The sequence below is a fragment of the Schistocerca piceifrons genome, chromosome 1 (genome assembly GCF_021461385.2).
Source record: "Schistocerca piceifrons isolate TAMUIC-IGC-003096 chromosome 1, iqSchPice1.1, whole genome shotgun sequence".
Taxonomy (NCBI): Eukaryota; Metazoa; Arthropoda; class Insecta; order Orthoptera; family Acrididae; genus Schistocerca; species Schistocerca piceifrons.
Window position 1 is genome coordinate 1211767090 of NC_060138.1, and position 144179 is coordinate 1211911268.

Below are 144179 nucleotides of genomic sequence, written 5' to 3' on the forward strand. Positions count from 1 at the left end.
AATCCGATAATTATTTGCAATTTTTTCTGTCTGCCTGCCTCTTTGTCTGTTAAGACCCCATTTTTTTCTCAGGAACATGTAAACATATCAATTTTAAATTTATGTCAGGAACTAAGACCTACTTTCCCTTGGTCGTGTAAATAATTTAAGCTTGTAAGTCAGTGCAATTAAAAGATAACGCCATTTATGTCTCATATTTTGATAGTTTCAGACCGTCTTACCAGAACCTGTAGATGAACTGCTTATGTACCTGTCGTTCGTGCTCTTCTGGCGGTAAAGCGCGTGCGTGTAGACCTAGAGGTCGTAATATCGAATCTCGGGCCGCGTATTTTTCAATCTTCCTTATAACCTAGACTTCACCTTTCAATGGTGTGAGGTGTCCACATTAATACAATAATACTCGCTGGATTTATTTTCATTTATATCGGCGTTTCTTCTACCTGTAAAACATATTTTCTTGTCAGCTGCAATTAGCAGAGTTCATTGCAAGTGATGATGTTTTTGTAGAGGTTACGATTTAGCATGATGTCAATGAAGAAATCGTTATAATAACTCAAAATGTATAAAGAATTATAGAAGACTTCATTCTGAAGAACCCACACTGAACACAGACGCTGTTAGTGAATTTATTTTCTCTCTATTATATTACGAACAATATTTATTACTTCAGGGAACCGTGGACGGTAAGAACTGTTGTGGAAGACAGAGATTGGAAAACGTTCAACAGACAATTGGGGACGTTGGGTGGAACTGCGACACTGAGACCCACTCAGAACAATGACGATCCAAAACAAATTTAGTGACTATCTGATCACCCAGTGTGGACCATCTGCCCTATTTTCTTACAATTTATCCCTTTGCCTTCCCACTCCTAATTACAGACGTGAAATAGCATCTGGATTATTATCAGTCAGCCCTGTCGTCTACAGATTGGACACCAATATCGACGATTCCGATTACTTCATGTCACCGCTGTACTATACCCACAGCTGCTAAAGTTATTTTACTCTTTTCGGCATCTTTGCTCCAGTTTTAAGTCATATATGTTCCAAGAGTACTAAGTGATCCAGCCGTCGCAGAGTTAGAGTAGGTGGAGATGTAGTACGCATTTTTTATTTTAGTAAACATTTTTAAAAACTAGCAGCAGTATCAATTATGCTTGCAACAACTAGTTCGACATGTCGGTGACATTGTCTACAACTTTTGTTGTCATCCATTTATTATTAACCTTTTTTTTTGTGTATCCCCAGAGTTGCTCACTACCTATGCCGGCTCTAAGGCGTTTTCTTACGGCAGTCCATTTCCAATGAGGCGTAGAGTTTGACAGTAGATCGGCCTTGTTAATGACTGTCGAGATCTTCTTTGTCGGTTTCTGGAAAAAAATTGCTACTATGGACTATTTGATTGTATTCACAGTGTGTCTGAGAGTTAAGTGTGCTTGAAAAAGCCACTACCAGATGGAAGAAAAACTACAGAAAAGAAGATAAGTTCTGCAATGTGAATAATGAGGCATCAAAAACCAACAAAAAGCCCTTGAATACGCTAGAAGGGGCTATACAGGTCGCGCTATAGGCTATGGTATAAAAGTTCGCAAAAAGTTTCTTGATATGGTAATTGCACATCCTGCGAACTTCTGCCCCATTAGAGCAGCGTACTTTAACTCCATTCGAGTATTTTCCATTTCGGTATTCTACTGATAAAGCACACAACTGAAGTTATGGAGATGAAGGAGGATATTGGAAGCTTATAGCCGCCGGTTCCGGTAAGGAGTTTATCTAAGTTTTAAATATATTTACATTCACCTAACACTCAGTCAAAACGACACAAATCTTACATGGAAAACGTACGAAAGTGACTTTCTGCATTTTATCCAGCTATAAGCGTCCGACTACCGCGAGAATTCATAACAGAACTGAGGCGTATGCGCTGCCTGGTGGGGGGACGCTTTAAGGACCTGGACAGCTGATGTGCTATCTTGGTCCACGGGTACTTGTACCCCCACCTACCCTACGCTTATTTTTACGTTTTACTCTCATCTCACCACACCCTATCCCTATCGTTGTTACTGGTGTCTTATACGAAAATTCGTTTTTACCTGAGTAAATCGTATGATTTAAATTGCTTCAAGTTTTGTCGTAGGCTCCTCCCGTTATATTGTTTCGCTGTACCAAATTTTATCCTCCTCGTAATACGCTCTACTTGCATACGGAGTGATCCCACAAACTTTGATTAATAATTGGTTACTGTTCTGCGAGGTTACATAATAAGGTGTGTGACGTCGCAGGTTACCAAAGAAACAGTCCAATACGGAAAAACGTAGCATTTATTGTAACGGTCCCGTCTTCACACAAAACAACCATTGTGACGGTTATTATGTGCTCTAAATATCATGCCGCTAATGTAATGACAGCCATACTCAGAACACAAATCGTACTGGGCGCGCCAGCATGTGCGGCGACCAGCTGCTACACATCAAACCAGGCCATTGTTGTAGCCAGAAACGAACATCATTGTACTATTACAATTACACGACGACAGAAAGTTTATCGAAATAACAAACCTATAGATGTTGGCTATAATGTAAGTCCAACGGACTGAAATGAAACCTTTTAACTGACCAACAGTGCCCATTTGGCATCTTTTTCAATATTATATAGAATTGTTGGATATGCTTTTATTTTCATTCTGATTGTTATAAATTCAGAGGTCTGACGTAAAAAGTTTGTTCTCTTAAGATGGAGAGTATATAAGGAAACTGGATCCGTGGCAGTTGGGGAGAAAATGAATCGTTTAATGAGAGGATGAGTGAAGAAGAAATCAAAGAAGCTGCATAACAAACGGAATTTAGTCCATCAAGTAAGCAGTTCGAGGCCATTAATAAAATGCTACTATATTTCCCATCTGCACCATGTCGTCACTGTTCCATTCGCCAAGGATGCATCCAAAGAAGTTTGTGAGCCTCCGTTTGTTGTGATCTTCAGTGCAGAGTCTACTTCGACGCTAGCCTATCCTGAGCAAGTCTCTTGAAATCTACATAACTACGGCAACCTGCTTACCCCTATCAGGACTTTAACCCAATACTCAACTTGTACCCAGGCCCTCTCCCACTTTCCGCGTTTGCCAAATTTACGTTTACAGATACGTTTTCCTGAATACAACCTCCCTGGGTTTTATATTACTTGTACTTCAGCCATCGTCAGTTACTTTTCCTGCAAAACACCAAAACTGAAACACGAATAATGTCTCAATTGCTAATTTAATTCCCTCGGCATTTAATATGACTACATTCCATCATACTTCTTTTCATTTTCTTGATATTCATCTCATATCCTTTACAAGAATCCATCCACTCATGTAACTACCCGCGCGGTCTGTCGCTCTATGTCACGGTCCGTGCTGCACCCCCCCTCCCCCCCCCCCTTCGGAGGTTCGAGTCCTCCCTCGGGCCTGGGTGTGTGTGTTGTCCATAGCGTAAATTATTTTCAGTTAGATTAAGTAGCGTCCAGGCTTAGGGACCGATGACCTCATCAGTTTGGTCCCATAAGACCTTACCACAAATTTACGATTTTTTAAAATTATCATTGCTAGCCACTGACAAATCATGTCTGTAGCAAACCTCTACGTTTTTATTTCTTCTCCCTGTAATTTAATTACCCTTCCAAATTTGCTCTTGCGTTTCTATGCTCTTTACTCAACTTACAGATTAAATATCATCGGCGATATGCTACAACCATGTCTCACTCCCTTCATGTCCTATGACTCTTATAACTGCAGTGCGGTTTCTAAAACTTCAAACCTGTATTATTTCACATCCTTTTTTTAAATTCATCCGTCTTTTGACTGGTCTGATGTGATCCGCCACCCGATTCTTCCCCTGTGCCAACATCTTCATCCCAGAGTAGCACTTGCAACCTGACTCCTCAGTTATCTGCTGGATGTGTTCCAGTCTATGGCTTCCTCTACAGTTTTTGCCCCATACAGCTTTCTCTAGTACCATGGAGGTCATTCCCCGATGTCATATGAGATGTACTATCACCCTGGCCCTGCTCCTTGTCAGTGTTTTCCACATATTCCTTTCCTTTCCGATCCTGCACAGAACCTCCTCATTCCTTACCTAATCAGTCCACCTAATTTTCAGCATTCGTCTGTAGCACCACATCTCAAATGCTTCAGTTGTCTTCTGTTCCGGTTTTACCGCAGTCCAGTTTTCACAACCATACAATGCTGTGCTCCAAACGTTCATTCTCAGAAAATTCTTCCTCAAATTAAGGCATATCTTTGATACCAGTAGACTTCTCTTGGCCAGGAATGCCCTTTTTGCCCTTTTAGATACCTCATCTATCTTCAAAATTTCAAAAAATGTATCCCAGTCTACATTTTGAATGTACAAGCTTAGGTTAGGCTTTCTGCAGTCTACCTTGTAACATATGCTGCAGGATCAATGTAGCATCACGTGTTGCCATAAAAGAGAATCAAATGGAAACGAGACACATGGAAAAAGAGTCAGCAAACTGTTTATTTTTTCAAACTTGACCTCCACAATTATTAATACACTTATCCAATTATGAGACAAGACGGTCAATACCTTCATGAAAAAGTGTTTACGAAATGGTTCAAATGGCTCTGAGCACTATGGGATTTAACTTCTTCGTCATTAGTTCCCTAGAACTTAGAACTACTTAAACCTAACTAACCTAAGGACATGACACACACCCATGCCCGAGGCAGGATTCGAACCTGCGACCGTAGTGGTCGCGTGGTTCCGGTCTGTAGCCCCTAGAACCGCTCGGTCAAAGTGTTTACATTTGCCTGCAAAACTGATATTGCACACAGACGTGCACAACTTCGTCCGAAGCAATATACGACCACTAGTGTCTTTCCTTGAGACTCCAAAACATGGAAATCACTTGGGAAAAGATCGGGATGTGTGAAGTATGTGTAACGCTACAAATGAAAAATCTGCAGCGTGTAAACAACCATGACAACATCTGGGCCCGCCCACAAATTTAGACACGTTGCAGAAGTTCCGCTGTAAAGCGTTACACATTCTCTCCACAGTCCCTACCTCTCCCCATGCGATATTCATATTTTTGGAGTCTGGAGAAAGACATTCGCAACTGTCGATTTGCTTCGGAGGAAGACGGGCGCGCCTGGGTACAGTCATGGTTCCGTAAGCAACCGAAAACGTTTTCCCATGAAGGGATTGACCGTCTTGTCTCACAGTGCAGAGGCGCTCTGCATCGTGGTGTAGCTTGCTGTCCAGGTTTCGAGAGGGTGCGTTTCTGGATGAGGTACCGATTATATTGCTTCCCCCTACTTATACCTCCGGAGCAGATCACGAATGTAAAATTGGAGAGATTCGAGCGCGCACGGAGGCTTTCCGGCAGTCGTTCTTCCCGCGAACCATACGCGACTGGAACAGGAATGACAGTGACACGGAAAGTGCCCTCCGCTACACACCGTTGGGTGGCTTGTGGAAAATAAATGTAGATGTACAGATAGATGTAGTGGGATAAATGTGTCAACAGGTATGGCGATTACATTTGAAATAATAAACAGTTTAATTACATTTTTTTCCAAGTGTCTCGTTTTTATTTTCTGTCCCTTATACTTTTCTACAGAACGTAACCTGTTGTCCCCGAGATCGACTTCTGTTTGTCTATCCATTCTTCAGTAAAGTATTTTGTAATCAATGTCGGGACCTTTCTTTTGTTTCGTTCTGTTGTTCTTCCTCCGATTTTCTCATTGTTTTCGTTTCACGAGACGGATTTGGGAGGACGATATGTAATTTCGGGACAGATTGTGTCGCAGATAAGAGCATGGTATTGCAAAATGGGTTGAATGCTTAGAAAGGAATTTCGTGATAGCTACTTTGCGTGTCAGTGTCGTCGCGTTGTTTGAAGCTGCTGAGACTCTTGGCAGTTGTAGCTGATTGGTGGGTGTCGGTGGGGAGGAGCCGCCTGTGTCCTGACTGATTGGCCCGCATGTCCTCAGGAGGAGGGGGACTCGCAGAACGCAGATGGTCCCATTTCCGGGAACAGCGCCGCCATCCGGCGGACAAATCGTCGTCCCCCCTGGGACCGCTGGCGTCTGGCGTCACGCCATCCACACTCCGACCTGACGCTGTCTGAGGAAGCTGCTGGTACCGGCGTCCGCCACCACCCTGGGGCCATTGCTTTCACAGTATTACCGGTTCTTGTAGAAGCGATAAAATAGATGAAATAACATTCTTTCTCGCAGAAAAGTTACAGGAGCGTCAGCTGCTCAGAATTGACGAAAGATAACTATTTTCTTTCCTCCCTTTACCCTCATCTTTTGTTAATCATGGCCATAACCTTCAGGTGGATTTCTAGGACGCGTGGACCAGTCGAGATCTGCAGATTCGTGCCGTTCCACGTGAACCCATGGTATGTGTCCCCATCCAACATGTGCCAATGAGAGACCTTAACTTTTACCGATGAATTGAATGTTCAAATAACTCACAGGTTTGCTGCCGCGTAACATCGTCGAACACCCTGCCACTCTCAAGGCACAAATGCGAGGAGGAAGAAATGTGGAAGGAAATTTAATACCTCGGTTCACAGAGGAAAACCAAGGATGATACCACACACGGAACAAGTGTTTTTTGATGAGAGACAGAGCCGGATTCCAAGCAGACTATCAAATCCGCTATTACAGAACATTGCCTTGACACCGGTCATCCTATGGAATACAACAACACGGAGATTCTGGCTTGCACGTCCAGCTATTGGGATAGTGTTATTAAGGAAGCTGTTGAAATCAAGCTATCAAGAAACCTTACTTACAGAGATGGTGGATTTTGTTCAAATTCTGTTTGGAATCCGGCTCTGTCTCTCATCAAAAAACTTGTTCGCTGATCATTCCACCTACTGTCCAGCTTTCCTACAGCGACAGTTGCCGTGCGACTCTGTAGCCCATCTCTCCTTACCACTCTATTCAAAGTCGCACACAAATAACTCTTTACTCCCCAGATTTATTCAGCGTCTCTACATTGGTTACCCCATCTACCCATGAATCTTCGGCGTACTTCTGTAATACCACGTTTAAAAATCCTCTATTGTCTTCTTGTGTGTACTGTTCGTAGCCCACATTTTGTTTCCATATGGAACGACATCCGAAACAAATACTTTCAAAAACAGTTACCTGTTACTTAAGTTTATATTTTATTTTGATATATTTTTCCAAGCATGATTTCCTTTCTAGTTCCAGTCTATTCTTTATATCTGGTTTACTTCTCGCTACGTCGCTTATTTCGTTGCCCGAGTAGTAGACCTTGTTCGCTACTTCTAGTTTCTCAGTTTCAAACCTAATTCCGTCAGCATTAATTAAAGTCAACCACCCTCAGCCAACGTAAATTTATTGATGTTCATCTTACGACCTGTTTTCAAGACACTCTCTATTCAGTTCAACTCATACCCTTTGTCATCTTTCACAGGATTATAAAATGGTCGATAAAAATTAAATTTACTGAAGTTTTTTAGAAATGACTGGCATCAGTCTCAGTCCAGAACTTTAATTTATTTTCAGATTCTCTCCGTGGTCATCTTTACTACTGCTCTGCGCTCAGACTGCATAATACGTGCAGTAAGCTACTACCCTGTCTCACTTGCGTCTCATCCAGTGCTACCACTCTGTTCCCTTACTCTCATAAAACTGTAGCGATTTACTAGCAAGCTGTAAATAATCTTTCACTGCCTGTATTTTATACCTGAAAATTCAACATAAACACCCTTCGTTGGTTTCGCAATACAACACTAAGACTAGTATCGCCGAATCAAGCGAATGTGCTCGATGTATTCCTTCGAAGACCAAGTTTATATGCTTCTCATTTACGGTCAAATAAAACACCTACAGCCATTCTTATGAGTTTACTTTATTTCGTTGCAACCAGTTTCAACGCTTCATTGTGTCATCTTCAGGCCTGTATGCATAAAACAGTAACGGTAGCATTACCAACTTATCGATCAAGTTTCATAGAAACAGGTTAAAACAGAATGAGAAAAAATGGAAAGACTCTACACGTGAATTTACACCGAACATTTGATAGGACGAAGAGTTACATCCATTGTCACAACAAACTTTCAATAGGAAATTGAAAATGAATGTAAGAAAGTCATCGAAAAGGAAGAAAGTTTTGTTGTTAGGCGGTTCTCATGCCAGAGGTGTAGGCCAATTTCTGCAGGAGGAATTAGGACCAGAATACCAGGTCACAATTTTTTTCAAACCAAGTTCTAGTCTGTATCAGGTCACAGAGGATTTAGGTTCACTCTGTAAAGGATTTACCAGGGAAGACACCGTGGTTATTGTGGGAGGGCCAGGGAACAGTATGAACAGAGATCCTGGGTACAGTATAGAGTGTGACCTGGTAAAGATTGCGTCGGCATCGAGACACACCAATGTTGAATTTGTATCTATCCTGAGACGCCATGACCGGCCTCATTTGAACTCTTCTGTTGGGAGAGTAAATTTGGAGTTGGAACGGCTGCTTGGGTCGGGTGCGGGGGCTCATATTGATGTGGTTCCTGTTGATTCTCTCAATAGGTGGGACTATACCAGGCACGGCCTACATCTCAACAGGAAAGGGAAGGGTAAACTGGCTGGGGCTATAGCAGGAAATTTAAGGGGGCGAGGCACTGCCATGAATGGTAAAATACCAGTGGTTACAGGTGTTGGATCAGCACCTTTTTTAGAATAGGTAAGACAGAAAGATGTCAAGTTCGACGAGAGGTCAGGATTGAAACAAATCTTCAGTTTAGGAAAGAAATTAAACAGCACAATTCTAGAACATTGGATCACCAATCACAGCTGTCAATTATAAATTATCACCAATCACCAGAAGTTTTATCTCCACCAAGTTGTATCTCAGTCCTAGGCAATTGCACTGATGAATTAAAGTCACCCAACCCAGTTGACATAATCTGTCTCTCTGAACACCATGTGACCACTGGTACAGGAACTAGGCCTAAGCACAATGAGAAACTCAGACAGGAGAGTACTGCAAATGTTAGAATAGGAAAGGTTCTCATAATAGTATAATTAAAAATAATGTAAGTATGTTTCATCAAAATATTGGGAGTTTAAAGAATAAAATATATGAGCTTCTGGTTTGTTTAGAAGATTTAGAAGCTGAGGATGAAATAGATATACTATGCCTGTCTGAGCATCGCATTGTTACTGATATGGATAAGGTAAATGTAAGTGGATATAAGCTCTCTGCACATGTAATTAGAGAGAATTTGGAGAAAGGAGGAGTTGCCATATATGTCAAAAGTTATCATTGTGCAAAAATTATAGAAACAACAAAGTTTTGTGTAGAGAAACATATAGAAGCATATGCCTGTGAGATTAAATTAAATAAAGGCACATTTATAATTGTAACTTTATATAGGTCCTCATTGGGAAATTTTCATCTATTTCTGAAAAATTTGGACTCCTTGTTGTGCTATCTGTCAGAGAGGGGAAAGCAAATTTTTATTTGTGGGGACTTAAATGTAGATTCTCTGAATGAGGGTTATAGGAAAAATAACTTCTTTGTAAAGGATTTACAGAGTGATCTCCCAAAGGCTTTTGATTGTGTAAATCACGAAATTCTGCTACACAAGCTCAAGTATTGTGGCATGAGTGGGATAGTGCACAAATAGTTTAATTCATACCTAACTGGAAGAGTGCAGAAAGTTGAAACAAGCAGTTCTCATAATATGCAAAGATCAGCACATTCCTCAAACTGGGGAACTATCAAGAATGGGGTTCCACAAGGGTCGGTCTTGGGTCCTTTGTTGTTCTTAATATATATTAATGACTTCTATATAGACCAAGATAAGTTTAACCAGATAAATGCTCAGCCTGTTGAGAATGGTCTTTCTGATCATGGTGCACAGCTAGTTACAATATATGACATAGCCCCATTCAGCAGTACTAAACAGTCCTCCAGAGTAGTACGTTTAGTCAACGATTTAACAATTGCAAATTTCAGGGAAAGCCTACAGCAGTTAGACTGGGATGAGGTGTACCGTGAACCTGATGCTAATTTAAAATATAATTTATTTCATGACACTTTTGTAAATGCATTTGAAAACTGCTTCCCCAAGAAAATAGTTAAATATACTCATAAGAAACCATGTAACAAACCATGGCTTACTAAGGGTATAAAAATATCTTGTAACCAGAAAAGGGAAATGTATCTGACAGCAAGAAAGAGTAGTGACCCAGAAACTATCAAACATTATAAAAACTACTGCTCTATATTAAGAAAAGTTATTAAGAAATCCAGAAGTATATGTATCATGTCTGAAATCAGCAACTCTGATAATAAAATTAAAACAATTTGGAAAATTATTAAAAGAGAAACAGGTCAACCAAGAGTACAGGAAGACAGTATTACCATCAAATTGAATGAAAACTTTACGAACAAAAAGTCAGAAGTTGAAAATATTTTTAATAATCTTTTTCTAAATGTTGTGGATATAGTAGGATCCAAGTCTTCATTAGAAGATGGTAGGCTATTAATGGAAGAGGCCATACCTATGCAATTTGATACAATTGAAATCTCATGCACTTCTCCCTATGAAATTAGGAAAATAATAAACTTGCTTATAAGCAAAAACTCACATGGAATTGATGGCATTTCCAGCAAAATACTAAAAGCTTGTTCTCAACAGATAAGTAAGATTATCAGCGACCTGTGTAATAGCTCTCTGGAACAGGGCATTTTCCCTGATAGACTGAAATATGCTATTGTTATACCTTTGCATAAAAAGGGGAGAAATCTGATGTCAACAATTACCGTCCAATCTCCCTTCTAACAGCTTTATCCAAAATTTTTGAGAAAGTAATGTATTCAAGAGTAGCTTCACATATCTGTAAAAATGAAGTACTAACAAAATGTCAGTTTGGCTTCCAGAAAGGTTTTTCAAAAGAAAATGCCATATATGCTTTCACCAATCAAATTTTGAATGATCTGAATAGCCGAACACTACCAATTTGGATTTTTTTTATCTCTCAAAGGCTTTTGATTGTGTAAATCATGAAATTCTGCTACACAAGCTCAAGTATTGTGGCATGAGTGGGACAGTGCACAAATGGTTTAATTTGTACCTAACTGGAAGAGTGCAGAAAGTTGAAACAAGCAGTTCTCATAATATGCAAAGATCAGCACATTTCTCAAACTGGGGAACTATCAAGAATGGGGTTCCACAAGGGTCGGTCTTGGGTGCTTTGTTGTTCTTAATATATATTAATGACTTGCCATTCTATATTCATGAAGAGGCAAAGTTAGTTCTCTTTGCTGATGATACCAGTATAGTAATCACACCTGACAAACAAGAATTAACTGATGAAATTGTCAATAATGTCTTTCAGAAAATTACTAAGTGGTTCCTTGTAAACTGACTCTCACTGAATTTTGATAAGACACAGTACATACAGTTCTGTACAGTAAATGGTATGACACCATTAATAAATATATATCTTAATCAGAAGCATGTAGCTAAGGTAGAATATTCGAAATTTTTAGGTGTGTCCATTGATGAGAGATTAAATTGGAAGAAACATATTGATGGTCTGCTGAAACGTTTGAGTTCAGCTACTTATGCAATAAGGGTCATTGCAAATTTTGGTGATAAAGATCTTAGTAAATTACCTTACTACGCCTATTTTCTCTCATTGCTTGCATATGGCATCATATTTTGGGGTAATTCATCACTGAGGAATAAAGTATTTATTGCACAAAAGCGTGTAATCAGAATAATAGCTGGAGTCCACCCAAGATCATCCTGTAGACATTTATTTAAGGATCTAGGGATATTCACAGTAGCTTCTCAGTATATATACTCTCTTATGAAATTTGTTATTAGCAACCAAACCCAATTCAAAAGTAATAGCAGTGTGCATAACTACAATACTAGGAGCAAGGATGATCTTCACTATTCAAGATTAAATCTAACTTTGGCACAGAAAGGGGTGAATTATACTGCCACTAAAGTCTTTGGTCACTTACAAAATAGTATCAAAAGTCTGACAGATAACCAACAAGTATTTAAGAAGAAATTAAAAGAGTTTCTGAATGACAACTCCTTCTACTCCATAGAGGAATTTTTAGATATAAGTTAAGAAAAAAAATAAAAAAACAAAAAATAAAGTTGTTATATTAACTTAATTATGTTGTTAAATTAACTTAATTATGTCATGTATTGGCAAATTTGACTCGTTCCACATCATTACGAAATATCGTATTCATGATCCATGGAACTAGTATTAATCTAATCTAAAATACACCATCACGAATTTCCACTCAATTCTTTGTACCATTATACCACTTATTAAAAGTATTGGTTAAAAACAGTCATGGCTGCGATTTAGTTTTTTATTTTTCATCGAAGCGTTTCGCCTTATGTAGGCATCTTCAGGTTATCTTTTCTAGATGGACGCGAGAGGCTCCAAGATTTGCATAACGCGTTCCCATTCACGGGAGCGAGTAACAGAGTAAGATGGGGGCTCAAGTAGTAAGCATATTATGAATGGGAACACGTTATACAGATCTTTGAGCCTCTCGTGTCCATCCAGAAAAGATAACGTGAAGATGCATAAATAAGGCGAAACGCGTCGTTGAAAAATAAAAAAACTAAATTGCAACCAAGTCTGTTTTTGACCAATACTGTTAAGCACTGGTTTGCTGTATGCCACATATTGAATGGAATAATTTCTACCTATTAATAACTTCTTTAAAACACTATTCATGATCTTTATTGAACAGTCGAACATAGAGTATCAGCACAACCCTGAAATAACCTACTGTCAGACAAGGTAACTGTAGAAGGAGATAAATGGAAGGGAACAATACCTCACAAGTAAGTAAAAAGAAGGAACATGACCTATGTGTCGTGTCAAAGTATAAAATGCTGATCAGGAAGGTGAAGCAAACGTTGCTGCCACTAGCCTCTAGTTACGTGTTTGCTGGTAGAACTGTGTGTGTTAAATGTCGCTTTCGGTAACATGCAATTACTTATGACACATTTAGAGATTATGTATCTGTCTTCTATTTCGCATAGATTTGCATCACATTACCTAAGTTACAATACACACGAATCGTGGCATTGCCAGTGTTTTTGTTGTAATAGTGTATGCATTGCCAACTAACAGACTGCTGTCACTCGTTAACAGTTTACATATGACAAAAATTTCAATTACTTACGTTTTAATTATGAGCATGGTATGTGGCCTCCACACTGGTCAATTATTAATGCGGCTTGACGTTGACACGATTTGAATGACTGGAAATTTTCGACTAAAGAAAAAACTAAGTGTATACTGCTTACATTGCATTTATTCATATTGTTGAGTCATCCTTTATGATACACTGCATCCTTGTGGGCTACTTAGTATACCTGTATGTGATTATTTCACGGCAGTGCTCGATATATGAAGCATTCGCTATGAATGTTTGCATCATGAAGAGTTTCCTTGTGGGCGTCTTTCAGTCGTTCTACATATGTTATGAACTGAGGTGGGTTATACATTCTGTTTATCACACATCTTAGACGTTCACTTTATAGATATGACACACTGTATTCCCCTCATCTGGGTACAACTAAGCATTTTATACTCTGACACGACACATACGTCACATTCCTTCTTCTTACTTGTTTGTGAGGTATTGTTTCCTTCCATTTATCACCTTCTACGGTTATTTCGTCTTACAGTAGGCTAATTCAGGTTTGTGCAGATAATGTGTGTTCGACTGTCCAATAAAGATCAGGAATAGCGTTTTAAAGAGGTTTTTAATAGATAACATAATTGTACAAAGTATTGAATAGAAATTTGTGATGGTATATTTTAGATATGTGACAGTAGATGTACCTGTTCGTCCTATCAAATGTTCGGTGTAAATTCACTTTTAGAGTCTTGCCATTGTTTCTCCCTGTTTCTATGTAACTTGATTGATAAGCTGGTAATGCTATCGTTACTATTTGATGTGTAGAGGCCTGAAGATGACGCAATGAAGCGTTGAAACTGGTTGCAACAAAATAAAATAAAATCATGAAAACGTCTGTAGGTGTTTCATTTTGTCACAATAGTAAACGGCCGGCGTCCCAGAGACCTCCTGCCAAAAGGATGGACATACAAAAACTGAAAACTTGAGATTTTCCAAGTGTGTTCTAGAGTACGTTGTCCATATATGTTTCTAACACTACATACTAAAACGTGGGTTTACTGTTCTTCAGCCTACTCTGTAAGGTAAGTCATAGGGAAGTATTGACAAATGTGTCCCTCAATTTCTCTACTGCCGAAAATGACCTTCCCACATATTGAATACTATTAGCCATTTCATTCTTCTGTAGATCATTCGTGTTAAGTTCCTAATATAACTGTAGATAAGATTTTTATATGCTGAGACAATTTTTCTGCCACATTATGTATTACCTAGCCATGGAATGAATTATAACTCTTGCCAGACAATCTCACTAATCAAAGTAAGTTATGAAAGGGAAATAGAGTTAGTGACTTTACAACTGGACGTTAGGAAAAACGTATAAAAAATAAAGATTGTTGACATCTATAATGCATGAGAGGATATTGTTTAAATTTAACACAATTCAAGATTTTTTCCTCTGGTAAGAGCTGTTTCTCAATTAAAATTTAAATGTATCAACAACGAATAGGTGATACCATGAAACACTAAAGGGATTAAAGTATAGCACTAGTGAAATTTAAAAAACGACCCTACTTTTCCATAGTTTTTATTGAAAAAAGGCTATGTGCACATTTAATAATAACAAATTAAATTCAGGCCACACGTGGAAATAGGAATGCATAAGCTCGCAATACGAAATAATAAAAAGAATGCTATGACTAATTCAATTTTCAGAATTTCAATTAACGTTATTTACAAAGTCATTTTTTATTTCAAGTACTTATTTTCAGTAAATGGAGGAAATTGAAAAAAATTCGTTTAATAACTAAGCCAACGTACAAAAATTGTCTAAATGCCAATTTTTTTATTTATGCCTTAGTGCTTATTAATTTAGAGCTCGTCCTACCGGAAACCATTTCTTTCTTTCTTTTCATATTGAATATTGTAATTCATGACGCGTGTTTTGCAGCTGCATCAGGCACACAACTGACTTTTGTTCGAGTTTTGAAAATTAATCTTTAATACCGACAATGCTCCTGGCGCTGTTTCGACTGACGTGCTTTTATTGTTGATGTGTATTATTTCACGCGGATTACGGGACCAAGTTAACCGGCATCCCATTCTGCATTTATATCTCGCGCGAATAATGGGATTAATGTTATATGTGGCGCGAAAAAAGCGATGGGACCACGGGTGGTGGGACAGCGGCAGAACAAAGGGAGCCACGGGGCATTGTGGGCCACAATAGCCGGATCAATTGTCTGCGAGTCTCCACTGTGTAGCTGCCGACTCCAACACGCAGAAACTCTCGCTGACAGCGGTCTGTAGGGAGAACCTTGCTGCCGGTCTTCATCTACATGCATACTCTGTAAAACAACTGTGAAGTGAACGGCACAGGGGGTACTCCCCACCGGACGACTATTGCGGTTTCTTCCCGTACCATACAGATATGGAACGCGGAAACATTAATTGCTTCATTGTCCCCATCGGGATTTCTACGGGAGCGATACACAGGAGAAAGCAGCATTTTCCTAACTTTTTCATTAGATACCAAAGCTTGAAACTTTTGTAAATAGACTTTCGTTGAACAACTGTAGCAGACCCTATATTCAGAATTCGGTTTTGAGTTTAATTAAATGTCTCTCAAGATGTCTGTGATGCAGAAGACTAAAATCAATGTACACTACCGGCCACTAAAATTGCTACACCACGAAGATGACGTGCTACAGACGCGAAGTTTAACCGACAGGAAGAAGATGCTGTGATATGCAAATGATTAACTTTTCAGAGAATTCACACAAGGTTGGCGCCGGTGGCGACACCTACAACGTGCTGACATGAGAAAAATTTCCAACCGATTTCCATACACAAACAGCAGTTGACCGGCGTTGCCTGGTGAAACGTCGTTGTGATGCCCCGTGTAAGGAGGAGAAATACGTACCATCACGTTTCCGACTTTGATAAAGGTCGGATTGTAGCCTATCGCGATTGCAGTTTATCGTATCGTGACATTGCTGCTCGCGTTGGTCGAGATCCAATGACTGTTAGCAGAATATGGAATCGGTGGGCTCAGGAGGGTAATACGGAACGCCGTGCTGGATCACAACGGCCTCGTATCACTAGCAGTCGAGGTGACAGGCATCTTATCCGCATGGCTGTAACGGATCGTGCACCCACGTCTCGACACCTGAGTCAACAGATGGGGACGTTTGGAAGACAACAACCATCTGCACGAATAGTTGGATGACGTTTGCAGCAGCATGGACTATCAGCTCGGAGACATATGGCTGCGGTTACCATTGACGCTGCATCAGAGACAGGAGCACCTGCCCTGGTTTACGATCCTGGGTGCACGAATGGCAAAACGTCATTTTTTCGGATGAATTCAGGTTCTTTTTACAGCATCATGATGGTCGCATGCGTGTTTGGCGACATCGCGGTGAATGCACATTCTAAGCGTGTATTCGTCGTCGCCATACTGGCGTATCACCTGGCGTGATGGTATGGGGTGCCATTGGTTACACTGTAAGTAGGCTGTTTAGGTTCTTATATTGGTAACGCCACCGCCACGTAGCGCTCTGTATCAAAATCACTGCATGAGTTGTGTGCAGTCTGTGGCTGGGTGGCATTGTTGGAGTTTGCTATTGTAGTGTTGAACAGTTGGCTGTTAACAGAGCGTAGCGCTGCGCAGTTGGAGGTGAGCCGCCAGCAGTGATGGATGTGGGAAGAGAGATGGCGGAGTTTTGAAAGCGGATGATCTGGACGTGTGTCCATCAGAGACAGTAAATTTGTAAGACTGGATGTCATGAACTGATGTATATTATGACTTTTGAACACTATTAAGATCTGGACGTGTGTCCATCAGAGACAGTAAATTTGTAAGACTGGATGTCATGAACTGATGTATATTATGACTTTTGAACACTATTAAGGTAAATACATTGTTTGCTCTTTATCGAAATCTTTCATTTGGTAACTATGCCTATCAGTAGTTAGTGCCTTCAGTAGTTAGAATCTTTTATTTAGCTGGCAGTATTGGCGCTCGCTGTATTGCAGTAGTTTGAGTAACGAAGAGTTTTGTGAGGTAAGTGATTCATGAAAGGTATAGGTTATTGTTAGTCAGGGTCATTCTTTTGTAGGGATTATTAAAAGTCAGAATGCGTTGCGCTAAAAATATTGTGTCGTAACAGTTTAGTGTTGATCAGAATAAGTAAAGAGAGAAACGTGTGAGTACGATCAGCTTTGCGCAGCTGTTTGAAAATCAAATAACGTAAGGGATTTACCAGCACAGCAATTCAATAATTTTTCTAAGGGGACGTTACAACACGTCTCGGTCACCTCTTGTTCGCATTGACGCCACTTTGAACAGTGGACGTTACATTTCAGATGTGTTACGACCCGTGGCTCTACCCTTCATTCGATCCCTGCGAAACGCTACATCTCACCAGGATAATGCACGACCGCATGTTGCAGATCCTGTACGGGCCTTTCTGGATACAGAAAATGTTCGTCTGATGCCCTGGCCAGCACATTCTCCAGATCTCTCACCAGTTGAAAACGTCTGGTCAGTGGTGGCCGAGCAACTGGCTCGTCACAATACGCCAGTCACTACTCTTGATGAACTGTGGTATCGTGTTGAAGCTGCATGGGCAGCTGTTCTTGTAAATGCCATCCAAGCTCTATTTGACTCAATGCCCAGGCGCATTAAGGCCGTTATTACGGCCAGAGGTGGTTGTTCTGGGTCCTGATTTCTCAGATTGTATGCACCCAAATTAATCAGATGTCAGTTCTAGTATAATATATTAGTCCAATGAATACCCGTTTATAATTTGCGTTTCTTATTGGTGTAGCAATTTTAATCTGATGAATCACCACAGTGAGGGACCTGTACAAATATTCCCCTGCTATAATTAATTTACAAGTATAAAAAACATAAGTGCCGGCCTAGAATTCGCATTGAATAATGTTCCGCCGATAGGGGCATCTGTAACTAAAGCAAAGAATACAAATGGCAAAAAAGAAAAAACTAAAAAGGTGTTCTTATCTCCATATAAAGATTTAAAAAAGAAACTGCACACTTTGCGAAATTACTGAGGGTAAAATTAGAATGCCCTGGGTTGTTAGGCCGCGTCATATTTCCCCTAAAATAATCGACGTTTCGATCCCTGTGCTGGGATCCTCTTCAGGATCTGTCGGTGTCCACTGCCACTAGAAAACTTCAGCAGTTAACACCAGCAGATCCTGAAGAAAATCTCAGCAGAGGAGTCGAAACGTCGATTATTTCAGAGGATATATGACGCGGCCTAAGAGCCCAGAAGATTTTAACTTCAGTGACAATGGTCACGAAAGCCTGAAAACCTACAAAAATGTTGAGATGTGTATGAATTCCTAAAGGGATCAAACTGCTGAGGTCATAAATTTAACTTATGCTAAGAACAACACACAGACTCAAGCCCGACGGAGGACTCGAACCTCCGGCGGGAGGGACCGCGTAATCCGTGACATGGCGCCTCAAACCGCGCGGCCGCACCGCGCGGCTGCAGACTTACATAACATTAGAATACTTTCATATCGCTTCACTGTTTAAAATGACTCATTGATCACTGGACAAAAATCACATTAGATTCTTCAAATACAATTATTGGCATTGCGCCTCACAGACATAAATTCGTGGCAATCTTTGAAAAATATGACTGATAACTGCAATAGTTCTGGGGTAGTTATAAATCGCTCAGTCGAATATAAATACAATATAATTAATGACTATTATAATCACATATTTGTCTTGCTTTTTTTCAAATAACCACCGGTCGTGGATTCCGTGGTTCGTAGATCATTGTTCCACGCCCCTACCTCATTTACGTCACTCCCCCCCCCTCCGCCCCCCTGAGTAGTGGTCGCGTCAGTTAACATGGTCCCTGCGGAAAAGCGCATTGTCCTCTTGGCCGCTCGCTATGGACTCCTTTTCTTAGTTTGAAGGGATGGCCGCGTTAGGCATGGGAAAAACGACCCAGTGAAAACCGATACCTGTATTCTAGTCCTGAATAAATGATATTTTTCGGTATTTTATAGGTGTTTTTCTATTTTTTATTAATAACCGAGAAAAAACCGAAATATCAGTTAGACGCAGGAGCAGTGCTGAAATTTTTCGTTTTTAAATAGATCTTTTAAAAAAATGGGTTTGAAAGATTTCGTTATTATAGAAAATGGGATCCGCATATGCGGATGACTTAGTTGTGATGGCAGATTCGATTGAAAGTTTGCAAAGTAATATTTCAGAGCTAGATCAGAAATGTAAGGACTATGGTATGAAGATTAGCATCTCCAAAACGAAAGTAATGTCAGTGGGAAAGAAATATAAACGGATTGAGTGCCAAATAGGAGGAACAAAGTTAGAACTGGTGGACGGTTTCAAGTACTTAGGATGCATATTCTCACAGGATGGCAACATAGTGAAGGAACTGGAAGCGAGGTGTAGCAAAGCTAATGCAGTGAGCGCTCAGCTACGATCTACTCTCTTCTGCAAGAAGGAAGTCAGTACCAAGACTAAGTTATCTGTGCACCGTTCAATCTTTCGACCAACTTTGTTGTATGGGAGCGAAAGCTGGGTGGATTCAGGTTACCTTATCAACAAGGTTGAGGTTACGGATATGAAAGTAGCTAGGATGATTGCAGGTACTAGTAGATGGGAACAATGGCAGGAGGGTGTCCACAATGAGGAAATCAAAGAAAAACTGGGAATGAACTCTATAGATGTAGCAGTCAGGGCGAACAGGCTTAGATGGTGGGGTCATGTTACACGCATGGGAGAAGCAAGGTTACCCAAGAGACTCATGGATTCAGCAGTAGAGGGTAAGAGGAGTCGGGGCAGACCGAGGAGAAGGTACCTGGATTCGGTTAAGAATGATTTTGAAGTAATAGTTTTAACATCAGAAGAGGCACCAATGTTAGCACTGAATAGGGGATCATGGAGGAACTGTATAAGGGGGGCTGTGCTCCAGACTGAACGCTGAAAGGCATAATCAGTCTTAAATGATGATGATGATGATGATGATGATGAGAAAATGGGAAAAGGGATCAGTGCTATTCTAATAATAGTACCTACAGATACGAGCAAAAAACGCATACCATAAGAATTGGTACAGAACTGCTAAGACAATCATGTCCCTGTTGCCGTGTGTCGGAGCTTACGCTACGCGGGTACGAGACGTATACAATACTTGCCTCCCAGCTGGCCTATACGGTTGTTTCTCGCTATCGACGCTGGAAATGCGTTGTATTGAAGAATAGTACCAACCCTAGTCTGGAAATATTAATTCAAAGTGAAGTAGCAATTTCTGTGAAGTAACGGAGGAGGTAGGAAATTATAGTAACAGTACTAAATTAAAAACTTAACAAAAATTCATTTGTAATAAAAAATAAAAATAGAAAGTAGTTGATCTGTTGCCTGTGTTTACATAACACACCTTTATGAGCTTCATGCCACTGGAAACGGACAAATTAAGACAAGGAAAGAAGTTTTTTAACCTCAGGTTTTCACTCTTCAGCTGTGACTATTCGTAGTGGCCAAATAGTGGTGTGATATTCGAATACAACAAGATTTTTGAGCAGTTTCAAAAAATTGTCATCGATATGGCAATACCGGTGACTTTTTTCAGCATTCAACCATTTTCAAGAAAAGCAGTGAATGGTGAACATACTAAATTTTCTTTTGTTTACCTGTTTATTCTTATGTTTTGATATTATTTATGTTAAAATTGAGAGAGTCAAAATTTTTCAGTCTTTCTGCATCTACGTTCATTACAGGAAGTAATAGGAACAAAAACCGAAAACTGGTTATTTCATAAACCTGTTATTTTGAGGGGCTTTAATAAACTAAACTGGGCGAAAAATGCGAAACAAACGAAAACCGGTTGTTTCAGCGATAACCACCATCTCTGGGCCAAGTCAGTCGCGTGTCACCTGCTGAAGACGCTGCTTCATCTGTCAGTTATGAACTGTGTATCGCGCGTTCTAGCTCTCTTTTTTATACAGCATGACGTCATAGTCTCCACGAACCGTAGGTGGAGGGCAGTACTTCATAGTCAGGCACGGGAGATTGTTTGCAACGTCATTAAATTTCTGGGGGAACGGGCAGATGAAGGAGTACAAGTACGATTAAGAAGTGCGCTAGGGGGTGTGGCAGCAGTCATTGATTTTTGTCATCGTACAATGATGAAAATAAAGAAAGAGGGGAAAAACGTGGCTACAGGTATTTCCCAAGACTACTCCATTCCAGTGAAGACACGGAAGAAATCTCTACATTTAAGTAATTATGATGAACAGGTTGTCAGGGGACGGACCGAAGACCCCCTCAAGGCGTATAAACAGCGCCCGCCGTTACAATTACTACATCTACCTCCTACTTCCTTAATCAGGGCAAGATACTGAATTTTTTAGAAGGCATTTCATCATTACGATCCATAACGTGACGACCACCTACCTAATAGCAGGCATGTCCACATTTGGCAAGGATAACAGAGGTGACGCCCCTGTGGCATGGGAGCAATGAGGCCTTGGTAGGCCGCTAGAGGGAGTTGGCACCACATCTGCACACAAAAGTCAATTCCGCATAAATTTCAGGGAGGGTGGCGATGAGCTCTGACGGCACGTTCAATCACATTCCTGACGTTTTCAATGAGGTTCAGGTCTGGCACATCATTGGAACTCGCCACTGTGTTCCTCGAACCACTCCATCACACTCCTGGCCTTGTGACACGGTGCATTGTCTCGTTGAAAAATGCAGCTTCCGTCGCTAAACATGATCGTCATGTCTGCAACCAGTATCTGCAACCAGTGTACAATACCTCTTGGCCGTCATCGTACCTTGCACGATCTGCATTGGTTCCACTGATGCGCACGTGAATGTTCCCACAGACCATAATGGAGCCGCCGCCAGCTCGTCTCCGTGCCGCAGAACAGGTGTCAAGGAACTGTTGCACTGGAAGACGACAGATTCGCTCCAAAAAATGGTTCAGATGGCTCTGGGCACTATGGGACTTAACATCTAAGGTCGTCAGTCCCCTAGAACTTAGAACTACTTAAACCCAACTAACCTAAGGACATCACACACATCCGTGCCCGAGGCAGGATTCGAACCTGCGACCGTAGCGGTCGCGCTGTTCCAGACTGAACCGCCTAGAACCGCTCGGCCACAGCGACCGGCGGATTCTCTGCCTCGTATCGGCATGATGAGGAAGGTATCGGGATCCATCAGACCTCGCAACGCTCTGCCGTTGCGCCATCGCCCAGTGTTGATAGTCACGTCACCATTTCAGTCTTGGCTGCCGATGTCGTGGTGCGAACATTGGCACATGGATAAGTCGTCGGCTGCGGAGCCCTCTCTTTAGGAGTGTCGGTGCACCGTGTGTTCAGAGACACACATACTCCACCTAACATTAAAGTCTGACGTTAATTCCTCCACAGTTCGGTGCCTGTCCTCTTTTACCAGTCTACCCAGCCTACAACGTCTGACATCTGTACTGAGGGGTGGCCGCCCAATCTGACGATGTGTGGACGTGGTTTTCACCTTGGTTTCTTCACGCGTTGAAGACACTCTTCACAGCACTCCTCGATCGCCCAAAACATCGTGCAGTTTCGGAAATGCTTTCGCCGAGCCTGCAGGCCATCTTCCTCCAGTCAAACTCGTATAGATGGAGCGCCTTCCCCGCTCTACACACGAACAGCACGCTCGCTGAGAGTACCTGCACCGTGCCTATATCTGACTATCCGTCATTCCTAGCCAGGTGAAGCTGTTATCGCCTGGACGGGTTTGTATCGATAGTAGATCGGTGGTCACAATGGCGTGTATACAGTGATCAGCCAAGAGATTATGACCACTGCCCGTTGCGACGGTGGGTACTGCCTGGTGGGGTTGTGAGCACGTGACAGGGTAACAAAAGTATGTTAAGTGGAGCAGACAAGGACGGGGATCGCCCTAGAGAACATATGGGCAGCAAATGGGGAATTCAGTTGGGATAAAAAAAAGCTCTGACAAAGTGCACATTATTATTACAAGCCTGAGAACGAGTATCTGGGAAACGGCGAATGTAGTAGAATGTTCACCTGCTGCAGCCATGGGAGTGTGTAACAGTGTTGTTGAAGAAACTGATCTAGCACACTCTTGAAGACAGACGTAAATTATCCCGAGAAAGACTATTAACGAAGTTTCAAGAACTGACCTTAAATAATATACACTGCTGGCCATTGAAATTGCTACACCACGAAGATAACGTGCTAAAGACGAGAAATTTAACCGACAGGAAGATGCTATGATATGCAAATGATTAGATTTTCAGAGCACTCACACAAGGTTGGCGACGGTGGCGACACCTACAACGCGCTGACATGAGGAAAGTTTCCAACCGATTTCCCATACACAAACAGAAGTTGATCGGCGTTGCCTGGTGAAACGTTGTTGTGATGCCTCTTGTAAGGAGGAGTAATGTGTACCATCACGTTTCCGACTTTGATGAAGGTCGGATTGTAGCCTATCGCGATTTCGGCTTATCGTTTCGCGAAATCGCTGCTCGCGTTGGTCGAGATTCAATGACTGTTGGCGAAATATGGAATCGGTGGGTTCAGGAGGGTAATACTGAACGCCTTGCTGGATCCCAACGGCCTCGTATCACTAGCAGTCAAGATGACAGGCATCTTATCCACATGGCTGTAACGGATCGTGCAGCCACGTTTGGATCCCGGAGTCAACAGATGGGGACGTTTGGAAGACAACAACCATATGCACGAACAGTTCGACGACGTTTGCAGCAGCATGGACTATCAGCTCGGAGACCGTGGCTGCGGTTACCCTTGACGCTGCATCACAGACAGGAACGCCTGCGATGGTGTACTCAACGACGAACCTGGGTGCACGAAACCCAAAACGTCCTTTTTTTCGGATGAATACAGGTCTGTTTACAGCATCATGATGGTCGCATCCGTGTCTGACGACATCGCGGTGAACGCACATTGGAAGCGTGTATTTGTCATCGCCATACTGGCGTATCACCCGGCGTGATTTTATGGAATGCCACTGGTTACACGTCTCGGTCACCTCTTGTTCGCATTGACGGAACTTTGAACAGTGGACGTTACATTTCAGATGTATTACGACCCGTGGCTGTACCCTTCATTCGATCCTTGCGAAGCCCTACATTTCAGCAGGGTAATGTACGACGGAATGTTGCAGGTGCCGTACAGGCCTTTCTGGTTACAGAAAATGTTCGACTGCTGCCCTGGCCAGTACATACTCCAGATCCCTCACCAACTGAAAACGTCTGGTCAATGGTGGCCAAGGGAATGGCCCGTTACAATACGCCAGTCACTACTCTTGATGAACTGTGGTATCGTGTTGAAGCTGCATGGGCAGCTGTACCTGTACACGCCATCCAAGCTCTGTTTGACTCAATGCCCAGGCGTATCAAGGCCGTTATTACGGCCAGAGGTGGTTGTTCTGGGTACTGATTTCTCAGGATGTATGTACCCAAATTGCGTGAAAATGTAATCACATGTCAGTTCTAGTATAATATATTTGTAAATGAATACCCGTTTATCATCTGCATTTCTTCTTGGTGTAACAATTGTAATGGCCTGTAGTGTACTTCAACCACCTAAGTATCACTCAGACGGGGATGGTGAGGACAACATTAGAATAACTACTCCTCGCAGGGAGACATTCAGACAGTCACTCTTGCCCACTCCCTATACGTGAATGGTATGTGAAGATACCCTGATAACTGGTACAATTGGATGTACCCTCTGCCATGGAACTCACGGTGGTTTGAAGGGTATAGATGTAGATGTAGAAAGAGGTAAATGGACGGGGAAACTCCCAGTAGGCGCTAAATGGTTGGAGGTCCACAACTCTTCACAGAACATGGGGTTCGGTGGCTTCTCCCCTCTGTAAAGTAGGATAGATGGTGATATGTGGCATCCCAGCCGATAGAACACAATGCTGGTGCACGCACAAATGTCTCGGAGCACACCGTTCATTGTACATTGTTGAACATGGGGCTCTGCACGAGACCACCACTAAGTGTTCACGTTTTGACCCAACGACATCCTCAATTACGATTGCAGTGGGCACGGGACCATCGGCATTTGACCGTCTGTCAATTGAGAAATGTCGGCTCTTAGGGTGAATCACATTTTTGCTACGCTAGGTCGATGATCGTCTCCACAAATGCCGTCATCGAGGTGAATGGGGGCACGAATGTGCAGCTCGCCTTTAACGCAGGCTGATGAGAGCAATATTATCCTATGGGAGATCCTCTCCTGCATTTACATGGGAGCTGTGGTAGTAATAGAAGATACGCCGACGGCTGCGAACCACCTTGTTTCCTTTATGCTTGATGTCTTCCCCGACGATGATGTCATCTTCCAACAGTGTAAATGTCCATGTCTCATAACCAGATTCGTGATACAGTGGTTTGAGGAGCATATAGTGAACTCTCGTTAATGTCTTGGCGTCAAAATTTGAGTGATGTAAAACATAGGGATGCCATGTGGGTCGCTATATGCGGCGTCACCGCGGACGCAAATCAGCAGCCCGTTATTTCCGTGAATGATATGACCTGTGTGTAGACATTTACTGTCACGTACCTCCTAAAACCTACTACCAAACTGTCAGATCCCCGTTATGCAGCAACAGTGGTGTACAGGGTGGGTTACTAACTATTGACCCCAAGAATAAAAAAATGATTCAAATGGCTCTGGGCACTATGGGACTTACCATCTGAGGTCATCAGTCCCCTAGAACTTAGAACTACTTAAACCTAGCTAACCTAAGGACATCACACACATCCATGCCCGAGGCAGGATTCGAACCTGTGACCGTAGCAGTCTCGCGGTTCCGGACTGAAGCGCCTAGAACCACCAAGAATAACGCCGAAAGTATGATAAAAAAATGGTTCAAATGGCTCTGAGTACTATGGGACTTAACATCTATGGTCATCAGTCCCCTCGAACTTAGAACTACTTAAACCTAACTAACCTAAGGACAGCACACGACACCCAGCCATCACGAGGCAGAGAAAATCCCTGACCCCGCGGGAATCGAACCCGGGAACCCGGGCCTGGGAAGCGAGAACGCTACCGCACGACCACGAGATGCGGGCCAAAGTATGATAGTAGCTGAAAAGTTTGCGGGACAAAAGTTGCATAGGACAACGGGGGCCATAATATGACGTTGGTTTTTTGTTGCTAAGTGGGGTCGCGTCTGAGATATGAAGGTCAAGTTTGTTTTTTTAAATAAGATGATATACAGAGTGATTCAAAAAGAATACCACAACTTTAAAAATGTGTATTTAATGAAAGAAACATAATATAACCTTCTGTTATACATCATTACAAAGAGTATTTAAAAAGGTTTTTTTTCACTCAAAAACAAGTTCAGAGATGTTCAATATGGCCCCCTCCAGACACTCGAGCAATATCAACCCGATACTCCAACTCGTTCCACACTCTCTGTAGCATATCAGGCGTAACAGTTTGGATAGCTGCTGTTATTTCTCGTTTCAAATCATCAGTGGTCGCTGGGAGAGGTGGCTGAAACACCATATCCTTAACATACCCCCATAAGAAAAAATCGCAGGGGGTAAGATCAGGGCTTCTTGGAGGCCAGTGATGAAGTGCTCTGTCACGGGCTGCCTGGCGGCCGATCCATCGCCTCGGGTAGTTGACTTATCCGCTGCAGACAGTGCTTGTACCAATTTCAGACGATAAGGTTTCATAACTAACCTTTTTTGTAGGACTCTCCATACAGTTGATTGTGGAATTTGCAGCTCTCTGCTAGCTCTGCGAGTCGATTTTCCTGGGCTGCGAACAAATGCTTGCTGGATGCGTGCTACATTTTCATCACTCGTTCTCGGCCGTCCAGAACTTTTCCCTTTGCACAAACACCCATTCTCTATAAACTGTTTATACCAACGTTTAATACACCACCTATCAGGAGATTTAACACCATACTTCGTTCGAAATGCACGCTCAACAACTGTCGTCGATTCACTTCTGCCGTAGTCAATAACACAAAAAGCTTTCTGTGGGGCGGTCGCCATCTTAGCATCAACTGACGCTGACGCCTAGTCAACAGCGCCTCAAGCGAACAAATGTACAACTAAATGAAACTTTATAGCTCCCTTAAATCGCCGACAGATAGTGCTTAGCTCTGCCTTTTGTCGTTGCAGGGTTTTAAATTCCTAAAGTTGTGGTATTCTTTTTGAATCACCCTGTAGTTTGGTACTTATTTTCTGATAGCGGCTATCCAGACGAATCCAGTGATGTGTAGCAGTAAGTTCTTTAAAGGTCAGCGAAGGTCACAAAAGTGGCATGAACGTCCATTTACAGAAGGTGTTCGAAGTGTTGACCATTGGTATCAACGCAGTGCTGCAATCTTCTTATCATGGATTGAGTGGTATTCTATCACATCGGAACACATCGAAGAACATGTTCTGACAATTCTCTCTCGTGTGTCGTGAAAATAGTAAATATTCACCGAATACGGCCTATTCATCAAACGTGCCATTAACTTGTAAACACCATTCGTCGGTTTCGCAATACAAAACTAATAGGAACAGTACGACTAGTATCGTCGAATCAAGCGAATGTGATCGATGTATTCCTTCGAAGAACAAGTGGATATGCTTCTCATTTACGGAGAATGCCAACGAAATTCAGCGAGAGCAGGAGACTTATACGCTGAAAGATATCCTCAGCGTACTCACCTACACGTCCTACTTTTAAATATATACATGATAAATGGAGAACAACTGGATCTTTAACGCATCGGAAACATATCCGGCAAAGGAAAGTTACTAACGAGCAATCGGAAATTGGTACTCTTGCCACAGCGGTTCGAGATCCTTGCGTTAGTTCGCGTCAAATCGCAAGAGAATCTGGCGTGGGTCACAGTAGTGTTGTTCGTTTTCTGCATCGCCATGAATATTGTCCTTACCATATCAGTCTCCACCAAGAATTAACTGGTATGGACTCTATGCGTCGGATTGAATTCTGCCGATGGGCTCAACTTCAGATTCTGGAGGACAGAATTATAGGCCCCTATTTCATCGAAGGAAATCTTAATGGTAGGAAGTGCAGCACAGTCCTGCAAGAAACATTATGTCTGTTATTGGAAGAAATACCTTTAGGAACAAGGAACAGAATGTGGTATCAACACGATGGGTGTTCGGCACATTTTTCACTGATGGCTAGGAATGTGTTGGAGAGACAGTTCCAAAATCGTTGGATTGGACACGGAGGAGATGTGACGTGGCCGGTTCGATCGCCAGACTTGACGCTTCTGGATTTTTTCTTGTGGGGATTAGTAAAAGAGATTGTTTATAAAGACGTTCCTACTACGCCTGAAAATATGGGAGACAGAATTGTCAGAGCATGTGCTTCGATAAGTGCCGATGCGATAAGGAATACCACTCAATCCATGATAAGAATATTGCAGCACTGTATTGATACTAATGGTCATTACTTCGCACACCTTCTCTAAATGGACGTCCAAGCCACCTTCGTGACCTTCGTTGACCTTCAAACACCTTACTGTTACAAATCATTAGATTCGTCTCGATAGCCGCTCGTCTCGATATCCCCCCATGAACCATGGACCTTGCCGTTGGTGGGGAGGCTTGCGTGCCTCAGCGATACAGATGGCCGTACCGTAGGTGCAACCACAACGGAGGGGTATCTGTTGAGAGGCCAGACAAACATGTGGTTCCTGTAGAGGGGCAGCAGACTTTTCAGTAGTTGCAGGGGCAACAGTCTGGATGATTGACTGATCTGGCCTTGTAACATTAACCAAAACGGCCTTGCTGTGCTGGTACTGCGAACGGCTGAAAGCAAGGGGAAACTACAGCCGTAATTTTTCCCGAGGACATGCAGCTTTACTGTATGATTAAATGATGATGGCGTCCTCTTGGGCAAAATATTCCGGAGGTAAAATAGTCCCCCATTCGGATCTCCGGGCGGGGACTACTCAAGAGGATGTCGTTATCAGGAGAAAGAAAACTGGCATTCTACGGATCGGAGCGTGGAATGTCAGATCCCTTAATCGGGCAGGTAGGTTAGAAAATTTAAAAAGGGAAATGGATAGGTTAAAGTTAGATATAGTGAGAATTAGTGAAGTTCGGTGGCAGGGGGAACAAGACTTTTAGTCAGGTGATTACATGGTTATAAATACAAAATCAAATAGGGGTAATGCAGGAGTAGGTTTAATAATGAATGTAAAAATTGGAGTGCGGGTTAGCTACTACAAACAGCATAGTGAACGCATTATTGTGGCCAAGATAGACACAAAGCCCATGCCTACTACAGTAGTACAAGTTCATATGCCAACTAGCTCTGCAGATGATGAAGAAATTGATGAAATGTATGACGAGAAAAAAGAAATTATCAGGTAGTGAAGGGAGACGAAAATTTAATAGTCATGGGTGACTGGAATTCGTCAGTAGGAAAAGGGAGAGAAGGAAACGTAGTAGGTGAATATGGATTGCGGGGGGAGGAATGAAAGAGGAAGCCGCCTGCTAGAATTTTGCACAGAGCATAACTTAATCATAGCTAACACTTGGTTCAAGAATCATAAAAGAAAGTTGTATACCCGGAAGAATCCTGGAGATACTAAAAGGTATCAGATAGATTATATAATGGTAAGACAGAGATTTAGGAACCAGGTTTTAAATTGTAAGACATTTCCAGGGGCAGATGTGGATTCTGACCACAATCTATTGGTTATGAACTGAAGATTGAAACTGAAGAAACTGCAAAAAGGTGGGAATTTAAGGAGATGGGACCTGGATAAACTGAAAGAACCAGAGGTTGTACAGAGTTTCAGGGAGAGCATAAGGGAACAATTGACAGGAATGGGGGAAAGAAATACAGTAGAAGAAGAATGGGTAGCTCTGAGGAATGAAGTAGTGATGGCAGCAGAGGATCAAGTAGGAAAAAAGACGAGGGCTAGTAGAAATCCTTGGGTAAAAGAAGAAACATTGAATTTAATTGATGAAAGGAGAAAATATAAAAATGCAGTAAATGAAGCAGGCAAAAAGGAATACAAACGTCTCAAAAATGAGATCGACAGGAAGTGCAAAATGGCTAAGCAGGGATGGCTAGAGGACAAATGTAAGGATGTAGAGGCTTGTCTCACTAGGGGTAAGATAGATATTGCCTACAGGAAAATTAAAGAGACCTTTGGAGAGAAGAGAACCACTTGTATGAATATCAAGAGCTCAGATGGCAACCCAGTTCTAAGCGAAGACGGGAAGGCAGAAAGGTGGAAGGACTATATAGAGGGTTTATACAAGGGCGATGTACTTGAGGACAATATTATGGAAATGGAAGAGGATGTAGATGAAGATGAAATGGGAGATAAGATACTGCGTGAAGAGTTTGACAGAGCACTGAAAGACCTGAGCCGAAACAAGGCCCCGGGAGTAGACAACATTCCATTAGAACTACTGATGGCCTCGGGAGAGCCAGTCATGACAAAACTCTACCATCTGGTGAGCAATATGTATGAGACAGGCGAAATGCCCACAGACTTCAAGAAGAATATAATAATTCCAATCCCAAAGAAAACAGGCGTTGACAGATGTGAAAATTACCGAACTATCAGTTTAATAAGTCACAGCTGCAAAATACTAACGCGAATTCTTTACGGACCAATGGAAAAACTGGTAGAAGCGGACCTCGGGGAAGATCAGTTTGGATTCCGTAGAAATGTTGGAACACGTGAGGCAATACTAACCTTACGACATATCTTAGAAGAAAGATTAAGAAAACGCAAACCTACGTTTGTAGCATTTGTAGACTTAGAGAAAGCTTTAGACAACGTTAACTGGAATACTCTCTTTCAAATTCTGAAGGTTGCAGGGGTAAAATACAGGGAGCGAAAGGCTATTTACAATTTGTACAGAATCCAGATGGCAGTTATAAGAGTCGAGGGGCATGAAAGGGAAGCAGTGGTTGGGAAAGGAGTGAGACAGGGTTGTAGCCTCTCCCCGATGTTATTCGATCTGTATATTGAGCAAGCAGTAAAGGAAACAAAAGAAAAATTCGGAGTAGGTATTAAAATTCATGGAGAAGAAGTAAAAACTTTGAGGTTCGCCGATGACATTGTAATTCTGTCAGAGACAGCAAAGGACTTGGAAGAGCAGTTGAACGCAATGGACAGTGTCTTGAAAGGAGGATATAAGATGAACATCAACAAAAGCAAAACAAGGATAATGGAATGTAGTCAAATTAAATCGGGTGATGCTGAGGGGACTAGATTAAGAAATGAGACACTTAAAGTAGTAAAGGAGTTTTGCTATTTAGGGAGTAAAATAACTGATGATGGTCGAAGTAGAGAGGATATAAAATGTAGACTGGCAATGGCAAGGAAATCGTTTCTGAAGAAGAGAAATTTGTTAACATCGAGTATAGATTTAAGTGTCAGGAAGTCGTTTCTGAAAGTATTTGTATGGAGTGTAGCCATGTATGGAAGTGAAACATGGACGATAACCAGTTTGGACAAGAAGAGAATAGAAGCTTTCGAAATGTGGTGCTACAGAAGAATGCTGAAGATAAGGTGGGTAGATCACGTAACTAATGAGGAGGTATTGAATAGGATTGGGGAGAAGAGAAGTTTGTGGCACTACTTGACTAGAAGAAGGGATCGGTTGGTAGGACATTTTTTGAGGCATCAAGGGATCACAATTTTAGTATTGGAGGGCATCGTGGAGGGTAAAAATCGTAGGGGGAGACCATGAGATGAATACACTAAGCAGATTCAGAAGGATGTAGGTTGCAGTAGGTACTGGGAGATAAAGAAGCTTGCACAGGATAGAGTAGCATGGAGAGCTCCATCAAACCAGTCTCAGGACTGAAGACCACAACAACAACAACAGCCGCTATTAGACGTCTGCCACACCAACAGTTATTATAAGCTACACCTTTCCAATGAAATCATGCTTCAATTCTGTTTCAGCCAACAAGTCCTCCTCTGTCTCACGTGTGCAACCTTTAGTCATGGTGCACACCTGATCTTCACTAATAGAGTCAATATTCTTATCCCCTGGAAATATTAAATCAAATCATTTTTGCCCTGGCTACCCAATCATCAGAATCAGAATCACTCTCTGCCTTATTATTCCATGCTTCCTTAAAAAAGTGTGTCTGCTCAGCTTCTTCTGTCATACCATTAGCAACAGACATACACTTACTTGAATCAACAGAATCCCTCACAGTTTCAACCACAATATCAACAGCAGCATCTCCATTCTGCACATTAAAAACTTCACCCACAACTACTGCTCATTCGTCGGTTACAGGAACTATAGGCTGCTCACTGGTACATTCCCTGTCATTACTGGAGTCAGTGCCTCCACATAAACAACACATTCTGCAGCCTTGTGCCGCATATCAACATCATTATCCATGACAACATCTGTTACAGGATCTTATGATGTTATAAGGTAGCAGCCACATTTTACAGGACAAATTAATAATAGTATAATATACAGGGAGTTACAAAAAGGTACTGCCAAACTTTCAGAAAACATTCTTCACACACAAATAAAGAAAAGATGTTATGTGTCAGGAATAGCTTAATTTCCATGTTAGAGCTCATTCTAGTTTCGTCAGTATGTTCTGTACTTCCTCGATTCGCTGCCAGTTGGCCCAATTGAAGGAAGGTAATGTTGACTTCGGTGCTTGTGTTGACATGCGACTCATTGCTCCACTGTACTAGCATCAAGCACATCAGTACGTAGCATCAACAGGTTAGTGTTCATCACGAACGTGGTTTTGCAGTCAGTGCAATGTTTACAAATGCGGAATTGGCAAATGCCCATTTGATGTATGTATTTTCACGGGGCAATAGCCGTGGCGCGGTACGTTTGTATCGAGACAGATTTCCAGAACGAAGGTGTCCCAACAGGAAGACGTTCGATGCCATTGATCGGCGTCTTAGGGAGCGCGGAACATTCCAGCCTATGACTTGCGACTGGGGAAGACCTAGAACGACGAGGACACCTGCAATGGACGAGGCAATTCTTCGTGCAGACGATAACCCTAATGTCAGCGTCAGAGAAGTTGCTGCTGTACAAGGTAACGTTGACCACGTCATTGTATGGAGAGTGGTACGGGAGAAGCAGTTGTTTCCGTACCCTGTACAGCGTGTGCAGGCACTATCAGGAGCTTATTGGCCTCCACAGGTACACTTCCGCGAATGGTTCATCCAACAATGTGGCAATCCTCATTTCAGAGCAAATGTTCTCTTTACGGATGAGGCTTCATTCCAACGTGATCAAATTGTAAATTTTCACAATCAACATGTGTGTGCTGACGAGAATCTGCACGCAATTGTGCAACCACGTCATCAACACAGATTTTCTGTGAACGTTTGGGCAGGCATTGTTGGTGATGTCTTGATTGGGCCCCATGTTCTTCCACCAACGCCCAATGGAGCACGTTATAATCATTTCATACGGGATACTCTACCTGTGCTGCTAGTACATGTGCCTTTACAAGTACGACACAACATGTGGTTCATGCACGATGGAGCTCCTGCACATTTCAATCGAAGTGTTCGTACGCTTCTCAACAACAGATTCGGTGACCGGTGGATTGGTAGAGGCGGACCAATTCCATGGCCCCCACGCTCTCCTGACCTCAACCCTCTTGACTTTCATTTATGTGGGCATTTGAAAGCTCTTGCCTACGCAACCCCGGTACCAAATGTAGAGACTCTTCGTGCTCGTATTGTGGACGGCTGTGATACAATACGCCATTCTCCAGGGCTGCATCAGCGCATCAGGGATTCCATGCGACGGAGGGTGGATGCATGCATCCTCGCTAACGGAGGACATTTTGAACATTTCCTGTAACAAAGTGTTTGAAGTCACGCTGGTACGTTCTGTTGCTGTGTGTTGCCATTCCATGATTAATGTGATGTGAAGAGAAGCAATAAAATGAGCTCTAACATGGAAAGTAAGCGTTTCCGGACACATGTCCACAGAACATATTTCCTTTCTTTGCGTGTGAGGAATGTTTCCTGAAAGTTTGGTCTTACCTTTTTGAAACACCCTGTAAATATCCTAAGCGCCAGATCAATAGCGTAATTATTTGTAGTGGCGTTGATGAAACATGCTTTAAATCTAAAGAAACTTATATCTAACATAAATTATGAATTGCGGTATATTAATTAAATGACAAATATAACTTTACATTGACCAAAATCGACTGTCTCTTGAAATGCCACAGAAACATCAGCACCACTGAGCTCACTTTCAAAGAACCTTTTCGTCACAACAAAGTCTTCAGTGGCGCTCCCCAGATTCGGAAATTATGTATGGCTCTGCATTTCAACGCCATCGTTTTGGGGGAACAAATCTGTTGAAATTCGAAACGGTGTAGATACCAGAAAACATATACTTTCCAAAACCATCCAGGATCTGCACTGGAGACAACCCCTAGTGGAATCGATACAAACAGCTCTAAACTACACAGTAAACAATTGATTTACAGCGATTGAAAGATGCATGTAAACTCTTCAATAATTCTGACATGTTATTCAAGTCCCACTAGAGACATACATCTCATGCAGATTCCCAATCGACTTCATCGTCAAATTAACATTTTCTTCTAATTTAAACAACTCCCTTAGACTCAAAACTAACAACAAATATGGACTAACCTCACCCCTTATTTAATTCCATGCAGTGAAGTTGCATACACATATCGTTACTCCATGCAACAATGAACTATTCCCCCAAAATAATCTCAGCTACGTAGATAATCATACATCTGTCTTCGCAGGTAAGGTTATTAATTTTCATTTTCCAAATTTCTCCAACCTCCATGCATACAAATTGGCATGACCATAACTCATAAATTGGAAATTACAACAACCATAAAACTATCCAAAAACTTAAGTGTAACACATACATACGCATAAAAAAATCTCGTATATACCCCCAAATACCTAATTGATATGCATACTGTGCACTGATTTTGGACCTGATACCGTTCACCAAATAATTGAGTTCTCCTCGCACAAATATGAAATGTGCGTCTAAACTATCTCTTTATAATTGCCAGAAGAAAATCCTTATGCAATGAAACAACAAATAAGCTAAAATACATCCTGAAATAAAACATTGAAAATTACCCCTCCAAATTATCTTATAATCTAAAGAGAGACACACTTATTTATTAATCTTCTTTTCCCTTCCCTTCCATCTCTAGAGTATGCATATCCTTTTCGATCTACAGCTCAATTTTGGTTCAAATGGTTCAAATGGCTCTGAGCACTATGGGACTTAACATCTGTGGTCATCAGTCCCTTAGAACTTAGAACTACTTAAACCTAACTATCCTAAGGACATCACACAACACCCAGTCATCACGAGGCAGAGAAAATCCCTGACCCCGCCGGGAATCGAACCCGGGAACCCGGGCGCGGGAAGCGAGAACGCTACCGCACGACCACGAGCTGCGGACCCTCAATTTTGTATTCATCCCGGAAAACTCATTAAATGCTTCTTTGGCTCCAATTTCATTTTTTCTCCATTCTAGGCCTCTTGCTATCTTCTGTCGAGTCCACAAATCATAATGCTCTACCGCACCATCGCCAATCAATTACAGTAAAATCACATTCCTCCTTATCATTCTGTCCAAATATCACTTTCTATATTAGAATCAAACTCACTGTATTCTCCCTTAAAGTTATCGACATTAGTAGCTACAACATCATTATCATGAAATAAAGCATTACTTTCTACATCCACGTCATTACAAACACCATCACAAACAGCACTTTCAAGAGCCACGGATACATCATACAACTCACTACATAAAACCTCATTTATCTCCGTTGACAAATCACCAGTATGAGAACCGTTCATAATTTCACCATCCTCTGCCTTTACATCATATGAATTATAGCTACAGCCACGTGCAATGTCAGAAGCAACAGTACCACTAAATTCCGCTGCGTTTTGATTTACACCTGAGCATAACACCTTTTCCTCTCCTACACGCTCCTGCGCCACATTAATTGCAGAACGCTAACCGAATTCAGATCCACATTCATTCTCAAACAAACATTCAAGATCCACAAATCCATCCAGCGTTTCGGGTTCACCTCCATTAGTAGAAAGATATGCACAGATTACTTCCTCTGAAGTATCAATGCCAGCAACTTCAACTTCCGTATCTTCAGCACATAAAAGATCATTACTACCTTCCTTCAAAAATAATTCAGCAATATCCGTCGATATACACACAAATTCATCAACAGCTGGCGAGACTAATGCTATGCCGCCATTATTATCCTCCTGAACAACTTTCGCCGTCACAATATCACCTGAATCACCATCACCTTTATCACTATAATCGTTTGCGCTGGTTAGTACCTATTCAGAATTTTCTATACCATCTAACTCTACAAAATTCAGCTCCACCTCAGCCTCATGTTGGCACACAGAATCTTTCATTGTATTAACATTCACACACTGTTTCGTCTCACATTCATAAAACAGATCATTTAGCCCTAAATCGTCGTCATAGTCTTTATCGTTATCTTTCATTATCTTAGGATTACTTTTTTTATGTACGATCTGATTTGAAAATTTACATATTTTATTCTAAGCTCTTACTAATTTCATTTCAAAATTATGATGTCTTTCTGCCGATTTATTAACACCTATCACATTTCCTTTTATTCGCGTCCTATTCATCGCCGGTTTATTTTGCCATCTCTGGACCTGAGATGTGGCGAAACCTACTTTCCCAATTTCCTATCACACTGGTTCATTTCGCCAGGTGCCAGTCACTCAAATCTATGTCCATAGTGCCGGTCCTTGTCATGAAAGTATCTGTTCCCATTACTCCTTTGAAATTTATCATTGGATATGTTCCTGTTACCGTTTCCCTTGTCAAAATTTCTGTTTGCTTTCCGTTCATAACTTCTCGGATGTCTTTCATAGTAGTTACTCTGCCTGTTATTATGATTTCTACTCTGAAAATTATTTGTCTGCTTACTTTTCGGTTTGAATTTCAACTCCCGTTCTAATTTTTCTACAAAGTCCAAAAATTCATCTCTTGAGTTGCTTAGCCTGTGCACAAGATCACACTGCAAAATGTCCGGTAACCACCTTTTCAACGACATAATTTCAGTAAGCACTCCCAATGGACGTTTCACATGCATTAATCTCGCAAGTTCACGTTTACAAAATTCTCGCATCGACCCGTTCTCGTATTTAAATGTTGACCCGTTCGAAAACCGATTTTTGAGTCGCGTTTGCTTCGCTTCACTCCAGAACTTGTTCAGGAAACGACTTTCACATATTTCGTAGGTAGTGAACGTATCACTGTGTATATTTACCCACGATTGCAGCTCACCTTCCTAATGTCGTTTCACGAATTTTATCGTCGGCTCGTTGGACATTCCCCTTATAAAACCATCCCTGCATGCTGCTAGAAAATTTACTGGGTGATATTTCCCGTCGTCTCCATAACATTTCACACATCCGGAGTTCATCACCGAACACTGATCACTGTAGAGGTTTGATATGCAGCTAAAGAATTCAATTCGCTTTTTGTATCATTGATTTGCTTTTTAACTTCACTATTTTCAATTTTAATGACAGATTCTAGTTGTTCCTTTATTTTATCTACTTCTTTCTCCACTTTACCTATTCGAACGGAAAAGTTGCTAAAAGCCTCTCTCGTCTCAGCCATTAGAGCATCTTGCCTACTCATACAATTTCTTACGTTGCCTCATAGATCTGCCTAGAACGTCCCCACCTTATCACTGAAATTTTTCTCCGCTATATCTATCTCAGAGTCAAGTATCCCATCTTCATCAGAAACTTTGCCCATTTCATCCCGAATGCTTTTTAGTTTTCCATCGATTAATTCCTCGATTCCACTAGCCATTTTACATACTTCGTCTTTCACAATCGAAGCTATTTCGGACTGAACCGAATCAATTTTTAAATTTACGTCACACATATCGGTTTTAACAGAATCACTATTTAAATTTACGTCACCCATATCGGTTTTAACACACACAATTTTTAAATTTGCGTCACCCTTACCGGTTTTAACAGATTCGATATTGGATGCCAATCCCCTTATCATTTGCATTAATTTCGACATCACGTCTCCCCCAAATTCATCTGCCGTGCCTGATTTCGGACTATTTGCCCTACTAAATTCACTGCCGATCACGTTCTCCCGCTCCGATTTCGAGCTAAGCGGCTCGCTATAATTTTTGGGCCCACACGAACTGGCCGACTGCTTCATATTAGCGAAGTCTATTATTGACGATTGAACCACAGAACATACTTAATCCCGCTGTCAGAGCAGGTACTTTGGTTTGTCGTGCTGGATCCTTCTGACATGCTATTGCTGCCGATGTTGCAGTTAAAGCCGATGCTGAAGATCTCGAGGCCTCTGCTGTGGTACTGCGACCACCACTGCTCGATTAATCGCCTTTGAAGATGCCGCTGCTGGTTGGAACCACGTGCTTTCGATTTCGCCTCTTCTTCCGTGTTACTTTTTTTTTTTTCGCTCTTAACCAGTGCTAAAACTCGGTGGACACAACTGCTGAAAAATTCGTAGCTCAGAGCCCCAACGCCAACAGCCTAATCTGCGACAGTCTTGGGACCTAGATCACAGAATGTCATTAACTGTGGGAATTACAATTGTAATTTCACAACTATTAAAGTTACTAATATTCAGTACGGAACCGATCTCACATTCATCTTTTGCGAGAGATTCTGAATATCGACGTTCAGATAGTATTCTTTTGGAACACTTTACAGAATTCAAATCCTATTCAAAATTTTCCAGAGTTCATATTCCGCAACTAACACTTTCCAAAATCCAATCCTGTTCCATCACTTTCCAAGATGCTTATCCTTCAACTAACATTTTCCAAGTTTCTGTCCCGGCTGTGCCCCCAGTTGCGAGCTAACATCCCACAGATGTTCGGGATCGGTTCACCTTCGTCGAAATGTCTTGGCTCAAACTCGTCTAGGGGTTGAACCGCACGTGTCGCATTACACGCCCTAAATTAGACACTTGCGACTCTCTGGTTAAATTGTCTGGCTGATGGCAAGTTTGCGAAGTTCTGTGAAACATGTTGTTGTTGTTGTTGTTGTGGCCTTCAGTGCAGGGAGTGTTTTGATGCAGCTCTCCATGCTACTCTATCCTGTGCAAGCTTCTCCATCTTCCAGTACCTACTGCAACCTACATGCTTCTGAATCTGTTTAGTGTTTTCATCTATTGGTCTCCCTCTACGATTTTTACCCTCCATACCGCCCTCCAATACTAAATTGGTGGTCCCTTGATGCCTCTGAATATGCCCTACCAACCGATTCCTTCTTTTAGTGAAGTTGTGCCACAAATTTCTCTTCTCTGCAATTCTATTCAGTACCTCCTCATTAGTTACGTGATCTACCCATCTAATCTTCAGCATTCTTCTGTAGCACCACATTTCGAAAGTTTCTATTCTCTTCTTGTCCAAACTATTTACCGTCCATGTTTCTCTTCCATACATGGCTACACTCCGTACAAATACTTTCAGAAACTTCCTGACACTTAAATCTATACTCGATGTTAACAAACTTCTCTTCTTCAGAAACGCTTTCCTTGCCATTGCCAGTCTACATTTGATATCCTCTCTACTTCGACCATCATCAGTTATTTTGCTCCCCAAATAGCAAAACTCGTTTAGTACTTTATACGTCTCATTTCCTAATGTAATTCCCGCAGCATCACCCGATTTAATTCGACTACATTCCATTATCCTCGTTTTGCTTTTGTTGTTGTTCGTCTTATATCCTCCTTTCAAGACACTGTCCATTCCATTAAGCTGCTCTTCCAGGTCCTTTGCTGTCTCTGACAGAATTACAATGTCATCGCCGAACCTCGAAGTTTTATCTCTTCTCCATGGATTTTAATTCCTACTCCGAATTTTTCTTTTGTTTTCTTTACTGATTGCTCAATACACAGACTGAATAACACCGGGGATAGGCTACAACTCTGTGCACTTCCTTCCCAACCACTGCTTCCCTTTCATGCCACTGGACTCTTATAACTGCCACCTGGTTTTTGCACAAATTGTAAATAGCCTTTCGCTCCATGTATTGTACCTCTGCCGCTTTCAGAATTTGAAATACGGTTTTCCATTCCACATTGTCATAAGCTTTCTCCAACTCTACAAATGATAGACCCGTAGATTTGCCTTTCCACAATCTGTTTTCTAAGATAAGTCGTAGGGTCAGTATTGCCTCACGTGTCCCAACATTTTTACTTAATCCATACTGATCTTCCCCGAGGTGGGCTTCTACTATTTTCTCCATTCGTCTGTGAAGAATTCGTGTTAGTATTTTGTAGCCGTGGCTTATTAAACTGACAGTTCGGTAATTTTCACATCTGTCAACACCTGCTTTCCCTGGGATTGGAATTATTATATTCTTCTTGAAGTGTGGGGGTATTTCACCTGTCTCCTACATCTTGCTCACTAGATGGTAGAGTTTTGTTAGGCCTGGCTGTCCCAAGGCTGTCAATAGTTCTAACGGAATGTTGTCTACTCCTGGGGCCTTGTTTCGACTAAGGTCTTTCAGTGCTCTGTCAAACTCTTCACTAAGTATCATATCTCCTATTTCATCTTCATCTACATTCGCTTCCATTTCTATAATATTGTCCTCAGGAACATCGCCCTTGTATAGACCCTCTATATACTGCTGCCACCTTTCTGTTTCCCCTTCTTTGCTTAGAACTGGGTTCCCATCTGAGCTGTTGATATGGTGCAAGTGGTTCTCTTTTCTCCAAAGGTCTCTTTAATTTTCCAGTAGGCAGTATCTATCTTACCCGTAGTGATATACGCCTCTACATCGTTACATTTGTCCTCTAGCCATCCCTGCTTAGCCGTTTTCCACTTCCTGTCGATCTCATTTTTGAGAAGTTTGTATTCCTTTTTGCCTGCTTCATTTACTGCATTTTTGTTTTTTCTCCTTTCATCAGTTCAGGTCAGTAGCTCTTCTGTTACCCATGGATTTCTATTAGCCCTCGTCTTTTTACCTACTTGATCCTCTGCTGCCTTCACTATTTCATCTCTCAAAGCTACCCGTTCTTCTTCTACTATATTTCTTTCCCCCATTCTTGTCAATCGTTCTCTAATGCTCTCCCTGAAGCTCTCTACAACCTCTGGTTCTGTCAGTTTATCCAGGTCCCATCTCCTTAAATTCCGACCTTTTTGCAGTTTCATTAGTTTTAATCTACAGTTCATAACCAGTATATTGTGATCAGAGTCCACTTCTGCCCCTGGAAATGTCTTACAATTTAAAACCTGGTTCCTAAATCTCTGTCTCACCATTATATAATCTATCAGAAACCTGTCAGTATCTCCATGCTTCTTCCATGTATACAACCTTCTTTTATAATTCTTGAACCAAGTGTTAGCTATGATTAAGTTATGCTCTGTGCAAAATTCTACCAGGCGGCTTCCTCTTTCATTCCTTACCCCCATTCCGTATTCACCTACTACGTTTCCTTCTCTTCCTTTTCCTACTATCGAATTCCAGTCACCCATGACTATTAAATTTTCGTCTCCCTTCACTATCTAAATAATTGCTTTTATCTCATCAGACATTTCGTCAATCTCTTCGTCATCTGCGGAGCTAGTCGGCATATAAACTTGTACTGCTGTGGTAGGCGTGGGCTTCGTATCCACCTTGGCCACAATAATGCGTTCACTATGCTGTTTGTAGTAGCTTACCCGCATTCCTGAAACATACAACTTTAATACAGCATATAACAACAGTAATAATAATATTGGGAGCTAAATTAATTACCGCCGGCTGCTGGTGGCCGAGCGGTTCTGGCGCTACAGTCTGGAACCGCGAGACCGCTACGGTCGCAGGTTCGAATCCTGCCTCGGGCATGGATGTGTGTGTTGTCCTTAGGTTAGTTAGGTTTAAGTAGTTCTAAGTTCTAGGAGACTTATGACCTTAGCAGTTGAGTCCCATAGTGCTCAGAGCCATTTTAAATTAATTACCCATAAATGATGTAGGCCACGCAGTTGCGATTTGGTTAGAATAATGTTCGTTCAGAAAGCAAACTAATAGCGAAAGTGGTCACATTTAGAGTTACTGTTACACTCGAGCGCATATCCATTTCACAAGTTCAATACTCCACCTCGGTATTTACGCGAAAAGTTAGACTTCACACCGAGCACGCGGGTGCTCACCGCTCAGAGACTAAGTCCCGCGATACCACAGATCGCGAAATATTCCAAGTCGTTTCACTTCCTAGCTATCTTAAGACCGACTGTCCGCTTTCGCGTCGCAATCCGAACTGTGCGCTTTCGCGTCTGCACCAGCACTGTCCCTCTGGCCGTCCCCCACGTGCCGAAAATTGTCGCTCAACTGTTAGGGCAGTTCCCTTTCCTGTAGCTGTCCATCTGATTGGTTACAGCTTATTCTACATTATTTCACATTTTAATATATTTAAATAATCACAGCGTGACCACTTTCACTGTTTCTAAATAAAGTAACAGTAATATCCATTACATAATAAACGTTAAATTCTTTTACATGAGACCAATACAATTCCCCTCTTAACTTTGAAATTCACGGCCAGTAGGCTTGCACCAATGTGCTTTCTGATAAATAAATAAATAATAAAAGTAAGTGTTATGCACTAAACGTTACAACAAATATTCTGTTACCTAATGATTCAATAAGGTGTCATGCTGTCGTCGTTCAATGTGTTTTGTGTGGAGCAAATGATGATCTGATGCTTACCCGATAATACTGGTAATTTAAATATACTATAGCTTTTAAAAAATAATGTTACGGAGTAGATATTTACAACTTTTATCATTTTAATGATACCCTTATATATGAAATGTCGATCGTTAAGATCGACCAAAGCTTTCAGCTTTTAAGATTCAGGTCTTTGTCACAAAAATGGATAATTTTACGTTAACAGTAAATCTTACACTATTATAGATATAATCAATATTCAAGTTTTATTGGTATCACCGTGAAAATGTATGATCGATGGTAGCTTGAAATTACTGTGGCTTCATTCCATGAATTACTACAGAGTTAAATAGTTTTCGTAAATGTTTCCCTTTATGGCTGATCTAAGTCCTCCATATTTAACACTGCTACGTCTCTCTGGCCACAAATGGCTTCTACGGGGCTTCCCCTATGACGTAGGTTCTATTCTGTCTCACTCGCACACTACAGCGCAATAGACGCCTGTGAATTTCCCCATCTCATGGGGAATCTGTGCCCTTTTTGACACACGGTCCTGGACGACAGGGTTCGTTTCTGAATTCCTGAAGGCTAACTCTTTCGGCCATATACTTAAGAGCGAAACGCACTTTAACTCACAACTAACAACATTCATTTTCACAAAACAAACATAAATTTTCCTAAACAAGTTATAGATTGAATACCCTAAACAACTAACAGGTGATTTAATTCTTCACTGGATGGATCCTGGTTGGCAAAAACAATTCAGCCAGATGGTCAGTGAGTCAAGTAACCTGGCCCTAAAAATGTGGATAACACAAGCTGAACTGATCTGACGCTGAGCAGACTTTGATTGATCAAATTTACTGAAGTTTCTTCTACATAGGTGTGGAGGTTGAGATCTGGACGCCCAGACAATGCCGGAGTGGCAGTAGATTACCCTGTGTACTTCGTACGGCGACGTGACTTGCAGCTGGCGAGATGTGTGCAACGGCGGAGGTGAGACATGGAGGCGGCACCTGTGAATCAATTGCGGCCACGAAAGAAATGCAAAAACCTCATGCTCTAGTGATCAGGCAGACGGATCGCAATTTACTCTCTACCAGAGCCCCGAAATCACAGTAGATTTCAGTGTGTGACACATCCATTTGCTGGTTGTAGCAAGGACCAATTTAGCTCACTTATACGACACAGTGCACAAGAGTAGCAAACGTCAAGACCGGTAAACCAAAAACGAATAAGTGTACCCTTGGCAAAAGAGTAGTCCTAGACGTTTGAAGTCACGCTGTCGGTACGGTAATAACTTCACCACAGGCTCCCCAGTATAAACAACTCACAAGTGAAGTCAGTCTCAGAACAGGTCCCAAGTACCAATCAACCGCTAGAGCTTCGACTAGACCAAAGTCCGACACAGCTCTCCAGAAAAAAAAAAAAATCCGTTTTCCCGCAAAGTGCATGAACGACACCGACTTTATCCCATACTGAGCCTACAACAGGGCTCTTGAGGCGCTAAATCTCACCTGCCACGCGACAGCACAAACTCATGTCGAACCAGGGCAAGAGTTAAGAAACCTGCACCTCTGAAAAAAAAAGAAACCGCCAATTACTGGCTTTTTTAAGTTTTTGCAGAGGGGGAAGGGATGATTCTTTTTCCAAAGTCGTGTCTCTTTCCACATCAACAAGCGAAGAGATACAATCTGAATGATCTTAATCTAAAACGCCTGTGCCTTGAAACTTGTTTGTTCAAATGGTTCAAATGGCTCTGAGCACTATGGGACTTAACATCTATGGTCATCAGTCCCCTAGAACTTAGAACTACTTAAACCTAACTAACCTAAGGACAGCACACAACACCCAGCCATCACGAGGCAGAGAAAATCCCTGACCCCGCCGGCAATCGATCCCGGGAACCCGGGCGTGGGAAGCGAGAACGCTACCGCACGACCACGAGATGCGGGCGAAACTTGTTTGTCCTAGCTATGAGATGTTTCTCAGACGCCGGATTTTTTATATACAACCAAGGCCACCGGGGGAAATGGTTCATTGGTCTGTTTGCACTATCAGCGAACACGAAAACTTGTGAATTTTTATTATGCGTGGCTCTACACACAACGCCCAGTTTACGACTCCACTGTGTAGACGCATTCCTTTAGACTGTCGCCCCAGTCCAGGCCTCTGCTGGCGTTACGGCAGGTAGTGCGGCATTGTTCTGCTGGAGTCCTGTCTCAATGAGGGGCTGCCCTGTATGGCTGTGGGCCTGTCCAGCAAGGTTTACTGAGGGATGGGTTCGCCGTCAGTTGTTTTCAGTTCCCAACGAGCCGTTTCTACGAGCTAAGAATCATGAAAATACCTCATGCTTTTAGTGCACTGCCATGCTCCATCAAAGTCTACTCAGGCCATTAACTTTCTAGGGTCTCGCTCAAGGTGTGTCAGGTTGTAATGAAATCTTTAATAATGATCCGTATGCGAAAAATAGGTGAGAAAGTAACTTGGCTCTCAAACTCTCCCAGAAGTTGGAAACAGCGTGTAAACAAGATTCATCTGAACAAATCACTTTCTTCCATTACTTGGTCAGGTTTGTGGCTTTGGCACCACGTTTTTCCAGTTACGAGCATGCATCATTTAAGAGTAGTTTTGTAATTCCAGTCGCCCTGCAATTCCCTGTTTATGGACCTCCCTTCATGTTGTTGTGCTGATAGGGTTCGTGAGTGCGACTTTGAGTTCTGCAGTGACTTCCGTATCTGTTGTCCTCTAATTTTGTGCCTTGGGTGCAACTGTGATTATGTAATGTATAAATCTCGCCAGGCTGAAATTCAAAATATAACTTCTTGGAGGTTCGAGTCCTCCCTCAGGCATGGATGTGTATGTTTGTCCTTAGGATAATTTAGGTTAAGTAGTGTGTAAGCTTAGGGACTGATGACCTTAGCAGTTAAGTCCCATAAGATTTCATATACATTTGAACATTTAACTTCTTGGACATATGCACCGTCTGTGTAACCAGTTTAAAGCACTTTGTTTGTTACCACATGCGTTTCACTTCATTTGTTTGGGAACCATCATCAGTGGCCTGTAATACATATTTTTTCACATACTATAAACGTTTTATGTGGTAGTTATAACATGCTGTTATATTACATTTTGTTGTGTCTTTCTCTAGTTTTTTAGGTTAAAATCAATTTTTGTAGTACAAAGTTCGTAATGTGAACATTCGTTTGGTGTTACCATTTTCATCGCTGTTAACTCATATGTGTGGTCCTGGAGATGTATTCCATACTCAAAATGGCCGTTTCTGGCATTCCTTCAACCACATTCGTCACATGTTATATACCACTTGCACTTTCCGATTTGTGATCAACATATCTTTGTTTTTGGTGTATAGTGTTGCCAACTGGTGTCGTGTGCTTGTTTTTCTTTTGCTAGTGTTGTGGTTTGATATTTTTCATTTGTTGTGTGTGTGTGTGTGTGTGTGTGTGTGTGTGTGTGTGTGTGTGTGTATGTTTCCTGTGTGTAATTGTGTAACTGTAGTTCTCTTCTGAGAGGGTGATTTTTATGGATATTTGTGTGTGTGTGTGTGTGTGTGTGTGTGTGTGTGTGTGTGTGTGTGTGTATTTTTCTGAGTGTAAATGTTTTTATTTTATTTATTTATTTTTATTATATATAAATATATTTTTAAGTGTGTGTGTGCGGTTGGGGGAGAGAGAAGGGGGGAAGGTGATTAATTATTTATCCTGGTTACATTTCGGTTTGTTTTTGTTTTGGTGGCTAGCATCGTCAGAGAGTTGTTGGTTATATGGATTTGGTCGTTAAGTACCTTCTTTTCCGTTGCTACAGCTCTTTGTATGTGAAAGTTCTCTTGCAATATCAGGAGCTTTTTGTTGTGATTAATCACTCTTGTAATTGTCATGTCACATTCCATGTTGGATGGTTCATGTCCATGTTTTATCAGGTGTCCATGTTTTCCATCTTTCCAACTCCTTATATGTTCTTTATATCTAGTTTTGAAGTTCATGCTTGTCATCCCAAGACATCCTGATTCACATTCTTTCACTTTAGCTGGTATGTAATTGCTACTCTGCCTCGTGATGACTGGGTGTTGTGTGATGTCCTTAGGTTAGTTAGGTTTAAGTAGTTCTAAGTTCTAGGGGACTGATGATCGTAGATGTTAAGTCCCATAGTGCTCAGAGCCATTTGAACCATTTTTTGTAATTGCTCCTTGATATTTTTCTGATTTGTCTACTGTTGCAAATGTGATTGTAGCGTGTTTCTTGTTCAGTAAGCTGTGTGTAATCCCTGTTTCTTTAGTATATTTCCTATATTGTGTGTTGCTCTGTGTTTGTATGTAAGAGTGCACCATTTTCTTCTGTTATTCATATTATGAGTGCTGTAGTGTCTGTGGAGTTTTTTGGAGTTTGTATTCTCCGCTTGTATAGATTTTTCTTTAGTTGTGTTTTAGTTTTTTGGTTGCGTTTCTGTGCTATTGGGTGTTGTAACCATTGTTTGTGGCCATGAGTTTTACTGTTTGTAATTCTTTTTCATAGCTTTCTTTGCTGATTGGGATGTTATTTAGTCTGTGTAACATTTGTCGTAGGACCGCTAATTTTTGATTTTGTGTATGATTGGATGAAGCATGTATACTGATGTCTGTGGCTATTGGCTTACTCAAGACATCAAATATGTGTTTATTGTATACTCTTTTTATTGTTATATCCAAGAAATGTATTTTCTTTTGTGTTCCTTTTTCCATGGTGAATTGAATATTTTTATGTATTTTGTTTATATCTGTATGAAGTTTATCAATTTTCTCTGTTGGTTCATCTACCATACAGATTATGTCATCCATATATCTGTACCAGTAAACAATTTTGTGTCCTTTCTTTGTGATGATTGTATCAAAGGTCGTGTTTTCTATGTGGTTGATGAATAGGGCCGCCAGTGTTTGTGAAATTGGGGATTTCATTGGAAGCACATCGTTTTACAATTGGAAGTAATTTTGAGATGTGATTGCTTTGAGGGCTTTAGTTATTTCATTAATATTGTCTGGAGATAGTTTGTTGTATATCAATAAGTTTTCTTCAGTTGGTTTTATTTCGTCTGCAGTGGGTACTGAGGTGTACATGTTCTCTACGTCAAAAGAGTGATGCTGTTTGTAGGATGTTTAAGTCTTTTATTTGTGTTATGAGTTCATTTGTGGTTTTCACTGTTCTGCTGTTATTCATTTCATAATGCTGAATTATGATCTTTTTCATCTATTTTGTCACATGGTATGATGGTACATTCATAAATTAATAACAGGCCCCAATAGAATGTGGGTTTGTGGACCTTGGGTTGGCTTCTGAGCGTAGGTGCTCTTGGGTTCTTCTGTGTGATGTGTTGTTTTTTTATCTGTGAATATGTACCCGACGTCTTTGAGGTTGTTTCTTATGTATGTTTGGAAGCGTGCTGTTGGATCAGATGTCTGGTTTGTGATATTGTTAGAGGAGATGACATCTTTAGGTTTTTCTATGCATTGGTCTTTATTGATCAGTACTGTGCTGTTCCCTTTATCAGCTCTTTTGACTGTGAAGTTGTTAGCTTGTAGTTTTCCTTTTAATTTCTTAGTCATGTTCTTTTCTGTTTGAAGTTTACTGTTTTGCTCCTTCTTTGAATTGGTGATTATGTTATTTCTTGCTTTACTAGTTCTCGTGTTAGCCCAATATTCATCGTTATTTTCTTTCTTCTCTTCTTCTGCGAGGATGTTTTCTGTTTCTACAATCAGGTTTTCTATGTCATGGTTATCTATTTTTGTACTGATGTTTTGTTTGAACCCTTTCTCTAATAGATGTGTTTCTTTCTCTGTTAATTCTGTATCTGAGATTTACAAATTTTGGGTAAGATTTGTGGTGGTGGGTGTGTCACACTTTGTCATGCATTTTCTTCCTGGTTATTTTTGTTACTAAGTGTTCTGATTTTTCGTTAGTGTTTGTATTGGGTAAATTGCAGTGCTCTTGCTGTGATGTGTTCAGTTGTTTGTATTATGCTGATCATCACTGTTGGGTTAGATTTCTTTCCATGGACGCAAAAAATGAGATGATTCTCTTGGTTGTGGAACATAACATAAAAGCGTTTGAATGTAATATTTGCTATCCTGATCATTTGTCAGGATATTGTCAAAATAGGTGTATACAATGTGGTAAACTAGAAGAGCTAATATTTACAGAATTAACACACTGTCAGAATGAAATGTTGTTATGCACTATTAATAAATTTATGATACAAATACCTAATCTTGAATGTTGTGACCAAGTGCTGTCAAAACTGGAATCTAACCGATAATTTTACTGAAGCTGGCTTAACAGTCTCTGTTAAGATATTCACCTATATTAACCCAGATGAAAGAAACAGCAACAACCCTCACATCACACCTCACAATTAAAAATCCTATGGCAAGTCATACACTTCTTACTCATGGCAAAAAAATTGTAGCTTCAGTCTAATTAAAAACAAGAATAACTTAGAAGGCTATTCAATTAATATATTAAATGTCTTAGAAAGTTCGGAACTGTAGTTTGGATACTAATTGAAAACTTCTGGAGAAACAAAAACGATATAACCTGTATTGTTTACATGATGACATAAAAGCCGCCTGGAGTGGCCGTGCGGTTCTAGGCGCTACAGTCTTGAGTCGAGCGACCGCTATGGTCGCAGGTTCGAATCCTGCCTCGGGCATGGATGTGTGTGATGTCCTTAGGTTAGTTAGGTTTAATTAGTTCTAAGTTATAGGCGACTGATGACCTCAGAAGTTAAGTCGCATAGTGCTCAGAGCCATTTGAACCATTTTTGATGACATAAAAAGTAAACAAAGAACTAAACGCATAGTATATAAACTTTTAAATTATTTCGGAAATTTTCAGTTCGGCTACTACTTACTAGAGAATCAAATGGATAGCGTATAAGAATAAACTAATAACAAAAACTTTACTTTATTGAAATAATCACGTAACTTACAGTATATCACAACGTAAACAAATCCTAGTCCAAAATTCGCGCCTATGAAATGTTTCTTTTTTCAGAATATAGGCAAAAAATGTGAAATCATCAATTGATAGCTTACAATTGGTACTAATTTACTTAATTATTATGTAAGATTGGCTTAATTAACTGTCATTACTCAATTAAACACTTATCTTTACGAGAGCTGTGAATGTGCACGACTCGTCGACCAAAATCCTTGCTCGTAAGTTGTACATTATATAACATCCTATTAAGTACGAATTTATTAGTATAAAACGATTTGATTTCATTTTTTAACTACGTCTTCTGCAAATGAGTCGTTATTTGTGCTGCTAAAGAGTTCTTTCTAAGTCGGAGTTACATTATTTATTTTACAGTTCTCATTGAATTTAATGTGTTGGATGGTCTTGTGGAGTTTGAGATGGAAATTCTTGAATCTGTTGTATAGCTTGACGGGAGATGCCTGAATGGCTGTGTTATCTGCATTTTTTTCTGTTTTATTTCTTTCCGTTAGTTGCTTTAAATTCTTCGAGGTATGCACCGTCTATGCAACCAATTGAAGGCAGTTTGTTTGTTGCCATACGCTTGTCGCTTCGTTTATTTGGGAAGCATCACCTGTGGCCTGTAATGCATGTTTCCGTTTCTTACATACAATAAACGTATTATGTGGTTCATACACTATGCTGTTGTATTATATTTTCTCGTGTCTTATTCTTGTTTTTTAGGCTAAAATCAACTTCTATGGCACAAAGTTCGTTATGTGAACATTCGATTTTCAATGCTGTTAACTCATGTGTGTGCTCCTCGAAATGTATTCTTGCCAAAATCATAAGGAACCAATGTAGTGATAAAAAAAATTCACAACATAGCAGAACAATAACGGATAAGCCTCTTGATATGGCAGAACGTACCTCCATGGTAAATGTTGCCTGTTTTTACTCTAAAGCTGCTGACTAACCTGTTCCGATAGAGGGAATTTATGTATATCCGTGTACTTAAGGTGCCATTCGTAATACAAGATGAAAATACTGTTTCCTGATTCCAATAAGGCGCACATGGCTTCATGGTTAATACCGTGTGGAGAAATGGAAGAGACCGCTTAGAGACCGCTCTCAATTTATTGCATCCTTTCAGCAGCTACGCCCCCTTCCTCAGTGCCGGACTGTGTTCCTGTGGCGTCAGCTGTTCTGGAATCTCTCATGCAGGACTGCGAAATCGTGAAGAAAAGCCTGGATTTACATCAGTTTCTATTGAGTCGAGTCTCACTTTTCTCGTGTCTATAAACACAGCGAGTTTTAAGAGCGGACCCGTCATCTTGATTACTGGTGTCACGTTTGTCATCATCGAAGCGAATGTTCTTTATACTTGCAGCGACGAAGAACGGTAAAGGAACCGGATTTATCGGTAGACAATGAGCGTGGACAATCTTCGTGTCGCATTCCCTTCAAAATGTAACTGACAGATTTTGCTTCAGAGATGTTCGAGCACTAGGCTGATATGACGATTCTAGCTTGTCTGATATATTCGAAAAGTGTCTCATCACGAGCCTGTACCTGGGATACAGGCTGGTTTACAAGCACGCCTTGAATCGTATTGGATCATTTCTCCTGAACTACCTTTTCAAAATCTTTGATGCAAATGCGAGAACTTAGCCACAACTCTATTCAACTACTTTAAGGTGATGGTTATACATAAAGAATAACTGAGTGAGAAATTCAAAGTATACCTGCATGGTGTTCCAGGGAAACGGAGAACCACATAGAGTTTAACAATTTATTGGCCCGTTTTAATAGATAAAACTACCAGCGCCTTGAGTCATGGGCAAAATAGGGTTGTGTAATTTATTGTATCGTTCACTCATCGCTATACCACCACCATTCAAAAACTGGGCAGTTGACCATTGATTTAAAATCCCCACCAAGTGCAGTTTCACCCTTACTATACAACGATATACTGCACCAGTCTTGTCCATTAAGGCCGAATTACAACTGCTTGACCTTATTTTCTAATTCATCAATTGCCGGCATTTGTTCCGGACTTGTATTTACTATCTTCAAGACCTTGACTCGATTACAGAAATGTTTAATCTTAACTGAAACCCGGTAAAATTGAGCCTCAGAAGGGTTACTTGACTCTAAGAGCTCAATGGTTTCCTTAACACCAGCAAGTAACACGGAACGAACACTCAAGGCGGTAAGTACCCTCGTCATAGTGGCTTCCAGAGGGAAGCCCAAAGCGTTTGAAATTGTGTCGACCGGATGGACGTGTACGGGTATGGAAACAAAGTCATGAATTCATGGACTCTGCAGGTCAGCAGGGGACTGTTAAAGCTGGTGGAGGCTCTGTAATGGTGTGGGGCATGTGCAGTAGGAGTGGTATGAGACCCCTGATACGTCTAGTTACGACCCTGACAGATGATACGTACGTAAGCGTTCTGTCTGGTCACCTGCATCCATTCATATCAATTGTGCGTTCTGGCGGACTTGGGCAATTCCAGCAGGAGATTGTGACCCCCCCCCCCCCCCCCATGTCCATAATTGCTACAAAGCGGCTCCAGGAACACTCTTCTAATATTAAACACCTCCGGTGGCCAGCAAACTCCCCAGACACGAACATTATTGAGCATATCTGGGATGCCTTGCTAAGTGCTGTTCAGAAAAGATCTCCACCTATTCGTATTCTTGCGGATTTATGGACAGCTCTGCAGGATTAATGGTGTCAGTTCCCTCCAGCACTACTTCAGACGATACTCGAGTCCATGCCACGTCGTGTTACGGCGGTTCTGCGTGCTCGCAGAGGCCCTGCACGATATTAGACAGGTGTACCACATTCTTAGGATCTTCAGTGCATAAAGAGACTTCTTGTTTTCAAAATACAGCAAATCAATATAAAATATAGATAAATAAACAAGAAATATTTGTGTTCCACTCAAACGTAAAAGGAAATTACAAAACATGTGTTAATTCAACCAAGTTACAATAAGAAGCTAGGCCCTGTCACCAACAGTCTTTATGTGCCCACTGCCCAGTAAGATGATTCACTTTTACAGGTTCTTCAGGGCGTTAAAATGGCAGATACTGTAACGCCAGATATGCATATCCTCCTATTTCCATCTACTGCACTGCAAATTTTTTCCTTATTTTGTTACCTGAAGATATAACATTTCTGTGTCTTTGTATATTGTAATTGTTTTACTATTTGTATACTCGTGTATTTATGCATTTATGTCGATGTATAATTGGTTTGTTTTGTGAATATTATTTATATTTTTACGCTGGGTCTGGCCTAGGGAAAACTATGCTATCGAACGATTACGTCGATAGGTCGTGTGGAGAACCAAAGTGTGTAGGATCTTTGGGAGTGTTATCTCTGCCGCGTGGAGCGTGGGCAGAGCAGCGAGAGTCTGGCTGGGGTAGGGGCGGTGGAGCAGGTGTGTTGTGTGACGCTACCGCGAGTTGCCGCGCTTTCGGGGTTGGGCAGCATGTAATTGCGCTCGATTTGCTATGATAGTTTCTGATACGGTGTCGCGGACGGAAAGCATTAGCTGGCGCACATCAAGAGCCCGTTTCGCCTGGTGACCCCGTCGAGAAGAAGGCGCGCCAACATCCAGCTCCTGCAACAGCGACGGCCGACAATGAGTGACTGTCGCCACCCTCCTCGATCGATGGCTTCAAACCTTCAATCAACCAACAAGGAAGACTGGAAGCACGTAAAGTTTTAGAACTGTATGGCAGACCTCAGCTTTTAAAACTGTTCAAATCACAAAATTACAGCAACGTAGCATGAACCTTTGTTGTTCATTGTTCCAATTGCATTACCAAGCAGGGGTCCCCTTCCTTTTCCGGAATGACCTCGTGTGTCGTTGAAATTCAAACGCCAGAATCATTCGATTTCACTGCTTTAATTTCAAAGTTCAGTTACGGTATTCATAGCTGGCTACAATATCTAGATTACACAGGCACATATTAAGAGTGAGAGTTTTGTTACCTTATTTTAGCTTACCTGTGACTGCAGCTCAGCTTGGTACGTACTAAATTTTACTATTGTTAATTGTTCAGAATCATTTAATTCAAGTTCAAAGCTAAATCTCTTATTTCTAAATTGCGTAGATACAAGTAGCTTTTGAAATGATTGTTGAGGTAGTCCAAGACTAACCGTATTTTACTGAATTTCGATGTGCTTCAGAAAGAAAGCTCACTATTAACTTCAGTCACTAAATTAACTTTCGATTTTCCGGTTTTATTAATTCCTTTGCTAAATTAAGTCAGAGTGTAGCGAAATTTATTACTTCTGACAAACTTTCAGTTTTCACACAACACGTGTCAACCTTCAGTTGCCACGCTTCTAGTGCTAATTATATGTGTAATAACCTTTCTTTTTCAGTTACTATAGTAATTGTCCTTAGGACTGGCGACCGTAATTTCCCCCAAATCTCAAATATCTAATTACCGCTAGTTAATTGTTAACGTAACGGCCACACATTTACTTTCTTTATTAATTTTACCCCTTTACAAAATTAATTTCCACCAGTTTCATTTGCAATTTTCCTTTCACTTAGATGTAACCCTTTCCTCCCTCTTTACCGACAAATTGACTTCGGTGACGATTGCTTTTCCCAAATTTCCATTAGGTACACGCGGTTTAATTTTTCACTGTCATTAAGGTCGATAAGTGAGGGGGAGGTTGTGAGCAAGGAGCTGCGAATCTGCCGGTAACAACTAATTTTCTCAAAAATCAATATAAAATATAGATAAATAATCAAGAAATATTTGTGTTCCACTCAAACATAAAAGGAAATTACAAAACATGTGTTAATTCAACCAAGTTACAATAAGCAGCTAGGCCCTGTCACCAACAGTCTTTATGTGTCCACTGCCCAGTAAGATGATTCACTTTTACACGTTCTTCAGGGCGTCAAAATGGCACATACAACATTCGAAAAGCTGTCATAAAATTTGGGAACAGTTGAAACATACACAATTATGAATACAGGTAATTTCGGGTTGAGAGATAGAGCAAGCTTAATGGAGATTATAAGAAAAGCTTCCAAAATTCTGAATAAAAATGACCCTAAAAGCTGATTCTACGAAATCAAAGAACTGTTACAATCATAGGCGTCGGACTTGGGGAAAAAAATAGATTACTTGAATTAAGTATTACAGATGACGCACCTGCCACTGCCAACGGAAAACTACGTTTACAATAGTTCATAAGCCGCGGTGGTCACCTCAAATGTGGCGGAAGGTGGAAAAATCCAACCTGTGTGTCTCAATGTTGACAGAGGGCACGCAAGAATATCAGGCTTCAGATACTACATAAAATGAACATGACTATGTGCGCATGGAAGCATTTGAATACGATTGCTAAGAGGTTTGCAGCTATTAAGACTCGAAGCCACTAAGCGAAATACTCTCACTGACAGCGAAACTGCACACATAACGCAGGTGGGGAATATCGCGGGATATGATAAAGGCGTTGCTAGGTTACAAAATGCAAGAGACGAGGGGCGTTCAGGCAACACATTTTTTTCTGAAAGCCGATCGATTTTACTCAGGATTCCAATACACCAAATTATTCGCAACTCTTTCGGCTACAAATCCCTGTTTTTCAACGTAGTATCCATTGAATAGGACAGTCTTACGCGGCCTTACTTGGACGGCCTGTATGCTCTCTTGGTACCTCTCTACTGGTCGACTTCGGAGCCAATGTCTTGCTGCATCAGTAATCTCCCAGTCATTCACGTACTGTTTCCCATCGAGTGCCTCAGTCATTGTGCCAGACGGATGGACTGGAGGATGGATGAGGAAGAACAACACAATGACGTTTTGTGACATTGTAAGCGTATTGTCATATCGCTGGCTTAGTTGTGCAGTATCTTTGCGGACAGCCGCGTCTGTAGTGAGTCGAGCACGGGACATGAAACTGTTATGTTGTGTAGTGTGTAGCTCTGCATGTGGGAGGCATTGTTAGTATTCAGGTTGAAGTGTTGCTACAAGTGCTATTATAGTAAAGTGATGACATACGGAAATGGTTCAGAGGAAAATGCGTCAAGAAGTAATTGAAAATGAGCAGTTGTGTAAATAACGTATTTATGTATCCTCTCGTTGCGTGTCGGAAGGCATCGATCATCCGCGCCGTGTTCGGTCTCCAAGAATGAACAAATTTGAATCAGTAATACTATTTATCACAAAAGAGTGAAATCAAGTGCCAGTGATTTGTAGCGAGCGTGAGAATGTGCGTTCGATCATCGCGTTCCGCTTCATCAACAATCAGCCGCGCCGTGACGGTTACGCGCACACTCGTACAAGTGAGAACTGAGAACTGAAAAATTAACTTCACGAGCAGTGTTATATCATTACTAGTGACAAGGAGGACTATTACCAGATATCTGTGTGTGTGTGACGAGCGTAACAACTTTCGTTCGATCATTCGGCTTCCGCATCATCAACAATCACCCGCGTCGTGTCGGTTACGCGTACGCTCGTATGAATTGTATTTTGGACTGTTAATCATCAGGATTGTTAACTGGGATAAACATTTACGATTTAGAGTGTAAACAGTGCAACCTGTGGTTTCCATACAGGGTGTTACAAAAAGGTACGGCCAAACTTTCAGGAAACATTCCTCACACACAAAGAAAGAAAAGATGTTATGTGGACATGTGTCGGGAAACGCTTAATTTCTATGTTAGAGCTCATTTTAGTTTCGTCGTCCACCTACGCTCAATGGAGCACGTTATTATCATTTCATACGGGATACTCTACCTGTGCTACTAGAACATGTGCCTTTACAAGTACGACACAACATGTGGTTCATGCACGATGGAGCTCCTGCACATTTCAGTCGAAGTGTTCGTACGCTGCTCAACAACAGATTCGGTGACCGATGGATTGGTAGAGGTGGACCAATTCCATGGCCTCCACGCTCTCCTGACCTCAACCCTCTTGACTTTCATTTATGGGGGCATTTGAAAGCTCTTGCCTACGCAACCCCGGTACCAAATGTAGAGACTCTTCGTGCTCGTATTGTGGACGGCTGTGATACAATACGCCATTCTCCAGGGCTGTATCAGCGCATCAGGGATTCCCTGCGACGGAGGGTGGATGCATGTATCCTCGCTAATGGAGGACATTTTGAACATTTCCTGTAACAAAGTGTTTGAAGTCACGCTGGTACGTTCTGTTGCTGTGTGTTTCCATTCCACGATTAATGTGATTTGAAGAGAAGTAATAAAATGAGCTCTAACATGGAAAGTAAGCGTTTCCGGACACATGTCCACATAACATATTTTCTTTGTTTGTTTGTGAGGATTGTTTCCTGAAAGTTTGGTCGTACCTTTTTGTAACACCCTGTAGATGTTCATATCAGACATAGGACAGTGTTGTGTTTAAACGTTGAGTGGCTCCCCTAAACCTGCTTGCATTTTTTCGATAGATAATATAAGGCAAGCCAGCAGCAGTGTGGAGCAGAACAGTACGACTGCCGCGGGATTACCAGGTACGTGGTGTGGACAGGGCGCACGGTCACGCAACGAGAAGTCAGTGTAAGGAAACCCCCCCCCCCCCCCAATCGTACTCCCGGACGTGTTACGACATGTTCGGCAAAAAATTGTCACTATCGGCTGAGTGGCGCGCCAAAAATTCCACACAGATGGCCGTTCGTTGGTCTTCATCGTCTTCTTTTAGGCGGCAGGATGCCAACGGGCCCACACCTCTGAGCACTACCAATAGAGACGCCCCGCTGTGCAGCGAGGTGTCTGATTGTGATCCGTCAGTCACCTCGAATGAGGGTGTCCGCACGCTCCGACACTGCAGTAGTAACAGCTGTGTGCGGCTGCTCTGCACGCGTCAGATCGGATAGGTTTGCGCGACATTTTTGCGCTGATGACAGACGCCTCGCCCAACGACTCACCGTGCTTTTGTTCGCTGTCTAGTCTCCGTAGACTTTCTGCAAGAGTCTATGAATATCTGCGATGCTGTCGCTTTCCGCCAAAAGAAACTCAATGACACCTTTCAGCTTGGAATGAACCTCCACTGCAGGCGCCATTTTCAAGGCTACGGATAGCGCCGCCACCAATCGAAACTTGATGAAATTCCGCATTCTTTCAACCGAAATCGCCCGAGAAAGAAATATGTTGCTTTAGATTATTGAACATCTGTCGTACAAAGGAGTGAAGACTCTATCGATGAATGGTTCGCCTGCTAATAAACGGCCCATCATTTCTGTAGTGGAAAGCTGCTCCTCGAAATAGTTTATTCATTAACACTTTGTGATGAAATATTCTTACTAATTGAGATTTTCGTTATAAATAATCTAGTTGCATTTTTTACTAAAATTAATGTTTGATTTGGACTGTCGTCTGTAATATTACCTTTTTACAGCTCGTGACAACTGCTTTCTGTGACTTAACAGAAACGTTTCATAACCCGCTTTTTTTTGTATACTGAGTGTGATGTGGTTTATAGATTACAAGTGTTCATATGGTTCAAATGGCTCTGAGCATTATGCGACTTAACTTCGTAGGTTATCAGTCTCCTAGAACTTAGAACTACTTAAGCCTAACTAACCTAAGGGCATCACAAACATCCATGCCCGAGGCAGGATTCGAACCTGCGACCGTAGCAGCAGCGCAGTTCCGGACTGAAGCGCCTAGAACAGCTCTGCCACAGCGGCCGGCATTATAAGCGCGATTCCGATTACATAAAAAACCATTAGTAACACAGTCACGGTCAAAATGTTGTAAAGTAACAGCATGTGACTTACGCAGTGAGGTTGTGTTATAATCAGCCATGTTCCTCCCCGTGTGTTTATGCGCAATACGCTACTTGCTCGTATTTACCTTGAACGCCGATTGATACCATGGAGGTCTTCTAGGAATTCTTTATAGTCTTCTGGCACTCATACCTGAGAATGGGCTTCCAGATTATCCTGGTTCCATCATGTTTTTATTGCTCTATTTCATACCGCGGTGACAAATTTGTGAAACAGTACAAAACCGCCGATTTTTGGACTTTCGTGTGTTGTCGCTCTGTGATGTCAAGTGTCACGTGGTGTACTGAAATTGCTGTTGCGCGTATACTGTGAAGGATAAAAGCGAGTTGGCAACATTTAGAGCAATCGTTGACGGTCGTGGCTTGGAGACTTCCATCTTCGGCTTCGCTCGCCTAGAGTACCGTACGGTACAGCACATCGGCCGTGGTCGTCGCGTTGTCATTCGTATTAGCTCTTGTGACCGTAGGCAACGTTTCGAACATATAGATAGCGGTGAATGCAAATTAAGAGAAAATTACGTGAACTAATTTTTACGAGAAGAAAGAACTGTATATGAGGCAGAATGCTCAATGTTCAGGTACTTCCAAGATATAAATAAATATAATTGTGTGTAAGAAAAAAAATGTCTACAGAGCCTGGAGCTGTGCGCCTTGGGTGACCGGTATTTCATATATAGCTCATTACTATCCTCATTATAAGTTGATTTGCTTCTAGATGTTTATTCTCTACATCACACGGTGCGAGAGCAGATATTATGGGTCATATTAATACTACAAGGATAAAAACGTAATGAAGCAGAAGGCAGATCGCGAAGAATCGGTGAGTTCTTTCCGCAGACTTGCAGCGAAATTGATGTAAGATAGCAGCAGGCAGGCAGCATGTGCATTTCATACCATAAAACGCCGTAAGAGTTTTAGCTCGATGGATGGTACCGTCAGGTTGGCTGAAATGGCTTTCGAAATTCTGCAATACTGTTTTTCAATTCCTGTTCACAATGTAGCTGTGGAAAGGATATTTTCATTGTAAAATAAACACTGGACTGATAAAAAAAAACAGACAATGTGTACGGTGTGTAAATTATTTGTTGATCGTGAGTTATAATTAGAAAGGTGTCACTTGTTCTCACTACTAGGATAACATCAGTGTTACTTAAGATGGATCGAGGAAGTGAGAAATATACACTACTGGCCATTAAAATTGCTACACCACGAAGATGAAGTGCTTCCGACGCGAAATTTAACCAACAGGAAGAAGATGTTGTGATATGCAAAGGATTAGCTTTTCAGAGCATTCACACCTACAACGTGCTGACATGAGAAAAGTTTCTAACCGGTTTCTCATACACAAACAGCAGTTGACCGGCGTTTCCTGTTGAAACATTGTTGTGATGCCTCGTGTAAGGAGGAGAAATGCGTAACATCACGTTTTCGACTTTTATAAAGGTCCGATTGTAGCCTATCGCGATTGAGGTTTATCGTATCACGACACTGCTGCTCGCGTTGGCCGAGATTCAATGACTGTTAGCAGAATATGGACTCCTTGGGTTCAGGAGGGTAATACGGAACGCCGTGCTGGATCCCAACGGCCTCGTATCACTATCAGTCGAGATGGCAGGCATCTTATCCTCGTGACTGTAACGGATCGTGCAGCCACGTCTCGATCCCTGAGTCAACATATGGGGACGTTTGCAAGATAACCACCATCTACACTAACAGTTCGACGACGTTTGGAGCAGCATGGACTATCAGCTTGGAGACCATGGCTTCGGTTACCCTTGACGCTGCATCACAGACAGGAGCGACTGCGATGGTGTACTCAACGACGAACCTGGCTGCACGAATGGCAAAACGTCATTTTTTCGGGTGAATCCAGGTTCTGTTTACAGCATCATGTTGGTCGCATCCGTGTTTGGCAACATCGCGGTGAACGCACATTGGAAGCGTGTATTCGTCATCGCCATACTGGCGTATCACCCGGCGTGGTGGTATGGGGTGCCATTGGTTACACATCTCGGTCACGTCTTGTTCGCACTGACGGCACTTTGAACAGTGGACGTTACATTTCGGATGTGTTACGACGCGTGGCTCTATCCTTCATTCGATCCCTGCGAAACCCTACATTTCAGCAGGATAGTGCACGATCGCATGTTGCAGGTCTTGTACGGACCTTTCTGGATACAGAAAATGTTCGACTGCTGCCCTGGCCAACACATTCTCCAGATCTGCCACCATTTGAAAACGTCTGGTCAATAGTGTCCGAGCAACTGGTTCGCCACAATACGCCAGTCACTACTCTTGATGATCTGTGGTATCGTGTTTAAGCTGCATGAGCAGCTGTACCTGTCCACGCCATCCAAGCTCTGTCTGACTCAATGCCCAGGCGTATCAAGGCCGTTATTACGGCCAAAGGTGGTTGTTTTGGGTACTTATTTCTCAGGATGTATGCACCCAAATTGCGTGAAAATGTAATCGCATGTCAGTTCTAGTATAATATATTAGTCCAATGAATACCCGTTTATCATTTGCATTTCTTCTTGGTGTAGCAATTTTAATGGCCAGTAGTGTAGAAAGTTCTCACTTGCTCTCACTACTGGGATAACATCAGTGTTACTTAAGAAGGTTCGAGGAAGTGAGAAATAAATTTTTGTAAAGAAGTAAACCATTGTGATTCACATAAAGACTGTTTGTAACATTCTCCTGTCTTTTTTTTCTCTTTTTTCATTTGGAATCATGGTAACGGTGTTTGTAATTGTTTTCTTCGACTAACTCGATACTCAGCTTTTGATTCACTGAGCTAATTGCATTCGGTGCACAGCTTGTACTAGAGGACTGGTACGTTTTAGCCTCTAGAGACGTCCCCGTTATTAAATAAACTTCCTCGGGAGCAAAGCAGAGCGGCTTCATGGAGAGCAGCAAGCGAGGCCAGCCGGCCATCTACTCAGACGGGCAGCCGCCAGCGACGGACTGCTGCCGCCACACCCCCACCCAGCTGCCGCCGCAGCTGGGGCCCTCAGCCCAGACAGCACGAGACCAGCGATGCGCCGGCAGCTGCGACGCGCCGCCTGATGGAGCTGCCTCCACGTCTCCGTCTCGTTTAGCAGCGCAGCCAGATAATGCCCGACTCCCTGCAGCGGGCGCACAGCCTGCGACGCAGCCGCTGCATCCGCTCTCTGCTAATGCAGGGAACTCTGTGACTCTCGTGAGTTAATGATTAAAACAGCACTCAATATCAGGCGGGACATTCTCGAGCTCTCTCTCTCTCTCTCTATCTCTCTCCTGTGTTAATAAACTACTGGCCATTAAAATTGCTACACCAAGAAGAAATGCAGATGATAAACGCTTATTCATTGCACAAATACTCGTATATTATACTACAACTGACATGTGATTACAATTTCACGCAATATGGGTGCATAGATCCTGAGAAATCAGTACCCAGAACAACCACCTCTGACCGTAGTAACGGCCTTGATACGCCTGGGCATTGAGTCAAACAGAGCTTGGGTGGCGTGTACAGGTACAGCTGCCCATGCAGTTTCAACACGATACTACAGTTCATCAAGAGTAGTGACTGGCGTATTGTGACGAGCCAGTTGCTCAGCCACCATTGACCAGACGTTTTCAATTGGTGAGAGATCTACATCTACATCTGCATCTACATGATTACTCTGCAATTCACATTTAAGTGCTTGGCAGAGGGTTCATCGAACCACAATCATACTATCTCCCTACCATTCCACTCCCGAAAAGCGCGCGGGAAAAACGAACACCTAAACCTTTCTGTTCGAGCTCTGATTTCTCTTATTTTATTTTGATGACCATTCCTACCTATGTAGGTTGGGCTCAACAAAATATTTTCGCATTCGGAAGAGAAAGTTGGTGACTGAAATTTCGTAAATATATCTCGCCGCGACGAAAAACGTCTTTGCTTTAATGACTTCCACCCCAACTCGCGTATCATATCTGCCACACTCTCTCCCCTATTACGTGATAATACAAAACGAGCTGCCCTTTTTTTGCACCCTTTCGATGTCCTCGGTCAATCCCACCTGGTGAGGATCCCACACCGCGCAGCAATATTCTAACAGAGGACGAACGAGTGTAGTGTAAGCTGTCTCTTTAGTGGACTTGTTGCATCTTCTAAGTGTCCTGCCAATGAAACGCAACCTTTGGCTCGTCTACCCCACAATATTATCTGTGTGGTCTTTCCAGCTGAAGTTGTTCGTAATTTTAACACCCAGGTACTTAGTTGAATTGACAGCCTTGAGAATTGTACTATTTATCGAGTAATCGAATTCCAACGGATTTCTTTTGGAACTCATGTGGATCACCTCACACATTTCGTTATTTAGGGTCAACTGCCACCTGCCACGCCATATAGCAATTTTTTCTAAATCGCTTTGCAACTGATACTGGTCTTCGGATGACCTTACTAGACGGTAAATTACAGCATCATCTGCGAACAACCTAAGAGGACTGCTCAGATTGTCACCCAGGCCATTTATATAGATCAGGAACAGCAGAGGTCCCAGGACGCTTCCCTGGGGAACACCTGATATCACTTCAGTTTTACTCGATGATTTGCCGTCTATTACTGCGAACTGCGACCTTCCTGACAGGAAATCACGAATCCAGTCGCACAACTGAGACGATACCCCGTAGGCCCGCAGCTTGATTAGAAATCGCTTGTGAGGAACGGTGTCAAAAGCTTTCCGGAAATCTAGAAATACGGAATCAACCTGAGATCCCATGTCGATAGCGGCCATTAATTCGTGCGAATAAAGAGCTAGCTGCGTTGCACAAGAACAATGTTTTCTGAAACCATGCTGATTTCGTATCAATAGATCGTTCCCTTCGAGGTGATTCGTAATGTTTGAATACAGTATATGCTCCAAAACCCTACTGCAAACCGACGTCAATGATACAGGTCTGTAGTTCGATGAATTACTCCTACTACCCTTCTTAAACACTGGTGCGACCTGCGCAATTTTCCAATCTGTAGGTACAGATCTATCGGTGAGCGAGCGGTTGTATATGATTTCTAAGTAGGGAGCTATTGTAGCAGCGTACTCTGAAAGGAAACTAATCGGTATACAATCCGCACCTGAAGACTTGCCCGTATCAAGCGATTTGAGTTGCTTCGCAACCCCTAAGCTATCCACTTCTAAGAAACTCATGCTAGCAGCTGTTCGTGTTTCAAATTCTGGAATATTCCATTCGTCTTCTCTGGTGAAGGAATTTCGGAAAACTGCGTTCAGTAACTCCTCTTTAGCGGCACAGTCGTCGGTAACAGTACCATCGGCACTGCGCAGCGAGGGTATTGACTGTGTCTTGCCGCTTGTGTACTTTGCATACGACCAGAATTTCTTCGGATTTTCTAACAAATTTCGAGACAATGTTTCGCTGTGGAACCTATTAAAGGCATCTCGCATTGAAGTCCGTGCCAAATTTCGCGCGTCTGTAAATTTTAGCCAATCTTCGGGATTTCGCGTTCTTCTGAACTTCGCATGCTTTTTCTGTTCCCTCTGCAACAGCGTTCGGACCTGTTTTGTGTACCATGGGGGATCAGTTCAAAAAAAATGGTTCAAATGGCTCTGAGCACTATGGGACTCAACTGCTGTGGTCATAAGTCCCCTAGAACTTAGAACTACTTAAACCTAACTAACCTAAGGACAGCACACAACACCCAGCCATCACGGGGATCAGTTCCATCTCTTACCAATTTATGAGGTATGAATCCCTCAATTGCTGTTGCTACTATATCTGTGAATTTGAGCCCCATCTCGTCTACATTTGCATAGTCAGTTCAGATTTGGAGACTGTGGTGGCCAGGGCAGCAGTCGAACATTTTCTGTATACAGAAAGGCCCGTACAGGATCTGCAACATGCGGTAGTACATTATCCTGCTGAAATGTAGGGTTTCGCAGGGATCGAATGAAGGGTAGAGCCACGGGTAGTAACACATCTGAAATGTAATGTCCACTGTTCAAAGTGCCGTCAATGCGAACAATAGGTGACCGAGGCGTGTAACCAATGGCACCCAATACCATCAACAATGGTTCAAATGGCTCTGAGCACTATGGGACTTAACATCTTAGGTCATCAATCCCCTAGAACTTAGAACTACTTAATCCTAACTAACCTAAGGACATCACACACATCCATGCCCGAGGCAGGATTCGAACCTGCGACCGTAGCAGTCCCACGGTTCCGGACTGCAGCGCCTACCCCATACCATCACGCCGGGTGATACGCCAGTATGGCGATGACGAATACACGCTTCCATTGTGCGTTCACCGCGATGTCGCCAAACACGGATGCGACCATCATGATGCTGTAAACAGAACCTGGATTCATACGAAAAAATGACGTTTTGCCATTCGTGCACCCAGGTTCGTCGTTGAGTACACCATCGCAGGCGCTCCTGTCTGTGATGCAGCGGCAAGAGTAACCGCAGCCATGGTCTCCGAGCTGATAGTCCATGCTGCTGCAAACGTCGTCGAACTGCTCGTGCAGATGGTTGTTGTCTTGCGAACGTCCCCATCTGTTGACTCAGAGATCGAGACGTGGCTGCACGATCCGTTACATCCATGCGGATAAGATGCCTGTCATATCGACTGCTAGTGATACGAAGCCGTTGAGATCCAGCACGGCGTTCCGTATTACCCTCCTGAACCCTCCGATTCCGTATTCTGCTAACAGTCTTTGGATCTCGAGCAACGTGAGCAGCAATGTTGCGATACGATAAGCCGCAATCGCGATAGACTACAATCCGACCTTTATCAAAGTCGGAAACGTGACGGTACGCATTTCTCCTTCTTACACGAGGCATCACAACAACGTTTCACCAGGAAACGCCGGTCAACTGGTGTTTGTGTATAAGAAATCGATGCGAAACTTTCGTCTTGTCAGCACGTTGTAGGTGTCGCCACCGACGCCAAACTTGTGTGAATCCTCTGAAAAGCTAATCACTTGCATATCACAGCAACTTCTTCCTGTTGATTAAATTTCGCGTCTGTAGCACGTCATCTTCGTGGTGTAGCAATTTTAATGGCCAGTAGTGTAAATGCCCAGTCTGCAAGTTTTCGTCATTATCAGTAAAGAGATTCAAGCAAATGGCAATCTGCATCATGTTCATAAATCTAAAACAGTCCACGTCACAAAATACGAAAGCATTGCATCCTATGATTATAAAATGAGTCAGTGATAGTAAAAACCACTCTACTGGCACATATACCCGCGTGTAACAGTTTGTGGCGGTATGAAATGGACAGTAAATGGCTAAAAGGATCCGCGGTCTCAGTTGCAGCTTGCCTCTCTAAGGACTTCCAAAGGACAACAAAATTGCTTTTCAGTATTTCATATCATTATTATGCAAGTCGTAGCTTGCTTTAAGCATATGTCTGAGTGATGCTAAATGTTGTTATCTTTACGTAAAGGAAAGTGTTATCTTCTCAATAACATTCAAATCATGAGCTACACCCTTAATTTTTATAAATGAAATTAGTGAATTTTCTTATGCCAACTTTGTTGTCTACACCTGCGGTCACTTTCAGAATTCAATAATCAAATTAATTTATTTAATAAGATCGAACTTTAAATTGCTAGTGTATCCCTGTACCAGTACAACAAAATAAAAACAGTGAATAGTTGAAGGAGTATGAATGGGAACACTGGCGTATTTAAGTTTACAAAATAATGACAAGTTCTGTTAATCCTTTTATAGCCACAACAAGTTGATAAACATCACACAACAAAATAAACAACGCGAATCAGAAAACGAATTGTTTTTCATCGGCAAAGCATACATTGGGGTGGAAGCTATACAAATTCTCCCCTATTAACCCATTTTAGAATGCAATCTGATTTTACATACATGAAACCACTGTGGGGCAGATCTCTATTCAAATGGAATCAACTACGACTACATCTACCGCAAACTGTAGTTCATCGGAGAACAGGGATTTGATTTTTCCCTTTCTACCTAAACAGGACGATAGTTCCTCATTTACGGAGAGATCTAATCTTTCCAGGCCGACCATTGCCATTGATGGAAGAAGGCTGTTAAGTTTCGTAGACAGTCATACCTGCAAAAAAATTTTTTTGTCGCTCACTAAAAGAATGAGGTGACTTCCTGACATCAAAACACGCTCACCAGCCACTCTGTCTGCATCGCCACAGCTTCTAACATGAGAATGCATGGAGTTTTTTGACCTTCCCGCTGTTTGCATAAAGGCTCAGTTTAATGTAATAAGATCGAGCCTTAAATTGCTGGTGTACCTATGTACCATCACAACAAAATAAAAACAGTGAATACTTGAGGGTGTACGAATAAGAACAGTGGTGTATTTAAGTTTAAAAAATAATGACAACTTTTATTAATCCTTTTATAGCCACAACAAGGTGATAAGCTTTACAAAAAAAAAAAAACAGCAACAAACACCAATCAGTGGACAAACGGTGTTTTATTTTCAAACCAGACATTGGGGCGGAAGCTATACAAATTCGCCCCTGACTTAACCCGTTTTCGAATGCAGTCTGGCTTTGTTTAAGTGGAAGCACTGCGAGGCCCATCTCTATTCAAATGGAATCAACTACGACCACATATACCACAGACTATAGTTCACCGGAGAACAGGGAACTGTGAATATCATTTAACAACCAGACGTCAGCGCACCAGTATTTTACCCTTTCTAAATGGTACCATAGTCCCTCATTTATGAAGAGATCTAATCTTTGTAGGCCGACCATTTCCAATTTCTGGAAGATGGCTGTTAATTTTCCCAGACAGTCGTGCCTACGAAAAATATATGTTTTTTGCCACTCGCTAAAACAACCTGACGACATACTGACATCAGGGAAGTTAAAGTCTTTCCTGCACTAAACACATGCTCCAGCCACTCTGCCTGCATCACGACAGCTTCTAACATGAGAATACATGGAGTTTTATGACCTTCCCACTGTTTGCACAAAGGCTCTGTTTACAGCAGACTCTTTTCAATGGCTTCATCCAACCACTTTTCATAAACTGGCCACCTTCACGATAGACTGCCACCTGGCCCAGGTGAAACGTTTTGCAAACCGGCGTCGTCCTATCCGACACTAAATGGAAGGAGAGGACTGCTACAGCCAGAAGTAGCTTTGGAGGTACGAACCACTGACTGCTGCTTCCCAGAATCACTATCACACAGCCTGGTCGCTGCACTCGGGATTTATGGCCCACAGTCCATCTCTCTCCCTCCCCGTTCTCCAGCCCCTCAGGTACAAGTTTGTAACGTGCGCGTGGGGCACACAATACTCGTTAAAGCCTGTACTATGGTAAGTGAGCGGGGTTCACCTTATGGGAAAGGATTTTTTGTATAGATATCGACCGCGTGTACCTGAATGGTGGCAAATCAGACTTACACCCACTCTCTAATAACAATGATCCGTCAAGTAAGTGCAAAATGGAATTACACGTCAAGATGAACCAAAAGCAACACTGAAGATGCAACCAATTTGATAATAATACGGTCGCCAGCCAAATTAGGCATTAACTGAGTTTATTCTCTGTACAAGTTGGTAGATATTCATGCAAAACAACAAGCAGTAACACTGCATAATATAGTAGAATTTTAGAACCAGAAAGTCTATTGAACTGATAGTTTCACGTTCTGTACTGATATGGAAAAACCATGAATACATAACACTACACTATAACGTATACTAAAAAACTTCGTACTGTCTATTGATCTGATTAAAATCGGGCATAAGTTACCCTAGAAATAGCACTTTCGAGCCACACACAAAATGTCAATTTTGATAAAGATAAAACACTGATAAATTTTGGCTTTTATATTGACTTTGACTTTTGCTGGTCAAACCAATTTAGAACACTTCAGAATTCAAATGAAAAAAAAAGGTGGGGGGGGGGGGGGGGGGACTGAAACTGTTATGATCACTGTATTAAAAAAAAATTAATTACTAAAATTATTATGCGTTCAAGATTTGCAGTATATGAGTTACTACTCTTTATATCTTATTTACTGCTCATTTAAATACTGTTGTGTCTAGACAAGACAGTCTAGACACAATGAGAGGAAGCCGAAAGGCACGCGCTTAAACTCACGCAGGCTGGCGTGAGGTCTGAAACAGGATACGTAATGAATGCTATAAAGAAAAGTACGTAGCTTCTGGAATACTTAACTTTAATCCACATTTGTAGAACATCGCTCTTGATGATAGGTCGTAGCAAATGTAGCTGAAGGCTATGCTAACTATCGTCTCGGCAAATGAGAGCGTATTGGTCAGGGTAGGTTCGCTAGCAAAGTCGGCTGTACAACTGGGGCGAGTGCCAGTACGTCTCTCTAGACCTGCCATGTGGTGGCGCTCGGTCTGCTATCACTGACAGTGGCGACACGCGGGTCCGCCGTATACTAACGGACCGCGGCCGATTTAAAGGCTACCACCTAGCAAGTGTGGTGTCTGGCGGTGACACCACATTCCTCCCCCGCAAATCGGCGAACGGTTGTGTTATACGGCTTCCGCCCGCCGTGGGGAGGACCACATGTTGACGTATGCGACGAGGTAGGGAGCCTAACAACAGGCGAGGCTGTGCCACCCGCACCCGGCCATTCGGTCTGAGGGGAGCTAGGAAACGCCTGAAAACCTGGTCCAGGATGCACGTCAACATGCGGTGTATGCGCCCTAGAGAAACAGGATGGGCGGAAGGGTCGACCTCTATTGCGTCGGGGTACCCGACGGGCGTAGACGACATGTGGTCCGGAGCGGGCAAGAGTTCCATGTCGAAGGACAGCTGGTCACGGGAAGCGATCGGCAGCGCGTGACCCAGGGAGGCGCCTGGCGGTTGCAGCGAAGCGTCCACTGCGGGCGTCGCCGGCGGGAGAACAGGCGGCGGCGGCGGCGGCGGCGCGTCGCCATGTGGCAAAATGGAAGGCAGCGTCGGTAACACCTGGGGATGAGGCGAGCCAGTAGATGGGTCCCCATGGCGCTGACCGGACGGCACCGTCGCTGAAAGCAGACGGGGAGCAGCAGAACCCAGGCGATGACAGAGGCGCAGCTGATTGAGATGCCGACGCACCTCACCAGAGGCTCCCAAAACCAGATACATAGCGCGGCCGAGGCAGCGAAGAATGCGTCCTGCGAGCCAACGCCGTGAACCGCGATAGTTGCGATAGTATACAACGTCGTCTGGAGCAAAAGCAGGTGGCTGCTGCTGCACAGGAACCTGATGCGGCGGATGCAGCAAAGACATCAAGGTTCGATGAGGACGACCGTGGAGCAACTCAGCCGGCGAGCGACCATCTCGGGGCTGAGAGCGATACGAAGACAAAAAGAGCAACAACGCGTCCTCCCGAGAATGCGACTCTTTCAACTTCAACATCTGTGACTTGAAAGTCCGGACCAATCGTTCAGCGGCACCGTTTGACTGAGGCAAAAACGGCGCGGATGTCAGATGTTGAATACCATTGGCCTTGCAGAAAGACTGAAATTCTGTGAACATGAATTGTGGGCCATTGTCGGAAACAATAGTCTGTGGAAGACCTTCAATGCAAAAGATAGCAGATAACGCTTGGATGGTGGCAGATGACGTCGTGGAAGACATCCAGACAACAAAAAGGAAAATTACTGAACGAATCGAAAGCTCTATCCTCAGCAACAGGCAAACGGGACAACACATCGGCGTTTCCGTGCTTAGCAGTGGACCGATACAAGATATCGTAGCGATACTGCGAGAGGAAAATAGACCAGCGAATGAATTTCTGCGCTGTACGTGGAGGTACAGGCTTGCTCGGATCAAAACGCGATGTCAAAGGTTTGTGGTCTGTGATGATGGTAAAGTGACGACCATACAAGAAATCATGAAACTTAGTAACACCAAAGACGAGAGCCAAAGCTTCTTTCTCGATCTGGGAATAATTTCTTTGCGCAGACGAGAGCAATTTGGACGCAAAGGCAATAGGGCGATCGTGCGACCCATCTTTGTGCACAAGCACAGCACCAATCCCGAATTCCGATGCATATACCATCAACAAAAGGGGTTTCTGGGGATCGAATGGCGTAAGCCAAGTATTAGAAAGCAACGCCGATTTCAACTGGCGAAAGGCGCGTTCGCGTTCCGTCGTCCAGACGAATGGAACACCTTTACGGCATAAGCGATGAAGCGGAGCTGAAATGGAAGAGGCATGGGGAACATAGTGATGATAATAGTTAATTTTGCCCAGCACACTCTGTAGCTGCTTCAAATTCTGCGGCGAAGGCAAGTCGTGTATGGCACGGAGGTGCTCGGGACTGTAAACAGCCCTCGCGCCCGTCCGCGCAGCTGCCGCCACGATCTCAAACACGTGTCCCATGGCAGCACGCAAATGCAGTGCTAAAATCATGCCCGCAGTGTGCAACCAGACATTCGCGTGAGAATTGCTGGTTCAAATGGTTCAAATGGCTCTGAGCACTTTGGGACTCAACTGCTGTGGTCATCAGTCCCCTAGAACTTAGAACTACTTAAACCTAACTAACCTAAGGACATCACACACATCCATGCCCGAGGCAGGATTCGAACCTGCGACCGTAGCAGTCGAACGGTTCCTGACTGCGCGCCTAGAACCGCGAGACCACCGCGGCCGGCGTGAGAATTGCCCATCACGCCAAGCTATTTGCTTTTTCTGTAATAAAAAAGACATGTTCAGAGTGTTTGCCAGAAAAAGCTCAGATTGGACACTCACAACCATTCCAGGCCCTTTGCTTCGCACCGGAATCGAACCAAGAATACTCAGGCTCGTGAACCTTCGCCCATGGACGTTCATGTAGTTAATTCCACTCCGCCCAGTGCCACTCTCTCTAACAGTGACTGTGTTCGTCCCACAAATAGTGTGCGTCGACGTCGCCGGAAATCACGTCAATTAGCAAGTGATTCTGTACCAGTGTCTGTTCAAATTGCACGAGACAGTCGCTCTTGTCGTCAGCAGGACAATAAACTTTTTGTAGACTTGGACATTAATGGCAACGTGGTCCCATTCCAGCTCGATACCGGAGCTGCAGTTTCATTGATCAATAAAGACACGTACAAACAACTGGGCAAATACCTTTATATCTGTCTCGAAATAATTAAACTTCCTTACTATATCAATATTAAAGTCATCTTTCAACTTCGTTAGACCTTCGTTATTCATTTACTGTTTCATTAACAAAATAGTTCTTTAAACACCATTCTAACATAACTAGGTCTGCAAGTAATTATTATTAACACAAAATATAATTTTTCATTTCGGGACACTCGGATTGGACAACATTTGGAAAGGACCCCGTCTAGGTTAGTTGCGAGGATAATTAAATGAGGGGAAAGTTCTGGTAAAATTTAGGTTATTATTGAACAGTTCACTCTATGGTCCATACGAATACAGTACTAAAAGTTTAAACCTGCTTGCATCGATGCGGCGGTTGGCGGGCGGCGAGATGGCGAGGCACAGAGCACACATACAACCACAGCTATGACTCTTGACGTATCGGCACTTTACTTCATAGCGTCGCAATACATTTCCATTTAGTGCATATGGAATTTTGCCATGCTGTGTGGGCGTTGGAATGGCATACCCGAGGCTCAGTGAAACTACGTCTTCCAGGAGAGCCTCCTCGCTCCAGAAGGTGTTGCTCAAACCAGTGCCAAACTCCGACTACTACTGTGCCCGTTGTACCGTGCAGTGCCCGCGTGCATTTTCCCGCGCTCGCCTGCCATCCACCTTTCACCGCTCCCTGACAGACCGGGTATTCACCCGAGGTTTTGCATTCTACATATCCTAATACATTGCCTACGTATGGACCAGACGCACAATTACAATTTTAAACATCTTACAATAGTCTCAACATTTGTTACATTTCAATTCTATTACAATATTGCTTGACATTTGACATACACATTAATATTCACATTGAAACTTGTTTACAGTTTTCTTAACACAATGACATGAAACAAAAAAGAAATGAAATCAGTACATCAATTACACTAGCTTATCGAAAAATCAGATGAAAAAAAAATTTACTTATATGTACAATAGTACAGTGTCGTTGTTGTTACAAGTTGTTTACAGGTTACACATGTAGCTATAAGAAAACTCTGCCTGCAGTTTCCTCATGTAAAAAGGTCATAAACCACACATACAAAATGTAGTACTGGGGAACACTGAGATCATTATCTAAAATATGAACATTAATCTAACGGATAGTCGGACAGTGTGGCCGAGCGGTTCTAGGCGCTTCAGTCTGGAACCGCGCGACCGCTACGGTCGCAGGTTCGAATCCTGCCTCGGGGATGGATGTGTGTGATGTCCTTAGTTTAGTTAGGTTCAAGTAGTTCTAAGTTCTAGGGGACTGATGACCTCAGAAGTTAAGTCCCACAGTGCTCAGAGCCATTTGAACCATTTGATAATACCGGGCGTTTTCTGGAGCTGCCCGACATAAAGATGCAAGTTCATCTTAAGTTGCAGCTACAGAAAAATGTAGCAAAATTCAGGAGGAGCCGCCTGCTGATCAACGGATCTGTAATAGGAATGACACTTGAACGTAAACGTGAATAGATGTAACGAGTCACGCATGACTATTCGGGAAATTCCACAGCGCCTCTAACACCAGCGGCGGGCGATAAATCACTGGAAAAATTTACAGCTGTTAAATGGCCAATAGGCAAAATAAAACAATTGCGACTAAAATAATTGCTTTTTTCTAATTGTGTTATTCGCTGTTCCATCGGCAGTATGTCGGATACACGTAACAGCTGTAAAATATTTGAGAGTAGCTGCCCGGAGCGACATCAAATGGACTGACGATTTAAAACCTATATTATGAAAGTCAGCTTCGGGTCCCAGTTTATTTTGCGAATACTATGAAAGCTGCTCTCATCCACGAAAGGCGTGCTTCTCAAAAAGCAGTCGTTCGTCACGTGTTCGTTTAGTAAGGAAGTGAGGGATATGGTAATCGTACACGAAGCGCGCTTAGACGCACATTGTACGGTGGTTTCTAGAGCTTACATCTCAGAATTACCCAGTTTCGAATCGTCCCACGCATCCGGACATTCAGTCTGCTCATTAATCCGGCAGACTGTAATCTCGGTAATTTTTCTCATTTCATTTGCTAGTTAACGCTGTAATTTTCTTTTCTTTTGTTCAGTGAAGTCGTAAAACAAAAAGATATTCCTTAGCCTTGTATGAGCAGCTTAATACTACGGAGTTTACTTGCGTGCCGCTCGGCTTTCCGTACTGTAATAAGAAAATGTAATATATCTGGAGGACTCATAAGGCGGAATAAGGGCGCCATCTTTGTGCGTGGGGCTTTCTTCAAGGAGAGGCCACGGGGAACGAAGTCGGAGCGGCGGCTGGGCTGTTATTACGGACCAGTGAAAGGCCACACCGTCGTGTTTCTGGGATATTAATGCCTCCTGCGAGAGGCAGACACCTTATTGTGGCACTCTGCTGCAGCCCGTGATAAATTTCACCCGAGAGACTAAACAGAAAGCTCAGAGTAAACACTCATAACCCGTGAAATTGCGGCAGACTGTAAATAATTTCATTAGCGCTCTCGGAACTGCTCTTGACAGTTTTAACAACATAGATGTACTACAGCTTATGATAAATGCGACGCCGTGAATATGTCATCGGAAACATTTAGTTTATTACTTGAGTGGGTTCGCATTCAGATGAAACTTTTTAAAACACCTAATGCTGGACATTTTATGTACACTCATGTTCATAAATTAGGAATAAATGCAGAATGTGATGCCCCACAACGTGGCACTACACAAAACTGGCGCTAATAGCATAGGCACATAGGGAACACACAACACAGGTCTGTAAGTCCACGTTATTGGTGATAAGTTCAGAAAATCTTCTTGAAAAACATGTGCTACAAAACGCCACTGTTCCCTGCGCATGTACCCCGACATCAATATGGGATATGATCACCATGCACACGTACACAGGCTGCACAAAGGGTTGGCATACTCTGGATCAGGTGGTCGAGCAGCTGCTGGGATACAGCCTCCCATTCTGGCACCAGTGCCTGTCGGAGCACCTGAAGTGCCGTAGGGGTTTGAAGACGTGCAGCTATACGTCGACCGAGAGCATCCCAGGCGTGCTCGATGGGGTTTAGGTCTGGAGAACAGGCAGGCCACTCCATTCGCCTGATATCTTCTGTTTCAAGGTACTCCTCCACGATGGCAGCTCGGTGTGGGGTCGTGCGTTATCAACCATCATGAGGAAGGTGGGACCCACTGCAGCCCTGAAAAGGCGGACATACTGGTGCAAAATGACGCCCCGATACACCTGACCTGTTACAGTTCCTCTGTCAAAGACATGCATGGGTGTACGTGCACCAATCATAATCCCACCCCACACCATCAAACCACGCACTCCATATAGGTCCCTTTCAAGGACATTAAGGGGTTGGTATCTGGTTAATGGTCCACGCCAGATGAAAACCGGCGAGAATCACTGTTCATAGTATACCTGCTTTCGTCCTTTAACATAACCTGGGACCACTGTTCCGATGACCATGTACTGTGTTCTTGTCACCAGGGTTTGGGTTCAAATGGCTCTGAGCACTATGGGACTTAACATCTATGGTCATCAGTCCCCTAGAACTTAGAACTACTTAAACCTAACTAACCTAATGACAGCACACAACACCCAGTCAGCACGAGGCAGAGAAAATCCCTGACCCCACCGGGAATCGAACCCGGGAACCCGTGCGCTGGAAGCGAGAACGCTACCGCACGACCACGAGCTGCGGACCAGGTTTTACGGGCTCTCCTGTGACCACGGTTCAGTGGAATGCACCTTGGAGGTCTCCGGGCGAATAAACCGTGTCTGTTCAGACGTCTGTAAAATGTGTGTCTGGAGACAACTGTTCCAGTGGTTGCGGTAAGGTCCCGAGCAAGGCTAACTGCAGTACTCCGTGGCCGTCTGCGGTCACTGATGGTGAGATATTGGTCTTCTTGCTGTGTTGTACACTGTGGACGTTCCGTACTGTAGTGCCTGGACACGTTTCCTGTCTGCTGGAATCGTTGCCATAATCGTGAGGTCACACTATGTGGCACACGGAGGGCCCGTGCTGCGACCTTCTGTGTTTGACCACCCTCCAGTCGCCATAGTATTCTAACCCTCATAACGTCATCTGTATGTGTTGTTTGAGCCATTTTCAACACACAGTCACCATTAGCACGTCTGAAAATGTCTGCACACTTACTCGCTGAACCGTACTCTGTCATGCACCAACACACCTCTGCGTGTGTGGACTGCTGCCAGCGCCACCGTGCGACGACTGCAGGTCAAATGCACCGCACGGTCATACCCTGAGGTGATTTAAACCCCCAAACCGCCCACCAGAGCGTTGTTTCACCATGTATCACGATTATCCTTAATTTATGAGCATGGGAGTCCTTCTTCAATGCGCCATTCCACTTCCAGGCTTTAGCCATTTTCAGGTGGAACACAGCGAAACTTCAAAACGAGGGTGTACATACAGAATGGTGTAATATCACTCTCGTAGTGCCACCAGCTGAAGCTGATGGCAGGAAAGATATATTCAGAGATGGAATAATTTTAAGTGCAGTTACTAACGTAGGTTCAATGTGGGCTGCGGTTATCGCATGGCAGCGAAACTTGACAGCTACGCTAATGAGTTAATGTGGAACCGATATCCGCTGGGAAAAAATCGTCTCCAATTTTATCCATAGGTGCAAATCTGGCGTTGCACACCGTTTGTGTGACGGTATGACATCCATGCTGTCATTTGACAAGCCATAACGTAAATGAACAGTATGGCTATGGGGAAGAGAGACAGTGAGCTGTTAGTGAAGCTGTTTGATGTGAACGGCAGCAGTTATAGTGGTGCACTGAGAGAGTATCGCCGACTGAATGGTGTGAGGAAAGCCCCTATGTCATTAATTGGTTTAAAGAAGGTGGACCTGGTGTGGCACCTGCAAGAGGAAGGTGCTCTATCCCGGCGGGAGTTATTGATGAGGTTGCTGCTGCTATCACGTGTCCCGTGTAGTGCTAGATCTTGTGCAGTGTCACGAGAATTGTCCATCCTCTGGTGAGGAGCACGGGAAGCTTCGCGGTGTATATGACGCTGGTAACCATTCAAGATCCAGACGGTGCAGCATGTGAAGCTTCATGATTCGCAGCAAAGTTCTGAATTTGCTCTTCGGTTTCTGGCACGGTTCGAAGTGTGGCTGGTGTGAGTTAACGAGGATTTCGCTCTCACGTAAGTATATGACCGAAAGAGTCAGCCTTCAGCAATTGTGAAACGAACCCTGTCGTCCAGAACCACGTGCCACAAAGACCGCAGATTCACCACGACATGGGAAAACTCACAGGCGTCTAGTGTGCTGAATGAGGTCTAACCGTTGTGGTGTGCGAGTGAGGCAGACGAGAACCTACGTCATAGGAAACCCTCATAGAAGCTGTTTCTGGCCAGGGAAACGTAGCAGTGTTAAATATGGCGGACCTAAGATTAGCCATAAAGGTAAAGTTATAGGAAAACTATTTAATTCTGTAGTAATTCAGGGAATGAAGTCACAGTAATTTTAATCTACCATCCTTCACAAATTTTCACGGTGATTCCAGTAAAACGTGAATATTGATCGTATCTATAATAGTTTAGAATTTACTGTTAAAGTGAAATTAACAAGTTTTGCAACAAAGACCTGAATGCTAAAATCTGAACGCTTTAGTCGATCTTAACGATGACATTTGGTATAGAAGCGCATCATTAAAATGACAAATGTTGTAAATATTAACTTTGTAACTTCATTTGTTTAAAAGATACAGTAAATTTAAATTATCAGTATTTTCAGTTAAGCATCAGATCATCATTTGCTCCACACAAAACACATTGAACGATGACAGCATGATACCTAATTGAATCATTAGGTAATAGAATATTTGTTGTAACGTTTACTGCATAATACTTACTTGTATTATTTATTTATTTATTTATCAGAAAGCACTTTTATGCAAGCCTACTGACAGTGAAATTCAAAGTCAAGAAGGAAATTGTATTAGTTTTATGTAAAAGTATTTAACGTTTATTATGTAATGGATATTACTGTTCCTTTGTTTAGAACCTGAAAGCGGTCAAGTTTTGATTATTTAAATCTGTTAAAATGTAAAGTAACGTAGAATAAGCTGCACCCTATCACATGGACGGCTTCAGGAAAGGGAACTGCCCTAGGCAGTGGAGCGAGGATATTCGGCGCGCGGGAAACGTGGCCGGAGACGGGCAGAGGGCACAGTGCTGGTGCAGACGCGAAAGCGGACAGTTAGGCTGGAGACACCAAAGGGTACAGCACGGCTGGAGACGCGAAAGCCGATAGTCGGTCTTTAGGTAACTAGGTAGTGAAACGACTTAGAAAATTTCGCGTTGTGTGGTATCGCGGGGCTGAGTCTCTGAACGGCGAGCACCTGCACGGCTGGTGTGAACTCCACTTTTCGCGTTGTTACCGAGGTGGAGTATTGGACTGGTAATTCGCGATGAGATTGTGAATGATCGAACTGTGTCAAATGGTTATGAGCTCGAGTGTAACTGTTGTTGTTGTTGTCTTCAGTCCTGAGACTGGTTTGATGCAGCTCTCCATGCTACTCTATCCTGTGCAAGCTTCTTCATCTCCCAATACTTACTGCAACCTACATCCTTCTGAATCTGCTTAGTGTATTCATCTCTTGATCTCCCTCTACGATTTTTACCCTCCACGCTGCCCTCCAATGCTAAATCTGTGATCCCTTGATGTCTCAGAACATTTCCTACCAACCGGTCCCTTCTTCTTCTCAAGTTGTGCCACAAACTCCTCTTTTCCCAAATTCTATTCAATACCCCCTCATTAGTTACGTGATCTACCCATCTAATCTTCAGCATTCTTCTATAACACCACATTTCAAAAGCTTCTATTCTCATCTTGTCCAAACTATTTATCGTCCACGTTTCACGTCCATACAAGGCTACACTCCATACAAATACTTTCAGAAACGACTTCCTGACACTTAAATCAATACTCGATGTTAACAAATTTCTCTGCTTCAGAAACGCTTTCCTTTCCATTGCCAGTCTACATTTTATATCCTCTCTACTTCGACCATCATCAGTTATTTTGCTCCCCAAATAGCAAAACTCCTTTACTACTTTAAGTGTCTCATTTCCTAATCTAATTCCCTCAGCATCACCCGACTTAATTCGACTACATTCCATTATCCTCGTTTTGCTTTTGTTGATGTTCATCTTATATCCTCCTCGAGTGTAACAGTAACTCTAAATACGACCACTTTCGCTATTAGTTTGCTTTCTGAATAAACATTATTCTAACCAAATCGCAACTGCATGGCCTACATCATTTATGGGTCGTTAATTTAATTCCTGACATTATTATTACTGTTATTATATGTTATGTTAACTTTGTATTTCGCAAAGTTCCATGAGCCAGACAATTTAACCAAAGAGTCCAAGTGTCTAATTTAGGACGCGTAGTGCGACATGTGCGGTTCAACCCCTAGACGAGTTTGGGCCAAGACATTTATCACATTTTGTATTACAGGGTGCAGCGAATACACAGAACTGCCGAATCTGAGGTACTGTTAAACCGCTTGTTGTCCACTTACCTTGTGTGACTCTGTGGCGTGGATTCGCGACCACCTTTACTCTCGGTCTGTCCTTCGTTGAAGAGAACACATCCAGAGGGCCTGGTACGCGTACCATGACGTCTGCACGTTATCGAGACCGCCATGCACAGCACGTAATTCCTGCTTAGGAAGAACGCAGCTGCGAGAAAACCACTTTTTATATACCCGGTGGGACAACACTTCGTGTCCCTCGCCCAGTGAAAGAACAGCTTAATGCAACGTTCCACGAACGTGTTATCTCCAGACGTTTCGCAAGATCAGTTGATCTAAATCTAGGTGGCTTTTGGCACTGTGGATATCTAAAAGAACGCGTTTGCCAGGGACTCGTACGGTCTCCACCTTAACTGAATACCACTACACAGGAGCACTTTGCTCAGATTACACCGAAACTGCTGCGGGCAACCGCTGATCACGTCGTTTTACGGATGCAACATCTCGATGACTCCGGTGGTCATATGGAACAAAATTTGTATCGATGTTTAATAATAAAATCAACAGCGTGCCTTTATCCCTCGCTTGACCTTTTCTGCCCACGTTCCGTTCCTAATTAATTACCTTGCTTTCCCTTCAGATTAGTGACCAGTCTGAAGCGGCCTCCCACGAATTCCTCTCCTGTGCTAAATTGTTCATCTCAGAGTGGCACTGGGAACCTATATTCCAATCTCTGTCTTCCTCTGCAGATTATACTTCTGAGTCTGCAGAGAAGAACCTGATTCCTTCCCTTATCAGTCCACCTAATTTTCAAATGGTTCCAATTGGCTCTAGGCACTATGGGACTTAACATCTGAGGTCATCAGTCCCCTAGACTGAGAACTACTTAAGCCTAACAAAACCTAAGGACATCACACATATCCATCCCCGAGGCAGGATTCGAACCTGCGACCGTAGCATCAGCACGGTTCCGGACTGAAGCGCCTAGCACCGCTCGGCCACAGCAACCGGCACATTAATTTTGAAGATTCTTCTGTAACACCAGAACTCAAATGCTTCCATTCCATTCTGTTCCTGTTTCCTACAGTCTATGTTACGCTACCATACAATGCTGTGCTCCAAACTTACATTCTCCGAAATTTCTTCCTCGGATTAAGGGGTGTGTTTGACACTAGTAGAGTTCTCTTGGCCAGGAATGCCCTTTTTTCAGTGCTAGTCTCCTTTTGGTGTCCTCATTTCTCCCTCCATAATGAGTTATTTTGCTGCCTAAGAAGCAGAATTCCTGAACTTCATGAACTTATCTTCAATACTGACATTAAGCTTCTTTCGTTTCTCATTTCTGCTACTTCTCATTACTTTCGGTTTTCTTCGATACATTCTCAATCCATATTCTGTGCACAGTAGACTGTTCATTCCATTCGGCAGATCTTCTAACTCTTCTTCATTTTCCCTGAGGATAGCAGAATCATTAGCGAATCTTATCATTGATATCCTTTCACCTTGAATTTCAATTCAGCTTTTGAAGCTTCATCTCTACATTGCTTCTTCGATGTACAGATTGTACAGTTGGGGCGAAAGATTACATCCCGCTCTTACACCCTTTTTAATGTTAGCGCTTCGTTCGCGATAGTTCACTCTTATTGTTCCCTCTTGGTTCTTGTACGTGTTCTGTATTACCCGTCTTTAACCTACAACTTACCACTATTTTTCTTAGAATTTCGAACATTTTGCGCCATTTCACTTTGTCGAACGCTGTTTCTGGGTTGACAAATCCTATGAGTGTGTCTTTATTTTCCTGTGTCTTGCTTACATTATCAGCCGCGACGTCAGAATTGCCTCTCTGGTGTCCACTGTGGGCCGAACCGCACAGTAATACTGTGTTAGGTGTGGGTCGGCGGTGGGGTGAGTGGACTGCTGTAGCCTGTTGTGGGGTTGTGGACCATTGAGGGCTACCGCGGGGACGAAATCTCTCCGTCGTTTATAGGTCTCCTGTTCAGTACATACATACATACGTACGTATATACTGCCTATGAAAATTTAAATGTTAAAAATTCTGCTTATTTGCAGTACACAGACAATGAGTTGTTGGTACTGTTTATATTATTTATACGTCTGTTTGTACCTTCCATGCATTTCGTTTTTATGTGATGCACAATCATTTTAGTGTGAAATTTATAATAAATGCGACGTCCCACCCGCAACACAAGAAATCTGAGGAAACATCTGCATCGGGAATTGGGGCTAAATGCTGAGAAAGGAAAACCATTCATTTAAACAAAAAATGTTAGCATATTTTAAATCTAACATTCGTTGTCTGTTGTAGGGGATCAGTTCTGAGCCTTGCTGAATGAGATTTTAGCCTTATTGTTTCTTCTTATTGTAATCATTTTTCATGTTGATCTGTGGATATGAAACAAATGTGCATCTTCAGCCTTTTACGAATAATAGTTGAATAGCATGTGTTAGATTGTCGTTGAGCGTCGAACCTATAAAAAGCTTTCTCTTACTTAAAAACTCCGGTGGGCAGCCCCCCCCCCCCTCCTCGCCCCCCCCCCCCCCCAGCTTACAAACTCTGCTACCTGCTTGACCGCTAACTGAGAGAAGTTTAAACTTGGAGAAAAACGATCATATTAACCAACTTGCAATAACCATGGTAGCACATAACCCCCATTGTAAATTAGACATCAAACGAGGGAGAAATGTCATCTTTCACCTACTTTCTTTTTCATTTTCGCTGACGATTTCCAAAAATTGAAATCCGAGAATTCTCCAAAAAATAACTTAGATAATCACATTAAACTATTTGCAGATGATAAAATAATAACTGAAGTAAATGAATACGACGTCCAACTAACAGCCCATCAGCTAAACTAAAATACATACTGCAACAGAAAATAGTAACTAACGAGGAAGTAATGAAGCAAGTTTCATTTCCTGCATCTGATTCCGCCAGTAGTTATGATTATAACGATAGACGGAATACTATGCGGAACAGTTAACTATAAATCCCCCAAGAGGTGCAAATCAAATTTCTGAAACCATTGCCATACCATTACTGTTGGATGCAAGCGAGAGTTTGAGGAATAAAAAGAAAGATGGCAGAAGAGCAAGTAGTAGAGTTGAGGTTCTGGGCGAAAGATACCACTTACACATGAATACATACAATGAGGGATAAAAACATGAATTTTCAAGCTATTGATGAGAAAAAAATGAGTACAGACATAAATGAAAACAATATGAACAGACAATCTGAGCAATACGAAATGAGAGACGTAGGTCAAGCCAGGAAACGGCTGACATGGACTTTGTGAAGACGAATCAGCAAACGGCTGTCACACATCCCATACGAGTGCTAAGCATGCCAGCGGAAGTCATCCAGAATAGGTTAATGAGTATGAAATAACTTAGAAATACAGCTTTTAAGCTTTGAATTAACTTTACTCTATAACGAAAGCAATAAAAATACAGGAGCAAACCGAAAGGTCTAAATGGCCTTATTCTAAGAGAATTCGAAATAAGGAATGTGGTGTTTTAATGATATATACAGGAAATGTAATTTAGCCAAACAGTTGTCATAAATATTCGTTTTGTAAATAAAAAACGCCTCTTTCTTGCTGCAATGTACACTCCTGGAAATTGAAATAAGAACACCGTGAATTCATTGTCCCAGGAAGGGGAAACTTTATTGACACATTCCTGGGGTCAGATACATCACATGATCACACTGACAGAGCCACAGGCACATAGACACAGGCAACAGAGCATGCACAATGTCGGCACTAGTACAGTGTATATCCACCTTTCGCAGCAATGCAGGCTGCTATTCTCCCATGGAGACGATCGTAGAGATGCTGGATGTAGTCCTGTGGAACGGCTTGCCATGCCATTTCCACCTGGCGCCTCAGTTGGACCAGCGTTCGTGCTGGACGTGCAGACCGCGTGAGACGACGCTTCATCCAGTCCCAAACATGCTCAATGGGGGACAGATCCGGAGATCTTGCTGGCCAGGGTAGTTGACTTACACCTTCTAGAGCACGTTGGGTGGCACGGGATACATGCGGACGTGCATTGTCCTGTTGGAACAGCAAGTTCCCTTGCCGGTCTAGGAATGGTAGAACGATGGGTTCGATGACGGTTTGGATGTACCGTGCACTATTCAGTGTCCCCTCGACGATCACCAGTGGTGTACGGCCAGTGTAGGAGATCGCTCCCCACACCATGATGCCGGGTGTTGGCCCTGTGTGCCTCGGTCGTATGCAGTCCTGATTGTGGCGCTCACCTGCACGGCGCCAAACACGCATACGACCATCATTGGCACCAAGGCAGAAGCGACTCTCATCGCTGAAGACGACACGTCTCCATTCGTCCCTCCATTCACGCCTGTCGCGACACCACTGGAGGCGGGCTGCACGATGTTGGGGCGTGAGCGGAAGACGGCCTAACGGTGTGCGGGACCGTAGCCCAGCTTCATGGAGACGGTTGCGAATGGTCCTCGCCGATACCCCAGGAGCAACAGTGTCCCTAATTTGCTGGGAAGTGGCGGTGCGGTCCCCTACGGCACTGCGTAGGATCCTACGGTCTTGGCGTGCATCCGTGCGTCGCTGCGGTCCGGTCCCAGGTCGACGGGCACGTGCACCTTCCGCCGACCACTGGCGACAACATCGATGTACTGTGGAGACCTCACGCCCCACGTGTTGAGCAATTCGGCGGTACGTCCACCCGGCCTCCCGCATGCCCACTATACGCCCTCGCTCAAAGTCCGTCAACTGCACATACGGTTCACGTCCACGCTGTCGCGGCATGCTACCAGTGTTAAAGACTGCGACGGAGCTCCGTATGCCACGGCAAACTGGCTGACACTGACGGCGGCGGTGTCCAGAGCAAGTATGGTGGGTCTGACACACCGGTGTCAATGTGTTCTTTTTTCCATTTCCAGGAGTGTATTTTATTCGCTCCGAAAGCGTTTCGCCTTTTACTTTAAGGCATATTCCGTGGAATCTAGAAAGATACTGTTTTGTTTTGATTTACAGCATATGTAGATTTTAAAACTGTTCCCGTCCTATTATCACATAAGTGACTACTTACAGTTACCGGCACTGGCATTTCCTCTCGTGAGTGAAAAATAAGACGTAAACCATTTTATAAGCTACAAATATCGCGTATCAAAACAAAACAGTATCATTTTAGATTCTGCTGAAGATGTCTTGAAGTAAAAGATGGAACGCGTCTGGAACAAATAAAATACATTGTAGCAAGAAAAATTCATTATTATTCACCAAAGGAATATTTCTGTCTTTGCTGCCGTTGATGGCCATGTAAACAAAGTTCTCATAAATGTTGTTGTTGTGGACCTCACTCCGAAGACCCGTTTAAGGCCCCTCTCCATGCTAGTTGCTAGTCTATCCTGTGAAAGCCTCTTCATTTCTGAATAACTACTAAAACCTACATCTACTTCAGACTGCTTACTGTGTTCATGTCCACACCTACCTCTACAAAATTCGCCCCATCCCCGTCCCCAATTAAACTGATTTTCCACCTATTCGATTCAGTAACTCCTTAGTTTCTTTCAGGAGTGCTTGTCGTCCATGTCTCACTTCCGTAAACTTCTACAGCCCAGAAAAGGCTCCCTAACATTTATAGTTATGTTCATTGTTAACAAGTTTCCGTATTTCAGAAATTATTTTCTTTCCACTGTTAGTTTGCATTTAGTATCCGCTCTACTTCGTCCGTCAACAGTCTCATTTTTCTCCACAAATAGCAAAAACTCACAGAATAATTTTCCGTTGCTGTTTCTGACACAGTTACAATGTCTTCTGTATACCTCAAACTATTAATTCATCTCTTGAACTTTCAATACCTTTCCAAATTGCTTATTGATTTCTTTTACTGTTTGCTCGATGTACAGATTAATACAGGGAATAGGCTACAGCCCTCGCTCAGCTACTTCTCAACTACTGCCCATCAGCTCTTAGGACTGCAGCCAGTGCAAGCTGTAAATAACCATCCGTTCAATGTGTTTTATCCCTGCTATCTTGAATATTTCAAAGTGTGTAGTCTACATTGTCGAAAGTCATCTTCAAATAGCAATTGCTATAAACGGAGGTCTGCCTTCCCTCAACCTATATTCTCAGGTAAATGATAGGGTCAGTATTATCTTTCGTGCTCCTATTTTACCTTGGAATGTGAACCGATCTTCTCCAAGATCGGCTTCAACCAATTTTTCATTCTTCTGTAAATAATTCGTGTCAGCATAGTGCAACCAGAACCAGTTAAACTAATGGTTCGGTAATATTTGCACCAGAAAATATACTTTCATTAATGAGGTTAATTATAAAATTTCCTGATTTCCTGAGAAAATTCATTTCTATCGAAATGGATTGTAAAATTGTAAAACATTGACGAATGTTTCTAATTTCTATTCTGTGAGTATACATTACTGAAGCCCCGCAGAGGTCCAGAAACATAACGGGACACATCTGAGAACACTGATCAACATAATGTGGAATTAGGTAAATACCACAGTAAAATAAAGATTAGGTGGTGGAGATACGCCCCACTTGTAATATCTACACAGTAACTTTCGCCTGAATAAATCCTAGTATTGTCCGACTGCATGGAAAAATAAGTCCCCATAAAGAAGTTAAAATACAGAAAATATGGCGTGGCAAGTTATTAGAAGGTATATAACGTGTGCACAAAAATACATTGAGAGACGTAAAGAAAATATTACAATGCGGCAAAAAATACACATTCGAATGTGGCAGAAACTGGGTGACAAGATAAACTAAGTTATTTACACAAGAGGTAACGGTTGTCGATTAAGAAAATTTAACAGCTAATTTTTTCAGTTACATAGAAGTATTGTTTATTCTGTATATAACTTACCTGAACAAGGCAATGTTGCGGATACTATTTGAATAGTTCTTTACCTTCGAATGTACAGCTATTCATTACTACAAAATGAAACGATGAATGTTTCGTTGCGAGTTTGTACCCACATATTTCCTGTAACAACGTACGAGACAGACCTTTTTTTTTCTAAGAAGCAGAAACTGTTTGATTTAAAATTATCGTATTTTTTTTTCGCTCTGTCAAATAACCGCCAAAGGATAGCAACGCAAAATGAAGATGTTTCCGCGAATAGCGAACTGCATTTAATTAAACTTCAGACTGCAGTTGCTTAACATTGCTGTTAATGTTTGTAACTTTGCAACACGATAACTTTAATTAAGGAAGAGTCACACAATTTCGACGCGAAATGAGTGTCTTGAAAAGAAAAATTCATGGAGCAGAAACTGTTTATCTGTACACTACAAAGTAGCAGCTACAACTTACGCATCATTTTAACAGTCTTGCTGCCTTTCAGCGCGTAGGGTAGTTCATTTCTTGTTTATTTCCTTGGATACTTCTCCATGCACTTTATGGAGTGGATAGGTGTTATCATCAAAGGACATTTAATGGTTCTATCGACTTTTTACTGCATAGTATACCTCGGTATTGTCATGAGAAGGGTTCATGTTTGATCCCTAGTGCGTGGAATTTTTCTTCGCTGGGCGGTCTGGAACTGTCTCCAGTTAGCTCGTGATGCCAACTGAGGAACTACTTGAGTGAGAAGTAGCAGTTGAATGTTCACATTTCTTCCACACCGATGATATGTGCTGTTGTCGTCTTGAAAACAGAAGTATCAAGAAAATACTATCATGCATATTTTGACTGAAAGGCAATACCTGATAATTCAGAATGTTTGCAGAACATTCTGGTTTATCGTTAGTGGCCACCTCACCGAGTAGGCCCATTTCATGATAGAGAAGCGCCCCTCAAAACATGAGAGACCTCCATTCATTGCCCGCGAAAATTCCTGTCGCCTTTGGAAGCTATTTTGATTCACAAGCCGTTAAACGTGGTTCTGGTCCCTCTTATACACGACTGTATTCCGACCAAAATTGTGACCATGTGACCAGTTTTACACTGTGGGGCGGCGGGTGGAATTATTTGTTATATAAAATGAATGTAGAGCGTAATGTAGAAAATATGCATTTCCCGGCCGATTAGCAACATATGTGGGGCGGTGGGTGGAATAATTGTTATTATATGTTTTGTATTTATACTGTTGTTTTGCCGTTCTCAACACTGGCACCAGAAAGTGATTAGCAAAACGTGAAGCCTGTAATTAGAATTCCTAGTGCCCACTTCATCTGAGAAATACACTTATAACTACAGCTTATAGCTCTGAGGAATTAGGAGATTGTCTGGGATTCATAATCAAAAATGATTCTCTAAAAATGTTCACTATATTCTGAAATTCACAGGCCAAAAATAATCCACACAATCCAACTAACAGAGCAGTTTAGAGTCTAATGCGGTGATGCAACTATAACTATTCAAACTAAATGTTTAAGTGAATGCTCGCCATAATTTGATGATAATATTCATCAAACGCCACGCTAAATAATGGTAGTATGTCTGTCCCGCGACGGCACGTGAAAATACGACATACGCAAACTGAAGATAGATCATTAAAGTCATCCCAGAATTAACACTTCACTCGAAAACGATTTCATGGTTACGCTTATCCCGAGTAACTTATTACGGCATCCGAGGCTGTTTATAGCAATGATACCGACGCGACGCGACTCCCTGCACAGGTGTTGTGCTAATCAGCGTCTGGAGAGAACTGGGGCCTTCATCTCTCGCGCAGCGTTCTTATGTATAAAGCCGCGGTGCGGACGGCTAAGGGAACGCCTGATGAAAATTGCTCTCCCGACTAGCCGCTGGGCTAGTAATGCACCACTTTAAGTTATTGAATAAATCATTGCTTCCTTTGCTGATGACCAATGAAGCTCTCAATTTAACTGTGCATTCAGCACACAGGTAAGTAATCATAATAAAAGTCTGACGTGGGTAAGTCAAGTATTTTGGGCGAGAGAATTAATTTAATTACACTACACGCAGTAGACGAGCTCTGAACTTGCCCTTTGGAGATACGCTATCGCTATAGTTTTATAATTATTCAACTGAAACTTCTCACGTCTTTATGATTATAGCGGATCTCCCTTCTACTTAAATTTAAACATCCTAGCCTTATTTATTCTCCTACTTAATCTATCTTGCTTCTTTAATTTCCAAGACAAAAACCAGAAAATCGTAAATTTCAAAAATTTTAATTTATGAGATCCAGAATACTGTTTCTACTAAATTATTATGCAAAAGGACTCTAAATACAAATTTTTAAGTTTCTAGCTTTTTTCTGTTGCGCCAATGATTTTTACAGAGAAACGTCCAAATTTCGAAAATGGTTAAAGTTATTGAACTGATATTCAACACATATTGATTTAGTATTACTCCTGACATGCTAGAATCGTTTCAAGTTATTTACTTGATTTTTAAAGTATTGTGCAACATTTATGACGTCAGAGCTAGTTACAGTGGACTAGGCTGGCACACAATGGGAAGACTGATGTGAATTTTATAAGGCATGAGTAGGCTGCTTCCCTACACCACCCTCTACTTAATTTTTTTTAATATAATTGAGAAAAAAATTAATTACAAAAAGGGAAGCAAGAGTGCAGCTTAACTCCCTATGAAAAATTGAAATTTAAATGTAAACATATAGACATATTAAAAGAAAACTTATTGCCTACTTCAATTATTTAAATTGCTGGCATGTTCACTCCCTCTTAGGCAACATTATCACTCAAAATTTAAGCAAAATCAATGATACACTTTTGCATACATTTGCCTTAGACAAACAAACACATAAACATAAGTAAAATTATGAAAATCTTAAATACATTAAAAACATTTTTACATACACAAATTCAAAGAAAATAACACAGTTATTCATGATACATAAACAGATAATTATATCTTAGCAGTCTTTTCTAAACCTGAAAGAAAATTTCACAAATCATGACAATTTTATTTTTACACACGTGGTTGTAGCCGCTTTGGCTGGCGTTCTACGCTTCCATTCACAGGGGTAGGGGAGGGGAAGTTGCTATGGTGTGCGTCCTTCACGTGCACTCTAAATTACATGGGGAAAGGGGAGCGGGCACTGTGAGTTGTGTCGAAGTCACTCCACGCTTTCACGCAGCTACCAGGCTGCCATTATCTGGTTTGTCCTGTAGAACAAACAAAAAGAGTGCCTCAGACTCTGTTCACTTAATATCTAAGTATGGGTCACAATGTAATGGGGATATATACATTTCATCTTTCAATATGTTACTGGAACAAAGTTAACAGAACTTTTTCAATTTTACTCTCGCGGTTACTTAACTGTCATAAAATAGGTAAACAAATGGCTCCAAACGCCGTTAGTCACGTACTAGAGCAAATTTATGCTCAAGGCAAACAATCATAAATCCTACTTAATTTCAATTTATTATTTCTGGGTCGGAACGCTGACCCAATGCTCGGTACATTCCTGACAAATCTGTATATTATTTACTTAACTGACTCATCTTTGATTACCTTATTCTTAGAGATAGAATGAGTATATTTCATTAGTAGTTGTCTTCTCAGCTGCTTTGTACATGTGAGTAACTTGTGGTAAAAGTACAGTTCTGAGTGTTCAAAACACACTATGTTTAGTTGACTACTAAATCCACTTATTGGTCCTCTGCTGCTGTGTCAGTTCCACATCTGCAATTATGTACTTACTTCATCGAAGTGTATTTATGCTGAGCTATAAATAATGTTTCACGTCTGCCATTATGTTACTCACTTATGTTGCTAATGTATGTACTTATTTAACACTCACTCTATTAACATTAAACGCATAGGATAGCACATTTATTTCATATCTATAGTGTATTGCAGCTGATCAGTTCGCTCACGTGTCAATCCATTTCCACTCGATCGGACGCTGAAACCACAGGTAGTCTCTCTCGACCTAACACTAAAGTGCATTAAGTAATTATGGACGAGCGTAATGCTAAATTCCTTAAACCTATAGGACACCATGAGCTGCTCTGTCTCATCTAACATAAGGTACCTATGGCCGCATTCACGCCTCCAACTCATAACCTCAATACGTGTAGGTGTGTCCTGTCACACACTACACCAGATGACGGCCAGCTCCAACCTTATAAATATTTCAAGGACGTATCCTTCACGTCTCAACCAGAAACACTGTTCAATTCTATTACACTGCCATTCCTTGCTACACAAGGTAAGTTTATTCTTACAACTTATCTGCATATTTTTCATAACACTAAGCAATCTCTTTTACTATTAATTAGTTAGCTCTACAGCATACAATAGATTTCACTGCCACTTCAGATCCTGCTTGTACACGAATTTGTATATCTTTTTAAATTACTGTTAGTGGACCATTTTCAATAAAACAACACTTTGTACTTACAATATTACCAGGGTACTATACATACTTGTTACTCAAATACATTTGTATCTTAATTACATCATACTTCTCTGTTGTTTATGTCACAGTTAGGTTTGTCACAGTAGGTATATATATTTTTTTCACTAATCGGTGGACAGACTGGTTACAGAACTCATGGCTTGATAACCATGACGAAAATTTTTGTATTGCAAAGAAGGAGTCGAAACTTTGGTAGATAGGAAAGATGAAGAATGAGTGAGACCTGAAAAGGAAAGAAGATCTCACACAGCTGGGACTGCACAGCTGCCACACTGTGGAGAGGTTACAGAACAACCTCCTCCCTACAGAAATCATTAGCTTAATGCTGGCTTGATAACCATAACGGAAAATTTAATGTGTTGGAAAGAAGAGGTCGAAAATTTAGGTGGATAGAAAAGATGAAGAGAGAGTGAAATCTGAAATGGGAAAGAAGATCTCATGCAGCTGGGACTGCATAGCTGCCACACTCTGTAGAGGTTACAGAACAACCTCCTCCGTGCAGAATTCATTGGTTTCAGAAAATTTTCGTATTGGAAACAAGGGGTCGAAATTTTTGTAGATAGGAAAGATGAAAAATGAGTGAGACCTGAAAAGGAAAGATCTCACACAGCTGGGACTGCACAGCTGCCACACTGTGTAGAGGTTACAGAACAACCTCTTCCCTACAGAATTCATTCACAACTTATGAATTTCTTTAGGTCGATCACGTTCCTGAGACCTAATAGCTTTTTACTCTTAGGGTATTCTAGCCTATATGCATTAGCATGTGGTTTTCCTATGATCCTGAAAAGTCCTTGGTATTTACTAAGATTAACACCTTCGTCCCAATATCTCCTATTTTTCAGAACTCGTATAGGCAGCTCCCAAGTTTCATCATTAGTTACTACATGTTTATCAATAAAAGGTACCGTAATTACTCCGGTTATCAGCAAGACCATTTTTAACTGGCCTCTTTCAAAGTCAACAATAGTCTGATATTTTGACAAGAAATATATGCCAATTACAACCTCAATACTGAGATTACTTACAATTAAGCATGGATGATCAATTAAATTACCATTAATGTTAAAGGGCAGCAAAGCATCTTGTTTTACCGATTTTGACAACTTGCCAGTAGCACCAATTATTCTTAGTCCTGATACCCTCATTACTGTAAGGTTGTCTTTACCAGGTAATGCATCAAAGAAGGACTGAGATATCGGACTCACCTCACTTCCACTGTCTAAGAGACAACGTACATTAATACCCAACATATTCACTATCATTATAAGGTGGCTTATTCTAGTTTGTACAGGTGGTTCCTCAAACTCATCCAATAGTTCCTTTTGGATTTGTCTCCAACTAAAGTGATCGACATCTGTCTTCGTTACATTTAGGTCAAGGTGTGTAGGGGTTTCCTGAATTACATTTTCAGCTGCCTTTTCCAATCGATCTATTAATTTCAAATCGAAACACCGCATGACTTCATTACATTTAGTTTGCTGAACATGACCCAAATTACTGTAGTCTGAGCGATACTGCGCCTCCAGACCGGGCATACCACTAGTTACAGCTAAACCACTTTTACTATTATCGTCGGGTTCCTTCTCAAGTGACAACTGGTCACAGTTATTGAGTTCATCGACCCCCAACAGGCTACCCTCTATATTCTCACTTACCTCCTGTCCTAAATCTATTAGTACAGTATCAACCTCCTGCACAGGCACTTCAGATAAGAGCACATCATCCTCATCGTAAATATAAGCATGAGTTTCTTCTGCTTCTTCACCTGACAATTCAGTATTATGTAGCTCTTCCCTACTGTTACATTGCTGCGCCTTCTCTTTCTCTTCCCACTTAGAAAGCGTCTCTAACACGGTATCTATCAAATACTATGGGTGATCTAATATTTCTGCTGTGTCCTTAGATGCTACCGACCCCTCATCCACATGTTCGGTCTGAGTATTCTGATCTGTCTTACCAATTACTGTAATTATTGGCTTAGGAAAAGTAACCGCCTGGTGAGCGCCAGTGTCCTCATAGACGGGAACTAGTTTTCCTGCCTCGGCCTACTACTGTTTCCTTTAATTCCATTATAATTAACTGGCACAGCATTGCTTTCCGCACTGTTGTTTACCTGCATAATTTTGTTTGGAACAAAATTGCTATCATTTGGATGCCATTGTTGGTTCTGGTAATTATTTCTCCAATTCCTACCTCTCTTAGGATGGCGAACACCTACTGTTCTGATGTTTACATTGCCATCCTGCTCGTTCTTAAACTTACTACTAGTGTTATTAGCATTTCTGTTATTACGTGCTTGCTCCTCATTGGCACCCACATGCTCTACACGTTCCAAATATTCAATGAAACGATCCAGATTGTCTCTAGGGGCAGATATAATTCTAGTTTGCCAATACCATGGCAGTTTGGCTTCAAGAACTAGTATTATCATTTCAGGTTTTAGCTTTTCGGCCAAATGTGACAAACGTGAGATCCATGACCTAGCAAACTCTTTAATAGTTTCCTTGTCTGCATTGTAGCGTTTTCCACTCTAAGATTCTCTCAACACATCATTTTGCTTATTACTAGACCAATACTCATTAATGAAAGCTGTTTTAAATTCCACTATTGTTTTACACTTCAACATAACATCAGCTGACCAACGCATGGCGTCACCTGCTAAATGGCTTCTAATAAATGAGATTTTCTCTCATTCAGACCAAGTTGGTGGAATCACATCTTCAAAATCGTTCCAGAAATCTAGCGGGTGGATATTTTCATCTGGATCGAACCGCAAGAACTGCCGACACCCGATAAAAGCGGCGTTTGCAGCTACAACTTGATGCATACTACCCGTACCAGAAGTTACTGAAGCTACTTTATTCTCAATGTTAGCAATCTTAGAACTAATATTTTCCACTCTCATTTCAACATTATCTACCTTTTGCATAATATGAGTAGTATCAGTTTTGATTGCGTCTACTTCTGCTTGACATATGTTTACATTTATATTAACATCTTTAAACCTATCTGAGCACAGTTCAGATTCAGCCTCGATCTTTTCTGTTAACTAGTGCTCCAGCTTCATATCTTCCATTTGGAAGGCTTTGCGAACCTCAGCAACTTCGGATATTACTGTTTTATACATTTCAGAAAATTGTTGAGCATCCTTTTTCTTAATATCCTCATGATTGTAATCCATTTTATAATTCAAACTGTCCAGATCCTCTTTCAACTTATTGCAACCAGCCTTCAAGGTATTGTCCACTACCTCCAATCGTTTATTAAAATTAGTTTGGCTGGCCACAATCTCATATTTTAATTCAGCATTATTGGATTCTAATTTATTGTCCATTACCTCAAACCGTTTATTAAAATTGGTTTGGCTGGCCACAGTCCTGTTATTTACCTCAATTACATCAGATTTTAACTCAGCTGTCATTCTAGCATTACTGGTAGGTATTGCTTGTAATATTACATTTAAATCACTAGCTCCAGTATCTTTGGGTTGCTCACTAGCTGGCTTTTTATCACACTCATGTGACGAAAAACTAGCCCCAACACCAGAATCATCAAAACTAAATGAAACTTCTGATTGATCAGTCATATCTAACTTCTCCTGTTTAAACTCTACCAACTCTGATGACTGTTTCGTCTTTAACTCATCAGATAAATTATCAGCCAATAAATTAACAATTTCTGCTTTCTGCTTTACTACAGGGGTCTCTATTGAATCATTGCCCCTTTTCACACTACTGTCAGGAGACAATACTTCATATTTCACTTTAACATTACTATTTTCATGCATATTTACACTTGAATCGTTGTCTGGATTTACAGTTCCCTCAACAGACATAGGTTCTGATTTAAGTTTAACATCGGTTTCTTCTGGCAGTTCCATCACCGACAGTCTTTTAGTGCAAGTTAGTAAAATTTTTAACACCTTTTCACGTAACTTAATTTCTTCTGCACGACGTATGGCATTGCCGGCGCGGCGTACTTGGATTACTGATGCGACGCGGCGCGTTGAACTGCAGATGGCACTTCGATGGCTGCTGTGTGTTTGCGTGGCACGCAAATGCAGGCATGGCTCCGGTTGCTCCGGCGGATGACTGCGGTGAGGCGAAACTGGCTTCTCACGATGCCGGCAGCGCTGCTAGACTCAGTGCCAGCTCCGTCAATCCAGATGCGTTGTTAATCCAATTGCGTCGCCCACATGCACACGTAACACTATCACTGTTCTATTACTCAGTTGCGTGTCGCATTTCACCCCCGAAACCGAATATTTAAAAATCACTTTCACTTTTACTCAGTTTCTTTTCCTGGCTGATGCACCATATGTGGAGCGGCTGGTGGAATTATATGTTTATAATAATGTTTTGTTTTTCCGGCGGATTAGCAACATATGTGGGGCGGCGGGTGGAATTAATGGTTGTTAAATGAATGTAGAATGTAATGTAGAAAAGATGCATTTCTCGGCCGATGCACCATATGTGGGACAGCGGGTGTAATTATTTGTTATATAAAATGAATGTAGAGTGTAATTTAGAAAATATGCTTTTCCCGGCCGATTAGCAACATATGTGGGGCGGCAGGTGGAATTATTGTTATTATATGTTTTGTATTTATACTGTTGTTTTGCCGTACTCAGCACTGGTTCACTAACTACAACATTGGCAACCAGAAAGTGATTAGCAAAACGTGAAGCCTGTAATTAGAATTCCTAGTGTCCACTTCATCTGAGAAATACACTTATAGCTACAGCTTATAGCTCTGAGGAATTAGGAGATTGTCTGGGATTCATAATCAAAAACGATTCTCTAAAAATGTTCACTATATTCTGAAAGTCACAGACCAAAAAGAATCCACACAATCCAACTAACAGAGCAATTCAGATTCTAATGCGCTGATGCAACTATAACTATTCAAACTAAATGTTTAAGTGAATGCTCGCCATAATTTGATGATAATGTTCATCAAACGCCACGCTAAATAATGGTAGTATGTCTGTCCCGCGACGGCACGTGAAAATACGACATACGCATACTGAAGATAGATCATTAAAGTCATCCCAGAATTAACACTTCACTCGAAAACGATTTCATGGTTACGCTTATCCCGAGTAACTTATTACGGCATCCGAGGCTGTTTATAGCAATGATACTGACGCGACTCCCGGCACAGGTGTTGTGCTAATCAGCGTCTGGAGGGAACTGGGGCCTTCATCTCTCGCGCAGCGTTCTTATATATAAAGCCGCGGTGCGGACGGCTAAGGGAACGCCTGATGAAAATTGCTCTCCCGACTAGCCGCTGGGCTAGTAATGCACCACTTTAAGTTATTGAATAAATCATTGCTTCTTTTGCTGATGGCCGTTGAAGCTCTCAATTTAAATGTGCATTCAGCACACAGGTAAGTAATCATAATAAAAGTCTGACGTGGCTAAGTCAAGTATTTTGGGCGAGAGAATTAATTTAATTACACTACACGCAGTAGACGAGCTCTGAACTTGCTCTTTGCGGATACGCTATCGCTAGAGTTTTATAGTTATTCAACTGAAACTTCTGACATCTTTATGAGTATAGCGGATCTCCCTTCTACATAAATTTAAACATCCTAGCCTTATTTATTCGTCTACTTAATCTATCTTGCTTCCTTAATTTCTAAGACAAAAACCAGAAAATCATAAATTTCAACTAAAATTTTAATTTATGAGATCCATAATACAGTTTCTAGTAAATTATTATGAAAAAGGAATCCAAATATAAATTTTTAAGTTTCTAGCTTTTTTCTGTTGCGCCAATGATTTTTACAGAAAAACGTCTAAATTTCGAAAATGGTTAAAGTTATTGAACTGATATTCAACACATATTGATTTTGTCTTATTCCAGACGTGCTAGAAACGTTTCAGGTTATTTACTTGATTTTTAAAGTATTGCGCAACATTTATGACGTCAGAGCTAGTTACAGCGGACAGGCTGGCACACAATGGAAAGACTGATGTGAATTTTATATGGCGAGAGCAGGCTGCTTCTCTACAACACGTTCGGAAGTCCCCCGCGAAACACCAACAATTCCAGCAGCTGCACAGTCAGCACATGTCCATTAGCACAGACAAACACAATTTCCCCTTTTGACACTGTCAGGTCCTTACATTGTACCATGCTTACGAACAGTGTCTGCTCTAAACGTAAATGACTCACTGATTGCTATTGCCATACGCTCACGTAAAGGCAGTGTGTGCGCCGTTCGGTACGTGACTCGATCGCTGCGCATTGATCTGTGCTTACTCTGTGGGACTACTAGATTTTTGGTCCGGCGAGCTTATATTCCACTTATGTGACTTTAGAAGCCTCATTTCTCTTCGACTCGGAATATTTGGCGCTAATCATTATTGATGTCTGTAAGTGCCACATAGATGAGTCCCACATTTGATCAGGGCAACAGGAATTTAACTGTCCGCAAAAAATGAATGTAAATCTCTGAACAGCGGTGCATCTGATTTACCTAGACCAGTATCAACCAGCACGTATTGAGTCACTAGACCATAGATTAAAAAAGAGATTATCAGAGAATTTTGGATTATCAAGATTAATCTCAAAAAAAAGAAAAAAAAGTTCAAACAACCACCCATAAGGACAGGTTTGTCAAGACATAAATATCCCTACTTACCCAGCGCTTTAGAAATAGCAATAGAAACGACCTATCCTGGGTCTTACACCTTTCAAGGAATAATGGATGAAGAAGACGTCTTGTAACATTTGGAAAAGTCTGAAGATTAAGTGAATCAACTCCAACTGCGGTTTTTAAAGGGTATATGCAGCGGTTCTTAATATTCCTGCAGTTGGAAGACAAATTAAGAAATAAACAATAAGTTGAAACAGAACATCACCCAGTCTCATATTTTAATAAATATAAAGAGTCACATAGAGGGTCACCACATTAGAACACATAACCATGGGCTCCAACGAATCCACCGATTGATCGAAAGTGGGCCCACCATCCTCGTCAGGGACGAAATGAAAATTACAGAAGGAAAACAAAAAAGTTTGAATGCGATTGAGATTATGGTTTTGAGGTCTAGAAAGGAGGAGTCGTATTAACGAATAAAAATTCAGAGCGCTATTTTAAAAAAGATCCAGTGCTATTCATATCTTTGCAACTAGCAAAGTTACAAGAATGACAAGAAACTGAGTTAATGCTTCAGTGATTCACAGACGTCGCGCCGGATACTGTGAAAACTCCATAACGCTACGCGACGGGACGTCTGTGAACTGCTGAAAATCTCAAACTGCTCATGCTTCTTAATATCCCCCTGGCAGCTAAACAACATTTGCTTAATATTTTTTTTACTCCATTTTGAACGTTGCGGTGGGAGATTCTGTAGTGAGACTTCGTTATGGAAATGCCAACAACCAAAACTATATATCACCTGGATAAATTTTAATTCTTGTCTTGATCTTCGCAGCGGCAAATTCTGTAATGAGACTTAAGTGTAGAAATTTCGTTCTAGTTATATTGACAAATAACCATAGCTTTAACGTGCCGAATTTAGGTAAGTGTTTAGTTGATTGTAATGCTTCGAACTTTTTAGAAAATTTAGAAAGATATGGTAGTGTACGTAATGTACAGGAGCTAGATGAAAATATGGAAACACCGTGAGAAATGCGTTGTTGGAGATGCTAGCCAAGCCTACCGGTTGCGCTGTTGTACACACATCAAAAAATGTTTTGCATCACCTCGGTTCCGAAAGTTCCGGAACCGGTACAAAAAATTGGAACAGAGGTGAACATAAACATCATTTCCGCCATTTCTATTGCCTATGAAAACCACACATTGCGTATTTTACCACCATACAGCGAGAACGTCAGAGGTGGTGCTCCAGATTGCTGTACACATCGGTACCTCTAAAACCCAGTAGCACGTCCTCTTGCATTGATGCATACCTGTATTCGTCGTGGCGTACTATCCACAAGTTCATCAAGGTGTGTGTGTTGTCCTTAGCGTAAGTTAGTTTAATGACTCTGAGGACTATGGGACTTAACATCTGAGGTCAACAGTCCACTACAACCTAGAACTACTTCAACCTAACAAACATAAGGGTACCACACACACATCCATACCGGAGGCAGGATTCGAACCTGCGACCTTAGCGGTCTCGCGGCTCCAGACTGAAGCGCGTAGAACCGCTCGGACACACCGGTCGGCTAAGTTAGTTTAAGTTAGATTAAGTAGTGTACAAGCCTAAGGAGCGATGACCATAGCAGTTTGGTCCCGCGGGGAATAAAAAAAAGACCGCAGCTGGGACGTTATGGGTTCAATAGAAGGTGGCCTCTTCTTGTGTGGAGACTTTCATTTAAATAGCACTGACATTCTCGCACTTGCCATACCATCATTCATACTTGACTGCGTGAACGACTAGAGACACGACCTGCGGTGGTGAACACCAACTGGGACATTGGGACAGCTCTACAAGACGTGAGATAAGCAAACCACTTAATAACGAATTATGGAATTTGCGGTTGAGCTGGACCATCTGTCTGCGAGATGGTGAACGTAGTCCTCCATACGGAACAATTGGCAAGAAACAACTTGCGCTGTTAAGTTGCTCGAGGCAGTAACGTGTCACACCCCTTAAGTTGCACTAGTTAATTAATTAGTTAGGCAGTGGAATAAAATATAAAAAAACTACTCCGTCTACAGGCCACAAGTGGCCGATCGGGACCATCCGACCGCCGTGTCATCCTCAGAGGAGGATGCGGATAGGAGGGGCGTGTGGTCAGTACACCGCTCTCTCGGTCGTTATGATGGTATTCCTGACCGAAGCAGATACTATTCAGTCGTGTAGCTCCTCGATTGGCATCACGAGGCTGAGTGCACCCCGAAAAATGGCAACAGCGCATGGTGGCTTGGATGGTCACCCATCCAAGTGCCGACCTCGCCTGACAGCGCTTAACTTCGGTGATCTCACGGGAACCGGTGTATCCACTGCGGCAAGGCCGTTGCCACTGATAAAATATGAGGAGCTGCTAAAGAGGGACGCCACTGAAGGCAGCCGAGAGGGATTAAGTAATTCAGTTATCTCAGTAAAGAGGTGGTAGGTCGCAAATGAACTTTCAACTCGCAGACTATTGTACTGATTCCAGTTATTCGAAGCATCAGGCAGATAGCTCAGTAACGTGAGACGATTCCTTGTGGACCACTTGAGAGCTATACAGCAGAAGACGCCCGAGAGTGCCTTTACGACTGCTACTCGCCTGCTCGCGGCAGTCCTCGACCGCTGTGTTCCAAGAAGAAGGGTGTCTTCTCGGCAAGGGTTGGAGGTCCCCTCCCCCCCCCCTCCCCCCAACAGGCCACTGAATTACGCGGGACGTAACGGTGCGGCGGAGGCAGAGCGGCCGATTCCTGATTCCTCGCCAGTAGATCGCTCTTCTCTCCTCGCCCACGGCGGAATCCATTTATCTGGGCAGGGCTGGGAATCTGTGAGCCCCGCGGCAGCGCCTGTGGGACTCATGAATAAGGAAGGAAGCGCCCGCCGCAAATAAATAAAGCCAAGCGGTGCGGGGCGGTGTGGGGCGCAGGCGGTGTGCCCCGGGCTGCCCTGGCGCTCTCTGATCCCGGCGGGCCGGTACTCGGTCTGGAGGAGGCCGTCCTGAGCCTACCTACCAGGAACCACACACACTGCCCGCGCTTCGGGCGCCACGGCGGGAACTGAATCTGGCGCCCTGTGCGTGAACAGGAAATGGCCCGTCTCCATTCCATTCCAAAAACACGGTTACGTATGCCCCTGCCTGACAGACAGGATTTCCTACTCTATCCGTTCTGTTCTCTCCGATAGCAACCTCTGCGCAGCTGTCGAGCCTCCCGAGCATTTGTATCAAAGAGACGATACTGGAATCTTGTAGACGCTGAATTTCGGTTGGCGGGATGAGATTTGCGAATGTCCTCTGGCCGTTCGAGGCCACCAAGTGGAAACCGCCGTCACCAGTTCTGAAATGGAATGAGATGATATCTCACACAAGGGAACGGACTCTACTTGCCTGAGCGAGATACTGGCTGTGGGGGAGGGGGGGGGGGGCGGGGTAGAAAGGGGGCAGCCTCAGTATCGCTTCTCAAGAGGAGTGGCATTCTAAAAGCGTCCCAACTGTGCGCGATTAGCCGAGGCGCTGCAGTCATGGACTGTGCGGCTGGTCCCAGCGGAGGTTCGAGTTCTCCCTCGGGCATGGGTCTGTGTGTGTTTGTCCGTAGGATAATTTAGGATAAGTAGTGTGTATAGTGTGTAAGCTTAGGGACTGACGTCCTTAGCAGTTAAGTCCATAAAATTTCACACATTTGAACAAAAACTTCCCACCAAATCAGCCTGTGTATCTACTATACACGCGGTAATGTAATCGATATCAAATTATAAATAACTAGGCTCCAAGTGGGTACTATAGCGAAAAAGGATTCCCTCCCACAATTAATTTTCCTACTAGAAATGGCCAAGTTCACGCAAAAAATCCAACAAAAATGCAGTCGTCAGTTGCACAATAATTTGCTCCACGGGTTACAAACGACTCATCTCTCGTCGTCAGAAGTCTACAAAATTTAGTATATTGTAAGTCATTAGAAATTTGCATGCAATGATGTTAATTATGAGAAGCACTTTACAAAAACTTACTTTTGAACATAGCCAACTATTGCACTAGCAGCATATTCACTGAAGCGCCAAAGAAACTGGTATAGGCATGTGTATTCACATACAGAGATATGTAAACAGGCAGATTACGGTGGTGAGGCCGACATCGCCTATATGAGACAACAAATGTCTGGCCCAATTGTTAGATCGGTTACTGCTGATACAATGGCAGGCATTCAAGAGTCAAATGAGTTTCAACGTGGTGTTATAGTCGACGCGCGAGCGATGGGACCCAGCATGGTTCAAATGGCTCTGAGCACTATACGACTTAACTTCTGAGGTCATCAATCCCCTAGAACTTAGAACTAATTAAACCTAACTAACCTAAAGACATCACACACATCCATGTCCGAGGCAGGATTCGAACCTGCGACCGTAACGGTCGCTCGCTTCCAGACTATAGCGCCTAGAACTGCACGGCCACTCCGGCCGGCCGGTCACAGCATGTCCGAGGTAGCGATGAAGAGGGGATTTTCCCGTACGGCCATTTCACGAATATACCGTGAGTATAAGGAATCCGGTAAACATCAGATCTCCGCCATCGCTGCGGCCGGAAAATGATTCCGCAAGACGACTGAAGAGATTTGTTCGACGTGACAGAAGTGCCATCCTTTCGCAGACTGCTGCAGAATTTCGGCGCTTGTCCATCAACAAGTGCCAGCGTGCGAAGCATTCAACGAAACAAAATCGATATGTGCCTTCGAAGCCGACCGCCCACTCGTGTACCCTTCATGACTGCACGACACAAAGCTTTGAGCCTCGCGTGGACCCTTCAACACCGACATTCGACTGTTGATGACTGGAGACATGTTGCCTGGTCGGACGAGTGTCGTTTGAAATTGTATCGAGCGGATGGACGAGTGCGGGTGTGGAGACAACCTCGTGAATCCATGGAACCAGAATGTCAGCAGGCGACTGTTCAAGCTGGTGGAGGCTCTGTAATGGTGTGGGATGTCTGCAGTTGGAGTGATATGGGACTCCTCGTACGTCTAGATAAGACTTACAGGTGAGACATACGTAAGCATCGTGTCTGATCACCTGCATCCATTCACGTCCATTGTGCATTCCGACCGACTTGGACAGTTCCAGCAGTAGAATGCGACAACCCCACACGTCCTGATTTGCTGTAGAGTGGCTCCAGGAACACTCTTCTGAATTTAAACATTTCCGCTGGCCACCAAACTCCCCATGAACGTTATTGAGCATCAAAATGGTTCAAATGGCTCTGAGCACCATGGGACTTAGCGCTCGCGCGGTTCCGGACTGAAGTGCCTAGAACCGCTCGGCCACGCCGGCAGGCGTATTGAGCATATATGGGATGCCTCGCAACGTGCTATTCAGAAGAAATCTCCACCCCTTCTTACTCTTACGGATTTATTGACAGGCCTGCAGGATTGATGGTGTCAATTCCCTCCAACACTACTTCGGATATTAGTCGAGTCCATGCTACGTCGTGTTGCGGCACTTCTGCGTGCTGCCGGATGCCTTACACGATATTAGGCAGGTGTACCAGTTTCTTTGGCTCTTCAGTGTGTAAGCATATATGAAGTATAACTGAGAAATAAAAACTATGAATAAAAGCATAACAAAAATTAACTGACCTGTTAAACAGAGGTGAGACCAGGTAAACAATATTAAAGAAAGAGGAAGAAACCTAATTGTTCTGTAATGAAACGAGTAAAAGTCTGTCATATTTGATCTTGGAATACCTAAAAAAATTATAAAACTTCCCTACCCAGAATTTAGCAAATAGTAATGTCACTGGAAGAATAATTAACGCAAGCAAACAGTTTAAATAAGTGGTTCTGGAATACTGCAATATGGTAAGTTCTTAACATAAACAGAGTTTATTCAGTGAGAAACTATCGAGCTTACATATACCACACTGTCGAAAAGATCTGCAAACAGGAGTTCACCCGTTCTGCTGATGTTGTTCAAAAGTAACTGCCGCCATTGCGATCTTACTACTAAGCGTGTATTTTACTAACATTTCGAATGAGACATTGAATAAACCTCTGCAAAACCTCACTAAACGTATCAAAGAAAGAGCAATACGTGCAAAAACTACTGATCCTAATCTACAAATAATAAGACAAAAAGGGAAAGTAAAATAGAGCGTTCTATACTACAGCGCGAAATCGAGAATGTGTTCTGCATACAAGTACTAAAAGAATTTAACGTATTCGAATACTATTTGCGTTAATATTTCACTGTGAGAAGTACTGCAGAGAGAATGTGGGTTTAGTTGAGTGCGTGAAATTAACGGAAGAATTATTAAAATTATTTGATCACTGGGTTATATGTGATAGATAACAATAATTAAGCATGCATTTGACTCTAGCATAAGGATATGACGTTTTATTTTATAAAACATTAACAAAAAAACAGGGAGAGGAGAGTTGTCCAGCAACTGTTAACTTCGTCGAAAGAAACTTAAGTGAGAGATACATCTAGTTGTTGTCCCACATTTGCCAAACCGAAAGGATATTCCAGTGGTTGTGATTCTTGCAGCGGCTGCCGTTGGTCATGTGCTAATGTGCTGCCACACTATAAATATCGCACTAAAGCTATTCCATATTTTCCCTTCGTATTCGAGGCGAAAGTTGCACTAAAATCACACCATTTCTCTTAGAAACACGTGCTGGTAGGATACTGAAATTGACGAAAACATGTTCTGTAGCGCTCTCCCTGGGATAACTAGAAACCAGCGTCAAGTGCTGAAATGCTGGTCATCTGCGCTACCATCAACTCAGAGAAGGGACGCAGCTGTCTATTTTCCACTTTGCATGCTCTAATGTGACGCCATTTCCACCGGCAGTACGGATGCCACGTTGCTCACGGCACCGGGTCAGTATCTTTCTTTGAAAGTGCGTGTAAAGAATTGTGCAAGTGACAATGGTGAATCTTGTAGGTGATCTGCTTAAGAGGCCCTTTTCCAGTAGATTTTAGGAGAAAATGAGTGTTCAAGAGTTAGGTAAACCAACTCCAAATTTAAACTTAACAAGGGGAGGGCTTTCGACAGGGTTCAGATTATTTGAGTTAAGTGGATACGAACCTCTTTCAAGTTCCTAGAATATATCGCCCAAGTGGGCCGTAGAAAAAGCTAAAAAGCTTACTAAACATCTTGAAGTAGAGTATTAGGGATTTTTGAACAATACTTGATTTATAGCTGCTGTGGCGCATTGGTCAGATGTACCGCTTGGCAGCTGGTCGGCTCGGCTTCAATTCTCGCTGCTATCACCATTTCGTTTTGTTTTCCTCGTTTTATTTTATCCTCATGACGTTAAACTGTTAATTGTAAAACTTTAAATATGTTTAAGCAATTCAATTAATACAATGTGTCTCCCCTAAGGGTCGCCAGGGGCATTTTCTCTGGTCTTTCACCAAATATTTCTAGTTTCTTTTTTGCGTTGTATAGCTGGAGTCAGCGCAAACAAATGCCGCTCGTCACGTCTTTATGCGACGCCCAGTATCAGCGGAAAGGGACGGTTTGTTTGTCGTTGCAAATAAAATGATTTTTAAAGCGGAATTTTACGAGTCCGTCCTATACAGCGGTCGCAGATTAGTGTAATGCGATATGTGTTTTATCGTCATGTATTGACCGGGACAGTAAAACTAGAAAAGTAACCAGTATTCCAGCGGCCACAGCAACGCCCTGGCGCGCGCTCACTTCTAGAACCAACCATGCAGCACTAATAAGTTGTTGCTGGGCAGCTGTCTATTCTTCGCGTTTTACTGTACCTGTTAGTACATATTCATAAAAGTAGACTATTTAGGCAGCGCTCTATCGAATGCGCACGTAAAATCCAAATTTCTTTTTTCTGTTGGCTCTGAGCGCCGAATGAAACGCATGACGATAATAATTGTTTCATCTGATTCCAGATACACAATGGAGAAACGAAATTGGAAATATTTGCCGAAGCATAAGAGAAAATGCGCTTGGCGGCTCTTAGGAGAGACACCGGATGTATGTAATGATATATTCGATTTAGTAATGATTAGTACCGCCGTAACTCAAAAGTCTTTCGGTGATGGTTAAAAAATCGAGTATAAAAGGATATTTAAGCATGAAAGAGAAGCAAAAGAGTGGATCTGTTGGTGTGATGTTCGCAATGCAATGTTTTGCTTTCCATGTTTGTTATTTGGGATCAGTGTCGTGTGGGCTGTAGGGGGAGTGAAAGATCTAGGACATAACATTCCAGCAATAAAAATACAAGTATCTGAAAAGTGTTAAATCGCCAATTTATTTAAAATAATGTAGCACATGAGTAAAATTTTGCTCAAGCTGTCATGGACCATTGTTAAATAATGCCGCTTCAAAAATGGTTCAAATGGCTCTGAGCACTATGGGACTTAACATCTGAGGTCATCAGTCCCCTAGAACATAGATCTACTTAAACGTAACTAACCTAAGGACATCACACACATCCATGTCCGAAGGCAGGATTCGAACCTGCGACCGTAGCAGTCGGGCGGTTCCGGACTGTAACGCCTAGAACCACTCGGCCACCTCGGCCGGCAATACCGCTGCAGTTTTCTTCTTGAAGGAGGCAGAGGGTGTGAAGATCCGGTAAAAGATGCGGATCGTTTTATTGTTGGTGGTAGCGTTGATGTTTAACGGCGGTGCAAAAGAAATGTAATTCTTACCAAACGATGTAATGTCTACCTACTTGACTGTATGTGTAACTAATCCTGACCACAGTTCGACCTATACAGATCTTGTACAGGCCTGTGTTACGTATTTCATAATATTGTGGTCGATACTGAAATCAGGTATTAGATCAACATCAACAAAAGCAAAACGAGGACAGTGGAATGTGTCGAGTTAAATTAGGTGATGCTGAGGGAAACAGAGTAGGAAATGAGACAATTAAAGTAGTAGATGAGTTTTGCTATTTGGGGAACAAAATAACTGACGATGATCGAAGTAGAGAGGATACAAAACGCAGGCTGGCAACGGCAATGGAAGCGTTTCTGAAGCGGAGAAATTTGTTGACATCAAGTATAGCTTTAAGTGTCAGGAAGTCTTTTCTGAATGTATTTATATGGAATGGAGCCATGTATGGAAGTGAAATAGAGGAAAGGGGAGAGAATAGAAGCTTTCGGAATGTACTCCTACAGAAGAATGCTGAAGATTAGATGGGTAGATCACGTAACTAATTAGGAGGTACTGAAGAGAATCGGAGAGAAGAGGAATTTGTGGCACTTCTTCACTAGAAGAAGTGATCGGTTGGTAGGACATGTTCTGAGGCATCAAGGGATCACCAATTTAGTTTTGGAGGACAGCGTGGAGGGTAAAAATCGTAGAGGGAGACCAAAAGAAGAATACACTAAGCAGATTCACAAGGATGTATGTTGCAGTAGTTACTTGGAGATGAAGAAGCTTGCACAAGATAGAGTAGCATGGAAAGCTGCATCAAACCAGTCTCTGGACCGAAGACAACAATAACAACCACAACAACAACAACAACAACAACTGAAATCAGTTCACTCGGCAAAGTCATGATGTTACTGTGACTGGTTTAGTATTCCTCCATCATATGTTAATTCATAGCAAGGTTGTGTATTGACGCTGGTACACATTTCGCAGTACATGCTGAATATTGAAATCAGTTCACTCGATTAAACTGCTCTAATTTTTTCTGCTATACATCAGTTCATTATAAAGGGCACATCGACATATTGTGATTTTAAATAGGCATTTCGCGTGGGCTCCGTAGACCGTCCCGATAATAAACGTGTCTGTGCAGTATTCTCATGTCGCAATATTTATACCATTGAGTGGACGATTAATCCAAGACGCATAACATTTAAAACACCTTGTCCACTGTTTTTTCAGTCCACAGTACCATGGTGAACAGGCTGTATGTCCACGGTTATAAATCCGCTACTTATGCTCACGTACTGGTCAACAACCAACCCACAATAACTGCCTCATACTCATTGTTCCATCAAAAATCCCAACCGGCAGATATAATCTAAACTCCCAGTCTTGCAGAATATTATCCACAATTATATTCTACTAAACATTTTCAATTTTAACATATACAAGCCGTTTTAAGATTAACAGCAAATATTAAATAAAAACAGTGAATACAACAAAATTAAACCCACAGATACGGGAATCCACAGTAGGTGTCACGCGGAAGTGGGCTGTGAGCTGCGACATCACTGTGAACCCACTCATACGTAGATATGAATATAGCCCTTCCTATGTTTTAGTGTATTATTATTGTTTTTGTATTAGACTATTTTTTTTGTACGGTAGTGAACTGCTAGTGTAAAGCCTCCAAAGGACATCAACCTTTTTCGCCACTTTAATTTACCTTTTTTTTGAGGGGGGGGGGGGTTTCAGGGAGTTGCTCTTACAGGCTTAGGCTACATAGTAATATCATTTTACATTCTTTAATTGTCAAAAGTATTTCTTTTTCAGCTCTGGAAAGTTATATTACAACTTTCTCAATTCTTTCCAGTTTTTGTCTTACGTTTGCTTACTACTTTCGCATATGCTCGACGACTTGCGTTCAAGTGATTACTTCTTGACAGGAATTCACGTGCCAGACAGAGCCGTGTTCAAAACGAAGCCGCTGCGATAGGTCTTCAGTAGAGGAGACTGGTCGCTTTGCAGCAAGCTTGTTGTGTTTGAACATGTGACAGCGTACTGTAACGGGTGAATCGTATTATCCAAATGATCTACTGCGCTGCTCAAGCATCCATTCTGGAATCTTAAGGTCAGCTAAAAAGGCAACTCTGTCCCTTGGTAGCGCGACGACTTCAGGAACAGGGGACGGCTCAGAGTAGGTTCAAGTGCCGGCCAACTGCAGAGGACCTCGCAGCCTTTCGGGTAGCGAGGACGAAATTACGCGGAACTGATAGAGGAAGGATGAAGAGACAATGGCAACATTTCTTGATCACCATGGATCGTTCCACTAAGAGAGCAGTCGTATGTGAGGTGATGACGAGGATTTCTGGGAGAGGAGGGAGGTGTCCCATGGCTGCTGTAATGAGGACTGGAAGTTAGCAGACGAATCCACAAGATGTTGCCCATTTTGACTCAATTACATCCCTTGCCACCCAGAATTCAGCTTTCCGACGCTACTTCTTGGCTGCTGAGAGGGGCAGTTGGGAATTCAGTTGGAACAGACTGCTCCTTCTCGATGTGGGACACGAATTCTGCGTTATCTGCTAGTCGTACCACGTCACCTAATCACGACTGAGTCCATTATAGGATTTTAGAGCACCTGACAGGGCGAAGCAAAGAAATCACCGTCGCCCTTTTAGACTCGTTTGGGCGTCAAGTCGCTTTCCCGACTCGTAGAGAGAAGCAGTTTCACTTACCTGTTTAAAATCTGTAGAGACTGGAGATACGCGGTTATCATAACGTTGTCCTCACTAGCTGCGTGGGAAAGACCTTGGAGCGAATGGTCAACCATCCCCCTGCCTGGAACATAGTACCCAGGTAGCTTCTTAGTGTAATAGGATGACCGGAGCGGGTGACGTGGTCTGGGTTGTAGGGCGTGGCTGGGTAGAAGAAGGTGACTGTTTTTAGCAATCTTCCTCCTTATTGTTGGTTCTTCCAATACATTTTCCGGTAGCTCAGCCCCACCGCTCGTGTCGTGGTGGAGGCGTGCTGATGCACGAAGCCCGGGGAACGCGACGCTGCGCTCGGTCAGCGGCTGCGCAGGCGGTAGGAGGTTAGCGGCGCGAGGTGCGGCCAGGATCACAGACGCGGTGGCTCGTGACGACACCGGGAGTCGCTGGTGCAGCACTGGGCAACGCCCTCTGCCGGCCAGTCCTCGGGCACAGCGTCACTGATGACGACGATGTAACAGCGACCGAACGCCCAATCGGTCGAACCGGTGCCGACGCCCACCTCTGATGCCCTTAAATAGTGCAGACCATTACTGAATGAGCCGCTTGCCCGGCGCCGTGTTTATTAGAGTGTTCTCAATGAGTTGGCTAACACAACCGCGCCACACGCGGCCCGCGCCTGCTTAATTCTGCTAACGCTGCGTTCTGGCTGTTGATGGCTGCCGCGCACGCAAGCACATACCGACGCTCGTTGCAAAACTGTGTCACCTGCATACACGCCGGCTAGCCTTCGTCTGCCATGAGTCTGGTGCATCGCGCACTGAAACACACTAAATCACAATTTCGCAATATATTTCCTAAAAATAACCCCTTGTCCTCTACATTAGTAACATATCGCTCCACCTTCGACAACTTGGCCCTCATGGAAGCGACTATACGACAGCCTTTCCTGCGCTAGCATCGCTTCTTGTTTTATATTTTTTGACATGGAGATGTCCTAAGACACCACTTGGAGGCATGTTATCCTTGGGAAGCTTCATGAATGGGCTTTTCGAAGATGCCTTCCAATCTTTAAATGGTCCTTCCTGTAGCCATGCTATCGTGACACACCCTCTGATCACTTTGAGCAGGAGAATAGTGTCCCTCACGAAGGCTCTTTAAGTAGCACTGTCGTTGCGATAGGTGTTAACATCATCATGCCAGCAGTGAAAATGGTAAATTTAATTGTTGACCAACTAGTACATGCTACAGAGGCGGGGGAAGCAAGTGTCATTCCGCTGGGTAATGGGGCATATGGAAAATGTATATGCAGACAAAATCACCAAGGAGACCTGCAAGGCTGGCTCATCTCTTTATTCCAGTAATCAGCCAGCCTCAGCTTTTTGCAATGCTATTTATTTTTTTCCACCACTCTTTCCTTTTTTAGTCTGTGTAGTAGACCTGGCACAGTACACTGCTCTCGTATCATTGTGTCTGAATGTTTGTGTGTAGTTATTCTGCTGCGATTTTATTCTTTTTCATTGTACCTGAAGTTTTACTACGAAATTGCCGTACGTGTCGTAGAATTTCGCTGTCACGCACCCATACCCCACATATTCATCACCATGCATGAAGTGGGTTCAACCATCTGTCGGAATAAGGGTTCTTCCTCCGCTCACATTGCCAAATTTCCTTGCTGTTATGTGGGAATTAACTCGTACCTGTATTTTTGGGGTTTATGTGAAGAGAAGTTTGTGGCACAACTTGACCAGAAGAAGGGATCGGTTGGTAGGACATGTTCTGAGGCATCAAGGGATCACCAATTTAGTATTGGAGGGCAGCGTGGAGGGTAAAAATCGTAGAGGGAGACCAAGAGATGAATACACTAAGCAGATTCAGAAGGATGTAGGTTGCAGTAGGTACTGGGAGATGAAAAAGCTTGCACAGGATAGAGTAGCATGGAGAGCTGCATCAAACCAGTCTCAGGACTGAAGACCACAACAACAACAATGTGATTGTAATGGATGTATGTATAGTGCAGTGTTGTGTTTGTATTTTGTGATATGATGAAAGAAGGGAGAGTTTGAAACCCAGTGTCAGCACATATCCTACTCCTGTAGAGTAGCGCCAAGGGTCTACCAAGGTTAACCTGTCCAAGTGAAGAACAGATCATCATCAACAGTGTCACGTAGCCTCACTTCATGAAACACTACGAACATGTTTGGAATTTAATCCAGGACACTGGAGCAAAGACAGTTGATTGGAAACTTTACACCACCACCTCTCCTTCCCTGACCGGGAAAAAATTGGCAGTCCAATTTCTATCCACCACCAGGATTCGAACTGACTTGTCTCCAAGTCGAGTGGCGACTTACAGGAGTGCGTTAGAGACCTAGGCTATGCAGGCGGATGGTTTAACTACTGTCTAAGTACTAAAACTCATTTATTCCTTCCAGTGTGTCATTGGTAATTACTGCACAAACACCTCTGTCCATGATCATGGAACAAGAGCTAGACTCAACTTACATTTAGCAAGAAAAAATGAACATAAAACTCAAAACATTTTCTACCGAGGAATAAAACAATACTATAAATTATCAAAAGAGATTAATGAAATTGCGAAAATACACTTATTGAAGAAGGCAGTTAAAAAGTACCTGTTACGCAATACATTTTATTCACTGAAAGATTACTTAGACAAAACGTTTCACATAGCTCCTTCACACTATGTTTTTTCCTTCTTTTCCCCTTTTCTACAAAAATTTACACCCAAGCTATGCATAGCAGAGTGCTAACACCTCTTCCTCTTTCTGAGCTCAATGGCTCACTCATTATAGAGGTATGCTTACAGTTTTTCAGAGTAGCGAATGGGAAGTTGCGGTACAGAAAATGGCCCAGAGATCATCAGTGTGTGTGTGTGTGTGTGTGTGTGTGTGTGTGTGTGTGTGTGTGCGTGTGTGTGTGTGTGTTTGTGTGTGTAGTGAGTGAAGTGTCACGAAACAATGTGTGTATAGTGCGTGCAGTGACTGACAGTGAAATATGAGTGAACAGTGTGGCATTACATTATTTAATGAATTATCTGAAAAAAAAGTATTCTATACCAGGGGTAAACCTAATGATTGTCTCTAACTACAAGTCTGTAAATATATGTGTATACGAATTAGCTAATTTTAAATTGTAAGTAGTTTCACATGCCCTATATCCTTGTGAAAAGATATCTACGGATGAATAAAGCTGCTACTACTACTGCTACAACTATTTCCTAATCTAATTCGCTCGCTATCGTCCGATGTAATTCGACTAGATTCCATTACGTTTTTGTCAGTTTTGGTCGTGTTCATATTAATAAATGTTTCTGTATTTATGTTTTTTTTCTGTTTACTAGTAATTTCTTAGGCAGCTGCAGGCTAATGCACGCTTTCAGAATTTCCTCATCCAGTGCAGTAGGTGCCCACAGTGAGAGTCGCAGTTGTCGATAAGGCTTTTACACTGGCTGTCCCTGGCTCTAACGTCCCACGGCGGCGACGCTGCATCGGATGGCCAACGGCGGCCAAAAATTAATAAGACCGCCGTCCCAGGGTGGTGTGGGATGGCGGCTGGCGGTGTCCGGTTAGCGGGACAGGTTGGTGATTAACGAGGCTACGGTGGCGGTAGGCGATTCCCCGCAGGCGTGTGACGCGGCGTTGCCTACATACAAGGGGCGCCGACTGCGGTGGGTCAAAACATTTTGTTTACTTTAGTGATAACAATGCAGCGCGTAGCCATTGATGCACGTCTTTGGTACCATGGAATGCTACATCTTACTGCTTAGAGATTATAACGTTCTAGAGTCATTTTTGATGTAAAATGCTTTAACTGGGACTAAATGGCAATAAACATTGAACAAGTGCAAGTCAGTGTTATTACCGTGTTTCCACGTCGGAAGGATACTGACTCAAACAACCAGAAATTCATAGCAAAATTAGTGTGTTATAGTTTTGAAAGGAACAAGCTTAAGTCAAACCATAGGTTTCACGTTGTATGAAACTTTTATCATATTCATTTCCCTGGCTGTCATTCAAGGAGTCTTACATTTTCCAGGGCTTTCCGCACATTATTTTCAAATTACTTACGTCGTGGCTACTCCACATGTACCTGTAAAGACCAGTAACAATTAAGTTTTTATAGCATTTTCTTTGTCTGTTCACAACAAGAAATTTCTTTGTTTGATGGAAGCTGCACTGGCTGCTGTGGTATTTTAATATTTCCATAGTTATTACCTGGTATAGACAGTAAAATAGGCTATAACATAGAGATATACAGGAAGTCCAACAGTCTGGGAATATTTTAGAATTCGTAAAAAAATTTTATTCAAAAGTTATTCTGATACGCCTCTGAACTAGGCTACAGCAGTGCCTACAAGCCGGTGAGAACCGTAGCATCAGCATCACGCTATATTTTCTGTTGTTTGTTAAGTAAAGCAGAATCACGCCTACATTGTGCTCTAACAACTGCCCACGTGAGGTCGTAGTTTGCCAGTAGGGAGACATGAGAAACGGATCACGCACTGTTTGATGGCATGTCTTGGGGAGCAGAAGACAGTCGAGTCTGTCTCTGAAATTCCAATTTTTAGACCAAGCAGACGACTCCTTGCTCATCGGTCCCTGTTTATGCTCCCCACGACCCGGTCACCTGATAGTGTGAACTCGATTCACCTTCTCTCCCTCTGCCTATTCCGGTATTTAACCATCAGTTACACTAGCAGACACCCATGCAGTCTTGCCTGGACAAACTATGTAACAAAAATTTGAGAATATAGTCCAAGAGTATTTAATTTCTCTCTTCAATTTCTAAACTCTCTCTTCCGATACCTTCCTCTTCCTTCCTGCCGAGGCTAATATTTTTTATTACTGAAGAGACTGGTGTCGGAAGTTTGGATCTCTTACCATTCGGTCGAAAGGGAGGGAGCAAAATTTTGGTTCACATTTGGGGTTGTGTGTGAGCCGTGGTAAATTTGCTGTTTTGAAGAGCGCGCCGCAGCGCGTAGTGTAAAGCAGTCGCCCTCCGTTCCTGGCGATGGTGCCGCTGTGGCAATCGCAGCTTTGGTGTCTCCCTCTGGTCTGAAAGGGGAAAGGTTGCCTGTTCACGTGCATTTAAGGGGCGCGAGAAGCTCGCCAGTCGGCGAGTGATCAGTCTGTCAGTCTCGGGGAGTCTGGTCAGTTGGTTACTTGGAGTGAGTCTGGGCGAGTCTGGTCAGTTGGTCAGCCAAGTTAGTCTGGGTGTGTCTCTCGTCCGCATTGGTGAGGCGGTTAGTGTCTGTCTGTCGTCCGGAGTGCTAGTATGTGTCAGGCCACCAGTCTGCTCGAGTTTAGACCGAGCGAGGTGGCGCAGTGGTTAGACACTGTACTCGCATTCGGGAGGACGACGGTTCAATCCCGCGTCCGGCCATCCTGATTTAGGTTTTCCGTGATTTCCCTAAATCACTCCAGGCAAATGCCGGGATGGTTCCTCTGAAAGGGCACGGCCGACTTCCTTCCCCATCCTTCCCTAATCCGATGGGACCGATGACCACGCTGTCTGGTCTCCTTCCCCAAAACCAACCAACCAATCTGCTCGAGTTTGTTCAGGCAATGGGCATTGGCGGTTGGATCGATCGGTTGGTCGGGCGCGCACTGGGACACAAGATGACTTGTCCGCCTGGAGCGTCGGCGCATGTGAGGTCGCCACGTCAGTACAGTGGGCCGCGCCGCATAGCGAGGGGGAGTGGCCGGGGCGAGCTGCGATGCCGTGAGTCGGCAGATCCACGCGCCTTCCTGCGTTCGTTGTAGCGGCTGGCAGCGGACGGTTCGGGAGAGCGTTTTGGGGGTGCTGCGCCAGGTCTTTGCCAGACATCGCCATTTATTACAAGTTAAGTGATTGCTGATATGTTGTTTCATTTACATGTTAAATTCTACTTGTTTTCTTGGTCAGTCTCTCGTCCCCAGCTTGCTCATCTGTCTCCCGTCCGCATTCGTTAGGCAGTTAATGTCCGTCTATCTATCTGTCAGTCTGTCGTACGTTAATAGCTGCCTCTATCATGTCTGTCTGATCCGGCGTTAACGAATTTGTTGCTTAAGGTGTAAAGGCCGAATTCCTGAAATATGTTTTTATCTTGTCTATCATCTTGCGAGGTGGTATATGTGTAATATAGAGCATGTTGGTACATATTATGTAAAACTGCATTTCATGGATTTTATTTAAATGGTCATTTTAGTATATAAGACTGCCACACTTACACCGTAAGGGTTCTTTTAAAAACAGGTTGCACTTTCGGTGGCAAATAATTTTTAATGTGAGTGTTTTGTACCATTTCCATCCCTCTTACGGGGTGCATAGTTTATGTGTTTGTATGAGTTGTTAAAATTTTTAGTTTAAAGTCATTGCCAGCCATAGTGGCCGAGCGGTTCTAGGCGCTACAGTCTGGAGCCGCGTGACCGCTACGGTCGCATGTTCGAATCCTGCTTCGGGCATGGATGTGTGCATTGTCCTTAGGTTAGTTAGGTTTAAGTGGTTCTACGTTCTAAGGGACTGATGACCTCAGCAGTTAAGTCCCATAGTGCTCAGAGACATTTGAACCATTAAAGTAATCTGATGTGTTGCAGATTTGCACCAGTGTAGTCTTTTAGAGGTTGTTGTGAGCCGTCGTGACTACGGCCGTGTTAAAATGGAAGGCTCCTATTGTCATAATAAAAAAAAAATTGTTATTTCTGCCTCTGAATAATTGTAACGTGATATTTAGATGGTCCTTTTGTAATTTTAAATCTGGTTTTTTTTTTTTTTTTTTTTTTTTAAAGAAAGCTTTATAGGAATGAAATTTCCATTGGTTGAAATTTAATTTTGTTTCCATCTGTTACTCCCTGGCAATTAGTTCCACGCTCACGTAGTGTGATTAAACGTGTCAATGTACTTGGTGAATCGCTAGTAAATAAAGTAAAATTGTTTAAGAAATGGTTTTGAAGGTAAATTCACGGTTCAGTGTAGTGGTTAGCACACTGGACTTGCATTCGGGAGGTGATTTCCCTAAAATCGTTTCAGGCAAATGCCGGGATGGTTCCTTTGAAAGGGCACGGCCGATTTCCTTCCCAATCCCTCCCTAACCCGAGCTTGCGCTCCGTCTCTAATGACCTCGTTGTCGACGGGACGTTAAACACTAACCACGGTTCAGTGTGGTTGATGAAAAGCTCGTCGCTACGACGTCCCTTGTACTTCACAGGGGCGGGAGATGCAGCCATGCCTTGCCATATGTTCCTTAGTGTGCCGCACGGGTACATCCACGGCTGCAGCAGGCCAAAGTCCAGCCTGCAGGTCTCTGCCTGCCTGCTAGCATCGCCAGGGAGCAACACCGACTCAAAGGAAGGCCTCGGCACTTGTTCGTGACGTCACATCAGCTAGGCACGACGAACGCCAGATCTGTTGCAGGCATACTCATAATGGTGGTGTCTCCCTCCCTGACACAGGAAAATGCTAAACTATTGGCGGTAGTTGACCAACACACATTGTTCTGAGAGATTTCTGCAATCAATTAGTTGTGCAATTCATTACACTTCTTAACAAATAGTGCACTCCTGAACTTAAATTTCCACCTGTTTTAAGGATTGACATACAGAAACAACTTCATAGTCCAGCAGCAAGAGAATTCGTGCTTTGACCATAAGTCATCCAAAGCTCTTTTAAATTCCGATTGTAATACTGGATCCCCTATCTCTTCTAAATCGACTCCTGTTTCTTCTTCTATCACATCAGAAAAATCTTCACCCTCATAGAGGCTTTCAATATATTCTTTCCACCTGTCTGCTCTCTCCTCTGCATTTAGCAGTGGAATTCCCGTTGCACTCTTAATGTTACCACCGTTGCTTTTAATGTCACCAAAGGTTGTTTTGACTTTCCTGTATGCTGAGTCTGCCCTTCCGACAATCATATCTTTTTCGATGTCTTCACATTTTTCCTGCAGCCATTTCGTCTTAGCTTCCCTGCACTTCCTATTTATTTCATTCCTCAGCGACTTGTATTTCTGTATTCCTGATTTTCCCGGAACATGTTTGTACTTCCTCCTTTCATCAATCAACTGAAGTATTTTTTCTGTTACCCATGGTTTCTTCGCAGCTACCTTCTTTGTACCTATGTTTTCCTTCCCAACTTCTGTGATGGCCCTTTTTAGAGATGTCCATTCCTCTTCGACTGTACTGTCTACTGCACTATTCCTTATTGCTGTATCTATAGCGTTAGAGAACTTCAAACGTATCTCGTCTTCCTTAGTACTTCCGTATCCCACTTCTTTGCGTATTGATTCTTCCTGACTAATGTCTTGAACTTCAGCCTACTCTTCATCACTACTATATTGTGATCTGAGTCTATATATGCTCCTGGGTACGCCTTACAATCCAGTATCTGATTTCGGAATCTCTGTCTGACCATGATGTAATGTAATTGAAATCTTCCCATATCTTCCGGCCTTTTCCAAGTATACCTCCTCCTCTTGTGATTCTTAAACAGGGTATTCGCTATTACTAGCTGAAACTTGTTACAGAACTCAATTAGTCTTTCTCCTCTTTCATTCCTTGTCCCAAGCCCGTTTTCTCCTGTAACCTTTTCTTCTACTCCTTCCGCTACAACTGCATTCCAGTCTCCCATGACTATTAGATTTTCGTCCCCCTTTCAATATCCTCATACACTTTCTCTATCTGTTCATCTTCAGCTCGCGACGTCGGCATGTATACCTGAACTATCGTTGTCGGTGTTGGTCTGCTGTCGATTCTGATTAGAACAACCCGGTCACTGAACTGTTCGCAGTAACACACCCTCTGCCCTACCTTCCTATTCATATCGAACCCTACACCCGTTATACCATTTTTTGCTGCTGTTGATAATACCCGATACTCATCTGACCAGAAATCCTTGTCTTCCTTCCACTTCACTTTACTGACCCCTACTATATCTAGATTGAGCCTTTGCATTTCCCTTTTCAGATTTTCTAGTTTCCCTACCACGTTCAAGCTTCTGACATTCCACGCCCCGACTCGCAGAACGTTATCCTTTCGTAGATTATTCAATCTTTTTCTCATGGTAACCTCCCCCTTGGCAGTCCCCTCCCGGAGATCCGAATGGGGGACTATTTCGGAATGTTTTGCCAATGGAGAGATCATCATGACACTTTTTCAATTACAGGCCACATGTCCTGTGGATACACGTTACGTGTCTTTAATGCAGTGGTTTCCATTGCCTTCTGCATCCTCATGTCGTTGATGATTGCTGATTCTTCCGCCTTTAGGGGCAATTTCCCACCCCTAAGACAAGAGAGTGCCCTGAACCTCTATCCGCACCTCCGCCCTCTTTGACAAGGCCGTTGGCAGAATGAGGGTGACTTCTTATGCCGGAAGTCTTCGGCCGCCAATGCTGATTATTTATCAAAATTTACGCAGTGGCGGGGATCGAACACGGGAACGAAGGCGTTTTGATTATGAATCAAAGACGCTACCCCTAGACCACGGGTCTACCTTGTGAATCAAAGACGCTACCCCTAGACAAGGGCGTTTTTAACAATATTATTTGTAATGTTCAGTGGCTTAGTTTCCACAGTTTATCCTTGCCTGTGTCCAACAGCGCTTCACACGGAATGTTTATTACGCGACATCCACAATAACCTTTATTTTAAAATTTCCACGACCGACTGAATAAAGATTTTTCTAACAATAACAATAGCAAAACATAATAATATAAGAGTACACGTTAAAACCTATAAGACAGTCAGTATTGTAACTGATTTGTGTTTCCACTAGCGAGCCACTAATGGGAGACATTGACAACAAGTTGTGCTTTTGTTTGAGAATTTTCTTTCATTACTCTTCACATAAATATTCTGAGATGGTTAAGGTGTAGACTAAACACAAATGAGAATAGACTGGCACTGAATACCCTGTGAATCTGTCATTTCGAAGAGGTTCGTTACTTACTAATTGAGAGCTGCACTTATTTTGTATGTCTGCAGATATTTTGCACGTTTGAGTCTCTATTGCACTAGCAACATTGCTCCTTTGCCAGCTGGTTACAAATATGAGGAGTAAGAGGGCAGACACTGTCGTTATTTGTAGACACTGTTATTATTTGTGTTTGTCAAACGTTACTTTTTAAGGTGACCCTTGCTGGAGCCACATATAATTTCCAGGAACTTGTAACTTCCAAGCTGTGTGTTAGAACACATAGTGTGTCCAAGCCAGTCATTGCATGTCTTCAGTTTCACTTTCAGTGTCCCGGTCTATGCTATCTCTTCCATCTTTCGTATTAACACCCTATGTTGCTATACTGTGTCTAGGGCTGGACTGAAATAATCCGCCTTTAAGAAATGGCTCGAATCTTCGAACCTTAATGGGAGATAGTTCTTGTTTCAAGGCCAGAAACTGACAGAATACCAATCTTCAGGTATTTAAGGGAAAGCTGTACACGGTTAAGCTTTTCCGTCATTGCAGTCCTATCAGGAACAGGTTACTGTAGGCCCCAAATGTATACACAGTCAATATACATAATTAGCGCTTGTGTCGGCGGAACCACTAAGACGCTCTGTGACCTTCTGGGTTGCGGGACTGAAGGATTAAATTCTTCCCCACCACATTCTATTATTCTTTTTCTCCCTGTTGATTCTCAGTATGTGGTTGAGTAATTTCCCAATATTTTACAGGTGTGAGACATGCCTCACACGACTAGAGAGAAAAAAAATGGAAGTGAAACTCGACGCTAGTGATTATGGAAGATTATGGGACGATAACATGCCACAATGCCCGTATCCTTTATGTACGCTGAGGTTAATAATTTGATTAGTACTGTTATGATGGTGTTGTTGCTGTACCTCAAAGTGGCAGCAAAGCAGATGAAATATATGTTAATATGATGATGTATAGGGTGTTAGTGGTGTAAGGGCAGGTATTGTGATCATTGGTACCGTAATACATACCTATTTCAGTGGGTTACTTTTTTTTCTCTGCATCTAGCAGTTTTCCCACAAATACGTCACACAATTTACTGCATGATGTTTTCTGCACGATCGCAACTGCACCACTAAATGACTACGCTTGTCAGTATACACTAACCGTTTTATGTGACAGCGTCCACACTGCATCAATTGACCTGCTGCCCAGGATGAAAGAAGTATCGATGGCTTGCTCTTGCCACGTGTACGTGCAAGTACTAGCCAAGCTAAAAACATGCTACACCTAACATCTGTAATTATGAGTCAACAGATGAAGTAAATACTGATGCAATATTGTTCAGCACACTGCCTTCTGTCATCAATAATAACATCTGGTTTTATATCTATAACACCCTCTATACATGACATACACTCAGGGTAATACGGTTATTATGAAGTATAGTTATATTTGTTGTTGTGGATGTTAAAACCGGTTTTCCCGTAACGACTTCCCTGTAAAAATAATTATAGTAGAGCTCAGGGCTACGTCACGGCCCGCAACAGCACAAAAAGCGCCACTGTGCCACGAAAGATTAACTTCCCCCTCTTGGCCTTGATTGTCATGCTTTTCCTGTAATCGTAACTCTGTTCCTATTGCTTTAGGTTTACAAATTTATGTTCATGTGCTACCTGAACGATCTTTTGTGTACGACATGTATTTTAGTTTGTAATTTTTCTCTAGCTGAGAATTTAAATAGATCAATGCACTTGTTTCATTGACTCTCACACGTTGTGCGTGTTGTAAGTGGTCGTAAACGTTTGTGATCTTCGAAGTAGTCTTAGGCTCCTATAAATTGACAAATACTTCATACACCTACGGTGCCAGTTGCCCTCATGAAGGCTCCTAAAACAACTTTGAAGATTTTTTTTTTAGAGGCACATTCTTAAAATCTTAATAAATGGTGGCAGGTGCTACTGAGGTTACTGCCGAACTGTGGGTTTCTTAGAGGAACACTTTGCGTTTTGTTCACGCACGTGTTAATGTCACATCCGTAAGTGATTACGACACGAGACGACATGAAAGAGGAGCACTGAAAAAGCGTAAGAACCCTTTGCTGCTTCGGGTCACATTCAGATTTCTTCGAACGGTGTTGAACGGCCGCTAATAGTGTACAGCAGAGCAAGACTTGGTGTCGCACTGCATTCCAGAGGGGTGAGATCACGTTCAATGGGGCTGCTAGCCCACGGTGTCCTTAGAGAAGGTTCGAAGGGTCAGCGAGATATCAGCTGTATCAAAGATTGTCAAGAACGTGTACCTGTTGTTCATAGCATTCTAATCGTATCTTTATACCGTGAAATTTGTTGGAATGAAAGTCCAAGGAAAGGGGTAGTTTGATTGACACAAAATACAACATCTTAAAAACCGCCTACCCCTCCAATCCTGTCCTTCAGAAGCTGTGTCTTACTGCCAGTAGGAGCATCCCCTCGTCTCAGCTTTCTGGCTGCCATCGAAGTCGGTCACAACTCTCTCCCTCTTATCGCACGGCTGGTCCTGGCTGACACGTGCCTTTAAATGTTATCTGTCTGTTCCAGGTCACGCCCGACTTCTCAAACCGCAACCTGTCACCTTTTGCACATAAGATGGCAGTTTAATAATTCGTGCACGGATTATAAGCTAGATACATTGTTTTCTTGCCCATGTAATGGGTTTACACTGCTATTTTCTCATTCATCCTAGTGCTTTAAGGAACCCAAGAAGGTGTATATATATATATATATATATATATATATATATATATATATATATATATATATATATATATACACACCTGGAAATTGAAATAAGAACACCGTGAATTCATTGTCCCAGGAAGGGGAAACTTTATTGACACATTCCTGGGGTCAGATACATCACATGATCACACTGACAGAACCACAGGCACATAGACACAGGCAACAGAGCATGCACAATGTCGGCACTAGTACAGTGTATATCCACCTTTCGCAGCAATGCAGGCTGCTATTCTCCCATGGAGACGATCGTAGAGATGCTGGATGTAGTCCTGTGGAACGGCTTGCCATGCCATTTCCACCTGGCGCCTCAGTTGGACCAGCGTTCGTGCTGGACGTGCAGACCGCGTGAGACGACGGCTTCATCCAGTCCCAAACATGCTCAATGGGGGACAGATCCGGAGATCTTGCTGGCCGGGGTAGTTGACTTACACCTTCTAGAGCACGTTGGGTGGCACGGGATACATGCGGACGTGCATTGTCCTGTTGGAACAGCAAGTTCCCTTGCCGGTCTAGGAATGGTAGAACGATGGGTTCGATGACGGTTTGGATGTACCGTGCACTATTCAGTGTCCCCTCGACGATCACCAGTGGTGTACGGCCAGTGTAGGAGATCGCTCCCCACACCATGATGCCGGGTGTTGGCCCTGTGTGCCTCGGTCGTATGCAGTCCTGATTGTGGCGCTCACCTGCACGGCGCCAAACACGCATACGACTATCATTGGCACCAAGGCAGAAGCGACTCTCATCGCTGAAGACGACACGTCTCCATTCGTCCCTCCATTCACGCCTGTCGCGACACCACTGGAGGCGGGCTGCACGATGTTGGGGCGTGAGCAGAAGACGGCCTAACGGTGTGCGGGACCGTAGCCCAGCTTCATGGAGACGGTTGCGAATGGTCCTCGCCGATACCCCAGGAGCAACAGTGTCCCTAATTTGCTGGGAAGTGGCGGTGCGGTCGCCTACGGCACTGCGTAGGATCCTACGGTCTTGGCGTGCATCCGTGCGTCGCTGCGGTCCGGTCCCAGGTCGACGGGCACGTGCACCTTCCGCCGACCACTGGCGACAACATCGATGTACTGTGGAGACCTCACGCCCCACGTGTTGAGCAATTCGGCGGTACGTCCACCCGGCCTCCCGCGTGCCCACTATACGCCCTCGCTCAAAGTCCGTCAACTGCACACACGGTTCACGTCCACGCTGTCGCGGTATGCTACCAGTGTTAAAGACTGCGATGGAGCTCCGTATGCCACGGCAAACTGGCTGACACTGACGGCGGCGGTGCACAAATGCTGCGCAGCTAGCGCCATTCGACGGCCAACACCGCGGTTCCTGGTGTGTCCGCTGTGCCGTGCGTGTGATCATTGCTTGTACAGCCCTCTCGCAGTGTCAGGAGCAAGTATGGTGGGTCTGACACACCGGTGTCAATGTGTTCTTTTTTCTATTTCCAGGAGTGTATATATATATATATATATATATATATATATAATGGTTCAAATGGCTATCAGCACTACGGGACTTAACATCTGAGGTCATCACTCCCCTAGACTCAGAACTACTTAAACCTAACTAACCTAAGGACATCACACACATCCATGCCCGAGGCAGGATTAGGACCTGCGACCGTAGCGGTCACGCGGTTCCAGACTGAAGCGCCTAGAACTGTTCGGTCACAGGGGCCGGCAGAAGATCTCATCAAGACTGAAGTACTGGTGAGCCAAGAAAAGGAAAATTACATGACGTCATAAATCGGCTGTTTCATGTGATCCTCATTTGGCCATAATAACAATTACTTACTTGCGAACAATACAAAACACTACAAAGTTAAGTTTGTGAACCTAAAATCTCTCTAAAAACAATAACTTTTTGCCACTCCGGAATGCACTGTTGTTTTGATTCAAAATTTTGTGAGCTGTGTTTGTCCTCCATAGCTAAAACTGCAGGAGGACTTCAGCTGCTTCCACTAGCGCTAGAGTTTAGAAGCAGATCCTATCTGATACAATCCGCTGTTCAATACTACCCGTCATTGCCCTAAGGAAAATGTAAGTTGTGAGAACTTTACGTCTTATACAATGTATAATTAAGTACTCTGCGTGACACATTTAACGCCTGACGAAGCGAATACAGGCTTATGAGATTCCGTGCAGTCGGGGATTCCGTGCAGTCGGCGCTTAGCCTCAGTGAACAGAGTCGCGGTAAGGGCGTTCCAGAAAACGATTTTGTTTTCCCGTAACGTAAGCGTGCGCTGGAAGCTTCGGATGAAGACGGATTGTGCGCCGGGACTGGTAGGGCCTCGCGCTAAAGCAGGCGATCAGCAGGTGATGGATTGATGTCGTGGTGGATGAGTGGGTGGGAGGGTGAGGGCTCTGCTACGGCAGAAAGCTGAAGGGACAGCAGGGGTTCTCCCCTATCCGCGCTCCATACTCTGCTGGGGACGTCGTCTGGGACTTTGATGCCTCTTGGGAGGCGAAGACGCGGCTTTAGGACAGCTGACAGGCAGGGAGGTCTGCTGTCCACCGCTGGGACGTCAGCTGGCGACACTTGAGGACAACGTGAAGCGCTGTTAGCGTAAATTAGGTTCTAGAGATGTTTCTGGTTGCCACGGCGGTGACTTGTGGCTAGGACGGTGTCACACAGTGTATGGATGCTCCTGCCGACGGCAAAAGACGAGCGTGTAGGTGGCTAAAAGGACCCTAGTCCAACCTTTGACCCTTCGCAACTGGTGATGGACTGTACACAAGGTGGTAGCATACGATGACAGACGTTCATGACTGCGCCAGTGGACGGCCGTTCAGTGGCGATGGTCTTCCGGTTCACACAGTAGTATTCTGAGCCACAGCAATCATCCATTCGATGCCTTTGCTGGCTAGACAGCCAGTACCTACATGTGCCAGTCCCGAGAATGCACGGCGGAGGGGGGGGGGGGGGGGGGGGAGGAAGGGGCCTGGAAAAATTTTACCAACTCTCATTTCAATGGTAGGAGGGAGAGGAAAACCACTTGTCAACTTTTCAGTTCAGAAAATATACTTTCCCATAAAACATACAACTTTATAGGAGATATCCCGCCGGAGGTTCGAGTCCTCCTCCCGCGGGCATAGATGTGTGTGTTGCTCTTAGCATAAGTTAGTTTAAGTAGTGTCTAAGTCTAGAGACCGATGACCTCAGAAGTTTCGTCTTTACGACTTCACACACAATTGTACATGTTTTTTTTTTCTTTTTTTTTTATAAGAGATAACATTTTGCTTCATAAAATCCATCCCTAGCATTACGGTGCCCACCAGTCTTTACGGTCTCCCTGAAGTGGACTGAATGCTTTACACGTGTGCTTGTCCAGGAGTCTCCATTTCCAATCAAGTGCCGCACAAGTGTCAGATTTCATTCGGGGAGTTCTCTGCCCTGTCGGTCGAAATCACTGTATGCCAGACAGGCAGGCGTGATATTCTGCAGCACATATAAAGCCGATGTTGTTGCGTTCAACAAGAATTTATGCCACAACTTTTACAAAGCGCATGTTAAATGACATACGGACAAGTCGAAACACACGTCTGAACAAGAATACATTTCGTGATACCTAAATCAAGAGACTGAAAAACTACTGATCGTACAGTTCAGAGGAAGGTAGAACAATGTTTTAAGTGGGGTTCAATGACATTTAATGTATATAATATATTGATAAAAAGTCAAATTTTTTAGGGATTCGTCTAAACGGTTAATACTACTATATTTTCGTGCAACCATTTTGTCCGTCTGTCCGTCCTAATACTACTCAGAGCTAGCATATTTAAATAAGCTGTTTTTAATCACGTTAAAAAACAAATTTTAATTGCTTTCTAAATAAAATATGTTTTTATTAAGGTGTTTTAAAAAGTGTTTAAAACAAATAAATAATTTTTATTTCTGTATCTTTTTACCAAGCAATGAGGTAAATCTCAAGTGATGGTGGAGAGTGGAGGTTCTCACGACATCTCAAACTAAAAAACATCCTCACACAATTAACGAACGTTTCCATACCGCAGCGGCGGCATACGGAGGTCAGCGCTATTACACTTCAGTTCACTTACGGGTTTTTTCATTGGTACAATCAGTCTGCAAACGACACTGCTAACAAAACACTGGCGCGGGCACCCTAGAATTTTTGCATAAAGATGTGGTACCTGAAGCAACAGATCTAAAAGCGGACACCGATTGTATACAAGGAAGAGCAGCGTGAATGTTCAACAGGTTTATTCGACTAATTGGAGACCGCCGCGGAAATGCTATGAAGTCTTAAATGTGACCCGCCTGAAGAAAGACGACGACTTCCCCTCGAAAGCTCGCTTACGATATTTCAAGAAACAGTATTAAACGAGAAATCTAGGAATACATTGCAGCCCCCAACTCGATGGTCCCATTGAGACTGCGAAGACCAAATTAGACTAATTACGGAGAGCACAGAGGCATTTAAGCAGGCATTATCCAGTGTTCCATACGCTAATGCAGTAGCAAGAAAACCTAATACGTGATGCAATCGTTCTTACCCTCTGCCATCCATTCCCACTTTGTTCTACAGAGAATATATATGCCAATGTAGACGCCAGTATAGACGTTCAAAGAATGGAAAAGTGTAGGGTAATAACAGTAATTTTTCTGACGCTATCTTTTTTTTCCCTTTTTTGAATACTTTGTTCTGCAGAGTAGCCGAAAATGATCTCTGGACGTCTCATTTCATTTTTTCAGGGTGTTCGAAAAAGTGTGTAATAGTTTGAGAGGTGGTAGTACTCATCGAAACGACAAACATAAGTCCACTAAACATGGGTCTCTAAATGCATATCTTCCGAGATAAACACGTATTTATAGCAAGGGCTCCGCGACGCCTGGTTGCGGACATTAGCACAGTCTTTGCATTGGCGGTCCGTCGAATGTGTCGGCAGGATATTATTATGTTTTACTCACGTTACTCTACCTACCATAGATGGTCTGCAGTCAGTTGTGTGGTTAGAGCTGTGTTGCAGGCTACTTTAGTTTTCGTCGTGTTTGCGTGCCTTAATATACAATATTGTTAACCCAGGTTACGTATCATAGCTTCTTACCTCCTTCCAAGCGCGGTTTCAGTTACGTGTTTACTGTTATTGCGCTGTTTGTACCTACAGATGGTGTAGTACACTTACATTTTCTTTCATCCACCACATGTTAGCAATGGAAGCCTATTACGAGTGTTGGAATTTCAATAGTGGCAACTGTTATTTACAGCTCGTACAAGATAGATACGTGTTTCAAAGGTTTACTGACCTTCAAAGTAGTCACCAGCATTGTGTATAACCCGTTGCCAGCGATGTGCAAGTCGTAGGATACTCCCAGCAGTGCCAGTGGTGTTGACAGTTCGAGCGGTGCGCTCTATTGCCCGACGAATTTATACCAGCTCTGAAGCGCATACCGTGAAGTGTTTCCTTCAGTTTAGAAATCGAGTTTAATTTACTAGGGCTAAGTTAGGGGAGTGCAGCAGGTGGTATAGCAATTAGCAGCCCCACCAGTCAAACAAATCTGTAACAGCTTGCACTGTACGTACTTGAGCGTTGTCCTGCAGAAAGTGTCATCACTTCTGTCTCCAAGCTGGTCGTAGATTGTGTTTCAAAAATGAACAGCATAGAAACAGGAGTGATGAAAGTTTCTGCAGGACCTGACCGTCATGGGGCTGCTAAGTGATATACCACCTACAGCTCTCTCCTGACGTGAGCTCTCGTCAGTGCAACTCGATTTCTAAACGGAAGGAAACACTTCACGGCATTCGCTTCAGAACTGCTAAAAATTCGTCGGGCAATAGACAGCGGCGGTCGAACTGTCAACATCACTGACACTGCTGAGTGAATCCTATGACTTCCACATCGTTGGCAACGGGTTATACACAATGCTGGTGACTACTTTGAAGCTCAGTAAAACTTTGAAACACGTATCTATTTTGTACGAGCTGTAAATAAATAGTTGCCATTGTGGAAGTTACAACTCTCGTAATTGACAGGTGAAATGCCGGATATGATATTGGGCTGTGGTTTAGCAAATGGAACTAGCCTGTGGGCCCGTGGCCTCTACGCTGGAAAATATCCACAGCGCAGAGTGCCCTCTGACAAGCTGTCCGGCAGACTTTCCCAGCGTGTGAGGAACACAGGTACGTAAAGTTTGCACATCGGAAGACTGCCAGTGGAAGGCCCTGCACAGTCGACACGCCTGACATGGAGGAGCACGTCCTACGTTCGGTGTTAGAAACCCCCGGTACCAGTGTGCGACGATTAGCAGCAGCACAAGTCGTGTCTCACTCTTTTATGTGGGGAGTACTACGCGAACAGTTGCTGCACCCGTGTCATCTACAGCGCTTTCAGACCCTAAGTCCACAGGATCATCATTGCAGGCGAAGGTTCTACCAATGGCTGTCGCAGAAGTGTGCCGCAGACCCACTGTTGACATTCAAGATTTTATTTACAGATTACGCAGGGTTCACAAAAGACGCTGTTGTGAATTTCCATAAGCAGCATGTATAGGCAGATGTACATCCCCATCCAATTCAGGGAAGAGGGCATCAAAACCGATTCTCAATAAACGTATGAGCAGGAGTACTTGGCGATAGATTATAGGACCTACGTGCTACCACAAAGGTTAAGGCAGCAAAGAATACAACTCTGGTTCATGCATGATGACGCACCAGCACATTTTCACCCCAATGTGCGCGAACATCTTAGGCAGATAATTCAGGACCGCTGGATTGGGTGGGACCCCCCACACCTTGGCCTTTTGGTTAAGGGGACACTTGAAGAAATTCTACTATGCCGCGTCAATCAACGATGTGCGGACGCTACAGGGTCGTTTCTTCAGTCTGTGCCAGCACATACAACAACAGAGTATACTTCAAAGAGCGCGTCATTTCTTACGCTGGAGGGTAAAGGATCGAATTGTTATGAATAGATTCCACGTTGAACTCCTTCTGTAAACACGTGTTTATAACAGAAAGTATGCGTTTCCAGACCATGTTTATTGGACTTATCTGAGAAAGTATGCATTTTTGGACTCATCTTTGTTGGACTTTCGATGAGTACTACGACCTCTCAAAGTATTCGATACTTTTTTTGAACAACCTGTACATATGTTCTCTGTTATTGAAAAAAAGTTGTATTAAATGGTGAAAATCCAGTTCCACAGTACTAAACCCTGTAAAAGGAGTCGAAGTTTTCAAACTTGGGTAGTCGAACCTCCTATTGTCTCTGAACAGTGTTGGCTGAAGTGCTTGACTGTATTTAGACAACGGCATCATGGCAACCCTAAAGCGGCCGTAAGCGTATTTATCCTCAGAAAACCAATTTCGAGAAAGTAATCATCTTCAAGACGTAATCTATTATAAGACTCTGTCCAAACAGTATGCTGAACACTGCAATGGACTGTCGATTTTCGCACTGTTGAAAAATCTGTGACGTAATACAAGCATGTGTGTGTAACAGGTACCGTAAGTGGTTGCCAAGGAATCTTCCTTTAACTTGACATATTGTTAGCCCTTGACTTGAAGATTCTCGTTTGACCGAAAAACTATGAATGAATACATATTACAGCAGCTTTGGGTGGTGCCATGATGCTGTTTCCTAACAGCTATTTTTAAAACAGAGACGTAGTTAGCCAGTACATGGCACAATTATTAGCAATATAAAATTTAGCAAAACATAGAAATAATTGCCAATTCTACAAACCAATAGGCATAGTGCCATCGAGATACACTACTGGCCATTAAAATTGCTACACCACGAAGATGACGTGCTACAGACGCGAAAATTAATCGACTGGAAGAAGATGCTGTGATATGCAAATGATTAGCTTTTGGGCCCCCCCCCCCCCCCCCCCGTGAACCATAGGCCGTTGGTGGGGAGGCTTGCGTGCCTCAGCGATACAGATAGCCGTACAGTAGGTGCAACCACAACGGAGGGGTATCTGTTGAGAGTAGACAAACGTGTGGTTCCTGAAGAGGGGCAGCAGCCTTTTCAGTAGTTGCAGGGGCAACAGTCTGGATGATTGACTGATCAAGCCTTGTAACACTAACCAAAACGCCCTTGCTTTGCTGGTACTGCGAGCGGCTGAAAGCAAGGGGAAACTACGGCCGTAATTTTTCCCGACGGCATGCAGCTTTAATGTATGGATAAATGATGATGGCGTGCTCTTGGGTAAAATATTCCGGAGGTAAAATAGTCCCCCATTCGGATCTCCGGGCGGGGACTACTCAAGTGGACGTCGTTACCAGGAGAAAGAAAACTGGCGTTCTACCGATCGGAGCGTGGAATGTGAGATCCCTTAATCGGACAGGTAGGTTAGAAAATTTAAAAAGAGAAATGGATAGGTTAAAGTTGGATATAGTGGGAATTAGTGACGTTCGGTGGCAGGAGGAACAAGACTTTTGGTCAGGTGAATACAGGGTTATAAACACAAAATCAAATAGGTGTAATGCAGGAGTAGGTTTAATAATGAATAAAACAATAGGAATGCGTGTAAGCTACTACAAACAGCACAGCGAACGCATTGTTTTGGCCAAGATAGACACGAAGCCCACGCTCACGACAGTAGTACAAGTCTATATGCCAACTACCTCTGCAGATGACGAAGAAATTGAGGAAATGTATGATGAGATAAAATAAATTATTCAGGTAGTCAAGGGAGACGAAAATTTAATAGTCATGGGTAAGACATTTCCAGGGGCAGATGTGGACTCTGACCACAATCTTTTGGTTATGACCTGTAGATTAAAACTTAAGAAACTGCAAAAAGGTGTGAATTTAAGGAGATGGGACCTGGATAAACTGACTAAACCAGAGGTTGCACAGAGTTTCAGGGAGAGCATAAGGGAACAATTGACAAGAACGGGGGAACGAAATACAGTAGAAGAAGAATGGGTAGCTTTGAGGGATGAAGTAATGAAGGTAGCAGAGGATCATGGAGGTAAAAAGACGAGGGCTAATAGACATCATTGGGTGACAGAAGAAACATTGAATTTAATTGATGAAAGGAGAAAATATAAAAATGCAGTAAATGAAGCAGGCAAAAAGGAATACAAACGTCTCAAAAATGAGATCGACAGGAAGTGCAAAATGGCTAAGCAGGCATGGCTAGAGATCAAATGTAAGGATATAGACGCTTATCTCACTAGAAGTAAGATAGATACTGCCTACAGGAAAATGAAGGAGACCTTTGGAGAAAAGAGAACCACTTGTATGAATATCAAGAGCTCAGATGGAAACCCAGTTCTAAGCAAGGAAGGAAAAGCAGAAAGGTGGAAAAAGTATATAGAGGGTCTATACAAGGGCGATGTACTTGAGGACAATATTATGGAAATGGAAAAGGATGTAGATGAAGATGAAATGGGAGATATGAGACTGCGTGGAGAGTTTGACAGAGCACTGAAAGACCTGAGTCGAAACAAGGCCCCGGGAGTAGCCAACATTCCATTAGAACTACTGACAGCCTTGGGAGAGCCAGTCCTGACAAAACTCTACCATCTGGTGAGCAAAATGTATGAGACAGGCGAAATACCCTCAGACTTCAAGAAGAATATAATAATTCCAATCCCAAAGAAAGCAGGCGTTGACAGATGTGAAAATTACCGAACTATCAGTTTAATAAGTCACAGCTGCAAAATACTAACGCGAGTTCTTTACAGACGAATGGAAAAACTGGTAGAAGCCGACCTTGGGGAAGATCAGTTTGAATTCCCTAGAAATATGGGGACACGTGAGGCAATAGTGACCCTACGACTTATTTTAGAAGCTAGATTAAGAAATGGCAACCCTATGTTTCTAGCATTTGTAGACTTAGAGAAAGCTTTTGACAATGTTGACTGGAATACTCTCTTTCAAATTCTGAAGGTGGCAGGAGTAAAATACAGGGAGTGAAAGGCTATTTAAAATTTGTACAGAAACCAAATGGCAGTTATAAGAGTCGCGGGACATGAAAGGGAAGCAGTGGTTGGGAAGGGAGTGAGACAGGGTTGTAGCCTCTCCCCGATGTTATTCAATCTGTCTATTGAGCGAGCAGTAAAGGAAACAAAAGAAAAATTCGGAGTAGGTATTAAAATCCATGGAGAAGAAATAAAAACTTTGAGGTTCGCCGATGACATTGTAATTCTGTCAGAGACAGCAAAGGACTTGGAAGAGCAGTTGAACGGAATGGACAGCGTCTTAAAAGGAGGATATAAGATGAACATCAACAAAAGCAAAACGAGGATAATGGAATGTAGTCGAATTAAGTCGGGTAATGCTGAGGGAATTAAATTAGGAAATGAGACACTTAAAGCAGTAAAGGAGTTTTGCTGTTTGGGGAGCAAAATAACTGATGATGGTCAAAGTAGACAGGATATAAAATGTAGACTGGCAATGGCAAGGAAAGCGTTTCTGAAGAAGAGAAATTTGTTAACATCGGGGATAGATTTAAGTGTCGGGAAGTCGTTTCTGAAAGTATATGTATGGAGTGTAGCCATGTATGGAAGTGAAACATGGACGATAACTAGTTTGGACAAGAAGAGTATAGAAGTTTTCGAAATGTGGTGCTACAGAAGAATGCAGAAGATTAGATGGGTACATCACATAACTAAAGAGGAGGTACTGAATAGGATTGGGGAGAAGAGGAGTTTTTGCACAATTTAACTAGAAGAAGGAATCAGATGGTAGGACATGTTCTGAGGCATAAAGGGTTCACAAATTTTGTATTGGAGGGCAGCGTGGAGGGTAAAAATCGTAGAGGGAGACCAAGAGATGAATACACTAAGCAGATTCAGAAGGATGTAGGTTGCAGTAGGTACTGGGAGATGAAGAAGCTTGCACAGGATAGAGTATCGTGGAGAGCTGCATCAAACCAGTCTCAGGACTGAAGACCACAAGAAAAACAATTGCTTTCGAGAACATTCACACAAGGTTGACACCTACAACGTGCTGTCGTGAGAAATGTTTCCAACCGATGTCTCATACGCATACACAGCTGACCCGCGTTGCCCGCTGAAACGTTGTTGTGATGCCTCGTGTAAGCAGGAAAAATGCCTACCATCACGTTTCCGACTTTCATAAAGGTCGGATTGTAGCCTATCGCGATTGCGATTTATCGTATCGCGACATTGCTGGTCGCGTTGGTCGAGATGCAATGACTGTTAGCAGAATATGGAATCGGTGGGTTCAGGAGGGTAATACGGAAAGCCGTGCTTCATCCCAACGGCCTCGTATCACTAACAGTCGAGATGACAGGCATCTTATCCACATGGCTGTAACGGATCGTGCAGCCACGTCTCGATCCCTGAGTCAACAGATGAGGACGTTTGCAAGACGACAACCATGTTCACGAACAGTTCGACGACGTTTGCAGCATCATGGACGATCAGCTCGGAGACCATGGCTGAGGTTACCCTTGACGTTGCATCACAGACAGGAGCGCCTGCGATGGTGTACTCAACGACGAACCTGGGTGCACGAGTGGCAAAACGTAATTTTTTCGGATGAATCCAGGTTGTGTTTACAGTATCATGATGGTCGCATCCGTGTTTGGCGATATCGCGGTGAACGCACATTGGAAGCGTGTATTCGTCATCGCCATACTGGCGTATCACCCGTCGTGATGGTATGGGGTGCCAGTGGTTACACGTCTCGGTTCGCATTGACGGCACTTTGAACAGTGGACATTACATTTCAGATGTGTTACGACCCATGGCTCTACCCTTCATTCGATCCCTGCGAAACCCTACATTTCAGCAGGATAATGCACGACCGCATGTTGCAGGCCATGTACCGGCCTTTCTGGATACAGAAAATGTTCGACTGCTTCCCTGGCCAGCACATTCTCTAGATCTCTCACCAACTGAAAACGTCTGGTCAATGGTGGCCGAGCAACTGGCTCGTCACAATACGCCAGTCACTACCCTTGAACTCCATGCACAGGCGTATCAAGGCCGTTATTACGGCCAAATAAAATGGTTCAAATGGCTCTGAGCACTATGGGACTCAACTGCTGTGGTCATCAGTCCCCTAGAACTTAGAACTACTGATACCTAACTAACCTAAGGACATGACATACACCCATGCCCGAGGCAGGATTCGAACCTGCGACCGTAGCAACAGCGCGGCTCCGGACTGGAGCGCCTAGAACCGCACGGCCACCGCGGCCGGCTTATTACGGCCAGAGGTGGTTATTCTGGGAACTGATTTCTCAGGATCTATGCACCCAAATTGCGTGAAAACCTAATCACATGTCAGTTCTAGTGTAATATATTTTTCCAATGAATACCCGTTTATCATCTGCAATTCTTCTTGGTGTAGCAATTTTAATGGCTAGTAGTCTACATAAAAAACTAGATTGCCATAAAAGGATAAACGTGTGACAAGAAGAGACCAACAGAGGAACGGAGAGATCAGAAGACAACTCGGTGAAGCTGCTGTGAATGGCGAAATAAGGAAGTCACCAATGTCGCAACTCGACCTATACTTCGTGGCATAACTGGATTTCAGCGACAGAACGGCTATCATCAGTGTTGCAAAATTCAGTACAAAGGAATGAGATACTAAATAGTATAAAACGATATCATTATGACACTTACACCGAACTGGAGACTTCATATTAAGTAACATACAATTTTGAGTGAGTCGTATGGAGTCAAACGGCTTTATAAGAGCACATATGATAACACGACCTTAGAATGTGCGCAGCTTGATAGAGACTGGGGCTGCTGTTTACAGACGTATACAGCCAATCACAGTGCACTTGATAGAGGATGAACAGTGTCCTATCTCCACTGAAATACGTGTGTAACTTGTAGTTGATAAAAATTTTGTATTATAAAATGGAAGAAGACAGATAACAGTATAGTGAAATAACAGTTTTGTATTGGGTAAATTACAAAGTGACCAGCTGTAAAGACGTAATGGAACAGTGCGCTGATCCGGATGTGTAAACTGTGGAATAACATTAATGTTAAAACTTTGTAAAAACTGCCTTAACCACGTTTGAAAGCTTGGTGTAATCAGGTCACAATTATCAAATGGGATAAAACTTTCTGATTGCAAAATTAGCTCATTTTTCGTGTAGCTGTTGACAGTATCACGACAATAATAAATTGTTAACATCAATTCAGGTCCTTATAGGTTTCACAAAATTGTCAGTAAACATTTAATACTGAGTTCCATAGTGTGTCACTTTTGTTCAGCAGCCATGACCCCGACATTTGTGTGATATTACCTGCTGTGCAAGTGCGTAGGTTTTGGTATTTAGTACAAGCCACGGTAAAATAAAATAAAAGATAACAATTATGATCTGATTACAGAAAGCTTTCAGTGTGAGAAGATGGTCCTTTTGATATGTTTTATTATAATCAAAATTGTTTAAATACTGATGATGATAATTTTAATGAAAATTCTGTAGCAAGTCTTGAATTTGACTAGTGTGGTATGCTTTCTGGAGTTTGGGACTGGCGGTGCTGGACGCCTCGTTGTCTTTGGTTGGTCGGCAATCGACGGAGAGGGCCGGACGTGAAGATCCTGGGAAACTTTTGGCCGGGAGTTGGACTGGGTTTACTGAGAGACTGTGCAGAAACACTTTCAACACTTGGAAAATTCACAGGTGACAGAATTTGACAAGCCGTGAGAACTTAGTCGATGTCACACTGCTTTAATTTGTCTTTTTCTCGCGACTGCAGGACTACAGTTTCGTGCGAGTGACTGGGTATCCTGGGTACTTTTATGAATAGAAGGGCAGTATAACTGAGAAATTTCACTGTACTATTTTGTCGACATTTGGACTCCTATATTAGAGATGGGTTAATTGAATGTATTGGGGATTCTGCGAAACAGTTCGCTATTTTACGCAACTTAGTTTCTCTCAGAACAATTTTCGTTATTCAGCTTGAGACCGAACAGGCACGCTGCAGTAACCTTTGGTGAGGTCATCGTCGTATGTGTGTGAGTTTTGCTACTCAGATGAGGTACAGTGGCTAGTCCACTTTGGGAGTGACTGAGCTCTTCTGATCAACCCATTTTGCTGTCACTGCTTCGGTATTGATAACGCAGCAGCCCCCACTTGCTTTTATTCTCGTGGGTCCGCTTCGTGTTACTTGTAGTGTTCAATTCCACATTACATTGGATACTTTTGACCAGATAGTTTAAATTTAGCTTTGGATGTAATAACAGCAGATGCTGAGCCTAATGTAAGGTTCAGAATGACTGGCGTGGAAAGACGAAAAAACGTTTACACTCATCTTGATGTAATTATCATACAAACTTTAATAGCCCGCCCGGTTAGCCGTGCGGTCTAACGCACGGCTTTCCGGATAGGAAAGGAGCGCCTGGTTCCCGGCACGAATCCGCCCAGCGGACTTGTATCAAGGTCCGGTAAGCCGGTCAGTCTGTGGATGGTTTTTCAGTGGTTTTCCATCTGCCTTCTACAACACGCACTCTTGACTCAACTCTCGCTCTCGCGATCCGACACACTAATCGATAGTTGCCCTGTCGACCTGTGTGAGTGCAAACCTAGTAGTAAGGGCCTGCGCACCCCTTACATCCCCGCCCTCGAAAACTTCTTTAGAGCCGCAGGCGAAAAAGAATCGGCAAGGGAATGAAACACTGCTACATTTGAACAAACACACAGTGTAAATAATTAGTGAAATTACAATTCATCAAATAATCCCTCGACTCCGGTAGTGGGCTGCCTCCACAATAATTTTTACAAAAGGTTATACATCTCATAAACATGGCATTGTCCAAATTACAATTTTTATATCAACCAGCAATAGTCCTCTCTAGTCCAATATTGAATGAAACACACAACATATACACTCAAAAATTATTGCTTAAACACAGGACATATGAATTACTATACTACAAATTAGTTATTACAGGTTTTATACTCATTCTTAGATAATCTTCGACATGAAATATGCAATTATAATTGTAATAATCACAAAACACAATATAAATAAACCTTTCCCTCTTTCAAATGTCCATTTTACAGCTAAATGTTCTAACCATGTCCTTCCCCACTACATCAAGGAGCTTGAACACTCTCAGTTCAGACATTGGCCCTAATCGAGTTCCTCTTCCTTATCTGGGTCATTTCTGCTCTCGTGGGAGTAGTACCTTTTTATGTTTTCCACATGCTCCTTACCATGCACTCTCTTTGTCCGTGCATATTCCAACTCCACAGTGTTAGGATGACCAATTTTTATAATCCTGTACGGTCCCTTATAAACGTGGTTAAACTTATGTATTTCAGAGTTTATTTTCTTTGATCTAGCATGAACTTTTACTAATACCAGGTCTCCCACTCGGTAAGTTATCGGTTTCACTAGCTTGTCGTGTCTTTCCTGTCTTTTCCTAGCCTTCTCCTTCATACTTCATTCCACCAGCTCCAATTTCCTTTCCCAGGTCAATGAACTTCCTGGTGGGTAGACTACCAACTCACGAAAAATACTATCGGGTTCTTGATTGAGCAATACTTCACATGGGGCAAACCCTGTAGAATCATGTGGGAGGTGATTCCTAACCCGCTCAAATTCTTCCAGTTATTCTTTCCATGAACCATGTTTCCTATGACAGTAGGTTCGGCATAAACGGTTCAATTCCTTCATTGTTCGTTCCGCTGGGTTAGAAGCTGGCCTATACCTAGAAATGGCAATTTGCTCTATTCCGTGCTCACTTAGCATCTCTGTCCATTCCTTTGACCTGAACTGTGACCCATTATCACTCAAAATTCGCTTAGGAATACACACCTTTTGAAAATAGTCTTTCTCAAAATGGTTAATGATGGCTCTACTAGTAGCTTTCTTCAATGGGTAAAATTTTATGTACTTGGAAACCAGTTCTTCCACTACTAAGATTTGTGTGTAATTCCCTCGTGAGGCAGGAAGTGGCCCAAAGAGATCCACTGCAACTATGTCCTTAATTGCTGTTGGTACAATTGGATGCACATATCCCTTGTGCTGTACTGTAGTCGTTTTAGATTTTTGACAGGTGTCACATGTACTTTGTATTTTACGTATACGCCTTCCCATGTTGTTGAATGCACAATGTAATTTCAACTTTTCCAGGCACTTCTTCGGTACATAATGCGCATTACTATAGTGCGTATACCAAATTAATTTTTCTACCACATGCTCAGGCACACAGAGTTTACAGTTCTCCTCACTCTCCTTGTTACTTTTATAAAGTATCCCATTGTGAATATAATAAAATGTGCGAATTCTTTCCTCTCCTGCACACCTGTATTTGTTTTTAATTGTCTTTAATTTCTCGTCCTCGTTCTGTTCCCTACGCACATTCTTTAGGAACTTCCTTATGCATTCTTCATACTGTACTCCCCTCATCAGGTTAATTCTAACTCCTTCTCCTTCCGGCCTGTCCACCAACATTCCTCTTGAGTCAGCTGGTAATCATGACAGAGCATCAGGTATTATGTGTGTTGCTCCTGGTTCATAAATTATCTCGAAGTCATAGTCCTGTAATGCCAGGGCCCATCGCGTTAGTCTGCTATGCCTCAACTTGCTTGTAGAAATGTAAGGGCCTTATGGTCAGTCACGACTTTCACATGCCTCCTGGCCAAATAGTACCGGAAACGCTTAAACCCCCACACAATTGTCAATGCCTCCCACTCAGTAATCGAATGTTTCCTCTCCCAAGCATTTAAACTTCTGCTACCGAACGCTATTGTTCTTACACTCTCACCATTTCCGCTCCTCTCTATTTGGTACAAATGTATTCCTAGTCCATAGTCAGAGCTGTCTGCTCCTAAATAAAAATCTTGGAAAAATCCGGGTGGTACAATATATCCGCACTATATAGTGCTTCCTTGATATTCTCAAACTCGGTTTGGCACTCTGCACTCCAATGCCACGGCATCCTCGCCTTAGTCAATTCCCTCATACTCGGGGCATTAAGTACAGATCCTTTGAGAAATTTTCTATAAAACTCACAAACCCCGAAGAATGCTCGCAACTGTTTCTTACTATGGGGGGTCGGAAAATTTCTAATAACCTCCATTTTACTAGGATCAGGATAGATACCCTTCTCGGATATTATATGGCCCAGAAATTTTATCTTTGATTTGCCAAATTCCGACTTGTCCAGGTTTACAGTTACCCCTGCGGTTTCAAAAGCTGCCAAGATTGCATCCAGTCTATTCAAATGTTCTTCCCATGATTCGCTTGCTATCAAGAGGTCATCCACGTAGACGGTGACCTTCTTAAGTAACTCCTCGCCTAGTATCTTATCCATCGCTCTTATAAATTCAGACACTGACACATTAAGTCCAAACGGCAACACCCTAAATTGATAGCACCTTCCTCCATAAGTAAATGCCGTATGCTGGCGAGACTCTGTGGCCAATGGTATCTGCCAGTAACCAGCAGTCAAGTCGATACTAGTAAGCACCTTTGCTCCTCGGAATTTTTGAATCAGTTCTTCTATAGTCTCTGGTTTGTCCCTCTCCGGTTCGATGATTTTTTTCACTGTTCGTGCATCCAAGACTATCCTCACCTTTCCATCCTTCTTATCAACGACAAATAGGGGGTTGTTGTGTTGACTATTGGTCCTTTCTATAACACCAAGGTCCATCATCCTCTGTATTTCATTCATCTACTGTTCTTCGTTTCACCTGGGGAATGGAATACTGTTTTATATTGAACGGTTTATGGTTCTTTATCTTTAGCTTACACTCCACCCCTTTCATGATACCTGGCCGTTGGGAAAATACTTTACAACGCCTGTATAAAACTGTGGCTAATTTCTTCTTAGTCCTCTCATCTAGGTGTGTCATCTCCTCCAACTTTTTCCTGATCTTATCCTCTTTATGCCTATCCTCTCGTGCTAATCCCTCAAGGTATATCAACACTTCTCCTCCTAGTTCCTCTTCCCCGTATCCCGTGGTGGGTTCCTCTTCATGACACAAATTTACTCTTCTGAATTCTTCCTCTTCTTCGATTGCACTCCCCTCAGCAAACTTTAACCTCTTCTCTTCTCCCTTTCTTCCTTTGACCTTGATAGTACCTTCATCAAAACTCACTACTGCATCAACTTCATTCAACCAATCTATCCCTAAAATAATTGATGTGTTCAATCCAGCCACCACCAAAAATGTTGCTTCGTATTCTTCTCCCTCTATCTCGAAGGTAATCAACACTTGTTCTTTAATAGGTTTACTCCTTGCACCCAACGCGTTCACAATTCTCACTCCACTCACTGGGATACTAGGCAAGCTAATATTTGCTTTTAGTATCTGTTCATATAACCTTTTGGATACTGCACATGCTTCACTTCCTGTATCGACTAATGCCTCGATATTCAGTCCACATAACTTGATCCCTATCATGGGTAGCATGGGTTCTTTGGGAATCCCACTTCTTTCCTCCAGTAGATCTTCTCTTAGGTCTCCACCATTGTCGTGTCTTAGTAGGTTTACCCTGGTCCTCGTAGCTCTCACTCCCGATCGGACCTCATCTGGAGTGTCATTCAGTTTTCCGGTCTCTCCACCTCTTCTATATGCACCGTGTCATTCATTCGCCTATCCCATCTTCTCTCATGATCTCTTGGTTCTTCACTCCTTCTCCAATCATTTCTCCATTGACGTTCACCACCATGGTTCCTGTACCTATGACCACCACCTCTTCCTCTATAATTAGACGAATTACCAAAATGATTCCTTGGGTCATTATCTCCCCCTCGGTTTTGATCATTAGCTTGATTGTGTCCCTGTGATCGAACAGATTCCAACTGTTCCAGTATCTCCATCAAAGCCTCCCTATTTTTAATTAGGCTCCCAGATACAGTTTCTTGCATTTTCTGATTCAATCTTCTTTTTATCGCAGATATCATTACGTCATCACTCAGGGGTTGTTCCAGGGTCTCGTTCAATTCCCACAAATGTTCGGCAAACTCTCTCAACGTTCCTCTCCATGTACTATGTGACTTGCGATGGAGTAGGTCCTCAATTGCTGCACATTGATGGCTTTTGGACCAGTATTTCTTCAAGAATTCCTCTTTAAACTGATCATAACTAGTAGTCCCTTCCTTCTTCCTGACCCCCCAAGTGAAGGCCTCACCTTCCATTCTATCTATTGCAAATTGAATCCTGTCTGAGTCCTTAAGATGTGCTGGGAAAACTCCTTTTAGCCATTTCATAAATACCATTGGGTGCAACCCTCCTTTCGGTCTAAATTTCTGCCCTGTATTATTTTGGACGCACCGATTATCACTGCTCATCAATGTAACGACCTTACCTCCCCCAATGGCTAAGGTGGCGTTGCTAATTCGTTTATCAATTTCTTCTGTCTTGCTCTCCAATTGCTGCACTCCCTGTTGTAACTGCCTGACCTCCATTTCAACCCTCTTGTTATCCTCTTCTCGTTGCACGGCTATGGCATTTCTCAGATTGACAGCTAGTGGGTTTTGCCTATCTCCTATCCCCTAAACCACATCATTGCATTGTTTCTGCATCTGCGCCACCTCGGCGATTCGATGATTGCAATTCGTTTCCACTTCGTTGATTCTTTCTCCCAATTCGGTTTTCGTTTCTTCAATATCGTCTTCCATCTTTTTTGTTAACTTTCCTTCCATCTTCTCCACGTCCCCCTGGACTTGGTCTATGCTCTTCTGTAGCTTCCTCTCTCTCTCGTCGACGTCCATCTTCAGTCGTTCTTGTAACTCCTGCATTTCCTTCTTCAGATTACATTCCATTTTCATTTGCGATGTTTTGATCTCTTGTAAACCTTTCTCTAATGATGCGTTAGTTTCTTGTAAATCCTTTTGTGATTCTCTTGTTTCTTGTAAACCCTTCTCTAATGATGCGTTAGTTCCTTGTAAACCTTTCTCTAATGATTCTCGTAAATCTTCCTTTAGTGATTCTCTAGTTTCTTTTAGCAAGGCTGCCAACATCGATCGTATATCTGCATCCTCTGAAACTGACTTATTCCTCGTCGTCTGTCCCGGTGTCTCGGGGTAACTAATTGAATGTGCGAATGGGCTATCTAATGACAATCATAATCACTGATTCCTGAATCATCTCTGTCTTCCTGTCCTACCCCTTTCCTTTCAACTACTGCCTCACAAACCTGCTTATCTTCAGTAGACATGTTTGTTTATTTTTAACACACAGGAAGTAATATAGAATAACCTCTAGTAACCCAAAACACTCCTAATTACCATGAAACTAATCAAACAGTACCTGCAGTCTTTTCAGTTAATCCCCAAAATGACACAACATGAATGAGTACTGAACATTACAACTCTCAAAAACCTAATAATTTCCAATAACAACTTCCACATACACAGTTTATGTAAAAATGTTCTAAACAAGATAATCACAACACTCATAAAATCTATAAATGTAAAATCCCCAAAACAATGAGCATATCTGTATAATTACCATTTAGACAGTGCAGTGTGCATAAATAAGTATGCTATATTTCAGAGTATGCTTCGCAAATTTTTCAGAAATTACTACAATTGGGCACTTGTCCTAATGTAAATATCAGTTAAAAATTGTTCATTTATCGCGAAGACTGCACACCGCAATTTAATGTTATGTCAACCAGTCGTCTTCACTCACCAACTGACGTTACCGCGAGTCGCGATGTTTTGACGTTTGAGGTGCGCGTGGCGCTGTACTGCCGCTGGAGCTGCGTGAGGTTGCGCTGCTGTTGCAAGTCATCGTAGTTCTCCGTCGGTTGCTCCGTGGCGCTGCAGGCGGGCGTAGTTTGTAGTTTGGCCACTAGGTGCCGGGACTGCGCTCGGTGTCTCGAAGTCGCGTCGCTCAGCCGGCCGCTCCGTGGTGCGATGTCGTGTGAAATCACCAGGCAGATCGAAGCTCTTTGGTGCAACTGCTACACGGGTCTGCGTGACGTCACTCAATAACTGCATCGCCACAATACATTGTCGTCCGCATAGCAGTTTATGGGTCCACACAAAGCTGTCCGATTTTCACTATTCAAGAAGCAATTTCAGTCAAAATACTACCGCTAAACACTTCTTTAAAAACTTTCGTGACGAATTCTTGGCTCGTTTTGCTATTTTACTGTTCACACGTGTCTTTCTTTGGCGCTCACTTTTCACAGTTTTTCGCGCGGATTTATGCATTTGCGCATTATAACACAGTTTATTGACACTATTGTTCTATTTAATATGCCAAGAAAAAACAGTTTAGTTACAATCATAAGATATTATTACTTCGTATTGTTCAAAAATGCACTGTTCCTTGTCGCGATTTTACAGTTCCTACTCTGTCTCGATCCAAATTGAAAAAACACTTTCTTGCGTTAAGCAAGGTAAAATTATCTATTGTTCTTTACTATTGCACTAGTCCTGTCACGGTCGCCAAGGGTGTAACACTCAGGTTTGATCTTCTGACTTATCCCGCTCGATCGGAATCTGATAGCAGCCCAAATAGATATTAATTAATGTGACCGTGTACCTAATGGGGCTGGCAATCGGATTGGACTGCTACGGAGTTGTTACATTCCATTTTGTCCTTCGCAAATACTGTAATAATGTACTGTTTGGTGGCAAGAAGAACAACAAACACAGCTCCACTAAACAAAACCTATATTCTTATCAAAAACCACAAGATAAGGAGACAGCCACTGCCTTCGTCAATACATTGTTAATAACGGCTAATCTCAGCACAGGCTTCCTCGCTATTCATAATCGTCACACGCAACATACAATCACTGTAATCCAACACTGTAATCCAAATAATGCCGGTGCGGTAGACGCGGAATTTCAATAACGGCACATAAATATCACTGAATCACTCTGTTAATTATACTTTCTCACTTTCCCGTATAATACTAACACAAAGGGGTTGAACCGTGGCGATGGCCACTCCCTTTGTCGGTAATTTCTATCAATTGCTGGCCCGCCTCGCGGGAACGTACAACACGCATTTACTTGACTCAACTCTCGCTCTCGCGACCCGACACACTAATCGATAGTTGCCCTGTCGACCTGTGTGAGTGCAAACCAAGTAGTAAGGGCCTGCGGACCCCTTACAACTTGAACACAGTTCATTTCGGACAAATGAACATTTCTCATAAGACAATTTTCAGCGAAACTATGTGCCTTTAACTTATTAAATGTGAGAATCATAATTCAGAGTTTCCGAAACTATTCCTCTGACGGAACGCTTTGGAAATCCTGGAACATTGATGGAACACCTTCTTTATTTTGAAGGTAATGAAATATTTAAAAAATGGGAAAAACTTGTTTTAATCAGATACATTTTAAATTGAAACTAATAACACAGAAATTGTACTAAAATCTAGAAGAAAATAACTGGTATCGTCCAACTGTCGAAAACAACAGCGTTTGGTCAATTGGTTTTTCGCAGAGCTCTTACTCACTTCCCGTGAGATACCAGTGTTCCATTGAACACAGTTTGGTTAACCCTGCTCTAATTACGTGGCCGCTTGTGGCTGAGCGGAGTCCAACACCAACGAACACTCTTCGTTTCCTGCGCGCGCTACAGCACATTGTTGACGTCAGCGGTATTCTGTTCAGACAGGTAATGGTACTGTTCCCATACAGGTGGAAGCAAGTTAGCTGAAGTTAGCAGATAGAGAGCCTATTTGTGGCGGCGCAGTCGGTGCCTCCTATGTTCTCTTGTCATTGTTCTGGCTGCTGGAGCAGCGTGTGTGAGGATCGCAGTAGAACGAAGCTCCTGCAGCACGGGTTGTTGCGTGGTTGAAATTAGAAATTATGACGAGTGTCATATCATTACGAGTGGCTGCGACAACGCTAACTTTTCGAGAGAGATGGAATCCATGTAGACAGCAGTCTTTAATGTTGCGTATTTTTTATGTATGGAGGTATGATTCCAGTTGCGTTGTAT

At 42.7% G+C, this 144179-nt stretch overlaps 1 pseudogene; it reads right to left on the reverse strand.

Annotated features, from left to right (window-relative positions):
* Positions 1 to 99546: 99546 nt before the first annotated feature.
* On the reverse strand, positions 99547 to 99664 carry LOC124727542 (annotated as a pseudogene).
* Between the last annotated feature and the right edge of the window lie 44515 nt (positions 99665 to 144179).